This window comes from Ochotona princeps, chromosome X (genome assembly GCF_030435755.1).
Source record: "Ochotona princeps isolate mOchPri1 chromosome X, mOchPri1.hap1, whole genome shotgun sequence".
Lineage (NCBI taxonomy): Eukaryota > Metazoa > Chordata > Mammalia > Lagomorpha > Ochotonidae > Ochotona > Ochotona princeps.
In genome coordinates this window covers 36,840,870-36,985,048 of record NC_080865.1, presented here as the reverse complement: position 1 = coordinate 36,985,048, position 144,179 = coordinate 36,840,870, and the positions used below count along the sequence as shown (strand labels likewise).

The 144,179-nt window shown below is 44.6% G+C and overlaps 2 protein-coding genes across 2 annotated transcripts; both read left to right on the top strand.

The window, feature by feature from the left end:
- The first annotated feature begins 4,724 nt into the window (after positions 1-4,724).
- On the top strand, positions 4,725-9,167 carry LOC131478551 (potassium voltage-gated channel subfamily C member 1-like). The gene is made up of 4 exons (XM_058658772.1): positions 4,725-5,092; positions 5,500-5,651; positions 6,281-6,814; positions 6,968-9,167. Exons 1-4 carry the CDS (start codon positions 4,948-4,950, stop codon positions 7,829-7,831), a joined length of 1,695 nt encoding a protein of 564 aa, XP_058514755.1. The 5' UTR covers positions 4,725-4,947; the 3' UTR covers positions 7,832-9,167.
- A 50,774-nt stretch (positions 9,168-59,941) lies between these two features.
- On the top strand, positions 59,942-130,721 carry MSN (moesin). The gene is made up of 13 exons (XM_004595200.3): positions 59,942-60,145; positions 105,895-105,978; positions 114,486-114,581; positions 116,348-116,622; positions 117,835-117,918; positions 118,600-118,746; positions 119,999-120,095; positions 121,625-121,788; positions 125,314-125,444; positions 125,704-125,864; positions 127,390-127,482; positions 127,802-128,026; positions 128,522-130,721. The coding sequence occupies exons 1-13, from the start codon at positions 60,134-60,136 to the stop codon at positions 128,684-128,686; spliced, it is 1,734 nt and encodes a 577-aa protein (XP_004595257.1). The 5' UTR covers positions 59,942-60,133; the 3' UTR covers positions 128,687-130,721.
- The last annotated feature ends 13,458 nt before the right edge of the window (positions 130,722-144,179 follow it).

Genomic DNA, 144,179 nt, shown 5'->3' with positions numbered 1-144,179 from the left:
AGTTTTCTAAGCACCCCTCCTTGCTCAGGCTGCCAGAAACCAGCTCACCCAGGGCCCCATCTTCTGAAGAGATTCCTGGAACTCACCACCCAGATGGGAGAGGTATGAAGAAAGATTCATTTACTTCAGGACTCTTGCCTGATTTCTTGCTGGGCCTCTGCCTGATTTTCAGTCATCTGCCCCCAATTTCATTCCGGAACTCAGCTAGGGCCAGGCCTCATTTTCCTGGCTACTCAACTCCTCCCCTACTTTCCTTCCATCTAGGCATCCAGCCACAGGCCAACTGGGGGTCAAGGATGACAGCTCACTGGACGAGCCAAGCAGGTGGCCCTGGCTGCATTTCAACCCTAGGGAGCTTCTTGTTTTCTCCTAAACTTCCAAGAATCTCCATTCCCACATGAGGCATGTTGTCAGATCTTGGCAGATGACATGAAACCTGTCCCCTTTTCCCTCTGCTGCCTGAGACTAAACCTCCATTTCCTCTAACCCATAATGTAGAAAATTCCTACATTAGGAGCTGGACTAGGAAGGCTTGAGGGGTCAACTAGAGTGCAGTTCTATCCGTCAAGAAGGAAAGGCTCAGCTTCTAAACCTCCAAATTAGCTGTTTAAAACTCCTATTGAAAGAATTTAGGAGTATCCACTTCTCAGGCCTTTGGATCTGTATTTTTCTGGAGACTGAAGTCTGTGCCAGGGGTGTGAAGCCAGTTCTCAGCTGAACTGTGGCAAAGAGGCACTCAGTGAAGCAGAAGGCCCAGCAGCACAGGTTGAACGAGCAGCTTTCAGAGTTGTATCTTACAAGGAAAGTCTGAGTCCTCAACTGTCTGACTCCAAGCTGCCTGCTGCCGTTCCTTTTCAACCTTCCTGGTGAAGACACTGGATGGTACAACGGGGTCTCATTTTCTGTCAAGAGAAGTCGGCGTTGTATGGATATTCTGTGGGGTATTCTTGTAAGGGGACCTCCGTGTCCCCTCACTCTATATGGGGGAGGGGGACAGAGTGTGGTTGGGAATTCCACTTTCCAGGAACCGGACCATTACTTGAAAATAAGCCTCTCAGCCACTGTGTGGCACCATCTACCCACTTATCTGTGCAAAGCTAATGGGCGGTGGCTACGTGCAAAATCAAACTGAAAAGCCTGAAAACTTTTTAAGCATCTAGGTCTGACTAAGTCACACATTTGATGAGAATGCTTAGACGAATCTCTTGCTGTGTGTGAACCTCAGCTCCTCTTGTTGTGAAATGGGAAGCAGCTGGGGTCCCTGAAGTCCTTTCCAGCTTCATAATTCTGCAGTGATGTAATTTTGGGCCCACAGAGAGGGGGAGGTTCAAGGCATGTATGTAGGCTGAGGGTAAAGAGGGAGAAGTTTAGGGAATCAGGACTGCTATGCAACACATGCGCTGGGATTTTTTTTCCTAATCCTTCCATGATGCCAAGGAAAAGATGTTGGAGTCACTCCTCTGCTGAGTAAACACTGACCATAAAACTGGCACTGGCACTGGCACTTGTGATGGTGCTGCAGTGGTGAAAGGGAGCCGAGTGAATGGTGGGTGGAACATGAATAAACTCCAAGGGTATTTCCCAGCCACTGGCGAAGTAGGTGAGTAAACAATAGGCAAATGAGGGAGAAAGAACTACAAACTGTTGGAGATCAGAGTGGGGACCGGAAGGAAAGAGGCAAAAATTCTGACTAGATAATAAGGAATTATCCTGTGAGATCACAGGAGAGAAACCATTTTAACTGGGTGTTGAAAGACCACCAGATGTGCATACAACTTAGAGTGGAGAAAGGTATTGGCAGAAATGGAAGGCAGGAGGCAGAAGGAAAGCCTGGTATTGAGGAAAGACAGAAGAGTAGGTGTATTGATGCTGTTTGGAGCTAATAGGGAGCAGTTGGAGGTGACAGGAGTCGGGGAAAAGTCTGCCAAAATCTGGAGGCTACATTGTGGGTTTACAGAGTTCTTTCTCATGCTCAGCTCTGTGAAGAGTGTAGGTGACAGACTCTCAAAGCTGTGGACAGACCTCCAGCTCTCCAACTCCTCCAGGAGGGCGAGACCTGCTCCATCACGCATACACAAGATTCCCCAAGAAGAGTGAAGGTGAGTGGGTCGGGCAGGCTTAACTATAGATCAAAGGAGGAGAAAGGAGCCCAGAGAGGTGCCCTCTCCCTCCCCAGATCTAGTCAGTAGAAGCATTAAAAGCCTTAACCAGGAGGAACAGGAAGAGGCTTCAAGGATGACAGGCATCCTATGAGATCTGAGAACGCGTCCTGCTGTGGCTGCACTGGCAAGTCTAGTCAGTGGTAAGTTTGTTTATAGTTAGACCTCACCAAGGAAGGACAGAAAGTGAAGGAGTTGTGGGCCCGGCTGCGTGGCCTAGAGGCTAAAGTCCTCGCCTTGAACGCCCGGATCACATCTGGGCTCCACTTCCCATCCAGCTCCCTGCTTGTGGCCTGGGAAAGCAGTCAAGGACAGCCCAAAGCCTTGGGACCCTGTCCCTGTGTGGGAGGCCTGGAGGAGGTTCCTGGCTCCTGGCTTCGGATCGGCGCAGCACCGGCCGTTGCGCTCACTTGGGGAGTTAATCATCGGACAGAAGATCTTCCTCTTTATCTCTCCTCTCTGTATATCTGATTTTGTAATAAAAAATAAATAAATCTTAAAAAAAAAAAAAGAAAGTGAAGGAGTTGTGATACAAAGAGCTGGGACCAATTCAGTTAGGATAACAAGGTGGGAATTAGGTTAGGCTTAAGGAAGGAAAAGTCTGTGTGCTGAGATGTGAGCGATTATAACATGTTCACCGTGAATAGGTGGTAGCAGGCACAAGACTGGAGGGAAAAGCACAGGGTGGATGGTTGAAAGATTAATCGCACATAGCTTATCCCTTGGGGAACTCAGTTCAGATGGGCATGGTAGGCAGAAAAATAATCCTTGTACATTCACCAGAATATATGGACATGTTCTCTTGCATGACCAAGGGAAACTGAGGTTTCAGATGAAATCAAGGTCACTAATAAGACGACCTTGAAATTATAAGAAGGTTATTTATGCGGGTGAGCACTACACCATCACAAAAGTCCTTATAAAGTGGAAGAGGGAGGCAGCTGAGGAGATCAGAGGCTGAAGTGTGAAGATTCAACCTGCTGTTGCTGGCTCTGAAGATGGAAGAAGGAACCACACCTTAAAGGATGCAAAAAGGGTCTTGAAGCTGAAAAGGCAAGAAACAAATTATCGTGTAGGGCCTCTGGATTTCACCTTAGTGAGACCACTTTTGGACTTCTGATTTACCAAGGTTAAAGAGGAAATTTATGCTGCATTTAGTCCCTAAGTGTAGGCTCATTTGTTACAATGGCAATTAAAAAGCTAATATGACTGGACAGTGGATTCATAGGTAATACTGTTCTAGGGTGAAAAGTGCTCTAGAAAAACAACAACAACAAAAAACAAAGGAACCAAGGAAGGTTGTGAGAACACACGGGACAAGATTCTATCATAAGGAAGATGGACTGAAGGCTCTTGCCAGGAGCTGACATTGGTGTTGGATATGGATGAAAAAGTACTGGGAGTGGGGACGGAAGAGTGTCGTGAGGACAGATGCTATGTGCAAAACCATCAGAGCAGTAGCTTTAGGGGATCAAGAAACAAATGGGCTGAGTGGAGGTGGGGCAGGATATGTAAAAACAAGATGGGAGTGAGGGGAAGAGGTGAGGTTGCTGCTTCTGTCTTCCCCACTTGAAAATTCCTAAATGTCCGAGTTACTGTCTGCCTTTCTTTACTGAGTTCAGAATCGGAGTGTAGAGCTGAGCCCGGCCACAGTTAAACTCAGAAACCCTGTAGGCCTTCGTGCTTGTCAGTACTCCTTTCTACCCCCATTCTAGTCCAGAGACACACTGAGAGTACTGCCCTCTTCCACCACCTCTCACAGCAAGGCAGTGACACAGATGGGAGGGGAGCCAGGAATCTGCTTATCTGTCTTGGAATTCAATCCAGCTCAACCCTCTGAAGGCTGGGTTGAACACAAGTTAGAGAGAGTGCTGGATTGTAGCAGAAATCTTCATTTCTAATACAAATTTCTGGATTGATGGCAAACGAGAAACACAACTGGGCCACAGGCTAGGATTAAGGACCATCCTGAAATTTAGAATCATCTGGGTATTCTGCTGGCAAACTCTCATCAGTAACAAAAAGAGAATGGCCTACTCTTTGGGGAGGGCGTCCTGGAGGCAGGATTGAAGCACTAGAACAGAGAGAGGCGAGCTGGCTTGTCTCAAAGGGGCTGGGGTCTCTGCCAGTCCCGACACAGGCCACAGGCAAGCAGCTTGCTTTCTCACTCCCCTGCCTCTCCCCTTCTTCCACCCTGCCCCCCATCCTTGGCACTAGGGCCTATGGAGAAAAAGGAAGAAAAATGAGTGGGCAGAAATAGCTAGATGCAGCCAGGAGAACATCTGGCTTCCCGCTCCTGCAACGCCCCTCACTCTTTTGCAGGCTTCTCATAGGAGGAATGTACTGCAACTAGGGGGAGGGTAAGGAATTAGAGCAGGCCTGGGGGGGGGGCAGGGTGGGGGCGGGGAATAACTTGTTCCAAATATTAACTGGTTTTGTGAGGTGGCCTCTTGGCTGGAGCCTGACCACCTAACTTCCTGTTTTTCCTCCAGCTGCCTCCTCCCCTCCCTCTGCTCCGGGCGGGAACTGAGGGGGGTGGGGAGGAGAGAGCAGCAAAGTTGGCCAGGGTCGCTTGCCTGATTCCAAGCAGGCTGGGGGCCAAAACAGCCTCCCTAAACGGAGCGGGAGCGGGGGCGGAGGGGGCACAATATAGCTCTGGGTCCGGGTGTTGCTTCTCGGCACTTGCTCTTCTGACCACATCAGGAACAAGAGGCTCCTAGAAAACTCCAGCTCGTCCTCGCCAGCTCTTCTATGAGCACACCCTGGGCCTGGGCCCTGAGATCTCTCGATGCAGGAGCAGCCACGAACTCCCGAGGCGGCTACGCCGGCCACGCGAGCCACACCACCCGCGCCACCACCCCCGGCTCCACCACCCAACCAACTGCCTCAGGTCCCTACTCTGCCAGTTTTTGTGGACCATGCAAAACAGCCAAGTGAGTGAGCAGGGACTGGCGGGGGTGGAGAGATCTTACTGGGCTTGGAAGTGCCTGTCTGTGTTTTTTGGTGCTGTCAGGGACAAATAGGGGAGGCCCGGGCAGGCTGCTTGTCAGAGGATGAGGGTCACTGAAGTGTTGCTGCAAATAGATGTTTTGATCCTCCTTCTTTTGTCTGCCTTTTCTCTCCCCTCTCCTCTCCTCTCCTCTCCTCTCCTCTCCTCTCCTCTCCTCTCCTCTCCTCTCCTCTCCTCTCCTCTCCTCTCCTCTCCTCTCCTCTCCTCTCCTCTCCTCTCCTCTCCTCTCCTCTCTTCTCCTCTCCTCCTCTCTTCTCCTCTTCTCTCTGTTCTCTTTCTTCTCTGTCCCATCTCCCCCTCATCCCACTCTTCTTATCCCTGTTTTCCCAGGCAAGGAACTCATTAAACCCAAAGCCATTTTTGGGCGCCCAGTAGAGAGACCCACAGAGGCTGTTGCGGCTGATGCTGCTGGTGGCGCTGCTGCTGAGGAATGCCCGGGACCAGGTGCCAGGGGAACTGGAGTGAAAAACCATCGCTGTCAGGTCTGCCGACCCCCTAGCCAGTTTCTCAAGTCAGGCACCTCCTACTCCCTGTGGAGGCCTAGGGATCTCTAAAGCACTCCAGCTTCCACCGTCACCCCTATCTTCGCCCCCTATCTGCCCCTGCACTTCGCCTCCCTTGGCGACTCCTATTTTTACTCCCTTCCCCATCCCAGCCTACCCCACTCCACCCCATCCCCACGCCTATTTTTCAGTGTGATGTCACAGGATTAAGAGACATCTCCATCCCTACCTTGGCCATTTAGTCTGCGGTTGCCTGTCTGTGACTATACCCCTGCTGTATATCGTGGCACATTTTTTTTTTCCTCTCCGAGCCATCAGAAAGACATCTCCCAAGAGCCCCTGAAAGACATCTGTTTCCAGGCTAGGCTGGTTTTTCTCCTGGAACTGCTGGGCCCAGGAGAGAGACTGGCCAGTCACTGTGATCACACCTGAAGACCCAGAAGGAAGAGGCGCCCCCAGCTCCCCGCCTTGGCTAGTCTCCCTTGGGGGCCTGGGTTGCCACATCACTACTGTGGCCCCTAGTCCCCTCCCTGCCCTGGCTAAGCCTTGGAAGGAAGAGAAAGGCAGGACGACTCCATCCTAACCCCTGTCATCCCTCCTCTTGCCAGCGGATCCGAGCCAGCCGAGACGCAGGCTCACGGTTTGCCATGGAGGGCTCAGATGATAAACTGATCCTGAATGTGGGGGGCATGCGTCACGAGACCTACATCAGCACCGTGCGGGCCTTTCCAGGCACCCGCCTCTACAAGCTGACCGAGCCACCACCACCTGGCACTCCAGCTGCTCAGGGTCCACCGGTCCGGGAGTTTTTCTTTGACCGAAATCCTGAGCTCTTTGGTTATGTGCTGGGCTACTACCGAACTCGGCAGCTGCACTGCCCTGCTGACGTCTGTCGGGATGTCCTAGAGGAGGAGTTGGCTTATTGGGGCCTGGCGGAAGCGCCACTGGCACCTTGCTGCTGGCTCAAGCTAAGTGGCAGGGAGATCCGTACCCAGGATTTCCTCTCCTGGGAGGCCTGTGAGAATGCCCACGTGGACGAGCGTCTTCTGCAGAACCCCATTGAAGGCCAGGGACTGCGGAATTCGTGGAAACCGTGGCTTTGGGTGCTTCTCGATCAACCCCGGTCTTCCCTAGGGGCCAAGGTAACTCATTAGTAGCATGCGGCACAGTGCTTGAATCTATACATTCCCTGGGGGGCAGTTTGAGGGACTCACCCAGGGAGGCAGAGGAAGGTGGGTGTGTTGCTGGGATGGCTGGCATAGTGGAAGACTTCTGACACACCTCTCTTTCCACAGTGCCTTTCCCTGATCTCTACGCTGTTTGCTGTATGCGCCCTGGTCATCTTCTTCCAAGAGACAGAGGTCCACCTGGATTACTTCTCAGCCAACTTCACTCCTATGGGACATGGGGTTGGTGCTAGGGGCAACCAGCAGCAGCTGCAGAAGCACCTGCCACCGCCTCAACAGCAACAGCAGGACCATGGTCTAGTTTTCCACCGTGCGCCCCACCTGCTCTATCTGGAATTGCTCTGTGCCCTTTGGTTTGGAACTGAGCTCTTTGCTCGGGCCATTTCCTGCCCTGATAAGGTGCGCTTCCTATGCAGCCCTCTTAACCTGGCTGACATTTTCTGTTTGTTCCCTGTGCTAGTGGAATTGGTGTTGGGTGACAAGGCTGAAAAGCAGCCCCGCCTAAGCCTAACTCTCGGGGCCATTCGTTCTCTCTATGTCCTCAAGTTGGTTCGCCTCCTGGGATTCCTGGAAAAGTCCCTAGCCCTAAGAGTTCTGGTTCACACTCTGCATTCATCCTGGAAAGAGGTGTGTGCCTTTCTCCTGATTTGGGTAGCTGAAATCTTATTTTTTGGCTCACTTCTCCTCTATGGGGAGCTCTTAGGCATGTCCACTCCAGGTCAGGGAGAGCCCCATTTTGGAGACATCTTTACATGTCTGTGGTGGACTGTCATAACACTCACCACCGTTGGCTATGGTGACATCTATCCCCTCTCGGCTCTGGGTCAGCTGACTGCTGCAGTCACAGCCACAGTGGGCATGTGCACTGGTGTCTTGCTGGTGCCCGTGCTCCTGGTCCGCTTCCAGCGCTATTATGCAGTAGCCCTAGCTCACCAGAAACTGAGACCCAGAGGAAACCATTGGGCACACTGATCAAAAGAGGTGGACCTCATCCTTGCTTTCTTCCTCTTGCCAATTTTTAGTTACAGATAAAGATTTTTGACTTTGGACTTGGCAAAGAACCATTCAGGAATAGCCCCAGATTCTTGGTAACTCAGGATCAGTTAACCAAGGCCTATAGATCAGGTTCCTCCTCATTATTTAGGGAGGAAAGGGATTAGGAGCAAGTCTAAGCCTCACCTTCCCCCTCCTCTACTCTCGGGCTTTCTCTTAATTTTAGAATGACCAGGAAGAATAAAGTGTCATTCCTCCTGGATTGGTGCTATTATCCCCTTCTCAACTAACTTCCCTTCCTTCCCCTTATCCTTGAATAAAACCCCTCACCCCAACTGGACCCCAATCTAGATAGGGGACTTTCGAGTGGTGGTAGCTGTAGGTTGTCAGCATCAGTTGCCTATGGGTATAAATGGTGATTGGCTGTGAGCATTGACAGCAATTTTTCTGTGATTATTTGACAGCAACTGGTTATGGCTATTGATGACGATTGGTACCTTCAGTACCCAGACAGAGCCAGATTGTAGCATTGCTCTCTGTACTGCTTCTTAGAGTCACAAGGAGGCTTTTGAAGCTTCTCAGAGACCTCAACCAGATGCAGATCAGCCAGATCTGAACCTGAAGTACTCTAACTCCATGACCTCTTCATGCCATTTTATTCTTGTCCAATCCTCCTCATCTTTTTTATTATTATTATTTTCGTAGTGTTTCAGATATAGTATTAGCCATCATTAATCGCAATACATTAGTCAATATTAACTGCAGTATCTCAGCCACAGTAACAGTATATAGTCACTCATAGACATGAAATGTTATTATTGTTGCACATTGCATGGACAGGAACGAGGAAACTGGGATCATTAGCAAGAGTAGGTAGGCAATTTCCTCTTCCAGATTTTAAAAATGTATTTCTTGATTTTACTCATTTACAATTCTTTTTTTTTTTCCTGAACACTTTTCAGTACCCACAACGGGTCTACCTCCAATCCTCGCTGCTATTGAACATACTCAAATTCTCTCCTCTCTCCTCCTCCCCCTCCTATTTTTCTTCTTCTTCCAACTACCTGCATGCTCTTCCCTCCCAGCTTTTCTTGTGGTGCCCCCCACTGTGCACCTCTCTTGGAACTGACTTCCAAGAGGGAGAAATGGGACCTCCTCGGGTCTGACTTCAAATCAAGCCACTGGTTTGTCTGAGGAAGTACACCAGGCCCCTGGGCTCTGCTGGGAGGTTGAAGTGAACCCTCACTATTGCAGAAGCTGTGAGCATGAATTCTGTTTACAAAACATTTAAATAAAATATCCTTTGAAATTTTCATTGCACGATTTCTTTGTGGTTTTCTGGGAGAAGCCCATGGGCATCAGCAGGGAGAGGGATCATGCGAAACACTGATGACAAAACTGTGATCAGTAAAGCCGTTGTCTCTTGTCATTGCATCTCCTCATGGTAAGCTGTTACCATTCACAGACATTTTGATTGGACGGGAAAAACTCCTTCGTAGAAACAGGGTGAAAAAGGAAAGGAGACAGATCGAAGAGCTAAAGAATGGAAGACTGGCTGTACTGTGTAGGGCATGCTTATGGAAACCTTGGCTACTTCTCAGAGGTAGGAGGTTGTATCAGACGGAGAGGTTACAGTTTCAGAAGCACTGAAAAGGGACTGGGACTATAGCAAAACATTAAAGACCATCTTGATTTTCTCAGTGCATGGAAGTGGAAGATGTTGGGAACTATTTGCTGCTGTCAGAGACGTTTCTAGCTCACTCTTAAGTTACAGATGGGAAAATAAGATCTAGACAATTCAGCAGATTTTTCCCAAGGTCATAAACGGAAGTGGTGGCAAAGCAGGGAGTTTGGTCACCTCAGAGGAACACTCAATCAATTTTTGTCAGCTCACCAGCATCAGAAATGAATGATTAGAATTTCCAGTTACGAATATAAAAAAACTACCCTATTACAGGTAGTAACAGTGGTGGGGGTGAAAAGAAGAAATAGAGGATGGGGCTAGCGTATTATGAAAAGCCTTGGAAGCTTGAATTAAATAAGGTAGGAGGCTGGGGTTAAAAACACTTTAGGGACTATCTGGGCCATACTTGAATAGGAGGGGAGGAGAGGAGGCTAGGGATGCCACAGAACTTTGTAGAAAGAACCAGACAGAAGGTCAGGGACACCAAAAACCTGAAAGCTCATCAAGTCCAACCCTTTCCTGCTCCATTTGGATAACCCGAGGCCTAGGAGGAGACTAGAACTTAACCTATCTTATAATTGTGAATCAGGAACAGAACGAGGGCTGTGACTACCCCTGGCACAAGAGAAGAAACATTGCCTCCTAGTGATTTCTCCCTGTGTTGTCTGGGATGGATGCTCAGACTTTTATAAGTTTTATTTATTTATTTGAAAGACAGAGTTGTCTAAGGTGGATACACACATACACACGTATCTTCCATTCACTGGTTCACTCTCCAAATGGATACAATGTCCAAAGTTTGACTGGTCTGAAGCCAGGACCGACACCTTTCATACGGGTGTAGGGGACTAAGCACTTGGGTCATCCTTGGCTATTTCCCAATGTGTATTAGTATGGAGCTGTAGCAGCTAGGATTCAGCATCTATATGAGATGCTGGTGCTTCAGGCAGCAACTTTACTCACTAAGCCAAAGCCCTAGCCCCAGACTTGTTAGACCTTTTAACTAAAAAAGAAAAGAGGGGAGATAGAGCACAGAGTTTCCTGAGATTCACACTCAGTTTTGAAGCATTATAGAATGGCAGCTATTAAAATGTTACCATGCACCTCTGTAACAGAGTCTGTATCTGAAGCCATTCTAAGCCGCTAGGACAAAGTGTCCTGCCAATATGAGTTTGTGGACTGGGAAAGCAGTGGAGGATGGCCCTAAGCCTTGGGACTTTGCACCGCAGCTGTTGCAGCCACTTGGGAAGTGCCAGAGGATGGAAGATCTTTCTCTCTGTCTCTCTTTCTCTCTGTAAATCTGACTTTCTAATAAAAATAAATGGGCCTAAGAAAGAAAGAAAAGGAAGGAAGGAAGGAAGGAAGGAAGGAAGGAAGGAAGGAAGGAAGGAAGGAAGGAAGGAAGGAAGGAAGGAAAAAGAAAGAAAGAAAGAAAGAAAAGAAAGAAAGAAATATTTTTGCCTCACCAGTGAAAACTTTTTGATTATGGAACTAACATGCTCCCAGATCCACTCTCAGAGCACAGTCACACTCCATGTTCCTGTCAAACCTATCCACTCTGCCCATGGCAGAAACCCATTAATCTTATCTCTGTCCAGTCCAGGAAAGCTTCCTGCTTCTGGTAGCTAGGTGGGAAAAGCAACCCTCTCAGCACACATGTTATCTGAATCCCCCTCATTTGGAAGGGTAGGGAACATTGTAGGCCAACTTCAGCCTGTGTCTGGCCTTACCCGGTGAAGCACCCAGTTATTTTTCCTCTCTCGCCTCAGCTCTTGGAGTAATTTGCCTCAGTCCGTTAAATCTAGCTAGGCCTGCACTTTCAGGCCAGACCCATAGAGGGCAGCCTCTGCCAGTTTATGAGAATTTTTTCTGGGTGTGGCCTCTCCACTTTTCAGTGCTTGTAAAATTCTAGAACTACAATCTGTAAGAATCAGCGAATGTGTTTAGATGCCTTATATGCAGATTTCCTCATAAACTAGGAACCTATAAATTAGGGCCCAACCTAAACTGATAGTGATTAAATCTGTGATAGAACTCAGGTTTTCTGAGTTCCTAGTCCAACATTTTGAAATGCACTGCTAAAAACATCTAGTTCAAATGTCTGATTTTATAGTTGTGAAAACCCAGCAGAGACCCAAGGGAGAACTTACCTAAGATTTCTAAGGTGGCTGTAACAGAGCTGAGACTTGAACTTGGTCTTCTAAATCATAGTTAAAGACTCATGAAACATAACCTTAAATATCTAGTTCATTGTGCATTTTACAAATGAAACGTACTCACAAAGGGAATGCCATTTGCCTAAAGCCACAGAGTAAATTAGTGACAGTCACAGCTATTGCCCAAAGCTAATTATGGAACTGAGCTGAATGGAAATAAGAATTCTGGCATCTTGTCAGTGACTTAGTCTCGGAATTAAACAGCAGAGGTCAGGGTGCAACCCTCCCTTAAGATGACTGCTTAGTTTAAAAGAGGCTGAAATTGGGGGCACTGTGTGTATGTGTGTGTGTGTGTGTGTGTGTGTGTGTGTGTGTGTGTAGGGGAGGATTGTCCACCCCTATTCTGCACCCCCAATGCCCCGGTGGCGGGTGGGGGGAGTTCTCAACAAAAAGCTCACCTCATCTCTCCCCTTTCAAGGCCTCTGGCTTTGAGAGTGAGAGGATGACTCACTCAGTGCCCACAGTCGTCGCGCCGAAGAACATAATTGCTAGCTGGGACATCACCATAGCACCCGGCCATCACATTTACAGAGTGCTGTCTTGTTTTTGTCAGAGCTCTTTCCTATCTTTTTTTTTTTTTTAACTGCAACTTCCCCAGGCCCCAGAAACACATATGAAGCAGATTTCATTACCTTGTATTTATAAAGAAGAAACTGATTTATCAAGAAGAAACGGATTTATGAGAACTGAGCAGATTTACAAGACTGAGACTACATGCTTTGATTGTTGTATTTCCAAGTTTCTAAAGTGTTCTGCATGATTATCTGGAGACCCAGAAGAGGTGTTAGTTCTCTCACACAGCTATCCCCAAAGTGCCTAATGGTAACCCCTCCCACACTCGTTAATCATTGAGTCGGGACCAGATGCTGACTTAGGCCAGACACTGTCACTAAGCGTTCACAATCTGGATGCTGATTGAGTCACCACACCACACATTGTAAACCTTCGTCTCCCTCTCTCTCTTGGCAAAATGATCTCAAGGGTGCTTTTCAACTGGTGGTATTGAACCAACTTCATTGTCTTTTCAGGGCACTTGAGAGTCAGGAGCCAGCATTCTAGTTTCAGTTTTTCCATGATTGCACTCTGTGGGAGTGGACCAGTTCTTTCCTGTGTGTGAGTTTGCGTTTTTGCATCTGCAAAATGTTTGGATGGTGGGGGCCGGAGCAGAGAATATGATGGCTAAATCACATGATTCAAATCATCTAGGAGTTGAAGATATTTTGAGATCTGTGGGCAATGCTTGTGTGAAAGATTGAAGGATAGGAGCCAGCTAGCTCTACCATGTGACCCTTCATCAGTTCATCTTCTTTCTTAGTTCTATGAGCCCTTCCCAAGGTTTGGGGCAAGGGGAAGGGGAACTTGAGATTTCTGAGGACCTCAGAGGGACTCCCTTTTTACTTTTTCTCACCAGAAATGCTCAGCACAAGAACTATTTCACTTTGGAAGCTCTTTGGCCAATGTCTGGGATTGGGAGGGGAGCAGAGATAGGAGACACGTGAGACAGAGGCATCAAAGAAGAGGCAGAAAAAAAGAGAGCCAGGTGAATAGGGGAGAAGGAAAGAGAGAGATGAAAGGGAAAGGGACAAAGAGAGGGAGCGATAGACTAGGAACCAAACCAAGAGGAGAGAGATGGCTATGGAGAGAGGGAATATGGCATGAATGTACCTACTCTTGGATGGTCTCATGAGAGACCAGCCCCAGCAGAATTCTTGTTTAAAAACCAAAAACAAACAAAAACAAAACATGAGATCAGAGGGGAATGGAGACTTGCTCTTAGCTCTTGGCAGTACCAAGACTCAAAAACATGGCTACACCAAAGTAGCTCAAAATCAGCTGGTCTGAGGGCTGGGACACCTGGAGTTTGTCTAGCTGTTTGTGGACAATCAAATAGTACAGGAAGAGTGTCAGCATTTTGTCTGCCTCCCAAGAGGCGATGGCATCAGGGAGTTTTGTCTTGCTCTCCCATCAGCTCTCCTCTGAGCACCAAGGCACGCATGTCTGTTAACGCTAACAGGGTTCAGCTCAGTTTTGTAACCCAGAGTTTTCGGGGCGGGGGGGGGTGGTTGAGGCTGATGTCACTGATGCTGAGTTGGGCCTTAAAGGATGACAACGTCAAGCACAGTTTCAATGGCAGAGATCAATGGTTAAGCTCCTGGTTCAAGGTCAGTATCCCATAATGAAATATCTTTTAAGGTCCAGCTGCTCTGCTTCTGATCCATCTTCCTGCTCACCAATTTTTGAAATGAGTAGATAATGGTGCAAGTTCTTGGGCCTCTGCCCTCCATCCATGTGAGACACCAGAATGGAGTTCCCAGCTATAGTTTTCAACCTGGCCCCCAAACCCAGCTGGTATGGCCATTTGGGGAGTGACTCATGAACCAGAAGATTCAAGATGTTCTCTCTCTGTGTCTGTCTAACAGTGTACCTTTCAAATAAATAAGTAAACAAATCTGTAAAAAACAAAATTTAATGACAATGATATGGCCATCCTTAAAAAATGTTAACCATCCTATAAAATATATAATGCAGGTAGGATTTTGATAGGTGCAGAAAAGGGTGGGAAAAACCGCAATGGGTAGAAGAACTTGGGGGCACATGAGTAGCAAGGTGGGAAAAGAGCAATTGCTCGTTGAATGCTGGAGGACATGAAAAAGGGCATGGGAGCCCCAATTTTGATCACTCTACCAGTGTCAGGTGTCTGGCTTAGCTTCTACCAGTGACAGGAAAGTGAGGATTTTTTTTTTTAACAGGAAAAAGAATGGAGCAGAGAAGTAAGAATGGGGCTGCAGTCTAGAGATTCTCTCTGGCAAGCAGCCTCATTGAGGAAGTAGGATTGGAGGAAAGATACTGACAGCTACAAGCCCTGATAGCTCTTTGCTGTAGTCCAGGCAACAGAGAGGTAATAAGAATGCAATATGGTATGGTGGAAGTAAGTATAGATGCAGTGGATTGGAAGAAGGCTTTTTAAAGCTTCTTTAGAGGAAATATTGCTTTTGAATTAAAGCCATTAGTCCGAAAGGCCGGGGAGGATGTCAGACAGTAACACCCCAGCACCGCCAGTTATTTTGTTAGCTTCTGGTTGTAGTGTGTATGTGTGTGTGTGTGTGTGGGGGGGTGTTGTTTTCCCTGTGTGTCTGCTGCTCTGGGACTGTGTGAGTGTGTTACTTTGTGTGTCTCCCAGTGCGCGTGTACAGCCTCCTACGTATGCATCTGCATACGGATGTGCGTCTCCAGGCGTCTGAATGCGTCTGTGTCTTGCTCTGTACGCGTTTCACCTAATCCATGCTGTGGTTAAATTGATTGGTTAGAGGGATGACTTCACATTGCCTCGTGCATTTTTGGGTGCAGGAATAGGCATCCTTTTCTCCAAACGCGCCTCTGAATCCTGTTTGCTAATCTAAACAGTGATGAATTTGATTGGTTTAAAAGAGCTGTCTCGAATTGCCTGTGTTCCATGGCACAGCAATGGCTTGAAATCCAATTACTGCTGGCTGCAGGAATTATCATAATGGATTTGGCTTGATTTTTCCAGACAACAGTTTAGGACCTCACCACCTATCTATGCAAATCTATTTGGATAAATGAGACAAGAATTGGGGAATTTTTTTGAAACAAAACTCTAGCCCAATGAGAACACCCTGCTGCCATGTGAAGAGGGGGAGAAGGGGGAGTGCAACCCCAAATAACATCCCTGATTCTTGTTTGATTCTGGTTAGAGACAGAGTCACAGAGTTCACATAAGCTTCAGTTCTCTCCTAGAATTCAGACTCTCTTTTTCATCTTTCAAATCCAGTCTGCAAACTAGGAAGAGTTTTCCTCAAGCTTACGTCTCATCTCCAGGAGCCACCAGCCCTACCAACCGCAGTGAGTGGGCTATTAACAAAAAGGTTTTTTTTTTTTTTTTTTTAATTGATTTATAGCTAAGTCAAATGCCAGAGAGAAGGAGGGATTTGCATAGGCATTAGAGCTAGAATCCTAGTTTCTGGATTTCTTGTCAGGAACTCTTGCAAATGTATCATTTCATCTTGGTATAGATCACGTTTCAGACCTCTGATCATGAATTATTTATGCCATTCTGACCAACCGTGTGACTGAGTCCAGTACTTTTCCCACTTTGGGACTCAGGGCTTTCCTCCGTGCTATGGAAAAATTAGGCTATAACGCCTTTGCAGTTATGTTTCTAGGAATTCGTGACTAACACTGAGAATATAAATCTCTGCGCTCTTAGGTGGGGTGAAGACGGGAGGAAGCCGTCAAGGTTGCCAGCAGAAGCTGTGTATTACACCCTCCTTCCTCTTCCCTGACTCCAAATATCCATTAAAAGAAGTAAGGTAACTTTTCCGGTTTGGGAAATCTTACAGTGACCCATAAGCCATTGGGTGTCTGGGAAGTGGGACAGCATCTCTGGCCTGGGATCTCCAATGCCTTATAGGGTTGGAAAGGCGTTGAGTGGCTGGCCGGGCAGGAGGAGAATGATTGGGCTGGAGAAGTTTCCCAGTTCCGGAGGATCTAGCACTGGTGGGGCTGGGGGGGGGGGCGGCACTGCCACTCAGCCTTGAGCAGGTTGGCAGTCTGGGCTGAGCTGGTGTGTTCTGGAAAGGCCAGGAATGATGTCATGGGACGCTTTGGGCTGCAACAACAGGAAACCACTGAGTGTTTACATTGGCTCGCAGAGCCCGGGCGGTCTGTTTTTTCTTCACTTCCTCAGTCTATCTGCTTCCTCTGATTCAAACACTATGAAGGGGACTCACTGCCCAGGCTAAGGAAAACGGAAGGGAGGCCCAAGAAGAAAGAGCCTTCTTCCCAGTCCAAAGGGCCAAATGATTGAAGGGAAGGCTGGCTTTACTCTAGCTGGGGTCCTGCCAAGAATGGTTTAAGGTAGGGGAAACAGGGCAGTTGGGACATGCTCTGAGCGTTGTACAACTCCATGGAAAGCAACTCCAGAATGCTCCTCAAGACACAGGCTCTAAATCTGGATGCCATCTTGATTGTCTCAGACCAAAGTAGTCACTGTCTAGGGAATTGGATTTAATTGAATCCATTTTAGGCAACAGTGATTTGTGAGCAAAGAGCTACGCTAGTCTATGTGTATCTGTATGATATTGAGATACAAACACAAAAAGAGTTGTTTCACTTAAGAGATTGGTAGTAGAGTGAGAGAGTGACAGTAGAATGTCCTCCATCTGTTCAACTGTCTTCATGCCCAGGGCTGCTGCCTCAGTTCAAGACTCCCCACTATTTCTCATCTGCATGTAATAATCTCTCTTTTAAAAATCTGTTTACATTTCATTTTTAACTTAATTTTATAATAAATTTATTTTCTTTTTTATAATGTTAACATAGTTGAGAAGTATGTACGCCTACATGAAACATCAATTAGGGTGGGGAGGATCAATGAATGGGGGGAAAGTGGATAATACAATTATTTCCGATCTTTTTTTTCTTTTTAAGATTAATTTATTTTTATTAGAAAGTCAGATATACAGAGAGGGGGAGAGACAGAGAGGAAGAGCTTCCATCCAATGATTCTGTCTGATGATTTCAACTGGCTGCAACAGCCAGAGCTGCACCGATCCAAAGCCAGGAGGAGCCAGGAGCTTCTTCTGCATCTCCCATGCAGGTGCAAGGTCCCAAAGCTTTGGGCGCACCTCCACTGCTTTCCCAGGCCACAAGCAGGGAGCTGGATGGGAGGCAGGGCCGCCGGGATTAGAACCAGTGCCCACCCATTTGGGATCCTGGTGCATGCAAGGCGAGGACTTTAACCGCTGGACTGTCATGCCTGGTCCTCTCCTTTTTTCTTCCTGTTTCTAGGGGAAGGAGGGAGAGAAGGGGAGAGGGCTGCTACCAGCAGCCCTACCGCATCACCATCTGTGGATATGGGATGATGACATTGAGTGACAATAATCTCTTAATGGGTCTCTCTATTTCCAATATTTCTCCCTCCTGTGCTTTCTCCACAATTACATTAGGGTCATTCTGGCCCACCCTTTCTAATTCCACCTTTCCCATTAAGCCTCCCAGATAATATTGTAAGGCAAACTGGTTTTAGAATCCAATCTCTCAACCACTTACTTTATATTGTACCAAAAGTGGTCTCAGTGGCAGAAAATGTAGTGAGTTTTGGGTTAAATGCAGAGCCTAAGACCAGTCAGAGATAACTGTGTTTGCAGCAAGACATACATGCAACTAGGGAACACTGGCGCTGAACACTGAAATACAAACAGCAAAAGGAAACCTTCAGTATGGTGCAAGACAGAGTTTGTGACACATGTAGGACTTGCATTGGGGAGATTTCCCAGTAACTGGTTAGCTTTATGCGTTCCGAGCTCAGTACTGGAGACAGTATTGGAAATATTGACTTAAAGATGACAGTTAATGGTATGGAAGTAGAAGTAATGCCCCAGGGAAAGTGTATGGTGATAATAGAAGTTGGGGACACTATGCATAAAAATAAAGGTGGGATTTTCTGGTAGTAGAGTTTGAGGTAGAATGGTCAAGCTTTTTGTCAAAGTGACCGCAGATCAACATAAAGTAAAGCCAGTGAAAAGGGCATGGAAAAAGACAAAATTAAATACATTTTCTCTAAATAATCCACCCACCCCCTGCAGTGCGTATCAAGCTCAGCTAATGTTTCCATCACCAACACAATTGGGCAAACCTAGAACTTGAATGTCACCTCTGATTCTCCCACTGTCTTCACCTATCATATATAATCTATGACCTAGGCCTATTAGTTCTTTCAAAACCAGCATTAAATCTAACCATCCTCTCCCCAGCTGCACCACACTTATCCTGGATGACTGAAGTAGTTTTCTTTCTGATTTCCCTGCTTCCATCCTCAGTTTTTTACAGTCCATTCTTAAGTCAGTGTCTGGAGTTACTATGTTAAAACCAAACTAGTTCCTCTGCTCACAACTAGCCCATAGTCCTCCTATTGTATTCAGAACTGACCCACTTCCTCGCTAAAACTGTCTACGAAAGCAGAAGGTGGCCCAAATGCTTGGTTCCCTCTCATACAAGTGGGAGAGAATTCAATGAGAGACTGCTAAGTTCCTGATTTCAGCCTGTCCCAGCCCTGTCATTGCAGTCATGTGGGGAATACACCAATGGGTACAAGTTCTCTCTCTGTGTCTTTCTCCCTCTCCGACACTCTGCCTTCCAAATAAATAAATAAACGCATCTTTTTTTTTTTTTAAAGAAAGCTGCCTCAGTCTTTCTGTTTAAAAGACATCTATTTTTTTATTGAGAAGGCACATTTACAGAAAGAAGAGACAAAGATCTTCCATCTGTTGGTTCACACCCCAAATGGCTGCAATAGCCAGAGCTGAGCTGATCTAAAGCCAAGCCAGTAGTTTTTTCCGGGTCTCCCACACGGGTACAGGGTCCCAAAGCTTTGGGCCATCCTCCTCTGCTTTCCCAGGCCACAGGCAGGGAGCTGGATGGGAAGTGGAGCTGCCGGGACACAAACCGTCACCCATATGGGTGGGTTATTGGCACTTGTAAGTGAACGATTTGCTAATTAAGCCATCACACTGGGCCCAGTATTGCCTTTTTTAAAAACCTTATATTTGGCACCTCTCTTTTTTTTTAAATTATTTTACTTCAAAGACAGAGTAACAGAAAGATAGGGAGAAACAAAAAATATCCCTATATCCACTGGCAGACTTCTCAAATGACTGCAACAGCCAGGGCTAAGTCAGGCTGAAGCCAGCAGTTTAGAACTCCATCTGGGTCTCCCCCATGAGTGGCAGGTGCCCAAACACTTAGGTCATTTCTGCCGCTTTCTCAGGCACATTAACAAGGAGGTGAATTGGTAGCAGAGTAGCCAGGACTCGAACCTCTACTCTGATAAGGAACGTCTGTGTTGCAGGTGGCAGCTTAACTGAGTGTATCACAATGCTGGTCTCAAAGCATTGCTTTTGTGAAACTTGGATTAAAATTTCAACCCTGTTTAACATCTCAGAAGTCTTAACACTTAACCACGCTCTTGCACCTGTTTGACACGCTGAGTAGCAGATGTATTTGATTCCTTTTGGGTCTGTGATCCTGAATGCCTTTGTTACTTGGTTTATCCATTTAGTCAACAAGTATCCATCCAGTATTTTCAATGGGCCAGATTTTTTTATCTTCTTATTTAGTCTGTGATACAAACCTGTGAGAAAGATATCACTATTCCCATTTCTCAGAGAGTACCTAAGGTTAGGAAGATTGAGCATCTTGCCTTAGATCACACCGTTAATAAGGTCTCACGTGTGGGTGGTTTGACCAGAAAGTTTGATAGCTTATTCATCACAATGCCAGAAGCAGTTTTTGACCCATAATTTCCATGTCTAAAATAATATCAGTGAAACCTTTGTAGAGGCCTACCCAGAGAGAGACTTTGAGAAAATGCAAGCCCATCGGAAAGCTCCTAACCTAGCTCAGGCCTGATACAGTCCTCTGGCCCTCTCCAATACTTTTGGTGATAGTCTGGACTCCATAACATATTCCTCTTGAAATATAGGAAAGTAGAGATGCGGGGTCAGGGAGAGGGTCGCCTAAAGTTGTATTGACCATGAAGACCCTGGCAACCAAGTAGTCAAGAGACTACAGAAAGGGCACTGAATGTTAACTCCAGGAAGGGGGAGGGCAGTGGTAGCTATAGAACAAACATCCAATTGTTAATCTTAAACCTAGATTCCTGGGGAGGGCCTGACCTCCATGTATTTATATGAACACAAGAGGTCCTTTCTATACCAGACCATTTCCTGCCCTCACCTCCAATTTGTTTCCTCCCTGGGCCAAATATCTGGAGAACAAGAGGCAGGATTCATTTTTTTTTTCCCACCACAAAGGGAAATATCAAGAAGTCTCAAACACTGAACGGAGAGAAGTGTAGAAGCGCAGATGGAAGCAGGCACAGCCCTACCAGATTAGCCTTCCTTGAAGTAGAAAGTGAAGTTCTGCTCATAGAGCCATCTCTGCTAAATGATTCTAAATGCCATAGTTCAGGGAGAGACAGATACGGAAAAGGCATATTGGCAATCTTTGTGTATGGCCTGGGCAGGTCCTGACAGAGCACAAAAGGCTGTGTGTGTAGGGTTTGGGTCAGAGTGACATAGAAGCAAGGCAGGCATGGGAGAAGAGGAGATAAGGAGGGAGATGTAACAGGATGAATGAAGAAACTTTGTGGGCAGCTTTGTTGCTGGAACTGTTTTAGCTATGTTTTTCAGAGATTTTCACACTGGAGTGAATGGATAGAAGGTATGGTTTATCATATGTGTGACCACTGTGTGTGTGTGTGTGTGTGTGTGTGTGTGTGTGTGTGTGTGTGTTGCTGACGGGGGAATTTTAAGTACCAGTGTTTTTGTAAAGTCTGTCTGGATGTAAATACCAGCTTTTGTGTGGTATGCGAGACAATGTGTGTGAGCGATATTTCATGCATGAAATATCTGTTGAGGATGAATGGCTGTGTTGATGTGAGGTGTTGGCAGAGGGCGTGGTGCACTAGATAAGTGGAGTATGTACTGGCTGTATGGAGTGGAATGGTCCAGGTCACCAGGCATTCTCAAATGATCTCAGTCTTCTCTCTCCAAACACCATTTTCTCTGTTAAAAAAATAGGATAAACTCTGTCCATACATAAGACTGTGAAAATTTAGTGAATCAATCTGTGGGTAGTGTTCCTTACATAGAAGGTGCTCAAGAAATCATTATTTCCACTATTCTGATTCTGGAGTGAGGTTACCAATACCTGGGCCCAAGCAGGGGATAATTAAATAAATGTTTATCAAACTGAAGATTGAATGACTTGTTTGGTTTGGTTGGATTGGCACTAAATACGCAGTTGACAATTGAGCTGGAGCTTAAATTGGCCAATTATTTTGCTTGCTTGTTTGTTACTAAAACCTTTTCACCATTGCAAAAAAAGGACCATTACGCAATAGCTCTCCACTCTACTTCATCCATTCTCTTGGTAACCCCATGATCTACACTACATCTCTACAAATTTGTCTATTTTGGATACTTCATGTGAGTGGAATCATACAGTATGCGTGCTTTTATTTTGGGCTTATTTATTTATTTGCAGCATGTCACAAAACTTCAAATGAAGAAATCTCATTGGCACACAGCTTTTGTGTGTGTGTGTGTGTGTGTGTGTTTTCCATTTAGTCATTCATCTGTTAATGGCCACTCATGTTGTTCCCTTATTTTGGCGATTGTGAATCATGCTACAATGGGGATTAGGTACAAATACGTGTTTTAGTAGCTGTTTTTAAATCCTTGTGGATATTTATCTTGAAGGGGGATTGTTGGATCGTATGATAATTCTATGTTAATTTTTTGAGAGCTGCCAAACTGCTTTACCTAGCAACTTCACCATTTTACATTCTTGGCAACAATATATGAGAGTTATAATAGTGCTACGATTTTGCTAATACTTATTTTCCACTAATTTTTTTAAAGTTTTCGCAATTAAATATAATTTATTTCAAACTGTGGTAAAATACACAGAAAGTAAAATCTGCCATCTTTTTCAGTAGCATTCAGTACATTCACATTGTTGTGCAACCAATCTCCAGAACTGTACTACACCCATTTAAAATCTTGCCATTTTCTCCTGCTCTCTGCTCCTGAGGCTACTAGTTTTTTTTTTTTTTTCTATCTTGATGAATTTGAGTACTCCAGACAAAGTGTGATTATACAGCGTTTGTTTTTGGTTTGGGGTTTGTTTGTTTGAACTGGCTTATTTTGCTTAAAGTCCTCAAAGTTTATTGGCAATGCTTCATTATATGTCTACAGCACATTTGCTTCATGCACTCACCTATTGAGACACTTGAGCTGCTTCTATCTTTTGCTTATTTGTAAACGATGCTGTGACGCACATGAGTGTGCAAATGTCTCCTTGAAACCCTGCTTTTGATCATGGTGAATATATAAACAGACACAAAACTGCCAGATTACATGGTAACTAGATTTTAACCTTTTGGGGAACAATCAAAGTGTCTTCCAAATAGCTATACCATTAACATTTCAACCAAAAATGTAGAAAAGTTTCAATTTTCCAACATTCTTGCTAACACTCCATCCATACTGAGTTATAGTCAGTCTAGGTGTGATGAAATACTATCTCATTGTGGTTTTGATTTCTATTTCCTCAATGACTAATGAAGTCGAACATGTTTTAATGTACCTACTTGATATGTTTTATCTTCTTTGGAGAAATACCTATTCAAGTCCTCTGTCAATTTTTAAAAAGATGTATTTATTTTTATGGGAAATTCAGATATACAGAAAGGAGTAGAGACAGAGAGGAAGATCTTCCAACCACAGATTCATTCCCCAAGTGGCCACAATGGACAGAGCTGAGTTGATCCAAAACCAGGAGCCAGGAGTTAGGAGCTTCTTTTGGGTTTCCCACGCAGGTGTAAGCTGTGGGCCATCCTTAACTGCTTTCTCATACCACAAGTAGGGAGCTAGATGGGAAGCAGGACTGCCGGGACACAAACTAGAACCCGTATGGGATCCTGGTGCATGCCAGGACTTTAGCTGCTAGGCTACAGTGCCGGATTCGCTCTTCAATTTTTAAGAGTAATTTGTTGGGGCTGGCGCTGTAGTGTAACAGGCTGATCCGTCGCCTTTAGCGACAGCATCTCATATGGGTACTGGTTCCAGTCCCATCTGCTCCACTTCCAAATCCAACTCCCTGCTTATAGCCTGGGAAAGCAGCAGAGGATGGCTCATATCCTTGGGTTCCTGTACCCACATGGGAAACCCAGAAGTCCCTGGATTCTGGCTTTTGATCAACTCAGCCCCAGCCTGTGGCCACTTGGAGAGTAAACCATCAGATGAAAGATATTTCTGTACGTCGCTCCTTCTCTCCATAAGTCTAATCTGCCTTTCCAATAAAAAAGAAATAAATCTCCATAAAAGCAGAAAATAAAATTCCCTTAAATCACTCTCTTCATTTCATTTCATATATTTTGGCACGCTATATTTTTACATTAGTTTGCCTTAAGGTATGTTCTAATTTCCTTTGTAATTTTTTTTTTAATTTCCCCATTTGTTGTTTAAGAGCATACTCTTTAATTTCCACACACTTGCAAAATTTTCAGTTTTCCTTTTGTTATTTACTTCTGGCTTCAATCCATTGTGGTTGCAAATATTTTGAATGATTTAAAACCTTTAAAAAGGCATTGATGGGGCCCGGCATGATAGCCTGTTGGCTGAAGTCCTCGCCGTGCATGCTCTGGGGTCCCATATGTATGCTGGTTCTAATCCCGGTGGCCCTGCTTCCCATCCAGCTCCCTGCTTGTGGCCTGGGAAAGCAATCAAGGATGGCCCAAAGCCTTAGGACCCTGCACCCATGTGGGAGACCTGGAAGAGGCTCCTGGCTCCTGGCTTTGGATTGGTGCAGCTCTGGCCATTTTGGCCATTTGGAGAATAAATTATCAGACAGAAGATCTTCCTCTCTGTCTCTCCTCCTTTCTGTATGTCTGACTTTCCAACAAAAGTAAATAAATCTCTAAGAAAGTATTTGAACTTGCTTTATGGGTTATTATTTGTTGCATCATGGGGAATGCTACATATGTACTTGAAAAAAAATATGTTCTCTTGTGGAGTTGAATGTTCTGTATATATCTGTTAGGTCTATCAGGCTTATACAGCAATTCAAGCTTTATATTTCTGCATTTATTTTCTGTTTGGATGGTCTGTCCATTACTGAAAGTAGAGCATTGAGTCTTCTATTATTGTTGTAAAACTGTATGTTTCTCCCTTCAAGTTTGTTTAGAGTTTGGGGTTGTAGTTTGGGGTCATAATTTTGTATGTGTCTGTTTTTAAATTTATGACATATTCTTGATAAAATGGCAATGTTATCAACATTGAATCTTATTCTGAGTCTATTTTTTCTGACAGCCACTCCAACTCTCTTTTAGTTACTATCTACATGGAATATGTTCTCTGTCTTCTTTTTATTGTCTTAAGATTTATTTATTTTTTATTTGAAAAGCAAAGTTACAGAAAGAGAAGGAGAAAGAGTGAGAGAGAAAGAGATATTCCATGTTGGTTTACTCCCCAAATGATCACAATACCCAGAGCTGGGTCAGTCCAAAGCCTGGAATTCTCTCCATGTCTCCCAGGTGGGTGCACAGATCCAAAGACTTGGGCCCTGCTCTTCTGTCTTCCTAGGCTATTAACAGTGAGCTGATTTGGAAGTGGAGCAGCTAGGATTTGAACTGGTGTCAGTATGGGATGCTGGTGCCTCAGCCAGAGTTAGCTAGCTACACCATGGCACCAGCCCCATCTATCTTCTTTTTAAAGTAGTTATTTATTTATTTATTTTAAAGGGCTACAGAAAGTGTGAGAGAGAGAGCAGAGGGAGGGAGAAAGAATGCTTTTCCATCTCCAAACAGCCACAAGAGCCAGGTCGGGGCCAGACCAAAGGTAAGAATCACCAAATTCATCCTGGTCTCTCACATGGTCAGCATGACCCAAATATTTAGGCAATCCTCTGCTGCCTTTCCAGGCCTATTAGCATAAAGTTGGATCAAAAGTGGTATGGCTTGTTCTACCGAACTCCAGTGAGACTGGCCTACATTCAGAACTCTACTAACAACACCTGCTGGCGTGGATGTGGGGAGAAAGGCTTCTCCTTCACTGCTGGTGGGAATGTAGGCTAGTACAACCACTTTGGAAATCAGTATGGAGAGCGCTTGGAGAATTGCAAATAAACCTGCCATATGACCCAGCTATCCCGCTCCTAGGAATATACCCAACAGAAGTGAAATCTGCATGTGAGAAGGGGGTCTGTAATCCTATATTTACAGCAGCACGATCTACAATAGCAAAGACATGGAAACAAACCAGATGTGCTTCCAAGGAAGAGTGGTTAAAGAAACTGTGGTACATCTACTCCATGGAATTCTACTCAGCCATTAAAAGAATGACATTATACCATTTACAACTAGATGGTCCCCACTAGAGACCATTATGCTCAGTGAAATAAGTCCAAAAGGACAAATACCAGATGTTCTCTCTGATATAAGACAGCCTTAATGCAAATTTCTGTACTGTTTTTGCTGCAATCCATGGGTTTTGATGTTTTTGTTTTTATTTTCAGTTCTTCCAAATAGTTTCTTTTCTCTTATCAAATTCTTCACTGACTCGTTGGTCACACAGTAGCATCATTTTACCCAAGAAGCTTTTGTGTTTTCTTTTTCATTTCTTCGTCAATACATTGGTTATTCAGTGGAATGCTGTGTAACTCCATGGTGCTATCAATATGTTGTTTTAATCTCCATTCCTGTTGTTGAATTAGTTTCATGGCTTCTGATTTAAACGAAAGTATAGTGATAGTGTAATAGAGATTATCATATCCAGATGTGAAAGTACAATGCAGTATGCATTTCTATTTCCAAATCAAAGATGGACTCCCAGTGAAACTGTTGGACATATCTAGACAACAGAATGCTGGACTTTCTGGCATTGTCTGTACCAGCAGTGCCCGGGCACACTGAAATAACAGACTGATGGACTTATGACTGCTTATCTAGGACTATACTATTGTAATAATACGGGAAAAATCAGTCAGGGTAGAAATTTGGGGAAGGCGTAGGGAAATCCCAGACCCTATGCATTTGCACCATATAATTAAAAGGAAAAGTGTTGTGGCTTGAACCAACACTCTGATGTGGAATGCCTTTTGTACCACAAAACTGGCCTTGGGACATACCTTTCTTTTTAAAGTTTATTTATTTATTTATTTGTGATTTTTTTTTTTTGCTGTTGCTGTTGCACACTGTGTGTATTTGAATATTAAAATATGATAACTGTGGAAATGAGATTTTTCTCTTCCCACAGGGTTTGTTAATACTTTAAATCTATTTATTGGGTCCAGTGTTATGGCATAGTTAGTAAAAGCTGCTGTCCTAGTGACACTGGTATCCAATATGGGCAGTAGTTCGAGTCCTGGTTGTTCCGTTTCTGATCCTGCTCCCTGCTAATGTGCCTGAGAAAGCAGTGGAAGACAGTCCAAGTTCTTGTCCCCCTGTACCTAAGTGGCTTCCGACAGCAGTAAATTAATGGATAGTAGATCTTGCCCTCTCTCTCTCTCTCTCTCTCGTTTTCTCTGTTTCTCTCGCTCTGTCCCCCCATACCTCTGCCTTTCAAATAAATACATAAATACATTTTTAAATCTATGCATGGCGTGGTGGTGGTGGTGGTGGTGGGGTGTGTGTGTGTGTGTGTGTGTGTGTGAGAGAGAGAGAGAGAGAGAGAGAGAGAGAGAGAGAGAGAGAGAGAGAGAGAGAGAATCTGTCCTGTGATTCACTCCCCAAATGTCCACAATGACTAAATTTGCGAGCTAGTAGACAGGCTAGATCTCCTACATGGGTAACAGGAATCTAATTACTTGGGAGATCACTGCTGCCTCCCAGTGTCTGCATTAGCAGGAAACTAGAGGCAGGAGCCAGAGATGAGAAGGGAACCTAAGAACTCTCATGCGGGACCCAAATGTACTAACCACTAAAGCAAACGCCCACACCTTTTTCTTTCGGTTGTTGAAAGCTATCACTGTCTGCTTAGTGAGTTATCCAAACTATTTTTGCAAAGACTATTATTTCTTGGTTTACTTAGTTGCCTGTTTTCTAGAGTTCCGACTAGTTGCTTCTGACAGTTTTTGTTTATTTTGTATTGTTTACGACTTTTTGAAATTTCAAGATCAGTGTTAAATAGCAGCTTTATTGAGATTCAAATGACATATAAAATTCATCCTTTTAAAACACCAAATCCAGAATCCAGTGGTTTTCAATATACTCACAGAGTTGTGCAACCATCACCACCATCTAAATTTAGAACATTTTCATTACCCTAAAAAGAAACTACTCTTTCGCAGCCACTCCCATTTCCATCACTACCCTCCCCCAGAGCAAGGCAACTGCTATTTTACTTTTTGACTATGTGGATTTTCCTTTTCTGAATATCTCATGTTAGTGGGCTAAAATATGTGGTCTGTTGTTACTAACGTCTTTCACTGTAATTCTGCATGGGTCTTTCATATTATAACATGTGTCCATATTTCATATTTAAGATGATAATAGATTTGCATGGAAATAACAGAGGTCCTCTGCAATGTTTCCCTAGTTACTTACAAGGATGAAGTTTTGCTCAACCTACAGTATGATATCACAACAAGGATAGAGATATTAGTACATTAAGAAACAGAATGGAGTGGCATTTGACCTGGCCAGTAGGGATGTCTGTGTCTCATATTGGAGTGCCTCACCCTCCTTTCATTCTAGCTTCCTGCTAATGTGCACCCTGGGAGGTAGCAGGTGATGGGTCAAGTAGTTGGTTCCCTACTACCAAAATGGGAGACCTGGGTCAATTTCCTGGCTTTTGGCTTTAGCCTGGCCTGGCCCTGGTTGTTTTGAGCATTTGAGCAGTAAACTAGCCAATGTGAGCGAGTTCTGTCTCTATCAATCAAGTCAATAACATAAAATTAAAAAGAAACAAAGCATTTGCATTACCACAGGACCCCTCATGGTGTGCTGTTATAGCCACATATAAATCTCTTCTTCTGCTACCCACTTTAATACTGTAAAAACAATGTTATACATAATCTTTTGTATTTATTTATGATTAGTTTATATGACCAATTGTGTATATAACAGATTAAAACTTTATATTATTTTGTAATTTGAAGACGACTACACGAATGGACTTTTTTGCAATCTGTAACTGTTGACATTTCTTCTTTTTTTGTGTGTGCTTACTATATAATTCTTTTGAGGTTCATCCAAATTGTATCAATAGTTAATTTCTTTATACTGCCGAGTAATGTTTCATGTTATTGACAAACCACAGCTTGCTTGACCAACACTGATGTCACAAACCAGCATTTGGAATGCTGAAAACTTAATCTTCAATTCAGCGGTGCTGGGTAGTAGAGCTTACTGGGAGGGATTAAGCCACAAAGTGAAGTGCCTTAATGCGGCTATTGTGGGAGTGGACTTGTTACTGCAGGACTGAGTCTGTTAGAAAAAGGGAGAATTCACCAGGTTTTTTTTTTTTTTTATTTTCTCTCTCAGCCTCTCTCTGCTGTTCTTTGCATGGGATGATGCAGCAAGAAGTTCTTGCCAGATGCTGACCCCTTGATCTGGGACTTCCCAGACTTCAGAACTATGAGTCAAACAAATTTCTGTTCTTTACAAATGACCCTGGTGTGGTACCCGTCTATATTGGCACAAAATGACTAAGACATATTGGGTCATACTGTACATGTTTTTTAGTTTTATAACAAACTGCCGAACTGTTTTTCTGAGTAGTTATACCATTTTATATCCCCACAATGTGTGAATGATCCTGTTTCCTCATAGTTAGGGTAATCATTGTTTTTAAATTTTAGCTATTCTAATAGATAAACAGTGATGTATCATTGTGTTATTATACTTCATAGTGCCTGCCTCAGTAAGTCTCATGTGACAGTTCATGTGTTAAAATGTCTCGCACAGGGCCCGGCACAATAGCCTAGCAGCTAAAACCTTGAACACACCGGGATTCCATATGGGCGCCGGTTCTAATCCAGGCAGCCTCATTTCCCATCCAGCTCCCTGCTTGTGGCCTGGGAAAGCAGTGGAGGATAACCCAAAACCTTGGGAGCCTGCACCCATATGGGAGACCCAGAAGAGGCTCCTGGCTTCGGATTGGCTCAGCTCCAGCAGTTGCAGCCACTTGGAGAGTGAATCAGTGGATGGAAGATCTTCCTGTTTCCCCTCCTCTCTGTATATCTGACTTTGCAATAAAAATAAATAAATATTTTTTTACAAGTGTCTGGCACAGCTAAATAAATGTTATGATTGTAATTGCATAGATAGATATTGATATGGTCACTGCCCTCAAAACAATCATTATCTTGTGGAGACAAGATACACAGAATTAAATTATGAAAATCCAGATTGCTAAATGGACAACTCGTGCCTCCGAAACTATGGTACCCCAGACTAGGGATAAAGGACAATCAAGGCAAAATTTCCCAGGAGGTATTTTCAGCTAAGCTTTGAAGGATAAGTTAGTTTAGCTAAGCAAAGGGATAGCTATTCAAGGTACATTGCAGTCAGGAAGCACAGATTGGGGTACGTTATGGTACCCAGAAGAAATTTAATGTAACTATAAATCATGGTGATAGGGCCGGGAAAACACCAGAGATGACTCGGAGGGGGAGGTGGTGAGAGATTAAGCAAGGGTGTAAGTGCTACACAAAGGAGTCTGGGTTTCACCTCGTGGGCCCCGGGGAGCCACAGACTCTCCGAGTGACATATAGCCAGGGTAGTGACTTTCCTAACACTCCTTATCTTCTAGGACTTCATGCCCCAAGACATCTTTTGGCATGGAGCTGATTCTTGGACCCCTGCTGGTCTGGCCACACTCCATTTTTAAGGGTTTACAAAAAGCCTCTGCCTATTAGGCGTGTTTACAATTCGTCTGCAATCCACCATCAAAGGAATCCAAAATATGGTCATAGACACTTAATTAGTCACATCTCAGTTCTTATTAAGACAATAAACTCAGATTTTCACAGGCTTTTTTGCTCTCTCTGGTTCTGATCTGACAAAATTCAGAAACGTGTGGGTTGAACAAGGGATCTGCATTGTGGGCTCGATTTACCACTTACCGACAGTGTACTTGGGCCAGAGTCTTCTACCTGTGAGCTTTAGTTGCCTCATCTGTACCAGAAGGTACATTATCCTTAATGGTCTAACATTTTCTAAATTTGTAAAAAAAACCTTTTAATAAAGAGAAATCTTTTCATACTTGGAATCTCCAATGTCTCATTGCCATGCAAACTTCATAACTCCAACATACTGAATATTTGTCTAATTTTTTTTTTTAAAAAAAAAGGAAAGTGGAGTTTCAAAAAACAAAGTCACGTGTCCAGTGTCAGCAAATCAGAGTCAGAGTTGGGTCTTAAACCTACATGGCCTGATGCCTTACAACCAGACCCTTTGCCTTTACTGTCCATTTCCCTTTTTTAAATTGTATTTATTTGATGTCCTTTGGGACCAGGGAGGAGAGCTTTCTCTGGTCCGAGCCTGGCTCCACCTCTGGACCCCCGCCCTCCCTCGCAATGACCATCGGGATCGCTTCGAAAACCCCTCACAGCAAACAAACAATCATACAAACTAAAAAAAACCTAAAATAAATAGACAAACAACAGAAAGTAGAACTTGAAATCTGACAGGAAAGAGCTGGCGTGGATTGGCTCATGCCTCGCTGGGTGGGACACAAAGATTAGTTACTCCTCACCATGGTGTTGAGGATTTTCCTGCACACCCCCCCCCCCCAAAAAAAAATGTTCTGCACCTTAAATGTCGACAAATGTCTTGTTAGAGTTACAAGCCAGTCTAGATTATCCTAAAATCTGCCAAGATCAGCAAGATTATACTTCAACACAACAAATGGCTAAATACTAAAATGAAATAGACACGAGACAGCTGAATGGTACCTTATAGCCATTTTAAGGTATATAGCAGCCGGTCCTGTATATAAACTAAAATTGAAATGTCAATGAGCTAATCATAGGTTGTGGTTAGGACTTGCTTTTTTTTAATTTTATTTATTTATTTCTTTTAACATACTGGTTACTCAAAACCATGTCAATTCCATACTGTTGCAAATTGCTGTTAATGTTATATTGGGACTCTTAATTGACTGGGATGATATTCTACCAGCTCTAACTTCGGAGCAGAAATGGTCTCCCCAAGAAACTGTTCAACCCATCTGGACAATAAGTAGCTGGACTCTATGCTTGGTATATGTTTGCAAGGAAAGAATCTTGATTGAATTTGAACTGTAATACTGCATCAAGGTGGAGGAATCCACCAGGGGGGAGGAGAGGGTGAAGGGTGGGGGGATTCCCAGAGCCTATGAAACTGTCACATAATGCAAAATAATTAATAAAAAAAGGAAAAAATTGTATTTATTTGAAAAGGACAGAGAGAGGGAGAGAGCGAGCTCTTTCAGTCTCCAGTTTACCTCTTAAATGGCCTGATCCAGGCACCAAAGCCAGGAGCCAGGAACTCCATCCGGTCTAGCACATGAGTAGGCCACCATCCGACACCTCCAGGTGTATTAGCAAGAAGTTATAACTGAAGCAGAGGATCCTGGACTTAAACCAGAGGTCTGATAACAGAATATTATTTTTCCAAGTGGCAGCTTGCGTGCCCCATCTTTACCATAACTAGTGTCTTTATTCAACTCTTTGTTTCCCCTGACTAGTACCACAAACCGCCTTTCAGAGGAGAGATCTTAGCTAAAAAAAATTCTATTTCTATTCAGGGACTCAAGAATCCTTCACCTGGCAAAGGTGATTGAGAAAAGACGGGCAGAGGGCCTGGTGGCGTGGCCTAGCAGCTAAAGTCCTCGCCCTGAACGTGCCAGGATCCCATATGGGCGCCGGTTCTAATCCCAGCAGCTCCACTTCCCTTCCAGCTCCCTGCTTGTGACCTGGGAAAGCAGTTGAGGACGGCCCAAAGCCTTGGAACCCTGCACCTGCATGGGAGACCTGGAGGAGGTTCCTGGCTCCTGGCTTTGGACTGGCACAGCACCAGCCATTGCGCTCAGTTGGGGAGTAAATCATCGGATGGAGGATCTTCCTCTTTGTCTCTCCTCTATGTATATCTGACTTTCCAATAAAAATAAATAAATCTTAAAAAAAAAAAAAAACGGCAGAGAGTCATCCAATAGGCCCTGGAGGGAAGTGTGTTATTCCTACCACCTGATATTGGTACCTAGAACCATGATGCCAGTGCTACATGAAGACTTTAAGGGCCCTGAATGATGAGCATATTATGATGTATCGCTGCTCATATGTAATTCAAAACAGAAAGAACAATATGGCATTGAAATCTGTGTAAACATCATCAATGTTCTGATGCTCCCATGATGACCAATTGTTTTCAAAGACATATTTTCATTGTAAAGGCAAATATACACTCACTCCGCAAGTGGCCTCAATGCCGAAACTCAGCTGATCCAAAGCCAGGAGCCAAGAGCTTGTTCCGGGTCTCCCATGTGAGTGTAGGGTCCCAAGGCTTTGGGCTGTCCTCCACTGCTTTCCCAGGCCACAAGCAGGGAGCTGGAAGGGAAATGGAGCAACCTGGACGTAAACTGGTACTCATATAAGATCCCAGGTCCTGCAAGGCAAGGATTTAGCTACTAAGTTACCGTGTCAGGCCCATGAGGACTAATTTTAAATGTTTAAAAATATACAATGGGAAGGGAGTCTCATTTGGGGCATTGGCTTTGGTTCACTTAGTTTTGAGGGTGACTAGCTATCCACATATCTGCACTATATGATGGGCTTGAGTACCTGATGATAACATCATTCAATATAAGGGCCATTTTGGGCTCACTACCATGCTCATATTGGGGACTCTGTCCTGACTTCTTGTTGGAGATCCTTTGTCAGTACCCTTGGAGGTCAATTCTTATTCCAAGGGGACAATGCACACGGCTCAACCTGGACCCCAGTCACAGGCTGGTGGCTTGATGCAGGGTTTCAAGACAAGACAAGGAGTTGAGGAGGCTCTGTTTCTTTGCTCTGACTCTCCCTTTTTTTCACCTATTTAACTCTCTCCCACTCTTTCTGATTGTTCGGTTGTTGTTGTCCCCCATATTGCTTTAGACCTGGATCATTCTCCCTCTTTTCCCCAGTCTTGAGGACCTTTTCTCCTTCTGACAGCCATTGCACTCTGTCTTCTTTCTCTTCCTTATAGTCCAGTTTGTCTTCCTTTGTTTCTTGACTTCTCTCTGTGTGTCTTAGTTGCAATCTCTCCTGTTTTTTCCTGTCATTTTCTTTCCCATTTCAGAGCCTACACGGATCTCAAGGAAAGCATGAGCTGCTCTCTTTTCAGGGAAATTAGGGATGGAGACTCAGGGCTAAAATTGAACTTTTCAGTTTAGGGTGGGGCTTTCTAAAAGACGGTTAGGGAAGAAAGAGGAAAAACTGGCTTATTCAGTCAGGGGACAGAGCCTGGGGTGGGAACTTGGCAAAGACTGTTGAGTTCTAACGTTCAGTCAGTGTCCTGGCCGTGTGCTCTCTGACTGAGACCTTGAGGCTATTTTTGGAAGCTTTCAAAATATCCCAGAAGGCGTTGTCTACCCTGTCCATTCAGCCTGGGTTGCCAGAGTATTCATTGAGGGCAGAGGAACTGAGGACTGTTCTGTATTTTTCCTCAGCTTCCACAAGCCATGGGTAACACAATAGGAATGCTGCTGCATATTGGGGTGTCACAGAGGAGAGGGGAATAGTAGCAGTAAATGACAAGCTCTCCAAAGGGTGGGGAAGGGTGAATAAACTGCCTCCAACCCCTAAGTCTCAAGCTATCCCAGTTGGAAGGGATCCCAGAGGTCAATTAGTCTTGTCCCCTCCATGTTTATATGTAAAGACTAGAGAGGCCGTTATTAATATTTCTCAAGAAGGATGGCAGGGAAAAGGAATCTCTTAAATGCAGCATCTGCTTTTGCCTCTGCCCTAGTTTACCATTGCTCGCAGCAATTGTTGAGGCAGTCTGGTTTCCCTGGTAATATAGCTTGACTGTTGGCCAGAGAGACCTGTAAGGTTTAGGGGTCAAATGGAGCTGGAGAAGCAGCTAGCTCTGACTATGTCACTCTTACCTAAAGTCTTCACTTAATTCTCAGTACATATTGGCTGACATCCAAAGCCTCTTAGCATAACACATTAGCCTGTTTGTGATTTAGCTCCTGCTCACCTTTCCAAAATTGCTGTTTCTCTTAGAAACTTTCACACTCTCTGCCATTCTCCAGAATTGGCATTCTGTCTTCCGTCTGTTTCTTTCTCTCTCTCTCACTCTCTCTCTCTCTCAAAAACAAAAGTTGACACATGCCTATAGGCAGGAATTCAAACAGCACAGTAAAATGAAAAATAAAACTGCTTAAACTACTCCCACCCAATATAACTGCCTTCTGTTTCTCTGACCTAATGTCCTACTGTTCTCCACAATACCTCTATGTTGATCCAGCCGTGAAAGGCCTCCTCGCTCTTCATGGTACATAAGAGCTGCTACGGAAAGATGTTTGCCTCTGTTAATTCCTGTCTAGAATGCTATTTCAACAGATATCTTGATTCTTTCTTGTCTGCATTTGCTGCCTTTTCAGTGAGGACTTCCCTATCCTTTACAGTCTCCCACATCTCTGATCTCCAGCCTTGTTTTATTACTTAGCATTTATCATTATGTTGCACATTACATATAGACTAATGTACATGTTAATTGTTTGTCTCCCTTACTAGCATGTACATCCCATGAGGGCAGCACTTTGTCCACCATGGTTATTTGTCTACTTCCTGATAAGACACATGCCATATCATGAGTTTTTCATAAAATACCCAGTGAAGGCTGGCATGGTGGCAATAGCAAGCTCAATCCTCTGCCTGGGTACCAGCACCCCATATGGGCACCAGTTCATGTTCCAGTTGCTCCATCTCTGATCCAGCTCCATGCTTATGACCTGAAAAAGCAGCAGAGGATGGTTCAAGACCTGGGGCCTCTACATCCAAGTGGGAGACTCAGTAGAAGCTCCTGGTCCTCAGCTTTAGATTGGCTCAGCTCCAGCCATTTCGATTATTTGGGGGAGTGGAAGACCACACTCTCTGTCTCTCCTTATCTCTGTGTAAACTCTGCCTTTCAAATAAAAAATGAAAATAATCCTTAAAAATTTTTTTTAAAAAATACTCATTGAGTGAAATTCAATAGATGATAAGTATAAACTCTCTTTTGGTATTTTAGACTATTGCCTGGGTCTATTCTGACTGATTGAATTACTTGTCCCTTCTTTCAAAGAATATTTTTCTAAAAGGATTGATTTTATTTACTTGAAATGTGGAGTAACAGAAACAAAATGAGAAAGAGAGAGATCTTTCATCTATTGGTTCACTTTTCAAATGCCTACAACTTCCGAGGCTGTGTGAGCCTAGAGCCAGGAGCTGTGAACTCCATTTGGGTCTCCAATGTGACCCAGTACTTGGAGGCCAGCTTCTGCTGTTGGCCCAGGCGCAGTGGCAGGGTGCTGAATAGGAAGTGGAGCATAATGCAAACATCACAGGTGGTAGCTTAACACATTGCACCAAAATGCAGGCCACGAAAGAAGTTTATATCATATCATATCATATCATATCATATCATATCATATCATATCATATCATATCATAGATGTTGCTTTACTCTTGTGTCTCTATGTATTCTCAGTGCCCAGAACTTTCCCTTCCTTCATCTGTAGTCTGTGTGGAAAACTGCTGCTTGCTCTTCAAGTCTCAGTTTAAGCCCCATTCTTCTATGGAAACTTGTCTGCTTTTGCAAGATTGGATTACATACCTCTTCAATTTGTGCATAGTTACCCTGCTGTTGTACTGATCATTGTGTACCTTGATGATCTTTTCATACATCTGTCTCCCCCTACTAAACTGTAAGTTACCCCCCTCCAAGGGAGTAGAAATTATTGACTGGTACCTAGCATGGTGCCTTCATGGTACTCAGTTGGAGCAGCTGTAATCAAACAATCCTGGATTTGGATCCAGCTCTGTCACTTCTTACCCGTGTGACTTTGGGCAAGTTACTTCATTTCCGGAGTCATAGTTTCCTGCCCTGTAGTGCAATCATCATGATACCACATGGAGGTGTGGTGAGGGTGCAATGAAATAACTCTGCATGCATGAAGTGGGTGATAGTGTTTGAATTTCTGGTAGGCCTAAAATAGTGGGCCTCATCTTTCACAGCAATCAACCAAGCTTTCAGGATATATAAATGGCAGAGTCAGGATTCACGGTCAAATGCCTAAAATTGAAGCTTGCTCTCTGCCTGGGAATCAGGTCATGGACTAGAGCGGGTGGACTTCAGGGCTCCTAATCTAGAGTGTGGGCTTTATGCGCAGACTGGCTTCTCGCGCTCAGCCCCATTAAAGAGCTCTCCCTTACATTGCCCTCTGTTCCCAGCTCAAACAGCCCCTCCCTTCTCCTGTAACATCTGACCTGTGGAAACTGCAGGACTTCTAGCAGAGAATGGAAACTCTTCCCCCACCTCCCTTTTCTGGATCACAACATCTAAATCGATGACGTTATTAGGCTGAATAAAAAGGCAGTTACCTAGGTGGTATGATTCCAAGGGCACCGGCCATATCTCCTTGTTTCAGAATACCTCACCAAAGTTTGATTTTCATTAGTGCTTTGTCCTTTAAGTCTTGAATGCTTTCCAAAATTCCTTTGCAAAAATGCCAATAATTCCGGGAAGGGGATCACCTTAAGCTGCCAGGAAAAAGAAGGGTGGGGAAGGGCTATTGCATTCTGCAGAGAGCCTCTTCTATGTATCTAGAGGAAGTTTTGTATGCTGGGAGGCTGGGCTAGGCAGCAGGGGGAGGAGACATTTGGGGAGAAATTTTTCTATCCAGAAGCCCAAGTACACTGTGGTTAAAGCTTAAAACAGCCACACTCAGTGGTTCCTAGGCCTGCCTGCATATTAGACTCACCCAGAGTGTTTTGAAAAGTACGAATGCCCAGTCTTTGCTTTTACCAGTAGGTTCTCGTTTCATTGGTCTGGGGTGGGGTCTGGGCATAGTTATTTTTTGTACAACTTCCCAAGCAACTGTAATGTGCAATCAGAACTATGAATTACAAAACCTAGAGAAGCCAAATCAGATGTAATAATCTAGTTTAAGGGAGAAGAGACAGGAGCTAGGTTAGCTTTCTAGTCCCCTCCAGGGCAGAACAAAAAAGGAATGGAAGGCAAAAAGGAAGGGGAGGAGAGGGGAGAGGAGGGGAGAGGAGAGACAGTGTTACTGTATCATTCCACAGCTTCCAGCTCTTGCTCAAGCATAGTTGAGGCCTGAAGGGCTAATTACTTGTATAGAGTGACCCAACTTTACGATTTGCCTGGGACTTTCCTGGTTTTGAAACTGAAAGTTTCACATTCCTGGCAAACCGGAAAGGTTGGTCATCCTACACAGGTGGCTGCAAGTATTTAAGCCTTAACTCATCTGAGCATTGATTGGCATAATGTTTCTCTTCTTCACTTATTTCTTCTGTAAAATAGAGCTAGTCATTAAACACATGGCGTGCCTCTCTGATTGGCTGCTATAAATTGGAATAACATTAGTATAAGGACTCAGTGATCTGTAAAGCACTATGCACACTTCTGGGTGGAATGCTATAAATAATAAGCAGTGCCTACTAGGCTGAAAAGGTCATAGGATGCTTGCCAGTTAAATCTGTAACATCCATCATGGTGGCAGATTGCCTCTCATTTATCCTTTTCTTCTCTCCCAAATATTATTTTATTTCGTCTTCTAAAGTGTGTGTGTGTGTGTGTGTGTGTAATCCTAGGATATTAGATCTGGAAGGAATCACAATTTTTTCCAGTACCATCCTCTCATCAAACAGATGCAGGGATGGAAGCTTAAAGAGGTAAAATAGGTCCTAGTGCGATAGCCCAGTGGCTGAAGTCCTTGTCTTGCATGCGCTGGTATCCCATATGGGCACCAGTTCAAATCCCAGTTGCTCCACTTTCCTTTCAGCTGCCAGCTAACAGCCTGGGGGAAACAGTAGAGGACAGCCCAAAGCCTTGAGACCCTGCACCCATGTGGGAGACCCAGGAGAAGCTCCAGGCTCCTGACTTCAGCTCAGCTTAGTTAAAGTTGTTGTGGCCAACTGGGGAAATAACCAGTGGATGAAAGAGTTTTCTCTCTGTCTCTCCTTTTCTCTGTAAATCTGACTTTCCAATAAAAATAAGTAAAACTTTTTAAAAAGAGGTAAAATAACTAATCAAATCCAGCACAACTTGATACCCAACCTCTTCATCCAAGAGTTACAGATCACTGTCCAACCACCTCTTTGACCCCCATACACACATATGGGTCTTGGGGTACACTGCATTTTACTTCTTCCACAAATGCCACCCCCCTGCATTCAAAGACAAAAGGGACAATGGGATCTCAGGACATGGGAACTGAATTTATCCTGGGGAAGCAGCTATGACCAGGTAAGGCTTCTCAGATAAAGTGAGCTGAAACTAGAAGAAAAGTAAATAGCTATCTAGATAAATAGAGAGAAAGCCAGATAGTAAGTACCTTCTAGGCATTGGAAAAGATGTGTTCAATGGCCCAGAGGAGTCAGAAGGTCTGACTTTCCAGTCCAGCCCAGGTGTCACTATGGCTGGATTGCAGTACAACAAGTAGCTACGTGGGAGATAGACTAAACACGCTTGGCCTGCTGAGCAGTTTGGACTTCAGCCTGTAGGTGTCAGAACTCCAGGTTTTATGCTAGGGTCAGATATTTAAAGCTCTTTAACCACTTGTAACTCTAGGGCAAACAGAAAGGGATTAACAAAGACAATGGGAAATTTACAGGTATCCTTAATGTCAGAACAGGATCAATGGACTCTTGGCCAAAGCTATTCAGCATTGAAGCTGACACCCAGTCCTGACTCATCTTTGGGATATCAGGCCCACATGGAGGAGGCCCAGTCCCATCTTCTCCTATCTGGGTTGAGTTTTGGCTGAGCCATACAGACTTTGGGTCCAGGCTAGCAGGTCTTTACACTGCCCCCTCTCACTGTGTCTCTTCCAGGCTGTTCCATGCTAGAAATCCAGGACTCTCTGGTCCTTATCAATGCACCCTACCCCCACTCCTGCCCCATGGAGATCTCTGTTTTGGTTCTTGTTGTCATCTTCCAGTGGAATCCTTCTCCTTTGTCTTTTGGGATTTACATAATGAGCACTCTCTTCCCAGGGTCCCATAACACTGAGTTCACCTTACACCCCATAAAGTTTTTTTTTTGTTTGTTTTTAAAGTGTGCTTGTGGGGAACTGGGTATCCAAACTGTTGTGAGAGGAGAGTTGCTGTGGTGAATATGGAACAGCTTCAAAGGGAAACTGACATTTAACTCGTAAAAGATGAGGAGTTTGTCAGTTGGAAAATGATTATAAGACAGGAGACAAAAGGTTCAAAAGCACAGAGTTTTGAACCTACTTAGCAACGCTCAGGTGTGGCTCTACCGTTGAGAAAGTGTATGGTAGGGTGAAAAAGAGCAGCGATGAACGAAGGAATATTGAGATGAGTACTCAGCAGCCTCTTGGGCCTTTCTGCTTCAGTGATCCATGGGTACCTAAACTTCACCATGTCCACAAACTTCCTGATCCACAAGATAATCCTTTTCTAGAATTTCTTTTGTAAAGAAATAATTTATTTTTATTTGATTTCAAAGACGGAGAGGGAGAAGGAGAAAGAGGTATCTCCATTCCTCATGTTCACGTTTCAAATGCCTGCAACAGCTGAAGCCAGGAGCTCAGTCCAGGCCTCTCATATTAGTAGCAGGGATGCAAGTACTCAAGTCATCATCTGCTGCCTTCTCAGGACGCACATTAACAGGAAACTGAATGAGAGACAGAACCCAAACCCACAGCGGGCATTGCAATGGGGAATGCAAACAATCCTGAGCAGTGTCTTTTTTTTTAAAGATTTATTTATTTTTTATTGCAATGTCAGATGTACAGAGAGGAGGAGAGGCAGAGAGGAAGATCTTCCATCCGATGATTCACTCCCCAAGTGAGCGCAATGGCCGGTGTGGTGCCGATCCGAAGCCAGGAGCCAGGAGCTTCCTCCAGATCTCCCACACGGGTGCAGGGTCCCAAGGCTTTGGGCCTTCCTTAACTGCTTTCTCAGGCCACAAGCAGGGAGCTTGATGGGAAGTGGAGCTGCCGGGATTAGAACCAGCACCCATATGGAATCCCGGCGTGTACAAGGCAAGGACTTTAACTGCTAGGCCACTGCGCCAGGCCCTGTTTCTTGTTTTCATATGAACTCTGAGGTGCTCTCAGGCCACAGGCATAACACAATGTGTGAACCCTAGTAGCTGTCTTGTCTGTGCACTGTTCGTACTAGTCTCACCTCACTGATCAAATTCATCTATAGCACTCCTCTGTTTTGACTTTCTGATCCCAACTTCCTTCATGCTAATTTTAAAATTTGATTCGCTTCTTTTTTATTTCCCTATTATAAGTGACCTTTAATCGTTTAAGAAGTTGAGAAATGCACGCGTTGAGGGATGCCTGGCCCACAGGAGGCAAAATAGTTCAGGCACTCAACAATTTGTTTGCCAAACTGTTTCATATTCCATCCGTATCCCTTCTCACCTTTACCATTCTATCTTGTTTTGCTCTACAGCATCATTATTTATAAAAACAAACCTTGATTGTTGCTCAGCTGCTTTAAAACCACCAGTGGCTCTCTGTTATTTTGATAACATTCAAATTTCCTATTATGAGGTGCAACATTTTTTCTTAAGTTGTTACCTCCAATTTGTTTGTATCTATTAAGCACTGAGTACACCATGGGCCAGGGACTTTTCTGAACACTGGTGTTCAATAGTCATCAAAAATGGACACTGCTTCTATTATCATTGACCAGCTCCACACTCAAATTTATACTTACAAACTGTGCTGAGTTCTTTGAAGGAAGAGTGGTTAGTTCTCTGAGGACATATGACCACAGGGTAGTTTTTATACAGTTCCACAAGAAGTGATGCTTGATCTGAAGTAATAATTAGATGTTGACTAGGTAAATTATGGCAGTAGGAACACGTCTACTCCTTATGGAATAAATAGTATGCAAAGGATTTCCTGGAGGTGGTGTTAGAACAACAAGGACCAATGCCATTGGACTGCAAGCAGCCACAGACAGTTGAGATAGGCTAGAGAAGAAGGCAGTAGCCAAATCACGAAGGATTTTTAAAGGTAGTGAAAATGACTCTTTTTGTCATTGTTTCTTTGAAATTTTTAAATTAATGTTTAACAGATGCAATATAGTTTGTGAACACAAATTTCTCCCTTCCTTTCTCTTGCTCTCATTTTTTAGTTTTTGAGACAACATATTTAAAGTTAACATTACAGGGCCCGGCGGCGTGGCCTAGTGGCTAAAGTCCTCGCCTTGAACGCACCAGGATCCCATATGGATGCCGATTCTAATCCCGGCAGCTCCACTTCCCATCCAGCTCCCTGCTTATGACCTGGGAAAGCAGTGGAGGATGGTCCAAAGCCTTGGGACCCTGCACCCGTGTGGGAGACCCGGAAGAGGTTCCAGGTTCCCAGCTTTGGATCAGCGCAGCACCGGCCATTGCGCTCACTTGGGGAGTGAATCATCGGACGGAAGATCTTCCTCTCTGTCTCTCCTCCTCTCTGCATATCTGACTTTGTAATAAAAATAAATAAATCTCTAAAAAAATAAAGTTAACATTACAGTAAAAAGGTTTAATACTTCACCAAATAAGAAGTTGAACAAATAAAAAGCAAAAAGATACTACTGGGTGTCTCTCCTTTCAAGAGGCACCCTACCTCCTGGCTTTTTCTTGGGGTGGATGCTTTCCTCTTCTGTCTTTCCTTGCTCACCTGATCCCTTTGTAAATAAAACTTCTCTATTGGACCCAGCATGGTAGCCTAGTGGCTAAACTCCTAGCCTTGTACATGCCGGGAGCTCATGGGAGCATTGGTTTGTGTCCAGGTGGCCCTGCATCCCATCTAGTTCCTTGCTTGTGACTTGGGAAAACAATAGAGAAAGGCCCAAAGCCTTGGGACCCTGCACCCATGTGGGAGACCCAGAAGAAGCTCCTGGCTCCTGGCTTTGGATATGCTCAGTTCTAGCTGTTGTGGTCGCTCGGGAAATAAACCAGGAGATGGAAGATCTTCCTCTCTGTCTCTCCTCCTCTCTGTATACCTGATCTTCCAATAAAAATAAATAAATCTTTGACAAAGAAAAAAGCTTCAAAAAAAAAAGATACCACTTTAGTGGGGTTATAGACAGTAGATATAACCAATAATTGAATGGAAAAAATGGCCATTTTACTCTTATAGAGTAAATTTTAAAGTAATCACAGGCCATTAAAACTATGGAAGTATAATATTATTTTTCCTTAGGTGTATTTATTTGAAAGTCAGATTTACAGAGAGAGAAAACTCTCCATTGTCTGGTTCCCTTCCCAGTGGCCACAAAGGCTAGGGCTGAGTCAGGCTAAAGCCGTGAACCAGGAACTTCACCTGGGTGTCCTTCAGTTAGAGGGATCCACACATTTAAGGCATCTCCCTCTGCTTTTCTCAGGGCATTATCAGGGAGGTGGATCAGAAGAGGAGCAGCCAGAGCCATAAACCTGCGTCCATATGGGATGCTGGCACTACAGATGGTGGCTTATATGCAATGCTACAGTGTTGATTCCAGTGCAATGTTTTTAAACATTGGTTGCACACATGTATAAATGAAGTTATTTGCCACATGCACCCAGTGTTTCTGTTTTATCAGTCTGTTTACAGATCTCCGAGTTCCATAATCTCTCTTTCTTCTTTGCCTTTGTAGCTCCTGTTCTTCGGCCCAATGCATTAGCTTCATACTCTTCATTCAGCTTTCCAAGAGGAAGGTGCCTTAGTGCATTTGTGTTACAATAATAAAAATACCTGAAGCTGGGTTATTTATAAATAACAAGATTTTATTTCTCACATTTCTGGAGGCTTGGAAGTTCAAGATCAAGCAACCAGTAGGTTTTGTGCCTGCTGAGAGCTTCGCCTCTGCTCCCAAGATGGCGCTTTGAAGTTGAGTCTGCATATGACACATGGGATAGAAGGACAGAAAGTGTCCTGCCAGTGCTCTTCAGTCCTTTTTGTAAAGGTTATTAACCCCCTTTTTGGAGTATTCACCTCTGAAAAGTTCCATTTGTTAATATTGTTGCATTTTGAAGTAAGTATCAGCATGAATTTTAGACGGAAAACCAGCATTCACATTGTAGTAGTAGGAGTCTCTAAGTTGTGAATGTAGGTGAATACAGTGTAGCCTACAGAATGTAAGAGCCATAATGTGGACTTGGCACTAGAATACCTGAGTTTATATCATGATATTTTCAGGCACCAACCATGACAACTTTGGGCTAGTTATTTAATCTCTTAGTTTCAGCTTCCTTATGAATAATGGAGATAGTAATAATACCTATGATTTGATGTTGTTGTGAGGATGATATAATCATGCATATCAAATATTAGCAAGGCACCTCATACAAAATAAGTACTCAATAAACATTGTGGGAGTGGAATAGCAGCAACCTGCTGCTTGGACATCCATATCTTACATAAGAGTGTTTGGTTCCCATCTCAGCTCCTCTGCTTCCGATCCACGTTCCCAGTGGCGCACACCCTGGAAGGCAACAGATGATGGCTCAAATCCTTGGTTTCCTGTCACCCATGTGGCTGCCTCCGGTAGAGTTCCTCATTCCCGATTACAGCCTGACCCAGCCCTGGCTGTTGCACACATTTGGGAGAGTCAATCAATAGAAGGAGGATGTCTACCTCTTACTTTCTTTCTGTCTGTCAAACTGCCTTGCAAATAAACAAATATGCCAATCTTTCTAAAAGACTTATTTATTTTTATTGGAAAAACAAATATACAGAAAGGAGAAGAGATATAGAGGAATATCTTCTGTCCAATGATTCACTCCCTAAATGGTCACAAGGGTCAAAAATGAGCCGATCCAAATCCAGGAGCCAAGAGCTTCTTCTGGGTCTCCCCACAGGGATGCAGGGTCCCAAAGCTTTGAGCTGTATTTGACTGCTTTCCCAGGCCACAAGCAGGGAGTTGGATGGGAAGCAGGGCTGCTGGAATAAGAACTGGTGCCCATATGGGATCCTGGTGCGTGCAAAGCAAGGACTTTAGCAGCTAGGCTAACATGTTGGGCCCTAAATTTGCAAATCTTAAAAAGATTTTGAATGTTCGTGGGTTGGTGATGAGGAATACATCTAGACAAGAAAAGCAAAGTGTAATTTGAGAAAGCAGTTGCATTTAAAAGGGGAGATGTGGTGGCAGTGAAAGGTGGGGGGCCTCATGGGAGACAATGATAAAATGTCAAAGATCACATTGCCCAAAACTCACCAAGTGGGCACTTAAACCCACACCAGGATGCCAAGTCTTCTGACACTTCTTCTCAACTTATTGCTTATGTTCACCAATAGGAAAAGTGGCTGCCAAAAGGCAGGTATATCACTTCAGCAGAGAACATTGGAACAGTAAGGGTATGGTCTAACGGAAGAGGAAGGATAAAGTAAGTGAGCTTTGTGTAAGGCAATAGTAGAAATAGGGTTAGTTTTTAAAAAAAAAAAAAACAAGTATAGACAGAAGACAGAACAGGTCAATCAACCATCTCAGCTATATGTTGGCAGCGAAATACGGGACAAACAGAGATTCTATGATGGACTATGTCAATCAGTGGTTTCTTCAACGACCTCATCATTCTTGGAGTGGCAAGATTGGCAGCGATTCATAACTGGTGAGCTATCAAAACCACCTGAGCAACAACCTCGGAGCATGCCCTACATCCGGGACCTGGGGAGGGTGGGAAATTGGGTGGGGCTTCTCCCTTAATACCTCCCTTTAAACATGAAGGAAACAATATGGAAATAATAGTTTTACCCACTTTCCTATTGCCCTTGAACCTTTGTTACGCTAATTAACTATGTAAAGATTGTCAAAACTATAATAAAAAATAATTTTTAAGAATCTTCCAAAAAAAAAACCCCAAGTATAATTATTATTGAGTTTGGTTTCTGGAGAGCTGGATCCTAGTTTCAGCTTTTACACTCACTGACTCTATGGCCTTGGGCAGGTTTGTTTTAGCCTTTTCATACTAAGGCTAGAAATTCTTGTCCCACCAAAATAAGAAGCAAATGAGATAATAAGAAGTAACATGTGGAAAAACAGATCGTCACCACCACCATCCACAAATAACATATGAGCAAGCTTCTGGCACTGCAAATGGCACATACCAAGCGCTTAAAAAAAGTTCTTGGATGCTGATCAGTATCTGTACTGATTAGGTGTGGAGTGTGCGTGTGTGTGTATGTGTGTGTGTGTGTGTGTGAGAGAGAGAGAGAGAGAGAGAGGAAGGGGGACATATATACATTTTTTGAGTGGATATACAGGTGAATTATTGTAGAATTTCACAGTCCAGGCTTCCAGCTGCTCTCTCCTGTGTGGCATTGGCTGGAGAGGTGTTGGCATCCTTTGGGCTCAGCACCTTGGAGGAAATGCTATCTCACATGTTGGGACATTATGGAGGAAGCATTTAAAAGGCACTCACAGTGCACAAAGACTTGAACGTGGGAAAAGATAGTGCCGTGAACAGGAAGTGGAAAAGATCCCAATTTATCCTAGGAGGTGGAAGAGTTCCAATAGCAGAAAACTTTGCACAAGTAAGTGAGTTGATAAATGACCCACTGGGGATGTGGCAATGGGGTTTCATCACCTACATCTGCATCTGCATTGTGGTCTAGGATGTCCGAGCTCTGGGGATCCTAAGCAGCTCCCTTCATGACTGCTGAGCGCTGATGTCCTGGAAGATGGAGGCAATCAGAATGTGGCATACAAGAGAGTTGGGGTATTTGCAGCTCAAGGATGCAGCCAGCCAGCCAGTGGAACCAGATAGAGTGGCCTTTGCCCAGGCAGCCAGGATGATCTCATCTCTGTAGTAAGCATCATCAATCAGAGAGCCTGGAGCTGGGAAAGTTTCTGGAAGATGAGAAGAGGGTATAAGTCACAACGCTTACCTTTAGGAACTTTTGTTGGAGATCTGGAACCCATGTGGCAGGAGCAACAAGACCTACCAAATTTCCAGATCAGCTAATGGAGAAGAAAAACTTGCATCTATTCTGGGTCTCAGACCCTGCCCTGAGCCATGATAGGTACTCAGTTCCGGTTTGCTTTCAGCAGAGGTGTGCAGTCAGCCTCTATACCCTTTCCCTCCTCCTAAGAATCTCTCAGATGCTACTTTCAAAAAAGGGCCCCAAAGCAACAGAACTGTAGGACCACTCATCTTTTTAAAGCTAATTTGCTTGCTCCTTATTGTTCTTGAGACTGGAGATCAAGCATAAAAAATGTTGGCCTGAGAGTTGGGAGAATTGTTTTTTTGTGAGCAAGCCTGTTCACTTCTCTTAGCCTTGGTCTTCTCACTTATGAAACATGCCATTTAGATGATGTTAAAGGTGTGATATTTTAGGATGCTGATTTCTAAAGTAAAAATCCTTTCCAAAACATTTAGGAAGAATGGGGTTAGGGAGTGATGCTTCAAGATTCAGTGCTTCCCAGTTAAAACACAGAGTTCTCCTCTCATTCTGATATGCTGATAAATGTCTAGATGTGTTTAGAGCCAGTTATCTGGCAACATACCTAAAACTTTGCTGATTGGAGGAACGCAATACCAGACTGCTAGGCCCTAAATTGCAAAGCCCTGGAGAAACGAAGGCTTAGGACTTGCAAGTGTGTGTGTGTGTGTGTGTGTGTGTGAGAGAGAGAGAGAGAGAGAGAGAGAGAGAGAGAGAGAGAGAGATGTGTGGGGGACTAGAGAAGGCTTGTTTTCTCCGCATGCCACATCACACTACCAACTCTGCATTCTCTGGAGCCACTGGGGAGGCCAAGGAACACATGTTGTGACTGGCTCACGGGGGTACCCCAAACTCAGGGGATGTTCTTGCATTTTCCACACAGAAACAACATCCACGTATGGGTTCACATCTGCATGTACCCATGACTATTCCAAATACAAACCAGTGCTCTTAAAATTCAATTAAGCATGTTTGAGACTGATATTTCTCAGGGGAAAAAGAGACAGGCTAGGATGTTTTCCAATCTGAGGGTCTAAGGAAAGAGACAGAATGTTTCAAGGAGATGAGCAACAGGAAGAAAGGGCTGCTATATATCAGGTCCAATTTGGAAACACATACCAGATCTAACAACACACATTGGAGTCAATGGACACACTCCAACTGGTTAGCATACAGATTGTACAGAGAGAGACAAACAGAGGTGCTTTTGGACTCAGGAAGACTCTGGCACTTCTCTAGTGCACACAGTTATCATCAATCTTTTCCCATATGTAAGAACTCTTTGCTTCCCCCAGCCCCCCAAAAAAAACCCAAACAAACAAACAAACAAACAAAAAACACTTCTCATACTCAACCAAAACAATCCTGAGAAGTAGCTATTATTAGTACCTTAATTTTTACAGATCAGGAAACTGAGATTGAGTTAATAAATTAATTTGCCTAAATTTAAACTATTAAATGACAAAACCGAAACTGAAACCAGGTGTTCTGGCTTCAAATGTAGTGCTCTTTCTAAGATCAGTTGTGCCCCGCCGATCTTGTCACCCATTACCATCATTGAAGCTTTTTGTTGTTGCAAGTCTAGCAGGATGTGGGCCTAATGGGCAGGACCTCGTATTCCTATTCTTAACTGTCTTGTCTTCTTTGTTTACCAGTTAGAGGTCTTCAGACTCCAGGTGGTCTTGAACATGCAAGCTTGATTGACCACCAAATTCTGCCACAGCAGCTTGAATGACACAAACCATCTCTCTGTGGATCCCATACCACTACCCAAACGACACCCTGTTTCAGCAGGAAGAAGCCAGAAGTAAGATGTGGGATTTCAAGAGGAGGACCCGAGACCATCCAGGCCTGCTGAGGTCTTGGCCACACCTTCAGGTGGGCGGCACAAGCATTGCCCACCCATTTCTTAACTGGTTAAGAGACCACCGATGGAGAACATCTTACCTGTAGGTTCCCGCCCAACAAGGAGCGGTCAGGGAACGCTTGAAATCCCAAGACCGTTCCTCAAACCTTTGGTGTGTGTGTCTCTCTCTCTCTCCTTCCTCTTTCGATAGGCATCCCACCTCCAGGCTTTGTCTCCGGAGGTGCTTTAGCCTTCCCTCTCCCTTCCCTGCTCACCTGGTCCCTTCGCGAATAAACAGAACAAAACAAACACTTGTGGCTTCCTAGATGGCACTTTCTTTTTTTTCTCACAGAAATAACACACACACACACACACACACACACACACACACACATACACACGCCCTGCAGCACATATGTTTAATCACATGCACATGAAGAAAAGACAAATACCTCCGGCTGCCAGCAGGAGTTGTGTCTTACTCTCGGGGAGATCTCAATCAAGACCAGGGAGCAATGCGGGAGTGTGCTTAAAGCTGTGAGCCATTCTTCTTTCTGTTTCCTGTCCATTCATTTATGGGCTGCTTTATCAGAGCATTGGAGTCAGGAAATTTTTTTATACTGGACTAATGATTTCAATGGGCTTCACTGGGGTTAATCAACATTGAGAAAATAAAGAATGATGCAAAGAATTCATTGTTTCCATAATATGTTTTTTTGTTTGTTTGTTTTGTTGTGTTTCTGTTTCTTCCACCATGTGGTGAGCTCCATGAGGGTAGAAACCTTCCTCTTTTCATTTTCATAGCCTCAAAGCTTCTTATAATACCTTGCATGTAGTATCCATACAAGCAAAAATTTGTTGAATGAATGAAATGAATGAATTGATGAACAATAAAGTCGAATAGCTTGGTTTCATGTGCTTGTTTGTAATGTGATCATTGCCAAATCACCTAAATTCATTACACCTTCATAGTTGATCTATTAAATATGGAATACTATCCCCTCTGTTTATCTAACCTATTGTTAGGAGAGAATGATTTGAAAATTACACTCTTTTCAGTTGCAGGTTTTGAACATTTTGGACTTGTGGACTTGCCATTTCTCAGGAATCTCATTCTCAACCTTCAGCAGCGCAGGATCATCCAACCTTGCTTCACACCTCTCGTTCTGAGGACTTCAGTAACCCCTGGGTGACTTGCTCCAGTTTTAGACAACTGTTACTGTAAGTCTTCTCCTTTGTGTCTAAATACAGCTTTTCCCCAATGCGCCTCACTTTGTCTCTTGGCATTCAGAGATCCAGAAACATAGATGACAATCCCCTGAATCTTTTCTTCTCAAAACTGAATAATCCCAATTGTCCTATGGGTGTTGTCCACATGCCGTCATGCTTGCCTATTTATGCATCCACATGTGTGTCATGCCGTGTATTTCCCAGCTGGTCTAATTCCTTTCTTCTTTGATTTACCTTTCTGAACTGTTGTTCTCCGGGTACCCTGAGTCTCTGCTTCACCCTAGCCATCACACTCCCCATGAATAGATCCCAGTGTATGTGTGTGTATCACTTAAAATGGAGGTCCACAGCAGGCTACAGTTCTCCAAATGGGGTCTCCCATGGAACAAAAGGGTATCATTGTCTGTTTCCTCTTGGAATCTAGATTTCTCACTTTGAATTAACTTTCCCGGTAGGTATCTTTTCTTCATGATGTAGGCTGTTTGGACCTGGGCACATTCCTCACATCTGTTTTGCCTTTAATCTTTACCAACATTTGGGAATGCCATAAAATTCTCTGGTCCTAATTGTGTTGTTCAATCTATTTACACTCTTTCCCACATTCTTTTATTTCTTTTCCTCTTCCTCTTCTTGCTTTTTTTGGTCCTATTTCATTTTTACATTTTTGTAGAATTATGAGTAAATCTTTAAAATCAAAAGCATATAGGGCCCTGCGGCGTGGCCTAGCGGCTAAAGTCCTCGCCTTGAAAGCCCCGGGATCCCATATGGGTGCCTGTTCTAATCCCGGCAGCTCCACTTCCCATCCAGCTCCCAGCTTGTGGCCTGGGAAAGCAGTTGAGGACGGCCCAATGCCTTGGGACCCTGCACCCGCGTGGGAGACCTGGAAGAGGTTCCAGGTTCCCGGCATCGGATCAGCGCGCATTGGCCCGTTGCGGCTCACTTGGGGAGTGAATCATCGGAAGGAAGATCTTCCTCTCTGTCTCTCCTCCTCTCTGTATATCTGGCTGTAATAAAATGAATAAATCTTAAAAAAATGAAAAGCATATATAGTATGCACATTAAAAAATAAAAATTCTGATGTTGGTGGGTGGAGTTCAAGTGAGGGATGAATCCTGAGAGACACCCAATGAGTGGGCCACTGTACTTGCAGGAAAGCCAGGGGACTGAGACCTGGTGGTTTGGAGGGGAGAGATCTGAAGTTCTTTGTGGGTCAGACAGATTCACCAACCCACATGGGAGTCCAGGGTTGGACTTGTTAGCATAGAACAGGGCTGACCACCACACACCAGCACATATGCAAGCTATGGTTGGGGGGCTGTCTGGCAGGGTTTAGATCATTGTACCTGACAGTGAGTGTCGAATTAGGGGATGGGTCACATTAAACTTGGCCATAACAACAACCAGCATGCAAGATAACCGGGTCTGGGGGTAGATTCTGTCGGGGATATGTGGGCCCAACCCTATGGAACTACAAGTCCCGCTGGTTAGCTTGAGAGTTGGAACAGTGATGGGCTGAGCTAGGCGTGACCATGGAACTCATTGATGGTCACTGCTACTGGGACTGGGAACAAGTGAGGCAGGTCCAGGCTGAAGCACCCACATGAGCACTCTAAAACAGGGTGTGGGGGTGGCCAGATTGTACAAAACTCATACAAAGGACAGCAGGGGCAAGCCATGCTAGGTAAGGGCCAAGCACCCACTGGTATGCATGAGATCTGGGTCTGGGAGTGGACTGAGTGAGGGGAACCTGGGAAACTCCCCTAGTGGGTCATATCTCCCACTGATGAGCATTTGATCCAGGCTTGGGTATTGGGCAGGTTGGGCAGGGTAGTGCCATCTGTCAGCAAGTGTGTGAGTTGAGTTTGGAAGGGGGTGGACCAGGCAGGGCTGAGCAAACCATAGCCCACGAGCAAGTGCAGAAACCAGAATGGAGTGCAGGTCATGCCGGGTTAAGCTACCATACCTACTGATTTGCATGAGCCAGGGATGAGTGCAGACTGAGCAGGGTCAGGTTCAAGCACTCACTAGTTAGGACTGGGGGCTGGCTGGGCCAGACCAGGCTGCAACATCTGAAGGCAAAGACCAAGGGAGGTGAAGGACTATGCTGAGCTGGATCAGAGCAACCACTGGCATGTGCGAGATCTGTGGCTGGGCACAGGCCTTGTTGGTGAGCTAAGGCGATGTCCTGGCTGGGTTGTGGGTCCCACTGGTGAGCATGGGGGCCAGAGTGGGGCCTGTGGTCTGGTCTGGACATGGCTGCAGTCTCCCTTGGCAAGGTTATGGACTGGGTCTTGGGTGTGTCAGACGTGGCTAGACTCCAGCACCCACTGGTGCTTGTGAGAACCAGGGTAAGTGGAGGACAAGCTGGGTTAGGTCTTTGCCTCTGCTGAGCCAGGTGTGAGCTGTGTCTGGGTGTGGAATAGGCTTTACTGGGCTGTTGCACCCAACAGTAAGAACTGGAATGGATGAGGGCCAGTCAGAAAAGGCCACTGATCCTGCTAGGACAGGAGGTGAACTAAGTAGGGCTGGCCGATGGACCCATTTGGAGAGGTTGTGATGAAGGAGCTTGGGGAACTCCTCTGTTGGGACACAGTCCCTGTAGGTGAGTGCAAGAACCAAGAAAGTAAGCAGCCTACACCAGACCAGGTAATGGATCAGGTCTGGGGCAAGCCAGGGTGAACCAGTTCACATCACCTGCTGGCAAATCTGAGAGTCAGAATGGTATGTGGGTCATACCAGGTCGGGCCACAATACCAGCCAGTTCACATTAGGGCTGGGACTGGGAGATGGCTGAGCTGGTTAGGCTGTAGTCCCCACCAGCGTGAGTGGGAACTGGAGGCGGATCAGATTGGGCCAGGCTACAGCACTCACTGGCAAATGTCAGGGTGAGGTGGGCCACAAAGCCCAACCAGCACACATGAGACCCAGGGGAGAGTGGGTGAACCCGGTAGGGGGATTGCAGGGAGCTCCCCTGCTGAGCCACTATTACCACTGGTGAGCATAAGAGCTGGGACTGGGGGCAGACTAGGCTGGACAGGGCTACAATACCTGTTGGCCTGCACGTAAGCTGAATCGAAGACAACCCAGGCTAGGTGGACTGTACCCACTGGTACACGCATAAGCCAGTGTGGGTGAGGGTTGGTTGGACTTTGCCACAGCATTAGCTAGCAGCTGCCAGCACAGCGAAGGAAAAAACTCTGTGGAGCTAAACTGCAGTACCACCTGGAGAGTACAAGATCTAGGAGTAGAAGTGAGCCCATTAGGGAAACAGTGGGCACCTTCATCTTGGATTACCACTCCAATTGGTGAGCACGTGCACCGGGACTAGAGGCAGGCATGGCTAGACAGAGAGTGGCACCCGCCGGCACATGTGTGATATAGATGGGGGGCTGGTTGGGTAGAACTAGGCTTCAATGCCCATTGACATGTGTGAGAGCTGAATGGGATATGGGACAGACAGGACTAATCTGCTGTACATACTGGCAGGCACAGGAACCAGGGCAGGAGGCAGGCCTGGTGGGGGTTAATTAATGGTGACACTTCGGCTAGGCTATAACTCCGGCTGGTTTGCGTGGGGGTTGTGTGTGCAGTGGGCAGGATCGAGCTGGACTGAAACACCCATTAGGTTGAGTAGAAGAGAGGGCCGGAGAGAGAACTGACCCAGCAATTGCAACTAACAGTGTGCATGTAGGCCGATTTGGGTGACAGATTGTGCCAGATCCTATATTGGCGAGCACACACAAGAATCATGTCTGGGATCATTTCAGATGAAGTTTCTTTGGGAATCCCCCCAACTGAACCACTGGACTCAGAATTTCAACTACGGAGAAAATTGCAGGTTCCACAGTCTGACTGTGGAATGCCTGCAGAGCTAGGCCTACTCCATGGCTTAGATAGAGCAGTGGACAGCGTATCCAGATGCACATGGAGTTTATAGCAGTACCATGCAGCATGCAGAGGACACCTGGTACCATAGCAGAGAATGGAGGATAGAACAAATTGATCAGCTACTCTAGCCAAGGGTTGGCAGTGAATACCTGGGCAAATGGAGACTCTAAGGTAGATTATGTCAACCAGTGGATTCTGGAGAGATTTCATTGTGCTTGGAGTGGCAAGATCGGTAGTAATTCAGAACTGTTGAATTATCAAAACCTCTTGAGCAGTACCCTCGGAGCATGCCCCACATCGGAGACTGGGATGGTTGGGAGGCTAGGTGTGGCTTCTCCCCTGATCTCTCCCCTCACCCCAGATACAAAAAAGAAAAAAGACAATGTGAAAAAAAAGTCTTCCTTTTGGCTCTTTTCTTCAATTCCAATCTCCTCTCCAGAAGCAACCATTGTCATTAGCTTTCTGTGTATCTTCCTCCTTTTTTGGAGACTTATAAATATATACATGAGCAAGTGGATATTTTATTTAATAAATGAGGTCATAATATTAATATTGTTAATATTTATTTGAAAAACTTTCATGATAGCTCCTGTTTTCCAAAAGCCTAACAACACACATAGAAATAAATGGACACATTCAACTGCATCATGTCATACGGATATATCATGATGTATTTAACTAATCTAGCGATGGATATTTATGTTGTCTCAATCAATATAATATTGATTGTTTTTATAAATGTCCTTTTGCACACAGTAGAGTATTTCTGTGAGGTATACTTGGAGCAGAAATGGCACAGTTTGTGTGGCTGTATTGTTGTGAGCAGGGAGAGAGGGTAATGAGAGAGGAGGCTCTGTTCCATTGGTCTTGATTCCCAGAAGAACTTGAAGCAATGTCAGTGGGAATCTGGGCCCTTAGAAAGTCAAACACAAGGACAGTTAATAGGTCTGCAGGGCTGGAAATGAGAAGAGCAGATCCTTCTCTTTTCTGTTCTAGCTGGGCAATCTGTCCGCTACCTCAAGAATGCACCTGCAAGTGGGCTGGGCTCCTTCTGCATGACACACAAAGTGTGATCCCTGTCTGGGAACAGCTATGGTCCAGTTTGGAACAGAGGAGAAGGAAAAAGAAAAGGCAACAGTTGACAAGACAAAGCAGGATGTGGGAGAGAGGCCAGATGAGCACTGCAGACCTACTGTGGGCGCCATGGCAGCTGGGGAGCACACAGAGGGCAGGTGAGAGCAAGGACCAGAGGGCTGTGTGCAGGATCTGAGACAAGAGCGAGCACACCCTGCCGGATGCAGAGCCTGGCTTCAGAGCAAAGCCTGTGCTGAGGAGCTGTGGGAGAAAGAGAAAGCTGGGAAAGGCTGAAAAGGAGGTGTGTGTGTGTGTGTGTGTGTGTGTGTGTGTGTGTGTGTGTGTATGTATGTATTTGTATGGAGAGCAGGGGGAAGGGGTCACCTGCCAACTCTGAGCACAGATGAAGCCTGTGTTTCTGAAGATCACCATAGGAACTGTGTGGAGGGTGTCACTTGGAGGTTGGCCGAGGCGGCAGGCCAGGGGAAAGCCTGTTGCCACTGTTCCAGTCAGAGTTGGTGAAGGCTGACCTAGGGTACCCCCAGTGGAGACGGAAGGGAGAGAAGCTGGGAAGGACAGAGAGCAGGTGACCACTGGCAGAGGGCAGGCCGAGGAGAGTTAAAGATGAGGACATTGCACACATACAAGTCGGCGCTCATAGCAAAACCATAGACAGACACAGAGCTGCTCATGGTATGGGGAGAGTGCAAGCCCCCTCAAACAACAAACACAAAACCTGGCACCCAATAGGCACCTGGGCACTATGGACATGTGGCTGGGAGTTTCCTGCTGGGTGAGTTGAGCTTGAACCATGAGCAGTTTCTACAGAGGCCAGCTGCTCCACAGGCTCTTTCCTGTCTGGACACACGCAGACTGGTCTCCTACATTAGCTGGGGGCAGGTCTGGGGGTGGGTAGGATTGCCAGTGAGGGTCTGGGGGACCCTTTCTGTGGGATTAATTTCGTAGTCCAGGAAGACACTGATTCATAAACTGATATTGGCTGGCTGGCTGGGGGAAGCTCTTGAAAAGCTTCCAGCTTTATTAAGAGGAAAAGCCAGAAAGAAACTCTGGCCTCTCACTGCGGTCCATTAGTGTGATGAATAATAAATATCCCCAGGCATCTGATACTGGCAAGATGCCTTATCGCTGATGTTTGTTATTACCTGCCTGCTCTCTTGAGCTGCAGTCTGGCTGTGAAGGTGCCTGGGTGATAAGAATCTTAAAATGCATCTCCTTCCTCTGGTATGTCTGATCGCAGCTGGGGACTGAGAAGGTCACAGGTTCAGGCTGATGAAAAGAAGGCGAACTTTGGACTCACATGGTCTGGGCTGGGATCCCTGTCTCAGCATCAACAAGTCATGTGACTTTTGGATCCGTCCTAGAGCCTCATTCCTAAATCGAAAGACTCTTGCGAGGGTTGCGAGGCTAGAAACTGAAATGTGCTCCCCAAGGCTCAGCATGTGAAGGGCACCTCATTAATATTATCCTCTCTCCTTTAATCCAAAGTCTAGCTTTTGTTTACAAGTAGGTAGAAGACTGATCACAGTTAAAAGTGTGATTTTCCTACTGTTACAGTTTGTAATATCAGCCATTTTGCGTCACCCGGGTGTCTGTTTCTTTTGGGAGGACAATGTATATTCTTCTATGTGTTTTACGGTTTCTGCAGAGGGCAGTCATCAAGTGTTTGGGTAACTGATGAAGGGGAAGGAAGAGAGAGAAAAGATCTCAGCACGTGGCCTCAGTCTTTGTCTCTGACAGACTTCTCTTCTGTGAATAGGCAAGAAAAGCAGATTCAGACGCTTAGTTCATCCCTCCATCAAGGACTAGCTAAGAGCAAATGTGCTGAGAACGGCAGAAGAAATCTAATCTAGATGTGAGGGAAATTTTCCCAATAATGGTAAAAATGGAAGATAACCCTCAGAAAATTCCAAGAGATGTGGAAGTTTTAATAGCTGCTATCCAGTGCATCAAGGAAACAATCTCTTACCCAAGTTGGCCTTGGAATTTAGGACTGCTCCCCACCTAGCTCCTTTATGCTACTGCCTCTCCTGTACCGCACTTCAGTCTGTGAAGGAAAAATGCCTTTAAGAATGCAGAAACTTCTGTGTTGCAGTGAGCTTAAATCTGAAGTGGGGACAATATATGGGAAGATATGCTTAAACCCAATTCTATTTCCTTCTTGAGCTTGGCATAGGCTTTCACATAATCATCCTTATGAAGGTCTTGCTTTCCATTCCTTCGATTTTGATGTCCAGAGCTCCAGAACAATCCCCGCTCCCAAGGAATTTTGAGCCTTTCTAACTGGAACTCAACTCTAGTCCTAGATGCCAAGCCAAATTTTCTCTGGTTGCATCTCTTTCTACCTAATTCAGATGCCATCACCTGGCTTGGAGACCACTTCCAGAATATCTTCATTCTTTTTTTTCTTAAGATTTACTTATTTTTGGGCCTGGCAGCGTGGCCTAGCGGCTTGGGTCCTTGCCTTGAACGCCCCGGGATCCCATAAGATTTATTTATTTTTATTGCAAAGTCAGATGTATATAGAGAAGAGACAGAAGATCTTCTGTCCACTGATTCACTCCTCAAACGGCTACAACTGCTGGAGCTGAGAGCCGATCCAAAGCCAGGAGCCTCTTCTAGGTCTCCCACATGGGTGCAGGGTCCCAAGGCTTTGGGCCATCCTTGATTGCTTTCTCAGATCACAAACAGGGAGCTGGATGGGAAGCGGGGCTGCCTCGATTAGAACCAGTGCCCATATGGGATCCTGGCGCATTTAAGGCAAGGACTTTAACCTCTAGGCTACAGTCCCAGGCCCAGAATATCTTCATTCTTACTGGCCCCAAGTTAGCTTTGCTGCTTGAAAAAGACATGTCTGTGCCCCGAACTTTCTCAATTCGACTCACCTAAAAACATACGCTTCTTCAATCTTACTTCTCTTTCAGAGTAGTTACATATGTGTAGTCGTTTAACCTTTAGTCCCCAAGTATTCTCTGTATAAACATTGGCATGAAAGCTCACCATATTTAAATATAATTGTGGGAATTAATCTGGCCCAGGAAAATGGCTCTAATTTTCAGTTCACATGGGATCACAGTGGGGATAGTTTGGAGGAGCACAGAAGTTCTGATCATAGAAACATGAAGTTGTTTACACAGAAGTAGGCAACAAAGAAGTGTTTCCTTGGTCATCTTGAAAAACCAGAGAGCACCTCAACTCTTCTGTGGAGATGGGAGGACAGCTGTGATGAGTCCCTCACAGCCAGTCTCCAAGCCCTGCCCACTGGCTTCTGTCTAGTGAAGTCGGGGGTGGGGAAGGGAGGTTGAGGCACTGTCTCTGTGGTTCTAGTCTCTAACATTCCTTGTTTATATCATTGCAATAGCTGTTAAGCTAAGTTCTATTGTCTCCTCTGTTGGCCCCTGAACCCATTCTCTACACTGATTGTTTGGCCTTCGATATCTTCCTGTCTCCTTTCTGCTCCTCAGTTCCCCTGGAGTGAAGGCTAGACTACCCATCTCTTGATAGTCTGTATTCTCCATTTCCCAACCTTGTCCTTCGCAGGGCTCCAATCCCACCCTTCTCTTTCAGACCCTCTTACCCCCTAATGACTTAGCTCTCTCACCCTTTGACAGCCCCTCCCACTCCTGCTTGCATGCTTGTATCCCTTTACCTTTTCCAACACTGTCCACTCATGCTGTGTGTATGTGTGTGTGTGTGTGTGTGTGTGTGTGTGTGTATGTGTGCGTATGTGTGTTGGGGGGGTAGAGTTGGCATAAGAAGTGAGGCATGACACACAAGGGGCTTCCACTTTCCAGAAAGTTGGCAGTCTTCAATTCTTTCTCTTAAGGCATACTGTCAGCCCTCTATGGGCTCTTGTGAACATGAATGAAGGAATCAATGAACACATCAAACTTCCGGGTAAGAAAGGCCCATGATAGTATCAAAAAATGTGATTGACTGCTATTGCTAACTCCGGCTTTTCAGGCTTTCTGATGAGTGTTGTTCTTCCTTGGAGCAGCTGCTGAAGGTGACTGGGCTGTCCTAAGAACGCTGATCTTTATTGTAACGAATAGTTAAAGAAAATGATCTTGACTAGGAACTTTGTTTTTGCTAGTACGCAACTGAGATACATTGATTCATGGACCCCATTAAGCTGGGAAAGCAGAGGAGGAGGGGAAAGGACTCTTGGTTTCTGAGTGTTAACCCAGGGTGAATCCTTATGCAACCTAGCCAGGCTTATCTGTTGCCCTTGGGAGGCTACTTTTCTTTCTCATCCTTTCATAATATCAGAGCAGGAAAGGACCTTGAAAACCCAGGAATCCAGACCATTCTTGTCATACAAGGGGAAACTCTATGCCAGAGAGGGAAAGGGACTTACCAAGATGGAACAGTGGTCAGGGTGGTTAAGGGCAGAACAGAGCCAGGTGTCCTGGTACCCTTCTTAATCATCCTGTCTGCTATTCCAAAGTGGCTCACCATCCCTGAAATATGGATGGTTCTGCTGAGACCACTCAGATCATGACGCTGCAATGGTTGCTGAAGGAGAACAGAAAAAAAAAAAAGAAGAAATAAAAAAAGAGGACGATGAATAGTCGCTTTCACTTGGGTTTAGCCAGATTACAAGTACAGCCTAGAACAGTTCAGTTTTTGGACTCTGTGACCTTCACAAGAAGTAGAAACGGAGTTGACAGACATACTGGAAGAAAGTGGAGTGTGTGTATGTGCAGGGATTGAGGGGGCTACATCCTACCTAAGGGAATCGGCACCTACTTCAAAAGTGAATGTATTAGGGGAGAGACTGAAGGATCAGGGCTGTGATTTAAGGAAGGTACAGACTAGGATCTGGAGGAAAGTGAACAGAAGACAGGGACGGGGCTCAATTCTGACGAAAACAGGGAGTGAACAAGAGTGGAGATGAAATATGATCGAGAAAGAGTCCTATTGACGAGGGTGGATGAAGTGTTGGAGGGGTTAAGGTAGTTTATTCAGGACAAGAGATGTGGATCTTTTAAAGATACCAAGGGGGTAATAAGTTGTGACAACAGGGAGCAGAGCTGAAGTTCAAGGATGGAAGACACACCCAGAGGAATAACTTTCTAAGGCTGCCTTGAGAGGGAAAAAGCAGCTTTGATTGGTAGTGAGCTCCCCATCAGTGGAAAGTTGTAGTCAGGGACTGCAGTAAGCAACTGCCAGGGTGCGGCCCAAGGTCTGGCCCCTAATGGGGGCGGAGCCGGGGCAGACGGCCCGGACGCGCGGGGTTAGGGTCTTTGAGTGAAATGAGAGAGGAGCAGGGTGGGTGTGGATGAGGAATGGGAATCCCCCTTGGGCTGCCCGGCTCAGCTCGGCCCCCCACTTGGCCGGGGTGGCCGGGCTGGGCGGGGCGAGGCCGGAGGGGCGAGGCCGGCGGGCCGCGGGGAGGCGGCGCGAGGGCGGGGAGCGGCGCGCGGAAGCCGGGCCACATAAAGGAGCGGGCGGTGCGACGGGGGCGGCTCTTTCCTGGGTGGGGTTTATGAAGTCGTGGCCCGTTAGCAGGAAGCCGAGCAGTCGCCCCGACACTAGAGAGGGACCCGATCCGAGTCCCAGACACCAAGTCCCGAGTCGTGTGGACTGAGTGTTCCGCGCTGCCCGACAGTTCGTAGCCAAACTTCGCCAACTCCCGCCGCCGTTGCCGCCACCATGCCCAAGACGGTGAGTGCCGGAGTGGGCGCAGTAGACATGGGGGGGAGGTGTGCTCACGCTACCCTCGTTAGCCCTTTGCTTGGTGGCCCCGGACTTGGTCGGCGACCAGTCCGCCTGGGACGCCGTGCCCTTAGCCACGGCCTGGAGTCGGGAGGGGCACTGGAGGGACTCTCGCGGTTGAGGGGGTGTCCAGGATCCAAGTGTGGACAGGGTGGGGCCGGCTTTTTTTTCCCCTCAGGATCCAGTTTCTTGTGTCGGGGATGCGGCACTGAGTAAGGCTTCACTGGGGGCTCATGGGCTTCTGTTTCCCCCCCAAGGGGCCGTGGACACAAGGGCGATGGCTGTGGTTCAGAACAGAACGCTTTCTCCAGCTCGGGGGAATTGGCGCGTTTCTGGGGAAAGGCTGCCCCTGCCCGGGAGGGGCCATGGGAACTGAGAAACTGGGTGGAGGGAGGGAGTTGCTCAGGGCGGATCCCGCACACCCCCCCCCACACTCACCTTCCCCACAGCCTCTCCCAGGGTGGCTCCAGCTGTTACCCACTAGAACGTGAGACCAGAGGTGTGGAAGGGTTCATCATGTAGGCTGCTACCCTCTACCAAGGTGCTCCAACACTTTACTAGGCACCAGGCTGAAGAGAGGCCTAGGCCACTTCCTGGGAGAGAGGACGGGATCCCTGCCCTTGCCATTAATGCCTCTCTGTCCTCTCCAGGCTGTGCTGTGGTGAGTTCTCTGCTGTGGGGGCCGCACCTCTGGAGAGCAGTGGTTGAGGCTGAGATCCACCCCACTGGCTGTTGGCTGTTGTGAGAAGAGCAGAAGTCTCCTGGGAATGGGGCCTAGGGGGGCCGGATGCCCAGGAGGGAGGGGCGGAGGAGGAGTGTGCCTGACTAATGAGCTCTGCTCGCTTTTGTGCAAGTCATGCCAAATGGCTGCTGGGGCCCTTCCCTTGTTCAGGAAGGCCTGGTGACCACCCTCGCTTGCTTGAGTCTCTTAAGCCAAGCAACCTATTGAGCTGCCTAGGTTAGCGGGGCTTCCAGACCTGTCTGCCTGAAACTGCCAGGGCCTTGGAAAGCGGGGACAAGGACAGGGAGCTTTGAGAAGGGCTGAGAGACCCTGGGATGAGAGGAGAACCTGGAGCACAAATCTCTGGGTGTGCGTGGAGCTTTGGTTGCCATGTTGTATTCCAGTCTCACTGCCAACTCGTTCTTGCCTTTCCAGAACCTGGGCCTTCAGAAATACCGAGTTTTGAACAAGTTGGCACTTCCACCAGCTCTGTCTTTTAAACTGCCCATGGTTTTACAACATAGGGCCTTTCTGCAAGGTCTTCCAAAAACCCTCCACAAACAAAGTGAGGGAAAATGGGGAAAACCCGCTGTCTTTGCCAACACAGGAGATTATAAAGATCCTTCCAAGAGGCTCTCTTGGTGTGTGTCTCCCTGTCGTTGACTGATGACTCCACTTAAGGTGTGATCTTGCCCAAACTATGGAGTAGGTTTCTAGGAGTATACTCTGCTTTGTAGCCTCCTCGTGGAGTATCTCATCCTCAATTTTGAGATATTAAAATTTTAAAAATGTATTTCAAGTATATCTATATCTATATACATAGATATAGATATATATATATGGAGAGAGAGAGAGAGAGAGAGCGAGAGAGAGAGATATCAATTTTCTATTCCTGATTCACTCCTCAGATGCTCTGACATGCCTAAGCGAAACTAAAGCCAGGATCCTGGAAGTCCATCCAGGTCTCCCACATTGGGGGCAGGGACACAAGTATTTGGACCATCTTCTGCTGCCTTTCCAGGTGCCTCAGTAGGAAGTTGACTTGAAAGTGGACTTGAACTGGCACTCTGTTATGGGCTGTGGTTTTCTCAAGTGGCAGCTGTGCTACAATGCCTGCCATGATAATCTGACTTTTAACACAACTTGAGAAGCCTGGAAATTGCATTGAAGTTGCTTTAACCATCTCACCTCAGCCAAAATTTGCACAGAAAATTTGGTGATCTTTTCCTTGGTTTGGAGACAGATTAGAATGTGAGTTGTTTGAGATCAGTCTTGGGGTACAAGAAGTACCTGACTACTGAAGGGACTTTATGCAATTCGAGTGAAACTTGAACCAAAGTGGAAGGAGGGGATTAAATTTTCATACAGTGGAAGCGTTAGAGAATTTTCCATCCTGTTAGACCCAAGAAATGGTCAAATTTTATAAGAACTATTTCATTCCTGTTAAGACCATAGAATCTTACTCTGAAAGGTACCCAGAGACTACTGTTCTAGTATATCTCCCATGTAGCACTAATGTGACTGTTTAGGGCTATAAGAAAGGACCTACTTAAGGGCACATAGTGACTGAGCCAAGAATCAGGTTCAGATATTCTGATACCTGTTGCACTGATGACCTAGGTTCTCAAGGTTTGAGCTTATTCTCTTTCCTAAAGCAAATTGCACTCATTCTGAGGCCTTCATGATCCCCAGATAAAGGGAAGTAGGTAATTTGGGCAGAGGGACCAACAGTGATGTTTGTGTGGTCTCTTAGTAACATCTAGGAGTATTACTAGATGCTCCGCTTTTCTCATTCCTTGTCCTAAAGCTGATGTGTCTAGGGGCATACCCTAATTCACTGAATACTGGCCAGTAACTTTTTCCCTATTCTCCATTCTTTATTCACTGATGTACTTTAGGCTATTTCTGGAGTATGACAGAGGAGGGTAGTGGAAAATCAAACCCGTTCATTCATGTGAACCATGTCTCCAGTGTATGCAGGGTCAGTTTCGCTTTTATAGCCAATTGTCTCGCCTCATCAGCACAGTTTCCCTTAAATCTGTTAGAACATGTCTTACCCTCCTCTCCCCCACCTTTTCTTTTTGTCATTCTTGCACTGCTTCTGGTTGCCAGTTTTCTGAGTTTGGTTTGCCAGGCAGAACGTGGAAGCTTATTTACTACCATCTATATATTTGTTGATGATGAAACAATTAAGTTTTTAAAATGTCGGTCATAATCCTCTATTTTATTTTTGGTTTTAATTACAACAGCTTTGAGACTCTCCCAGATTCCCTAAATATATATTAGTTCGAGTTTTCGAGGCGCTCTTAAGTTTTATATTTCATCCCTTTAGGAATTATTAAATGCTAGGGTTGAAAAGTTTTTTGGTAATGATCAAATTTCACCTTTCTCACTTTTGAAGTAGAGAGACGGAGACCCATGCTAGGAAGGGACTAACCTAGAGGGGTGTGATGTGTCAGTAACAAAACTAGGACTTTTTGGAAGCATTTGTAGATAGTAAAGGGTCAATCTTGGTAAAAGCTCATGGATTTGCTGAGCTTTTAGCCCTAGATCAACTGATCTAGGCAAAGGAGATCAAGTGATCATTTGATGGAACCATCCATGTGACCATAGAGCCCAGCCCTTGTGATATTTGAGGGCTTCTGGGTATGCCTTCAGCTAAACTTTAACAGGGTCTCTGTGCACTGTTTATTGTCCTGCCATTCCTAACATTGCTTGAGCCACTCGAGTGGCACAAAAGTGGTACTTGGTGAATAGGAGACAGAATCTCAGTTTTTTAACCCTCGAGCTAGCTTTACCCTGTAGAGCTCAGGGGGAGGCAAAGGATCAAGTGTGGAGGTGTGGAGGCTCTGTGGGAGAGTTTCCCATATCCACTTCTTTGGCTCTGTAGTTCACTCAGTCCTTTATCAAAGTGTAGATGATAGAGGTAGAACAGGAACCATCTTGGGGATTTCCTTGAGGATTGTCTTTGAACAATGCTATGGTCAGGGAGAGGCTGGTGGGGCAAGAAGGCCTTTGTGGGACCCTCAAAAGCAATTAATATGCCCTGTCTTAGGCTTGGTTGCTCTGTGAATGAATGATAGTTGTGGTATTGACCATGAATCTGTTAACTTTGCATTACTCTCTAGTTGCGTGTAACAGTAGCTTCTTTGAAAGTGGTAGTGTCACTTTTCTCTTGCCTTCTCTTCTCATGTGATTTCTTTACTGTATGGTGGAGCTAGAAACGACATCTAAAGGTCATCTTGTCTACCCCCTGCGAGAGACACACACATACACACACACACACACACACACACACACACAGCCACAGCCACACACAAATACCAGCATCACACTTCTAAACATAATTCTTTAGGGATGAGATGATATGACAGCTACAATTATTCTGAATTGGTTCTAATAGTGTTGCTTGGCAACAGCTTGTCCTAAGTCCCTTTGTATCTTCTTCAGAGTTCCCCCACCCACTGGAATTTGTATACTTAGGGGCCTGGGAGGGAGAAGATTTGTCTATCAATACTATCGGGGTTGGGCCTTTGATGGCCAGAGCTGCTCTGATCTTCAAAGATAGATTTGAGGCTTTCTGTGATCTTACAAAGATAGGACTCAGTTTGATGATTTGCTTCTTTCCTAACTCAAAATGTGCTTTCTTTCCCCTCTCATGCTACCCTACCTCATTCTTTTGCCTCCAAAGAAAAACAAAACAAAACAAAGTACAAAGGTGGTCTCCTTTGGGAAAGTCTATTGGTCAGATGAAGGGTGTGGTCTTTTCATGATTGACTGGCTCTGCTGTTCATCTCTCCACCATTTTCATGCTCGATAGAGCTGAAAACTTTTAATCCCAGATTCTAATTTGTGGTACAGGAGCTGTTACTTTGGAGGGTTAGCTCAGGATTCCATCAATTTGGAAGGTAGATGTTGGAAAATGGACTGTAACAGTGAATTAAAATTTTTTTCTTCTTTACTTTCCACATGAGAAGGATCACTTTCCTGTGATTAGTAAAGTGATCTAAATAAAGCCTCTCTTTGGCCCTCAGTCTGTTGCTTGTCATGAGGGGCCATTCCAGTAATTTGTGAACTCTAGGGACTCTTCTAGTACATCTTTAGCCTCCTATGTAAATGCTCATTCCTTCAGATCTATTTTCCTTGTTGAAAATTTTTATTTACTTGAAAGGAAGGGAAGAAAGGGAACAAAAGAGAAAGAGAGGTCTTCCATCTGTTGGTTTACTTCTCAAATTCCCACTGGAGCTGGACTAGGTCAAACCCAATATTCTGGGTCTCCTTGGTGGGTAGCAGGGACCCAACTACTGGAGCTATCACCTGCTTCATCCTAGAATATGTATCATCAGAATATTGAAATTGGAGCCATAATTTGTACCCAGCCACTCTGGTATGGAATTTGGGAACCTGAGTGACGTCTTAACTGCTGTGCAAGCAGTTGTCCCCAATTCAGACTTTATTTTGCTAAAATTTGAGTTTCTAAATGTCAGGAAGTATTGGAAATAAAAAGTTAAGCAGTACTTGCTAAAATGTATCTTCTTGCCCTCTTACATTTCGGGAGGTTTTTTTTTTGTTTTTGAGTGCTAAGTTCAGACAGGGGAGTTTTGGGAGTTGGCTGGTTTCAAGTGGACCTGACAAAACTACTTGTAGGCTACTCTTGGCTGATTTTCTTGAATTTATTGTGTGTGTGTTGGAGGGAGAACTGTGTTTTTGCTTACTGAAGAAATAAACTAAGTGAAATTGTATGTTGGAAGTTGTGGGTTGACTGAATAAGAACTTCGTAAGTTTCCCTGCCTTTTTCCTCCTATTTTCCAGTGTTTGCGTGATAGCTATATGGTAGCTACTGAGTAACTGGTTGATGTAAATGAATGCGTCCATTTTCAGTGTGCTGAGGAAGGGCTGTTCGGCACAGGGTTTCAACTGTATCTGTGTTTAGGGAAGGCCAGAGCTTCATCAGACTTCAGCTTCCCTTTAGCAGATTGTTCTCGGTGATCTGGGTTTCTCACAGGAGGGGTTTGAACAACAAAACATCTGACTGAACTGGCCTTAAACCTTCTAGCTCAGCTTTTATTCTTTAGAAACAAAGCCCAGAGAAGGGAAGCAATTTGGGTGAAGTGGTTAGTAGGGCCTGGACTGAAATCCAGCTCTTCTGGCCTTTGGTATGTAGGAAAGGAATTTTACTTGTATTCGAAATGACATATACCGCTTAGAGTGTGTGCTAGTGTTTTCCCTTTGTCCTGGGGATCACTTGACCATGGTGTTATGGCTGATAATGGAAATAGTAAGTCCTAAGTGCCCATGGCTGACTCAGGGGCTTATTTATGAGGGTACATAAAAAAGATGGTAGAAAATGGAATTTAAAAATAAGTTTATTGGGGCCGGTGTGATGGCTGAATTGGCTAATCTTCTACCTGAAGACACCAGCACCTCATATGGGTGTTGGTTCACGTCCCAGCTGCACCACTTCCCTTCCAGCTCCTTGTTTGTGGCCTGGGAAAGCAGTAGAGGATGGCCCAAAGCTTTGGGACCCTGTACCCACGTGGGAGGCCTGGGAGAAGCTCCCAGCTCATGGCTTTGGATTGGCTCACCTCTGGCCATTGCTGTGATTTTGTGAATGAACCAATGAGTGAAAGATATTTCTTTCTGTATATCTGTTTTTCCAATAAAAATAAAACTTAAAAAATAAGTTTATTTTGGGTCAAAAAATTTTTGAAACCCAGGCATAGTGTTTTCATACTATGCATTTCCCACGGACTTTTTGGGGGTATTCTCATACGTGGTTCAGGCTCTGATCTTATGTTGGGAAACCTTTGTGATCCTTCTCAAGAAAGCGAATGTTCTGCCTTGGTTGTGAAGTGTGGTGGAAGGCAGATGCATCAGATGGAGTTAGGTTAGGAGAGATGACCGGACAGATTTTCTTTCTTGAGATTTGGCTTCACTATGCTAAGATTCTTTAAGGGAGAATAGTTATTTCTTGTCTGTTATCATAGCTAGAGGGATTAGACAAACTGTTCTGGGTCATGTAAAGTTCATAATTTTATAGAAAGAAGAACTTGGCTTTTTTTGGATTCTGAAGCTGGTAGTCTTCACTGGACTGGCTTACTTTTGGAGAGGTGACTCTGTACCCAGGGGCCATAGACTTCCAGAGAATGACTGTGTGCTGATTACATCAACAAAATGGTGGCTGTGGAGTTCCCCTAAACAGCTTCTACTGTAGCGACTTTCAGTTAGTGGGTGACTCAGTTTTGGGGCTTCAGAATGACTTTCTTCTCTTTCCTGTGTGCCTATCACCCAAGTTCCCTGCTTTCTGTTTCCTTTTTATTATTTTAATAAAAGATTTGCTTATTTGACTTATTGGAAAGACTAAGAGAAAGAGGGAGATAGAATTTTTTGTTTGCTGTTTTCACTCTCAAAAATGACTGCAACAGCTGGGGCTGAGCCAGGCTGAAGACAGGAGCCCAGAACTCCATCCAGGTCTCCCATGTGGGTGCAGGGGCCCAGGTACTTGGACTATCTTCTGCTGTTTTGCTTTTCCATGTGCATTACCAAGGAGATAGATTGGCAATGAGTGGCCTGGACTTGAACTAGCGTTCATATGGAATGCTGGGGCTTCAGGCAGTGGCTGAATCTGTTCTACTGCAATGCTGGCTCCCACTCTTCTAAAATTCGAGTTTGGATCTATTGGAATTCTTACTCAGTTATCCAGCTTGACATGTCTCTTAACTTGGAACATTTATGGTACTTTGCCTTTCCAGTTTGATGATGACAGGTTTTGCTACTGTAGTAACCATTTCAGTTCAGACTCGTGTCTCCTGGCCTTAGCCCTCACTACTCAACTCCAAGTGCTTGTACTTCACATATGGGACAGGTAGCTCTCCAGTACAAGACTTTTCAGGCTTTCCTAAAAAAAGGAGCGTAAAGTAATGTTGAAAAGTACATATCTGAAAATAGACTGCTTGGACTCAAATAACACCTCTGACCAACTGGTTGTGTAGCCTTGGGCTAGTTGCTTAACTTCTGCACATCATTTTCCTCAAGTAAAGTGAAGGTATTGATAGTGTGTATTGGGTGGACATTTTGATACAGCTTTGGATGCCCACATATTATATTGGAGTGCTGGTTCAAGATTCATTTGTTCCGCTTCTGGAACAGCTTCCTGGGAAGGCAGTAGATGATTGCCCAAAGATTTAGTCTTTTTGCCACTCGTGCAGAAGACCTGAGTGGAGTTCCTGGAGTTTCCAGGTCTTGACACAGCCCTAGCTGTTGCAGGCATTTGGAGAATAAAACAGCAGATGAAAAATCTCTTCCCCTCTTTCTATCTCTGTCCATCATCAGATAACTAAAGCTTAAAATATCTTGTTTTAATAATTAGTATAGATTTCATGGGTTTGTCAGGAGGATTAAGTGAGGTAACTCAAAGAAAATGCTTACAACTGTGCCTAGTATTTGCTTAGTGCTATACAATTATAGTTATTATAACTCTTGTTTACTGTTGATATAATCTGTTATTTATATATCAATATTATATTGATATGATTAGTGTTCAAGATCCCTGTGCTAGATGGGATGGATGAAAAGTAAGGCAGGAACCTGCATACCATTTATTGAGTGACTACTGAAGAAGGAAGTACTGTTTATTGTAAGTAATATCATTAAAATATATTGAGGATACTACTGCTGCCTTCAAAGATCTCCTATTTAACTAAGGACTTAGGGACAGCTCATGTGAAAGCAGTTTAAGAAATATATATACCTGATGGGACATTTTGTAGATTTTGAGGAGAAGGAGGTTTACTCTGTCATGAATGTTATCTTGAAGGATATATGAACATAACACCATTCTGGGTGGAAGGGTGATACGATTTCAGTATATCTAGTGTAAATCAAGTGGCCCAAGGTCAGTACCCTTGTGAAAATGAAAGAATGGGGGTGAGGTGCTGATGGTTTGAAGAAGAACCAGAGAGATGCACATGTAGGCATTGACTAAATTGTACTTTCTAGGGTCAGTTGGATATAACAGTTCTTTCTTAATTTGTGGAACTTCTGAAAGAGTCTGGGAGCAGGTAGAGAATGTACTTTGGGTTTTCTAGTACTGGAGAAATTAACTTGAAAACTGTTGTCTTTGTTGCTGAAGTAGATAAGGAATTGGATTCTTCCTTCATTCTTCCATATGAGCCAAAGCAAGGAGCAGAGCTTAATGATCTCTTTCCCGCTCAGCCTAGAGACAGCCTTTAGTTCTCCCAGTGGCTTTGCCATGAGATCAGGTATTTAGGGAAAGGTGGAGATGGAAACAGGTGCCTGGTTGTGATAGGTGGAGGAATGTGGCTTCTTTTGTTGAGGGTCCAGCTCTTGAATATGCCTGATGACACAGTCACCAGATCTGCTGCCCTTTACAATGGACTTATTGTGGCCAATGTTAACTCTTGACATAGTTGTTAGGCCACTGCTAGGATGAATGGCTCTGGCTTGCCTAGTTAGACTATTTTGCCAATAAGGTTCTGGGATTGACAACTTTGAAAGCTGAAATATTTTCTCATTCTTGGCAATCCTCCTTTGTGGGAATTTGATAGATACTCACCAGCACCTGGTGAGTGAAAAGGTGAGATGTGAAAATTGAGTTACACAAAACAAAGTATAATACTGAGCACTACTTTCCAGGTTATATGTTTGGGTAATGATGGGCCAGAGCCTAGAAGGGGGAACCTCTCAAGCTTGCTCAGTGTTTCTTCGCTCTCTTTAGCCCTGGCTTTCCTTAAGGACCTAGAAAGGATTACATTAAAAAAATTACATTTGGTTTAGATAGTTCCTGAACTTATTTTCCTGATATAACCTGTCCCGCCCCTACTCTAATTCTTTTTCAGAAAGATGTTTGTTGGATGTTTGTTGAAATATACCAAGAGATTCTTTCTTTCCTCTGGTTATCTTTGACTGGAAGTTGACTAATCTGTGGTATGGAGTTTTAGGGTGGGGTAATAACAACTAATATGGTATCATTAGTTGTAGAAATCTTTGCTATCTTCAAGAGTTTTAAGTAAGCTAAATTCCTCTCCAGATATTCTTGTAGATACTCCTGGGAGATTGACTAAACCACAGAAGTTTCTTTTCTGAGAACAAAAGTCACATAACCTCTTTGTCTTTGGCTTATCTTTTCCCCAGCATGAACAAAATCCACAACATCAGAAGTATGTAAATGGAGTAGAGCAAAGCTCACTACCCTAAATTGTTTATTTCCCTTGGTGCTTAGGCCTTGGTGGCTGTAGTGTATGTTTGGCAAGAACATCTCTCATTTGCTTTCAGGACTGAATTACATCTCTCTTCCTTGGATACTTAGAGAGCTGCTGCAGCAGGCTTGAGGTGGGACTGGGAAAATTTGGTTTATTTGCCTTTCTGTCTGCCACAGCCTGGGCATTTTCCTAAGGTTGGGAGTCTGCCTCTTGGCCTTAGGCCAGTTGCTAGAGGAAACCGATGACTAAAGGCTTCCTCCCTGAGACGTCAGCTTCTGGAACCTTTCCTGATGATTCCCTACCAGTCAAGCCTGCCTTATTTGGCTATTTTCTCCCCCCTTCAGTGTGCCCCCTCCCTTCACTTCAACTAGTCGTCTGTTCTCCTTTGGTCTAGGGAACGCCTTCTTCAAGTTTATACAATGCTACTTAACAAACTTCTTTTCTTCTTGATTAGAGCTCTAATAGGGAGACAAGTGGGGAAGGAGAGAAGATGAGAGAGCTCTGGAATGACTGTGATTTCTCCACCCCATTTCCTTATCTCCTTTTGCCCTCTTGACTTTGCACGATCACCCCTCTACAGCTTATGACAGCCCAGGAGTGGTCTAACTTGGCCTGAAAAAAAGCTTAGAGTATGGGAGTGGAGTGGGACTAGGGCTCTCAGCATCTAAAACTATTCCTTTGGAGTGCTTTATAAAGCCTTCCAGTTGGTAAATCCAGTTCTCTGTCCATGCCGGTCATATGCTTAGCATTCTCACATGGCTTTCCTGAGTAGGCTGTGTCCAAGCTCCCTCTGCCTCTCGTCAGTTCTGAAATATATAGAGGAGTCATGTTTTTGACATTTATAGCTTGGGGTACCTCTCTGGATATTTTTAATGCTTTTAGTAGAAATGGTAGCATAGTGGACTGAATCAGAATATCTGATTTTTGGTTTCTGCCTCTGATTTTTTTATGGGCCAGTTTCCTTATTTGTAAAATAGAGACATCGGCTTTTTTATGACATTCTGTGCTCACTCTTTAAGAGGATACTAAAGGATTTTTGGAAAGAATATAATGAAGCAAAGAGGAGGAAGTTGCCCTATCCTTTTTAGAATGGCACTGAGGGTGTAATTTTCTTTCCTAGATATCAGTGTGCTCTGGAGGTTTTGGATCTATCTACCACACAACTTACTATGGGGTCGTGGCTTGAGAGACAACTGTTGATCAACTATTTAAAAAAAAAGATTTATTTATTTGAAAGGCAAAGTTACAGACGAAAGAGGGGAGAAGGGGGACCTTCCGTCTGTTGGTTCACTCTCAAGATAGCCTCAGTGGCCAGAGCTGGGTCTGTCCAAAACCAGGAGCCAGGAGTTTCTTCTGGGTCTCCCATGTGGGGTTCAGGGGCCTCTACTGCTTTCCTAGGCCATGAGCAAGGGGCTGGATCCGAAGTATAGCAGCTGGGATACAAATTAGTGCCCACATGGGATGATGGACCTGGTAGGTTGTGCCTTGGCTTGATATGCTACAGCGCCGTCCCTGACCAAGTACTTTTGGTGGAGTGTTGGAATCCAGCCTGCTGACTCGTTACTGGCTTTTTTGGGTCACTGGTGACTCCAGGAAGAAGAGGAGACCTTTTGATTGGTCACGGTTGCATCATGGTAGGGGGAAGAGCAAGAAACAAACTAAAACTGATTGCAAAGGAGATTTGTCTTCTTCTACCCCCTTCCCCTACAACATCCTTCTGTTAGGGCCATGGAATTGTTTTTGGCTGAATTTTAAATTGCTAAGCTCCCCTTCCTCTTCCTCTGTCTGAGTCACTGCCGTCTATGTTGCCCTTGGATGGGAAGAGCTAAGTGACGTGAGCTTGGGTGGAGCAAGGGATCACCACATGGCTAGCATTGAATTTTCAACTGATCATTGCATCTTGTGAATATGGCTTCCTTTTATGTTATACCAGCAGATCAAAAGAGAGGGAATTCTGAATTTCCTGTGAGTGCCTGTGGGACATATATAAGTTACTGGGAGATGATGTCCTCTTGTCTGGATCTAATTTCCTTGTTCCTCTTCCTCCTCTACTTCCCACCAACTGACAGTTTATCCTGTACTTTCTTGTGAATCACAGATCCCAAGCAATGCTTTAGCCATCTAGGAATTGGTCATGATCATGAGCTTCACCTGCTCTGGGCTCCCAAGAGGACACCCAAGTAAATGGCTGGCAACTATCTTCCTTCCATAAAGAATAAGTTCCTAAAGTAATTTAACTAGAGAAGGCTTAATTGGGTAGAGCTTGGCAATGCTGTGAAGGGAGGGGGAAGTTAGAAAGATTCTTGCCACAGCACTGGGTAAGAATGTCCCTTGGGTCGTGCTGAAGCTTATTATTACAAGCAGCTGACTTGCTGGCAGCTCCACGTATTTCCTACACATAGGTTATTAAGGATGTGTAGTTGCCAGTGGTAAATCAAACTGACTGTCGGTGATGGTGGGGAGAGACAGGCAGGTACACTTGTGGAAGAAAGAGAAGGAATATGGAGTCAAATGAGAGAAGGATAGTTATTTTTACATTTTGCTCCCATTTGTAAAACCCAAAATGGCACTGGCAAAATTCGGCAGAGGAATTATCTATAAATCTATGATGTCAGCACAACAATTATTATTTGTGTTTCTTGTCATGTCTCATATATGTTCCCCAGTTTCCCTTAGTGCAGTTATGGTGTACATAGTAATATTACTTCTTTTCATCTAGTTCATATAACACTAAAGACATAAGTTCTGCTTGATTTTTAAAAGTGAACATTTTAATAGCTTTGTAAAATTCCGTTGAGTGGCTCTGCCATAATGTACTTAACCATCTCTCTTTTATGGGGCATTTAGATTACTCACAGAATTCACCAGTATGTGAACATGAAAAATCTGAACCCCTTAGCATGTCATGTAGGGAGGCTCCTTTGGTATTTGTCCCTGTCTTAGTACCCTGTTCAAACTTAACTCCCACTTATTCTCACATGTATAATGTGTTATATAGCTCTGTGGGATCAAAGTTTCACAGCATAGCTGTATATACCTTTTATGTTTTACTGCGTAAGCTTGTATCTTTCCTTTCAGCATGAAATGTCAGGTGCCTCCTCTTTACCTTGCTGACTCTATGTCAGCCCATTGGAAGCTTTCTTTATTATTCCCTATTAGTATTGCATCATTTTGAACCCAGTGTACTTTGTAAGAATCTCTACTATGATACTTCCCATGCACCACTGCAGATATCTAGGCTCCCGAATTTCTCCTAAAATACACTTGTGAATTGGAAAGCTTCTAAAACCTCCTATCTTCTCCAGGTGGCTAGGTATGGGTAAAGTCACTGAGGCACATGGTGAGGGAACAGCAGCAGCACAGTGTGCATGGGATCTGGCCAAGCACCTGGAAGGACATACTATGCACTCGTAATAGAGAAAATACAGCTTGAAGAAGGGAAGGGATATTAGGGAGAAGGGGGCCTGAGGGTAAGGACAAGGAAAGCCTAGCTGACCATGATTCACCATTACAAACTTCCCAGACCATTCCAGATCTGTTTCCCATCCGTGGAACGGAAAAAATACTAGTACCCTGCTTTTTACTACTAGGATGAGGGTTCATCATGCACTCATGCACTTATAAGTGCTTCGTGAGATGGGTGGGTATGGGTGAGGGAGGGTAGGCTCAGGATAGCCCAGCATTTTTGTTCCAATTGGTGTCTTCAAGTCCTGTCCAGTATGTGTTTCCCATCAGGCCTCTGAGCTAGAGGCTACAATCTCCGTGGGCCTCACCTGGGTGCCTTGCAGTCTGGTTATTTGTAGTAGGAGGAATGCAGGGCAATGCTAGCTTTCCACTCACTCGGTGAAAGCATAGACCTCAGAAATGGCCACAGGTGGCTAAGGAGAGAGGTATCACTTTCTTCTTAGCTCCTAGCACCAAATTAAATGATACTACGATAGAGGGAATCCTAAAATTCCTGCAGTTGGAAGCAGAAGTATTTGTAGAAACTGCAGTGAAACTGAGCACTTTTTTCGTATCTCTTCGTTCTAAGCCTGCCATGCACTGTGTGGAGGGGCAGATCTTGATGTTCAACTATACACTTTTTAAAAAAAGATTTATTTATTTTTATTGGAAAGGCGGATATACAGAGAGGAGGAGAGGCAGAGGGGAAAATCTTCTGTCCGATGGTTCACTCCCCAAGTAGCTGCAACTGCTGGAGCTGAGCCAATCCAAAGCCAGGAGCTTCTTCTAGGTCTCCCAGGTGGGTGTGGGTGCAGGGTCCCAAGGCCTTGGGCTGTCCTCGACTGCATTCCCAGTCCACAAACAGGGAGCTGGATGGGAAGCGGGGCCGCCAGGATTAGAATCGGCTCCCATATGGGATACCAGTGTGTTCAAGGCGAGGACTTTAACCGTTACGCTATTGCGCCAGGTCCTCAACTATACACTTTTGAGGCTTGCTCCTCCCAGCTTTCTTGAACAAGGGAACTATCCAAACCAAATTCAAGGTTTTGGGTGAACATTCTTGTGTGTGTGCTTTTTGTTTTTACCACATACTATCTGTGTTTCTTGCTGATGTCTTTTCATTGGCACATTCCCAGTCTACCCCAGGGTTTTATGTTTATGTTTTATTTTTTTGTGAAGAAGCGAGTTACCTAAACCTTGTAACACATATCAAGAGGGAAAGGACTTGCTCAGAATTAAGCAGAATTTGGTCCTGAAGCCAAGACTCTCAGGAGCAGGTTCTTTCTTTTGTCTCACTCTAGTCCATTAGAAGGTAAATTTCTTGAGGACAGTGATGTATTCCCACTACCCATTGTGTCATGGTTCCTGGCATAGAGTAGGTACTCAAAAAATACAGGAATGCTTCAAGGAGCTCATGGAGGGGCAGACATTTGTCTCACAGCTAAGGTTCTTGTTAAGGTACCAGCATCTCACATTCTAGTATCTGAGTTTGAGTCTCAACTCCAATTCCTGCTTCATTTTCTGCTAATGCAGATCTTGGGAGCCATGGTGATAGTTCAAGTATTTGGGTTTCTGCCACTCATGAGGGAGACTGAGTTCTGGCTCTGGGCTTTGGTGTGGCTCAGCCCTGGCTGATGAGGATATTTGGAATGAGCCAGCAAATGAGAACTTTGTTTATGTGTCTGAATTTAAAATAAATAAAATTTCTTTAAAAAAAAAAGGACTTCAGAGAAAATTCACACTATCTCTCAATTCCATTTTCCATGAATTAATATGTACACACACACACACATATATATCTACATATGTATATTCATTTGAAAGGGAGATTGATAGAGAAGGAGAAACAAATGCAGAAAGGGAGAAAGATAAATCTTCAATCTGTTTAATTCTTCAAGTCACTGTGAAAGCTGGGGCTGGGTTAAGCCAAAACCATGATTCCAGAACTGTAGCCGGGTCTCCCGCAAGGATGGTAGGGAACCAAGTAATGGGGTCATCATTCACTACCTTCCTAGATTCATTAGCAGGAAGCTGAATCGGAAGCAGAGTACTTGGGACTCAGAACAGGGACTCTGATACGCGTGCATCCTACCAGAAATTCTGAATAGGGGCAGCTTAAACTGCTGCTCCATAGTGCCCAACCCTCTATGAAGTTTTTCAACCCATGAACTTTTTGAACCCCTCCTATTTGTCAAACAGATGTATTAGTGGCTATTGTTTTCAAGTCAGAATTGTCTTCTTCAGGATTCTTTAACTAGATGTATCAGAGAGCCAAACAATAATTCCAGTAGTTCACAGGAAGGTACCTCATGTGGCAGGATGGGCCCTGATACCGTAGAGCTCAGTAGTGCCAGGGAAGGGGAAAATATTGTCCCTCTATGCACTTTGGAGAGCCTGTTTATCTGATAGTGCCCACTTATTCACAGCCAATTTCGACTGCTTTTTTCCATGTCTTCACACAATACAGCAGTGTTCATGTCAAGGGGAATATTCAAATCAAAGCTGATTCTAACTGTGCAAGCATTTCTATCCGCCTTTGTGAAGCAGCCCAGAGTTTGACTATGTAGAGTACATATTTGAGGCATTACCGTTTTTTTTTTTTTTTTTTTTCAATTTTTTTTTTTGTATGTGCTCTGCTCATTATGGCATAGCCAGCAGGCAAGGCCGCATTGTGTAATCTAATCCTGTTTGTGCCCCTGAGGTTTAGGAATTGGATGGCCCCGTGATCAAGGCTGGGCAGAACCATGCACTGATTAGAGAGGATAGCAGCGAGGTCTTGGAGATCAGCATGTTGGGGCACCCAGCAGTTGTCTATTCCTGTTGCCACAGTCTCCATGCCACAGCTGCCTGTGGGCACAAAGATACATTTTTTTTTTTTTTTTTTGCGAATTTGGGCATGATTTGGATAAGATAAGGTAATTTGTGGAACAATAGGAAAACTTTTACCCTTATCCACTCTTGTGAGAGTTGGTATGGCAGCATTTGGAAAGAGTAAGCTTAAGCTTACCTTGTAAAGTTGGATGCCCCAACACAGAGAGAGCCTGTGAGAGGCACGTTGTCTTTAAAGGACCTCTTCCATCTGTTTTTTTTGCAGTGCAAAGCTAGAGACTGTACAAGGAATGTTAACAAAGGCTGTTGGTACAGCAGACTTAAAAAAGCACAGAGTTTATAAGTTTTGGTTAGTTTTTACTATACAGCTAATAATATGTATTAGTTCCATGTGTGTACATTCTTAAAATACACTTATGCTTTTAAGCTTTAGTACATGTTGGCCATATTTTAATGTCAAATCAGTTTAAATTTCATATAGGTTTACCAATAAACAAATTAATGACTGAATGGAAAACTTTCACATGCACACAAAGGGCAAGGTTCTTCAACAGGTGCAAAATAAAAAGTTTATTGTATTGAATGGGCTTGCCTGCCTGAGAGAGAAGACTTTCTGAGGAAAATAGGATTTGTGAATTCTTCTGTTAGAACAGAGAATAAGAGCTACCTGCCATCTCCCTTACCAAGTTCAGTAGGCCCCATTTGTAGGGATTTCTGTGATTTCATCTGTGTGTGGTGCTAGTGGAGTGATTGGTAGCAGGGTAAAGCCCTTTATGGTGCATAACATGGCCACCCTCCACCCACCACTCTCCGTTCTGTGGTTTTGCCAGTTTTGGGGTAGTTTGATTCTACAAAGTGCTGGAGAATCCTACTCTTCAGAATACCTCTGGCTGCTGACAGGAAAGAAGCTGTGTCAGTATTTCTGTGTTTGTGTGTGTTGGTGTTGGGTGCATGCCTTTCCAGTCTTCTCCAAAGACAAGCAGTGGGAGGGCCTGTCAGTGATCAGTAAAACTCCTTAAGAATCCTGCTTCCCTCCTTGCCACCACTCCCCAGTAACATTCACCGTGTGGCGGATGAGTGGAAGTTTGCAGTTGAAGAAATGAGGGAGATAGGGGTGTAAGAAATACAAATAAGCATACAATACATTTTGAAAACGCACACACACAGAGGCATGCACTCACACATACTGGTCTAGTGATGGTTGGTCCTGATTTTCAAAGCTTGCTACGTTGAGAATATTGATCATGTTGAAGGAGACTAGCCAGGAGAAGAGAAGCAGAATTACCAGAAATGCCGGCTCCTTTCTGCCCACTCAATGCAGGCCCCACCCTTTTCTTGTATTCTGAGTTCCCAGACTTCTACGGTGGGTGGAGCCAAGCTTCTGGTTTGCTCAGCCTTTAATCCTGGAGTCTCCCACTACCAGAGGTTGACTGTGGCTGGGCTGCGCCTACAGGCCAATGCAGGAACTATTGCCTTCCCTTTCAGAGAAACAGGAAACTGCATGTGGAGTGTGAGCAAGTGATTGGAGTTTTCTGAACCATTGTGAGGCACAAAGAGAAAAGTTCTGAGATTGGACTCCAAAAAAGGAAAGGAAATTACATCAATTTTTTTTCTATTTATTTTGGAGGGAGGGAGTGAGAGGAGCGGGATACATACACACACACACACACATATACAGAGAGAGAGAGAGAGCGAGAGAGAGAAAGAGAGAGATATGGAGAAGGAGGAAGGGAGAGAGAGAGTGAGCTCTTACCTGCTTAGTTCAAGTCAAATGCCCTCAACAGCTGAGGCTGGGCCAGGCTGAAGCTGGAAACTGGGAACTCAATATTAGTTTCCCATGTGAGTGGCAGGGACCTAACTACTTCAGCCAACACCTGCTACCTGTCAGGGTGCACGTTAGCAGGAAATTAGAATCAGAACTGGAGGCAGGACTCAAACCCTGAGTACTCAGTAACAGGATACGGGTATCCCAAGTAGTTCCTTAACCACTAGGCCAAACACCCACTCTACTATTTACCATTTTTAGTAATTTTTAGGTCCAGTTAGGAAGACTTGGTTCTGAAATATCTACAGACATTGATTTTAGGCCAGGTCGCAGTGACATTTTAAAAAAAAGATTTATTAATTGAAAGGCAGCGTTAGAGAGAGAGAGGGAGACAAAGATCTTCCAACTGCTGGTTCACTCCCCAAATGACTGCAACAGCTGGAGCTGAGCTGAGCTAATCTGAAGCTGGGAGCCAGGGGCTTCTTCTGAGTCTCCAATGCAGGTGCAGGGGCCCAAGGCTTTTGGCCAACCTCTGCTGCTTTCCCAGGCCATTATCGGGGAGTTGGATCGGAAATAGAGCAGCCTGGGCTAGAACTGGCACCCATATGGGATGCCAATGCCAAGGGCTGAAGCTTAGCCTACTATGCCATGGTGCTGACCCCCTAAAGATGTTTGTTTTTAACATTTACTGTGTGATCTTGAGGAAGTCCCTTAATCTCCTTGAGCATGTCATTTCTTTTTTTTTTTTTAAGATTTATTTATCTTTATTGCAAAGTCAGATATACAGAGAGGAGGAGAGACAGAGAGGAAGATCTTCCGTCTGATGATTCACTCCCCAAGTGAGCGCAATGGCCGGTGCTGCGCCGATCCGAAGCCGGGAACCAGGAACCTCTCCCGGGTCTCCCACGCGGGTGCAGGGTCCCAAAGCTTTGGGCCGTCCTCGACTGCTTTCCCAGGCCACAAGCAGGGAGCTGGATGGGAAGTGGGGCTGCTGGGATTAGAACTGGTGTCCATATGGGATGCCGGGGCGTTCAAGGCGAGGGCTTTAGCTGCTAGGCCATGCCGCCGGGCCTGAGCATGTCATTTCTAAAGGGGAATGATAATACTAGCCTCATGCAACCTTCAGAGTTGGTGTGAAACCTGGATAAGGTAACGTCGGGAGGTCCTTGAATATTAGCTACACAGAAAATCAAGTGTGGAGAATTTAGGCGCTCCAAGAAGTTTAAAGTATGTTTTAATATCCACTGTTGACAAAGGCAGTAGATTGTGTTATAGATGAAAGACGCAATCTTGGCTTTTCTGATAATCCAAATAATATATAATTAGGTGGGCGAATCTGTCCAAAAATTCTGAAAGTGAAGTTGTTAGACTGTTGAGAATCCATGCTGTATTGCTTTTATATTGATGTTGATAGCTACAAGGAAATGGTGAATTTTACCATCTACAGCAAAATAGTGATAGGCTTATTCTTCCCAGGTCATTTGTGTCCTCACTGATAGTGTCTCTGGCTGGGTGTAGCAAATGGTGAAACTGGGCTTAGGAAAAAGGCAACCCCTCAAATATTGGAGGCAGAAGAGGTCAAGTGTGAGTTCCCTGCTGTGGATTGTTATTCCAAGGGAAGTTCGAGTAGTTCTTCCTTCTCCAACATGTCCAGACATTCAGCCTTTCACAGAAAGAGCTACCTACGGCTGAAGAAAACCTTGGAAAAGCCATTAGGGAGCTTCCTGGGAAAGTTCCTCAGGAACCTCTAGCTACTGAGCAGCCAGAAAAAGAAATTCTAGTAAGGTGGTGGTGGTGGTGGTGGTGTGTGTGTTTGGAGGCTGGGAGTGGCAGTGGTGGTGATGGTGGTGGTGGTGGCCTGTGGCAGGTGGTGGGAGTATAAGTTTAGATGACAGCTGCCTGCTTTCCAGGTAGTTATTCCAAGTAGTTCTCTGTTTAAAACACTCCAGTTAGATGTGAATGGAAGGGAATCCTTTGCAGATTGACTGACAATGCCCTGTAATTATTTTCTAGGGTCCCTAGCTTATCTCACTCATGTTGGGACTAAAGAAAAAAAAAATGGTCCCTAACACGAATAGCAATAGCTCTTTACATTTGTAATAAGTTTTGTAGTTATAAAGCCCTTTCTTACAACTACTTTCGTTGTATCTTTTGATACCCATTAACTTTCCCCAGCTGGCAGGTTAAGGATTATTATTCCCACTTTTTCATATGGGGAAAGACTCAAAGAGGTTACTCAGTTAATGAATAACAGAGACGCTGCTTGAGCAGGATGCAAAAAAAGTTGGTATTAGATGATGTACGGGTTGGGAAGTGAAAAGGGAGGCAAGTGCTGTTTCAGAAAGGCTGAGACTTAATATCAGATGTGGTTAGATCAGTGTTCTGAGGTTCACAACTCTGAAAGGGAGGTGCCGTTTTAAGCGTTTGTCCTTTCCTTGCTCTAGTAGCTGATCAACCTCCTTCCAGTTTCTTTTCTAACATACCAAGAGCCAAGAATAAAGTTTAGGGAGAATTCAGATGGTTAGGGGTCTGCATGAGGAGGGCCACCTGTTATGTTGTTTGTGCTCTGCCTGCTCAGAACTTGCTTGGCTCTTTGTTTTGCAGCTGGCTTCCTGTGTCACCCTTTTTGGCTAATGTCAGATCACTACCTTTAAGGCTAGGTGTGCTTTCCACTTGGTTGAGCCAGTAACTAACTTAGCTTTGCCAAGCTCCTAGACGCTAAGGAGGTACTTACTTGCAAGTGAGACTTGTTTGGAGACTGCTTAGATCTAGCTAATGTAGGATCTTGTTTGTACCTTGGCAGTAGCAGGGCCATTGAATCAGCTTCTTGTTGACAGGAGGAGGTGTTGGAGAATCATGAAGTGGGCAAGTATTTTGCAGTGAAGAGCTATTCTGGGCTTTGCTGTCAGCTTCCCAGGACGGTCTTGGCCAAGTCCTTGTGATTTCCAGAGCCATAGTCTATAGTCTGTTCCACAAGGGGTTGGTTGGATAATTTCAGAGGGCTATTCCTGCTGTGAAGTTCCATGATTTCTCCAGAAATATCATACACCCTTACCAATGGGGACTGCTCGGTGTTGCCATTGGTTGGTGGCATGCGTCTTAGAAATGGCCTTAGTTAGGGCTGAGGAATAGCAGGTAAAGTCTCCACCTGTGGTGCCAGCATCCCATATGGGTGCCAGTTTGTGTCCTGGTGGTCCACTTATGATCCAGCTCCCTGCAAATGTGCCTGAGAAATTGCTTGGGCCCCTGCACCCATTTGGGTGACTTGGAAAAAGCTCCTGACTTCGGGCTTGGCCAAGCCCAGCTCCAGCCATTGTGGCTATTTGGAGAGTGAACCAAAGAATGGCAGCACCTCCCCACCCACTTTTCCTTTCTCTCCCTCTTTCTCTGTAACTCTGCCTTTCAAATGAATAAGTATTTAATATATATATATATATTAAATTACATATATATTATATATATATTACATATATATGTATGTATATATTTTTAAAGAAATGACTTTGGAGAAGTGAGCTAAGTAGGAATTTTAGCATTCGTAGGTTGGGAGTGATCTGCTGTATCTGCCCTTTGGCAAGGAGACATTTACAAGAGGATCTTGTGAATGTTCGGGACATAACTGGGTGGAGGAATTGGCAGGTGAGGGGTGGAAAGAGTCAGGCTGGGTGTGACATGAGGTGGAAAGAGATGCTTCAGAGAGGCAGTTTTGAGTGAGCCCTCCAGAAGCAGGCAATGGACTGACATCATGGGATTTAGTATAGTTCCTGGTCACAAATAGTTGATAAGCCTTTAGGAATGTGACAGTGTCACATGGGAATGTGTCACTGGAGTAGCCAAAGTCTGTGGGGACAGGAAGAACAGCTCTCCCTTGTCATGATCCTCTCAGTGTATGATGGAATGTCCTTAAACTGTGAGCCATAGAGAGAGTAAGCGGCAGATGGAAAAACGCAGTTCAGAAAGGCAGAGTCTTGGTCCTTCAGAGGAAGGAGCAACTGTAATGTTTGCTTCATGGCAAAGCATGAGGGATTGAATTTGCAAGTATTGATATATTTTAATATTTTTTTTCTTGTGGAATTAAAGAGCTTTGGAAAAGGGAGAAATTAAACCCTTCACCCCAGAGGATCTAAGGACCAGAAATAAAGCTGGAGGTTGGTCATTAAGAGTTTCTCTTTTTATATTAAGGGGCAAAGTTTTGCATGGAACCAGCTAGGCTTCCTACCTTCTAATACATCTTGGCCAGAATGTTCCTGCAAAAGTCTAACTTGCCTGTGCTGTTAGCCCTGGCCATTTGTGGCAACATAGAGACTCTAATTTATTGGTCTCAGTTAGTGCTTTGGCTGATAACTGTACCTCTATAGGAAGCTGTAACATTGGGCGAAAGCTGATAAACTATGCTTCTAATGGAAACCTTTCTTTGTTACATGGAAGGAAACTGAACCTGAGAGGCTAGCAATGTGGTCTGTAGTGAGTTAAGACACTGCTTTTGACACTGGCATCCCATATCAGAATGTCATTTTCAGTTTCAACAGCTTCTGCTTCTGATCCAGCTCCCTGGGAAGGTAGGGGAAGATGACCCATGTACCTGTGTCCCTACTGTTTGCGTGGGAGACCTGGATGGAGTTTCTGACTTCAACCTAACCCATCCATGGCTGTTGTGGCCATTTGGGGAGTGACGAAGGTAAAGAAAGATTCTCTCTCTCTCTCCCTCAGGCTCTGCCTTTCAAATAAATATTGAATCTTAAAAAAAAAAAAATAGGAAAGAAAATTGGATCTGAGAAAGCAGAGACATTGTGCATGCTCTCACAGTATAGGTATAGCTGAGCTAAGCTGTCATTCTTTTTTTGGGCCCTTTCTCTTTTAATAGCTAGAGGTAAAGATGGCCTTGACAACTTGATTTGGTGTCTTCTCAACTTGATCAGAGGGCCTGGAGGAGATTGGAATAATGGTCACCAACTTATAAGAGCTGGAACAAGGGTGGAGTTCGTAACTAACCATACATAAAGAAGTTGAGCACCTTTGTGGAGGGTCACTAACAACCAGCCCACTGGCCGTAAAAGGCCCATGAAATCATTTGGTCTGGTCCTGCCAAAGCAACTGAAGCTGGGGCTCGCATTTCAGTAAATCAAAGCTGGCTAATTTTTAAATTGATAATTCTGTTTGACCCATGAATGGTTTTATAAATATCCAAATGGCCTTTGGTAGAAAGTTCCCCACCCCTTCAAAGTTCAGCGAGTGACTTCACAGGGCATGTGCTGATCTTCAGGGTCAGGGTGGAGTGGTACAATAGGACAGAATGGGAGGTGAATAATAGCTTGGGCACCAAGGCATTCAGTTATAGGCAGTTCATGAGTAAGAACCCAGGACCTGATGATTTTACTCCTCAGCTCTGTATGGAAGTGCCAGGCTGGAGCCCTGTTCTGTGTCCAAGGCAGAGTTCTTGGGAACTGAAGGCTGCGTATTGTCAGCTTCCTGCTTAGCTGGGTATTCTTTAGACCTGGCTGTCAAGTGGGTCCAGCCATAGAGCAACCTCTCTTCAACCTTGGCTCTTGCCCTTTCAGAGGACCTTGATGCTCTCATATGTCCTGGTACAATGTCACAGTGCAATCACTGATTATTTTCCCGATCATTTGTGAATAGATTAGAGAATAAAGTTATTCTATGGCAGGAGAGGGCACTCGATTTTTATTCTTGTTCAGGACTTGAAACCAAGCAGCAACAGGAGGACACCATGGGTATCTTTACTTTTGCCAGCCTCCAGAGGAACGTTTTCTTTGGGGGAAAGGGGAGAACTGGGGATGTCATAATGGAAGTAGTGCACACATCATTCTGTGGGGGTCCGAGAATTATGTCTTTAACCTGCTAAATGGGGAATCCTTGAAATAAGGACTTATTATAATCTCTGTGCTTCCAGTACTCAACAAAATGCTTCCATCCTTCACTGAATTGATTTGATGACATTTCTTCTCTTGTCCCTTCCCTAGAGTCAGTAGCTGCTGAATTTTGTTTTCTTAAAGATTTTCATGATTGTTAGAGACAAGGAGAGGGAACAAGAAATCTTCCCTTTGCTCATTCTCCAAATAGTTGTAGCAGCTTTGGATGGGGAGATAGAAGCTAGGAACCCTAAACCTCAGCTGGGTCTCCCACATGGGTGCAGAGACCCAACCACTTGTACTCTCTTTCATTGCTTTCCCAGGCACATTACTGGGGAATTGGATCAGAAGCGTAGCAATTGTGATTCAAACCAGTGTTCACATGGGGTAATAGTGTAATAGACTCTAACTAACACCCTGTATTGTGATGTCAACCCCTGTTGAATTTGAATTGATTTCAGGTCATTTCTTCTGCTGCTCCTTCCATTGAATCAGATTAGATTCCCTAAGAAGCCCTCTATCGCCTGGCCAAAGAATAAAGAAGCTGATAAGGGAGGAAAGATTTGCTTCTGAGAGTTGGTCGCTGTGGCGTCCCTTACATCTAGAATCCCATGATTCTCAGTAGTTGAAGGCCTTTTAGGTGCATACACTTTCACATGTATGTATGTTTTTGCCTCCATAGGAGGGGCAAGTATGAATTGCCAGAGAGAAAGGTTAGCTGAATGCAAAGAAGAAAGCCACATACGTTCCTTTGTTTCCTGAGCCCTTAATGAACCCATTGGAAGAGGTCCCTTTCTTGTTTCTTGCTTCTGTGCATCCCGCTTCTTTTCTAAGGCCAGGTATTTGGGCCAGAGGCTTGGGGACCATATGCCTCATGGCTTAGCCCCTGGCCTGGAGCCTGCTATTTCAGGAATTGTTGAGCTTTTCAGGAAAATGGTTAATAAGCTTATTATCTATATTTTTCCCAAATGTTTTTGTGTAGGAAGGAAGTAGGCTACTGTGTACGATTATCTGATGTATGAGCCAGTTATCCTTGGCTAATTTTCAGCTAAGGTTCTTGTTGTTCATCTTCTGTAGAAAATAGAATGTGAAGAGAGCTGTTAGTCCATGAGGCCTGTAGATAGCTGACAGTGGCGTTAGCTTTCCAATATTTGATGTAGTGTAAGAACTGACAGACTTGCTATGTAGCTTGTTTTTGTATGTATCGTAAGAGCAGCATTTACAGTTTAAAAAATTATTTAAAAAGCTAAAATATGTAGCAGAAACTATACCAGTGTATCGCCCGCAGAAGCCATTTGCTATCCCATGACAGTCTGTGGTTTAGAATTTCAACATTTTTATACCCATATCTTAAGTACTCCTGACTCTCACCTCTTGAGACAGGCATGTTGTTTGCCTTTAAAACCTGATTTATTATTAGGCTTCTTGTTTACAATCATAAACCCCTTTCAAGTTGGTTACTAACTAGCCAAATGACCCTGTATCCCTTTGGGATACACCTGGAGCACTAGTTACCTGAGATTAAAATTAAAATTGTTTCCCTCTTGGAAGGGAAAGAACCTGCTTGATGATACTTTTTTCCAGCTCATTGTTTCTTTTTAAGACTCTGCTTTTCATCCCAGATGGCCCCAAGTCTGATAAGTAGGCAGCTGCTGTTTATAGTAATTAGGGAGATTTGAAAACACAAGCAGAAGAGCCCCAAGTTGTACTTGGCAAGGATTCTAGTGCTGGGGCTAGCCCTTCCATTTTCCTCTTCCACACTCCATCCGTGGCATTGTTGAATCTCCTAAAATTAAATGGCTTTTTGAGATGGTGCCTCCTTTGCATTCTGTGAGACCATACCTGAATGCAGAATGTTTTTTGGAAGAAGACAGCCTGTTTGAAAGTTGTGGGACTGACATTATAATGTGGCTCCAGCGATAGGCTTTCCTAGCTATGGACACGTTCCCAATTCCTCTCTAGCTCTTACAGCCTGTGCACTGTGTGTTAGTTACTGAGTGTTTTTGCAGTGGCATGCCTATTTGGGCACACACCAAGTCATTAACCTGGAAAGGTCAGGGTTGTAGGAGGAGTTGCCCCTGGTTTGCTCTGGAATGCCTTCTCTGCTCCCTGCCAGCTACTAGGCCTTGAGAACTCAACCACTGGCTTCCTGACCTGGTTTTTAACACCCGAAGGCCCAAAGTGGTGAACATCACTCACAGACCCGCTCTACTTTTCTAATGGGGCAATAGGGGTGGACCTCTAGCCTCTTGCAGATGTGAAATGTATGCAGAGGGTCTTCTGCCCCTTAAGGAAAGTAGAAAAATAGAGTAAAAGGTTACATTTTATTTGGTAGAAGTTTTGAAATCTATGGATAGTTGTTTCAGAATACACAGTATCGAAGTTTGTCATGCCATGAGCTTTTTGTGTGTGAGGTTAGTCAGTGAGTGGAGTTGACATCAATAGTTTTTCAGGTGATAGAAAGCGTTCCAAGTAGAGTTGCTGCAGGTATTTCTGTGACTTTTTGGGGGTTAGGGTCTGGTTAGCTCAAGGTGATTAGAGAAAAGAGTACTAGCCATAAGGTAAGTGAAGTAGGCTAATTGTTGCAATCATCTTCAACTGTTATTTGGAGCTGAATGGCCATGGGTGAATCATTTAATGTCTCTGAAATCTAATTTTTACAATAGAGGATATTAAAAATACTCAGTTTGCTGGGATTCATGAGAGTTAAAAAAGAGCTTAATCGTGTGAGTTTTCCTAGCAGGTGCATGGCATGTTGAAAGTGGTGGCCAAATATCCTGTTTCTCTAAACTCTTTTGTCACATTTTGTCCTCTTTGAGTATTTGAGATCAAAGAATTTCAGGCACTTAGGTAGGCACTGTTTCTAGTTTGTGAATGTTTCCCCTGGACTGCTCTAACTATGATTTTCAAAATAGATTAGGAAACTGATACTTGAAACAGTAATGCCAATGCCTGGCTTCATTTGTGGTGAAACACCCCCCACCCTCCCGTGCTTTCTGCTGTTGCCGTTGAGGAGAAGCAGTTGGAGATTCTGTGTGGGTGTGTCTGCCCCTATGTAAAGAGGAACTTTGGTGCTGGGGAACCTTGAAAGTCCCAGGGATGGAGGAGTGGAGGCAAAAGGAGAAGTACATGAGACCCAGTGTAGAAAGGATGGTTACAGGGTGGAAAGAATGGAGGATGTACAAACGAGAAAATGATTAGAGGAACCCTTACTCAAGAAGGCAAAAATGTTTGTGAAATCCATGGGTCCCCACCCCTTTGCAGAAGCCAGGCATTCTGGGTTGGGGCCCACCCCATGCTCTTGCTGTGTTGGTAGCTTTCACTTCCTGTGTGTGTGTGTGTGTGTGTGTGTACGAGCATGCGAGTAGAGTGGGGTGGGGTGTGAGTATAGGACGACCTAATTCTGGTCACTCCTGTGCATCTGTCTGTAGTTGATGTGCTGTGATGAGTTCTCTTGTGTTCTGGAGAATGAGTTACCAGAGGTCTGTGGGAGGTAGGACAAGATGTGCCCGTACACCTGAGCTAGTGCCTAGTGGGACTGTGGGAACAGGGCCAGCTTCTTACTTGGATTTTGTATATTAGGCCACCTGTCTGGCTTTGTTGTCAGGGATTTCTGTTGCTGCCTTTGGAGACCTAGACCCAGATCTGATAAGCTGGTGCCCAATCCTGGGGTGGTGGGAAGTTTTCTAATTTATTCTGTTCTGATTCTGGGTAAAGCATCAGGAGGCTTGGAAAGGTGGTCTTAGTTTGTAACTTCATGCCTCTGGGAGGGTTTTGATTTATGTCTCTTGGAGAAATTTAGAAAGCATTTCTTACCTCTTTGTCCTTATACATGCTGTCTTTCTACCCAGAACAAAACATGCTTTTTTGTGTGTGTGATGATCTAATTTATCAGCCAGGACAGGTCAGGTGTTTCTTCAGACACCTTCTACCTGCCCTTGTTTGTTATGGTCAGAATGCCCACTCCATGTATTTCCACGGTTGCTGTTCATTATCTGTGTCACTATTCTTGCTATGTAGAGTGGTACTTCCTCTTTCATATATCTGCATGTTGGCTCCCTTCAACAACAACAAAACTCAGTGGGGCAGAAGGTGGTGTGCGGTGGGTCAAGCCATGCTTGGGTTGCCTGTCTCTCAAATCAGAGTCAGTTTGAGTCCTGGCTATTCTGCTTCTGATTCACCTTTCTGCTAGTGAACACTGAGAGGTGGTAGATGATGGTCCAAATGCTTGGGTGCTTGTCTTCCATGTGGAAGCCCCATATGGACTTCAGTGCTCCTTGCTTCAGCCTAGCCCAGCCCCAGTGTTGCAGGCATTTGGGATCTGTTAGATAGATGGTTGGTCTCTCTCTCTCTCTCTCTTTCTCTTTCTTTCTCTCTCTTCTCCTTTCCTTTCAAGTAGGGAAAATAAATAATAAATTAACACATTATAGAAAAACTCCTCCCCCCATTTCAAAATATTTTAAACCTGGTCCATATTGAGGATCCGTTAATTTTGTGGTGTATGGAATCAATGAAGGGTCTTCAAAATCTTCATGGAATGTATGTTGTTGAAAACACACACAAAAAAACACCCTACATGGATTTATAAATTAAGTTGAAAAAATTGATTGGTAAGTAAGAGAAGGAGAGGGAGAGAAAGAGGAAAAGAAGGAGGGAAAGAAACAGAACAAGAATTAGAGTGAATCAGAGAGTTAATTCCCATATACTGGTTCACACAAATGGGCTTAACAGCCAGGACTGGATAAGGTCAAAAGACGGAGGGAACTCAATCCAGGTCTCCAATCCAGAACTCATTTACTTGATACCGTGACTATTACCTTGGAGGAGCCACATTAACGGGAAGTTAGATTGCAGCGCTAAAGCTGGATATTGAATCCAGGTATTTTAATGTGGGGTGTGGGCTCTTAACTGACATCTTAACTGCTAGGCTAACTGCCTGTACCTCCCCCCCCAACCTTTTCCACTTTTTTTGCAGCAAAATAAGCCCATCTTGTAATTCGGTTTGTTCACATGAATTCTAAAATAATTCAGAGATGCAGGTCCTTTTGGAAACACCTGAGGTGCCTAAGAGGCAGGCTTATTTGCTTTTCCAGGTCTTAAAAGAATTGCAGGCATAGTTTTAGGGTTTGCTTTTGATTATGGAACAATGTATTTTGCCCAGGCCATTAAAGAGGTTGCTAAATAGTTTGTATAGATATTCTGGTGGGCCTTTTTACTGCAACTTATCCGAAGGAACTAGATCATAGTTCGGGCAACAGAAAAAGACTTTTTATTCTCCCCACAGACCTGGTGCTATATGTGTGTGAGGGGCTGTGTGGGTTCATGCATGCTCACCTCAGCATTAGCTGGTGTGAACATTATATTTGTGGTGGTATGGGTGTTAAAAACCGTGGTATTGTTGCTGGAAAGGTTTAACAGTTTTTACTGGTCTTAGTAAACTGGTAGCTGATCTTGTGGTTTGAAGGGCAAGATGTGGCTTTATCAACTCAGAAAAACAAAGCCGGCTTTTAGAGAAGTTATCTTAAGCTACTTAGGGACCCAAATTAAGAAGCCAAATGCTGTATGTTCTCTTACGAACCTTCTCGCCTCCCTCCCCTCCCCCATCCTATCCCCTTTGGACTTTCTCAAAAACATAGATCCACAGAGCCCAAAGGCATCATTTGAGCTTTCTATATGTCTGCTTCTGGGAGGGTGACCATGACAAAAATGAAGGCCGTGAGCCAGTGGCTGTAAACACAGATATATGTGGCACATTATGAGACCACCCTTTAGCCTTCAGCAGCACATCTTATTGACATAGATATTTTTGAGAGTCAACATTTTCATAAGGCTTTTGTGGTAAACCTAGTTCCTCAACGGGAGCAAGAATTGGATGGAGCTGCAAGATTAGGTGTGAGGGAGTAGAGGCTGAATGGCTCTGGGAACATCCTGCTTAACGATTGTTGGCCAAAGTTCCCCCCACAAGCCCAGTCAACTGAACATCTGCACTTAATGAGGCAGTGCTGTGGAATGGCATCTGCCTTTCCACTTCTTGCCCTGGATGAGTGAGGAGGCCTTCCCCGAGTATTCAGATGGAATGTTCAGCTACATTCTTTGCTATATTTACAGGCCGTGCAGGGAAGGCATGGGGAAACCAGGGGGGAGTCAGTTGATTTTCTCTGCTTTCTAGCAGAGAAGAGTAATTCAACAATGAGTTATTTCAGGCTGTCTTCCTCTCCTGTCCTTCCCTACCTCTTTTGTGGTGGTGGTCGGGGTGGGGTGAGGGAAGTTGTTCCTGTGTCTGATGCAATTTTCTTTTTCTAAGTGGCTAAAGCCACTCTAGGCCCATTAGGTCATGCTCTTTTAGCAGATGCCAATGCTGGGATCTAAAGCTCATCTGTGAGAATGAAGTGATATTTTGGAAATCTTTTAAACATATAATTTTGTTGAACATTTACTCATCCTGGTTCATTGATCAAGGAAGAACACTGACATGTTGTCATCCGGTCTCCAAATATAGAAGTTTCCAATTTGTGATTTTCCAGAAAATTCATTCTTTCCAGAAATACTTTAGACCATTCCCATCTGTCTCCAGGCATGGCTCCTTCAATGTGGAAGGTGCTCCTAGTGTTAGTCACCCTTCCTGTCCCTGTCGGTGAAATTGGGAGATTTACTGCAGATTATTCAGCCTGGTCAGGCAGAGAACTGCAGTCCCTCCCTAGTCAACCAAAGCGTCCTCAGGGAGGGGAAGTGTGGTAATGACATTATCTTTCCCCAGGAGGCCACGTGTTCTCTGAGAACAGGATGTGGGGAGGGATGGGCCCCAGTCACAGGGTATGGGGGCGGGCGCGGGAGAGTGGGCTGGTGGTGTGGCCATGAAGGTTGATGCCGCTTCCTTGGCCTTGAGAGCATTGAAGAACCTTGTACTCTGAATTGTTCCCTCATATGTGTACTCCACTCCCACACATGGCATGTGTGTTCCTTACCGTAAGAAACATTGTACCTGAGAAACACCTACATGTACAAGGTCCAGCTCTTTGTCTCATGGAAACTCAGTGACATGGAGTGAGTGGCTGCCCAACTGTAAAAGCTCATGCCTTATGATCCTGGATCCATAGACCATTTTGTCAAGGTTTTGCTACTAAAGACTGAACCCTTGTGGAGGGATGGGCTTGCTTTGCTGTGCTTTTCTTTGCCTTATTTGTTTCCCTCCCCCAGCGGGTTCCTGAGCTTGCTGAGGTGATTTGCATGTTCGGTTTCCTTTTAGGCCCCATCTTTTTTTTTCACCCCACCCCCACTACTTGGGCTGGGGACCTTTAGAGATGTGCTGCCTGGGGTGGGGAAAAGAGGATGTAGCTAGCTTCCTGTGCAAGGGTAGGGTGGGGCGCCCGCCTTCCTGCCTGTCTGCCCACCCGCCCAGCCACCATTCACCCAGTACTTGAGGAACCGTCTGAAGAGTTCAGTTGAGAGTCACCAGAGGCTGAAGGGTTCTTTGGGAGCCTAGAGACTGACCCATTTTCTCCGGGGTTAGCTGTACTCTCTTTTTCTGGAATCACAATGCTGAGAGTTTCCTTTGCAGAGAGGCTAATTAGTGTAATCACCTCACATGACAAATAGGGAAACTGAGGCCCAGAGCATCCTATACTTCCCATAAGGAGTCAGCAGCAAAGCTAGGATGAGTAAAATTTTAGAAGGTTAGACCTGGAACTGTTTCCAAGCTGCCACTCCAGTGAATTGCAAAGAGTTTGCTTGGGCTGTGTGGTGAACTTCAGCTTCCTTCAAGCAGAACAACTCTTCCTTTACGTACTTTATATTTCTAAGTTTCCTGTGATTTTTCTGTTGGAGGGAGAAGGGAGGCAAGACGCAGCTAAAAAAGGAATACATTTTAAAACCACTAAGCAAGATACACCTAGTTAAGTATAACTCAGATCGACATGGGAAGGGATTATCCCAGGGTTAGTGAGAGCAGACCAACACTTGATCTTGGGGCCACTGTTCTTGGCAGGCTACCCCAAGCTAATGATGACTCTCTTCATCACAAGAACTGTCATCACTGTATGCTGTCTTAAATTTTTTCCTGTCTCAAGGATTACCTCACTTGTAGTACCATAAGACAAAGTTGGAGGCCAGAGGACATTAGATTTCTTGGATAAAAGAAATGATAACAGGTAAGACTATGGTAGGATTCTCTTATAACTTTAAATAAAATGAGACTTGTAACAGCATACTATTAGATGGGGAGACCTAGGTTGTAGTTCTGTCTTCATGTTTTAGCAAGTTACTATTTACTTCACTGAACCTGTTTCTCTCTCATGTAAAATGATTTTTGTGTCTGTCCTATGTTTCCCTCAGGGTTGAATCCAGTAAGAGAATGCATGTGAGCAAGTATCCTTTAACTTGTAGAGCATTTTCCGTGCAGATGGGGCAAGGGTTGTTATTATGCACAGGTGTGCTAGAAGCACTGGAATGATTTGGATTGACTAAGGGGGTTGCAAGAGAAAAGAACCAAAGTTTGTCAAACACCTGTTGTATGCAAGACATTTTCCTATAAGTAAAGGAGATAACATTGTCCACAATCTTGTGACCTAGTCATTGTTGTCAAGAGATCTTGGGACAAATATTTCCTCAGAGACTCCTTGCAGAGCCTAGATTCTCTGTGAAGACATTAAGAACACACTGTGGTGTCCACTGGGACTTTCCAGCTCAGTCCCTACCCCACTCCTACCTCTCTCCTTGGTAAAGAGGGCTGAGAGTGTCTTTTGTTGGCTTTATGTCTCAGTCTTGGCTCTTTATCCCTAACTTTCCTTGGTGGTATTAAGACAATTAGATGTGTTTTGTTGCCCCTGGATGATGGAGGAGCCAATTAGGCTCAGCCTCCTTTTGGGTGACAAGAGGGGCCTCTTGCCCTGAGTTCTGTAGGGAAAACCAGGGATTTATTGCTATCCAGATAGACCCGACTCTTGATTACAGTCATGCAGCTAAAATATGGCAGTTGCTTCCCTACTTTGAGACTCAGTTTCCTCATGTGTAAAATGAATTCGAGGATGCTTAACTGTATGTCTTATGTCCATGGATAGACTGGTAAATATTTAACAGTCAGCTCTCTGATGAAGCCATGTACAAATACTCCTACTGTGTTCAATTTTAAGCTAGCCACAGCAACTCCTTGGTGGAGGAGTTAGGGGAGAGGCATGCCTGATCAGCTGTAGTGCAAGCTGGTTCCAGTACACTGTTCTGCTCATGCTCATTTTACAGTCCCACCCTCATTTCTCCAGCCCACCACCTTTGTATGCAGCTACAGCTAACCCTTCATCATACATCTTCTGTTCCCTCAAGTTCCCGGGACAAATGGGAAAAGGGCAAGTTATCGTTTAACGTCTGTGCCTTGTCTAAGTTTTCCCGTGAATAACTGGATGTGCAGTATTTGAGTAGAGAACCGGAGGGATTCAGCTGAGGTCCTAATTAGAGTATTTTGATCAATATATTTTGGCTGCTGAGATACTCACACTGGCTGTTACCTCTCACTCTCTGTTTTTTTTTTTTTTTTTTTTTTTAACTAGATGAGAGGATGGTTGAAGACTCTGGCCAATTGCCCAGATGTTTGGCACCATTAACTCTCTGATTGGAAATCCAAAGTTCCTTCCTCTTCTTCCCAATGCTGTCCTTAGAGTCTCCTTTGCTGAATCTTAAGGATTCTGTCACGGGGATTCCTGGGTCAGAAAGTGTTTTGAAGGGACAGACATCTGTGTCTGTGCTTTCATGGCAACAGCATCTGTGCCAGGACACGTTGCTTTAAGCTTCCCAGATGGTGAGAATCACTTGGACCATTTGTTAAGAGTACAAATGCCCAAGATCATTCTCTGTTTCAGTAAGCTTGAGATCCAGAACTTTAGTTTTTTTTTTTTGGACTAGTGCTACAAGTGATTCTAGACAGTTAAGTTTAAGAGACACCTCATTATGACGCTCTGCTGGCTCTGCCTACAAACCTGAGAGGGCCTCACTAAGAGGCCGTTGAACTTGAACTGGACAAGTGGGATGCTGGACTCTGTATGGTGTAAACTTTTAATTAGGGAATCTCAACGGAACTTGAGCTGTGGTTATGCATCAAGGTGAAGGAATTCATGATGGGGGAAGGGTTTGGGGTGAAGGAGGGGGAATCCCAGTACCTATGAAATTGTGTCATGTAATGCAATGTAATTAATGAATAAATGAATATTAAAGAAAAAAAAAGAGACACCTCATTAGCATTGTGTTAAACTCCTGCCCTCTTAACACCATTTTGCCCATTTTATGGGGAGGTGGGGATTTGAAAGCTTGTGTCCTGTTACTGGTTGAGCTAGGTTTTGCGCTTGTTAGGTTTTCCAAACACATTCATCCTACTACAGAGACATTACTTTAGTGTATAATAATATCTGTGGTGATAGGTAGTGATGATTATAGGTAGCAAGGAGCAGGCATAATCCCTACCATACTTATATAGTCCATGGGTTGCAGACGGGTTTGGTTTATACTGGCACTTAACAGTCTAAGAAACCTTGCCATTAATTTGTTTGTTTATGAAAGAAGGGGGAATGCTCGATGTCTAATTCCTTCATCTATTCCTCAAATGCATGCAACAGCTGGAGCTGAGCCATGATCAAGTCAGGAGCCCAGAACTCAATCCAGGTCTCCTGTGTCAGTAGCAGGGAATCAGGTTATTTGCACTATCACCGCTGCCTCCCAGCCTCCCAGGATGTACATTAGCAGGAGAATGGAACTGGTAGTGGAGTTGTGATATGAACTCTGGCACCCCAGTATGGAATGTGCACATTCTAAGGGGCATCTTAACCACTGTACCAGATACCCCGCCCCTTACTGCATCCTTATCTTTTGTGGATAGGGCCTGTCCTCAACTCTGGAGACTCAGTTCACTAGGTTTGGTGGTCCAGATGTCTCTGCAGTTGCTCTTTCCTTGCTTTCTCCATCAGGCATTTCTCTAGCACTATTAGTACCAGCCCATGAGAGGCTGGCTGGTTCTGGGAACTGTAATCTATTTCAGGGACTCCCAAATTTTCCAGACCTTGAAATTATCTGAAGCTGTTGACTTTTGATGCTTGAGGTATTCCACAAGTGAGGCCAGGAAACCTGTATTTAAAACATTTTACTCTAAATGCTAGTGATGACTCAGTTTGCAGTTAACTTTGTGATTTTTTTAAAAATATCTTTTATAGATTGATTTATTTTATTTGCAAGTTGGAATTTGAGAGAGAGAATATCTTCCATCTGGTGGTTTATCTACGTGAAACTCGATATGGATATCCTATTTGGGTACAGGCATACAAGTTCTTAGGTCATCTGCTGCTTTACCAGACATATTAATAATGGGCTGGATTGAAAGTGGAACAGCCAGAACTTGAGTTAGCACTAATAATATGAGATGCCAGGGTTGTGGCTACAGATTAACCAACTGTGCCACAATGCCAGCCTTCACTTTGCCATAAATGCCAGCTGATATACTTTGGAAGTGTCTGGTAGACTGTGTTAAGATGTGCAGATGTGTATGTATTTTGTTGGGACGTGACGAGAGAACAAGGCAAAGTAGTGTATAGATTCAGGGGACTCCTGCAGCCTTTTTAAAGGATGTTAGCATAAGTGCTCTATTGTATTCTGGCTTCTTTAGTGCTCCACTTGTTGGGTGGAGAAGCCCCCCACCCACTCTTCCAAAGGGAGACAACATTTAAAATAATACAGGAATGTATATACAATCTCAAACTGTTGTGCATCGCTCACATTGCTTGAGAAAACTAGAAGTCTAATCACATTTTAAAATTTGCGATCAAAGTGAAAGAATCCTTTGTGCTAGAAGGGCTCCTTCTTAGGCAGCCCCTAACCATGTATACTTAAGTAGGCTTGTGTTTTAAATCTTTCTGACAGTAAGAGGTGTGTAATAATTTGGCTGAAATAGCAGGGGTCAATTATCATATTTTACTTATTATGTGCCTAGAACTTTCATATCTGTTTAACTTAAATTTTATTTTAACTTAAATCTCCCAGAAATCTTACAACAAGGTTGATACTATCAAGCTCATTTTATAGGAAGGTGAAAGAAGTTACTGTAGCATGCTTTGGTCTTCTAAGTGCTGAGAACATTATTTCTGGGACAAGAGCTCCAGTTTTGTGGTTTCTTAGATGCTGGATTTAGCCTTCAGTTTAACAGCAAGGTAGGTAGGAAGTTGATCTTGGCCTTCCCCTGGGGTTGATAAAAGAGCTTTTTGATTAGACCTGGATGCCCCTGCATTGTTGAGTGATCTTAGCTTCAGCAGTTTTAATACTGAGAGGCACAAGACGGGGCAGAATTCCCATGAGCAAACGACAGATCTCAAATTGGGGTTAGATCAAGCTCCAGGGTGTTTTGGCGATGTAATGGTGGAGGTTGCCAGGGTGTGTTCCTGAGCAGAGGCAGCAGAGCCCCCTTCTGGTGCCTGGGCAGAGCTGGCACCTCAAGGCAACCAAAAATGGTCGATGTTTCCAGTCTACAAATACTTCCTGTGAAACTTGCAGGCAGGAAGCTGGGTCAAGCAGGAAATTGACTCAAGAGAGGGAAGCTCTACTGGGTGTGGCCCCAGAGAGGGGCTTTGCCCATTTAGAGATTTACTTTATTAGTGACAGGTCCTTTTATTTAAACATTTTTGAAGTTTTATGGGAATTGAAAGACTGTTGTTCTTGGCTGCCTGGGAACGCATTCATTCCTCCAATTCCCTACCTCTTTGCCTGCTCTGTGCCTTCCTCAACCCTCAGCTTGGAGCTTTGTTGTGCCCAGTGCCTGGGGACTTCCCAACAGTTGCCATCCAAGAGTTTTCAAAGGGAGCTGTCCTGGAAACAAGGCATTGCTGAGTTTCTTTTCATGTTGTTATGAGAGGTCTCGCCTCCTTTGGATGGGTGTTGGTCAGTATCCCAGAGCAGTGCTAAATTGGATTTTTTTCACAAAATAAAGATGATTCAGTCTCTTTCACATAGTCTCTATAGCAGCAGTGTGATAGTTTGGGGTTCTGGAATATTTATTGTCTTGGAGGGCAAGGATGAGATGTTCAAAGGGGAGAAGCCAGATGAGATTCCAGGATGAGTGACCTGAAATCATAAGGAAGGGTCAGCAGGAGAAATGGTCATGCTGAAGAGGTGGCAGGACAACACAAGTACCTGGGAAGGAGCGAAGAGCTTACGGCAGGGGTGGGTATGATGGGTGTGGTGGGTGTGGTTTGAGCGGCTTTGAAAGTGAGGCCTGGAGTTAGGTGCAGGCACTAAGGGGCTAATTTCCTACCCGCCTTCTTCATGTGGAGAGAAAAAGGAGGAGACTCTATTTGAGACTGTGGTTGAGCAAAAGGCCATACCAAAAAGTCTGGATTAGTAAAGCCACAGCTTTCTAATGTGACATCATCACTTCTGATTGTTTCCAGCATGGGCCTCTGCTCTGAGCTTTCCTCCCACAGTGACAATGTAGTTATGTTCTCATTGCTCAAAGGGATTAGTGCCTCGAATATAGGGTAATTGGAGAAGTAACATTCTCTAGTATGCCTTTATCTCCCACATTGAAATAGTCCTTGGGGAGCTTTTGGAGAGTATGGCTGGGTCAAAGCCAATGAAAGGGGACCTTGTCTCCCATGCCCTCTGGAGCAGTTGGAGAGATTGAAGAACTACTACTGGCCCACTAAGGTGTAGGTGTGAGTGGGATTGAGTATAGTTCTCCTTTCCAGAAATTACTGGGAAAAGGCATGGGCATAGGAAAGGTTTACCCCAGCCGAGTCTTACAAGCCGTGTTAAGGGTTTGAAAAGGGGCAGGAAGAGACCATAGAAAATAACTGAACCAAGCACTTCCTGGTTAGTAAGGAAGAGTCTAAGTTATTGGGAAATGAATGAATCAGTGGAGGAGGAGGAGGAGGAGGAGAAAAAAAGAGGAGGAGGAGGGAATTAGCTTCTAGACTAAAGATTCAAAGCAACCCTTGTTCACCCTGCAGCCCTGGTGGAAAACAGCTACTTCAGGCAGTGCTGTCATCCCAAGAGGCAAGAGAGACCAGGCCCTGCCCTGCCCTGCCCTGCCCTGCCCTGGTAGCAGGAAATGGGGGGTGCTGGATCCTAAATAACGGTGATTGGTCTCCAGGCTGATTAAAGTGGTTTGGGTGACACTATGGTGACTACTTTTTGGCCAGGGAAGAGACTGGAGTTCTGGGGCTGCCCTGGTGGGGCTTGTCCTAACTCTGGCTCCTGTTTCTAACTTATGCTTGCATTCCTTTCCACATCAGCAGCTGTACTGAAAGCCCAGAGGGGAGTGGGCACTTGGGGAGATGAGGGAGATGGCAGGTGGGAGGTGATGTCATTGAGCTCAGACTCAGCTAGACTGACTCATATGTTCTGCCCCAGGGAGACAAGGGGACCTTCCCAAACTTTACTTCCCAGATGTGCCCGGTCTCCCTGTGCCAAAGAGTTTGGGCCTTGGCCAAAATACTTGCCAAGGCAATGTCTGAAGACAGCAGTGAAATCAGCATGATTAGAGAGGTGGGTGGAGTTGTGGAAAGAGCTCCAAGAATGTCCAGAAGACCCGTCTCCACCCCTTGCTAGATGAGTAAATGTGCCCTCGGTGATGTGGGTGATGGCACTGGCATGTAGTTGGCATTCAGTAAATGTCTACTTCTATCCTGCATGTGCCTTGTGCACTGCAGTTTTCTCAGCTGTGAAGCGGGGCTGACAATACACATCTCCAGCTCGGAAATCCATGCTTTAGGCAGTTACTGATCACCAAGTCATCTTACTTTTTCACTTTCTCTCAGGGAAAGAGGCATCTTATATTTCAGTGATATGGAGCAATGGAGGAAAATCATTGCTAGACTCCCTTGCTGGGGCTGGGCTATTGTTCACCTGGGTGTTCTTGGCATTTGGGAAGGAGAAGAGTCACTTATCAGAAGCTGGTGAGACCCAGAGGCCAAAGTACCACAGCTGCTGCAGTTGCTAAGGCACATACAGCCTGGTTAATTTTATGTCTCATGCCAGCCAGTTGAGGACATGGTGGAGATCCTGGTCTGTTGAAACCTTTAAGATAGGTTTGTTAGTACTCAGAGAAGGGTTTGATGTGAGAAATGTATGTTTAATTATTCAAGAAATAATAGTGGGTTTATTGTTTTTGCGCTAAGAGTGGGAAGACCATTGTGTGCGAAATAATGACATCCCTCCCCTAAACACTCAGGTGTTTGCTTGTTTTAATGTTGTTGCCTTTTAGGCTCTTGATGTTCTGTATAGACACAGTGTTTGACCTCAGGGATCTCAGGCTGGGCCTAAATCCTCAGACCCAGCTTAGACAGGGATTTAGCTGTATAAACAGTCTCTTCTGGGGACTCTATCTTGAAATACTACTCCATCTCTATTGCTTTCTTGAGGGGCTCTGTGAGAGCTTTTTTGATGATTTTGGACTTTGGAGGCTTTATTTTTTGAAAAGATTTATCTATTTTCATTGGAAAGGCAGATATACAGAGAGAAGGAGAGACAGAAAGATTCTTTGTCAAGTGGCCACAAAAGCTAGAACTAAGATGTTCTGAAGCCAGGAGCTTCCTCCAGGTCTCCCATGTGGATGCAGGATCCCAAGGCTTTGGGGCATCCTCTCCACAGCTTTCCCAGACCACAAGCAGGGAGCTGGAAGGGAAGTGGAGCAGCCGGGAAAGCAACCGGCACCCACATGGGATCCCTGGTTCTGTCCCAGAGGAGGACAGTGGGTGCCCCGTAATTTAAGTATCCTATGAGCCCTGTGTGGCCTGCAGCCTGGGCTGGCAGCTCATCTGGCATATTTGACCCCCGATTAATCTAAGAGAATTTAGGGGGGCTTTCTTTGACCAGGACTCCTACCCCAGCTATTAATTTCATGCCCCAATCATGCTATCTATCACCTTTAGTCCCCAGGCTGTGGCACCCCCCACCAGAGAGAGAGAGAGAGAGAGAGAGAGAGAGAGAGAGAGAGAGAGAAAGAAACAGGAGTGCACCGACCTAAACACTGTCCTTGTGAGTCACATTTTTCTTCTGAGTTAAGTAGTGTTAAGGATGGAAGTTCTTTTGTGTTTGCTTTTCTTTGTGACTTTTTTGTAAACCTAAAATGATTTCTCTCTACCATGAGGTTCAGGTAACCTCAGCCTGCTATCCCTGAAGAAGCAGCCAAGGAGGAATGAGAGAAACCCTGTGCAGTATTTCTGGATGAGCAGGTTGCAGTTGGGTTTCCCAGTTGTAGGTGAGCCTTTGTTTCAGAGAGATGTTATACGTAGGAGAGAGAAGACTGGCCAGCACTGCCTTCTGGCACGTGCTTATGCCTAAAGCAGGTTGAGCCTTTCTCTGCTGAGTAAGCATCATTTTTTTTTAAAAGGAAAGTTTTATTTACTTGAAAGGATGAGAGACACACAGAGAAATCGTATGTTCCCCAAATGGCTGCTATTGCAGAGCAGGGTGTGTCAAAAGCTGGGAGCGAGGAGCTTCTTCCAGGTCACCCACATGGGTGCAGGGGCCCAACAACTAGAGCCATCCTCTGCTGCTTTCCTAGGCCATTAGCAGTTAGCTGAATTAGAAGTAGAACAGTGGGTCTGGGACTGTAGCCTAGTGGCTAAAGTCCTCATCTTGCATGCACTACGATCCCATATGGGCACCGGTTCTAATTCTGGCAGCCCCGCTTCCCAGATGCTCCCTGCTTGTGGCCTGGGAAAGCAGTGGAGGTCCTCCCAAAGCCTTGGGACCCAGCACCCACAAGGGAGACCCGGAAGAGGCTCCTGGCTCTTGGTTTTGGGTCGGTGTAGCCCAGGCCATTGCGGCCACTTGGGGATGGAAGATCTTCTTCCGTCTCTCCTCCTCTCTGTAAAAACAAGTGGAGCAGCCAGGACATGAACTGGTGCCCATATGGGATGCTACCGTCATAGATGGAGGATTAGCCTGTATGTACACCATTGTGCCTGCGATGCTCCCTGACTACCCCACTGAAGCATTTCTTTAACAAATACCTGAATATGTATTCTGAACCTGGATTAGGCTCCACATTTGCTCAGTGTCCTGAAGTTACTTGATTGGCATGACTTATACTTGATATGATTTGTGAAGGACGCTAGCTTGCTCCTTATTGAAAATTCTTGCTAGCAGTGCGAATTCTTAGGTTGTGGAACAATTCCCTGAGATTCCACACATTTTATGTTTCCCCTTTTGACTTTTCCTTCTGAAAAAAAAATAGTTCCTGTTTTTAAAAACTTATTCTATTTAAAAGAGAGAATTAGATGAAAGGAGAGCTTCCATCTGGTGGTTCATTCTGCAAGTGCTCATAACAGCTGGGGCTCTGGCAGCCCAAAGGGGCCCAGAACTCAATCCAGGTTTCTTGTGCGTGGCAGGGACCGAAGTACCTGAGCTACCAGCTGCTGCCTTCCCAAGCGTGCATTGGCAGGTGATTGAACTATGAAGCAAAGCCAGGAATCAGATGAGGCACTTTGTTAAGAGATGCAAGTGTTGCAAATGGTGCTCTAACCTCTGCACCAAATACTTGCTGTTTAAAGAGAGAGTTCTAATGCTGCCCCTCTTGCCCAGAATTTCTAGGCCCGCTTATCACTAACAACAGGATTAAGGCTCAGCTTTCTAACATGGCTCTTCACCTACTGTCCTAGTCTTGCCATCCACTCACTTCACTCTGAAGTCTGTATTCACTTGGGAGTAGACGCACATCATTGCTTCTAAATGGCCATCGGTATCTCTGCCTCCTTCCAAGTCATGCCACATGTGGATTTCCCTACCTAGAGCTTTTGAAAATGCTTTTCCCCTACCCCCATGTTTTCCCATTTCCAAAATCCAGCTTGTCCTTAAAGACCAGTGCAAATACTACTTTGAATTGTATGGGTCCTGATTTCCACAAAAGCTTTACTCTGTTCTGCTTTGGTCCTTCCAATGTGGTAGCTTTCCTTGTATTCGGTAACTGCTATGAGATCAGGGACCAGTTCTAGAGATCTACTACAACTATAGTTCCTAAACATTTTGTTTCATTAATTTATGGAAGGTTCCCTAATCTGGACTCTTTGGGCCTCCATGGAAAGAATCTATAGAACTGGATGAACAAAATTACATTTATTTTCACTAACCTACCACTTAACAATTTATGTCATTTTTCAATTGTGAATGTAGGGAAAAGAATTATAGTAGTGCTACTTAGTACTTCTGACTTTGTCATCAATGAAAATCTGATATTTTATATCATTATTTAGTTATTGTGGAGTTTTCAAAATATCACTTAATACTCCATTCAAATTTGAAATCACTGTAGTAATAGCAAGACTCCATACCTGGTAATTACATGCTGTGTTAACAAACAGATACATATTTAAATGTAAAGGGTCTATTTTGTACATTTACAATATTCTGAGAGGGGATCCATAGATTTTACTATATGGGCAAGAGTGGTTCATGGCATCATCTCTATATGTGTATACTGTTTTCTTTCTGTCTCATATCTCCACGCTCAGCACCTGTTCATCTAGCCAACTCTTTAGAGGACTTATTTAGTCTTGGGTACTGGAGAGGTCATTTCAGACCTTGAGATGAGAACCAATATACTAAAAAGCCCACTGAACCTTTTCTACGTTCTCCTCTTGCTTCAGGAATTGCTGATTTGAGGTTATTGGGTTTTTTTAATGTATAGATTTATTTATCTATTTGGAAGTCACAGGTAAAGAGGAGGAAGGAGGGAGAAAGGGGAAAGGAGGAGAGAGATTTCAAACAGTGGTTCATTCACCAGGTCAAAGTCAGGAGCAGAGAGCTTCTTCTGGGTCACCTAGGTGGTGACAGTGTCCCAGCCATTTGGAACAACTTGCCCTGCTTCTCCAGAGGCTGGATTGCAAGTGGCTTAACCAGGACTCAAACCAGTGCCCATATGGGATGCAGACAGTGGCTTAACTGGCTGTGCTACAAAGCCAGCCCCTTGAGGATTCCTCTTAAGGGAGCTCAAGAATGATTTCAGGCTGAGTATCGTCTAGTGTCCCCAAATTTCAGCCAAAGGACTCCATTGCCCCTGCGTTAGGAGGAACAGTTTTTCAGGGGTCAGTGGATTGGCAGGAAGCCTAAGGTAACACCAAGTCAAGGTGGCTAACCTTGCTTTACTCCCATGGGGCACTTGCTTTACTTGTTCCTGCCTTGGGGCCTTTCCTGTCCCATTGTCAATCCTGAAATAGATTTCCTCCCTGGCTCCCTGGTGAGATTTATTTACAAAGTTGCTCCCTGTGCCTGGTCTTCATCAGAATTGTTTGGCTGGCAAAATGGTCCTCTGGCCTCTCTTCCCTGTCTCCTGGCCCCTGTGCGCAGGAAAGGCCCAGAGTTTCAGACTGACAAGTCTTCATTTCCTACCCACTTACTTCAGGGGACTTTGCATCTTTGACAATTCTGTTTTCAGTCATTTTCCTCAGTAGTATGAGTAGTTTGTGACCATCCCAAAACACATGAATTAGATGTTTGTTTTATGTGGAGAAAATGCTCATAAGATCATTACTCTAGTGCCAAGCCTAACATTTGGCCACGATTCCAGTTGTCTCTCTAAATGCTTCCTACGAAATTGTGCTCATTACTGCATAAAATCTTGCTCTTTAGACTTCCTGTCTTAATATAACTGAAATGTCTTCCCAGGGCTTGAAAGAGTTTGCAGAAAGTATTATATGACCATAAACAAGCTGTCTCATCTATACCATATAATTACTTAAATGTCTATTGATTCAAAAGCTTGTCTTTTATTTCTTTTAACACAAGCCATTTTTATTTTGTAAGATAAAATTAGTTTATTTAAGTTATGAAGTTTGACTTTAGACCTGGATTCATTTTTTTTAACTTTTTTTTTTATTAATTATTATGCATTATGTGACAGTTGCATAGGCTCTGGGAACCCCCCCACCCCTCCCCACGCCCCTCCCCCCCTGGTGGATTCCTCCACCTTGGTGCAGTATTACAGTTCAAATTCAATCAAGATTCTTTCCTTGCAAACGTATACCAAACATAGAGTCCAGCTACTTATTGTCCAGATGGGTTGAACAGTTTCTTGGGGAGACCATTTCTGGTCTGAAGTTAGAGCTGGTAGAATATCATCCCAGTCAATTAAGAGTCCCAATATAACATTAACAGCAATTTGTAACATTATGGAATTGACATGGTTTTGCGTAACCAGTATGTTAGAAAAAAACAAAAAACAAGTTCTTAACCACAACCTATGATTAGCTCATTGACATTTCAATTTTAGTTTGTATACAGGACCGGCTGCTATATACCTTAAAATGGCTATAAGGTACCATTCAGCTGTCTCGTGTCTATTTCATTTTAGTATTTAGCCATTTGTTGTGTTGTTGTGATTTCTCCACTTGCTAGTGGTGTGACCTCAGGTAAACTATCTCTTCATCCTTAATATGGCAATGCCACTCTTATTCACAAGGTGATTGCAGGTATTAAATGGAGTAGTACATATGATGTAAGAAGTCTTACTACCTGCAAAGTAGTTTTACCCTTAACTATTACTAACATTGTTACCAAGTGTGTAGTGAAATGAGAAAGTCTCTGGGTCTGGCACGGTGGCCTAGTGGCTAAAGTCCTTCCCTTGATCGTGGCGGTGGCCTAGTGGCTAAAGTCCTTCCCTTGATTGTGCCCCGGGATCCCATATGGGCGCCGGTTCTAATCCTGGCAGCTCCACTTCCCATCCAGCTCCCTGCTTGTGGCCTGAGAAAGCAGTCAAGGACGGCCCAAAGCCTTGGGACCCTGCACCCGCGTGGGAAACCTGGAGGAAGTTCCTGGCTCCTGGCTCCAGATTGGTACAGCACCGGCCATTGCTCTCACTTGGGGAGTGAATCTTCGGACGGAAGATCTTCCTCTCTGTCTCTCCTCCTCTCTGTATATCCGACTTTGTAATAAAAAAATAAAATAAATCTTAAAAAAAAGTCTCTAATGATGACATTTCAGCTATCCTCAACATGGGTTCAAGGACCTTTTAGTAAAGGTGGTGAATACTTTTCATAGTATGTATGAGATGATGTATGGCTACTATCTTTACCTCTCTATTGACTTGGCTTTGTTAGCACATATATTTCTGCCCATGCCCACCTCTACTGAGTCCTCTTTCCTCTCTCTTGGGCCCAGGGAGGCCAGTGAGACATAAATACAGGAAGTATTAGCAATGCCAGTCAGTATATAGAACCATAGATATCAGCACTGAACTCGTCCTTGGAGATCACCTAGGTTGACTCATAGCTCCTCACCCCATGCCTGCCTTTGCACAGATGAGGGAAACTGAGGCCCAGGAAAACCACAGGGGCTGCCCAAGGCTAAAACCTGAACAAGTATCGGTGCTAGACGTAAAACCCCATGTTCTTGATCTTGTCCAAAACTAGCCTCTGCAATTAGCAAGTTGTGCTATAAGTCATCTTCAGAGGTTCATCTAACATCTATATTATGAAAAAAATAGGTGTAGGTTTCAATTTTTTTTTTTGCATCAAAATAAACTTACCTTTTGAATCTGTTTTCTTAAACTTTTTGAGCTGCCTTTATAACAGTAATCTGTGGTATAGACCAGGGGTCATTGTAGGCTTGAGTTAGCTGGAGTAGGTGTGGAAGATGTCCATGGCCAGTTTTGAGTCTTTGGTAGTATTTTTACTTGCATTTTTGTCTGCTCCTTGGTACACCTTGCTGTGTGGCTGGTTGGGAGCAGGATCTAGGTTATTGTTTATCGTTGTTAATATTCCCCTGTTCCTCCCGACTAATATTTAAGTAACTCAGGTTCTTGGAATCCTAGTCCCCTCTTCTCTTGTTGAACAGACACTTGGCCCAGACTGCAGATGACTAATACATCTCCTTTGATCTCATTCTAGATCAGTGTGCGTGTGACCACCATGGATGCAGAGCTGGAGTTTGCCATCCAGCCCAACACCACTGGCAAGCAGCTGTTTGACCAGGTAAGGGAGGGATGTATTACTCCTTAGTCTCCTCTTCTTCTGCTAGCTCTCACCACATGCCAGTCATGCATGCTTTCTACTCTTGAAATCTCTCTTCCTACTTGTTCCTTCAAAATCAGTCAAAACAAATCCTGACCCCAGGTGTCCCTCAGGGTCCAGATTAATCCTATCTTTGGCCATGAAAAAGAAGGAAAAGAAAATGGGATTATGATTCTGTGCTATGTGATTTACAAATATCCCACAGAGTCATCCTTCGACCTGAATGATCCCTTCTCCATTTCAATGATTAGAAGTTAAATTGCTTAATTACACTTACCATATAGCTCCTGCTTTTTTTGCTTCCCAGTAGAAGGAAACCAACATACTCTTTCAAAAAAAAAAAGATTGATTTTTATTGGAAAGGCAGATATACAGAGAGGAGGAGAGACAGTGAGGAAGCTCTCCCATCTGCCAGTGCACTCCCAAAGTGGCCAGGAGCCAGGAGCTTCTTCCGGGTCTCCCATGTGGGTGCAGGGTCTCAAGGGTTTGGGACATCCTCTACTGCTTTTTCAGGTCACAAGCAGGGAGGTGGAAGGGAAGTGGAGCAGCTGGGATACAAACCAGCGCTCATATGGGATCCTGGCACTTGCAAGGTGAGGATTTGGCCATTGAGCCTTTATGCTGGGCCCCAGCTGCTTCACGTCTAATTCAACTCCCTGCTAATGTGCCTGAGAAAGCAACAGCAGATGGCTCAGTCCCTCCAGGTCTCCCGCATTGGTTCAGGGGCCCAAGCACTTGGGCCGTCTTCCATTGCTTTCCCAGGCACATTAGCAGGGAGCTGGATGTGGAGCAGCTGAGATCCAAACCCGCGTTCATATAGGATAGTCATCAGATTATCTAACTTTGGATTTCATAGGAATTTTCTGGTTCTCTGGCATTTATGTTTGTTTTACTTTGAAGAGCAATTGGCATTTAATTTGTGAAAATACGAATTAGCATGAAGAATATTTAAACATGTGTTTACTACAATTAAAGTACTGACATTCACATAGCTTGCATATGATTATAGTGCAAGTCTAGAATGACTGAATTTCGATGAAAATCTTGCATTCTCTTTGCATGCAAGTTTTATGTTGAAGAGCTTTTAAAGGAACAGCTTGGTGAAGTCAAAAGGGCACTGGATGGAAAATCAGCAATCTTGAGCTCTAACACAAGTTCTGTCAACTGACCTCCCGTAAACCCTTCCCTTCATTGGACCTGTTTCTCCATTTGTATGATGTTTAATTTATCTTTTTGTAGCCTGGTTACCTGTCAGATTTACTTCTGGCATTTGTTTCTGCAGTCTGTATCTCTTTCTCTCCCATTTCTATTTCCACTGATTGGATGTCTAATAACTTTGCTGTAAAGAGAAAGAAAACACCTTGCTTGAGTGTGATTAGCTGTCGGCATATGTTGTGGGAGGAGGCAGGAACGAGCTGGCTGGCAGGGTCACCTCTGTGGACAGGCTTCTTACTGTCTCTGGGACAAATGGGAGGAGGTGGCCACACACAACATAGGCTGGCGGACCCTTTGTTCCAGACAGCCACACTCTGGGCAACGGCTACGCTGGTAGAGGGGAGGGTGTCTGTCAGTGCAGATTTTATGGTCCAGCTGGGAGCCTGAGGCTCCTTTGGTCTCTGCCCAGACTCCTTTCCAGAGCCCCGATTCTCCTTAGTCCCCCTCCCAAACCAAATGACGCCATCCTCTCCTTCAACACTGGGGGCTTTGTCCATTTACATTGGAGGGGGTGGCTGCAGAGGGCACAGAAAGCATGATTTAGAGCCCAGGGCAGAAAAATCCTCGAACAAAGAGGTTTATTAACTTTGAAAAGCCACAAAAGTCCTGGTAGTGTTGGTTTGGTTTGTGTACTGTGGGTGTGGTTCTGAGGGCAGCCCAGATGGTCGGGAGTCCTGGCCAGACGGCTATGAGAGTTCTGAAAGCTCCTGCTTCGCAAACAAAGCCCTTGAGAGTCTGAGCCTCTCTTACTAGTTGGTGGAGAGGGCACAGAGGCCACTAGGAAATGCTTGACTCTTCTTCCAGAAGATCAGTGTTGGCTTGAGAAGTGTCTTTTGTTGAGTATCAGTGGAGGAACACCCTCTGTAAGGTAGTGTAATCCTCGCCATCTGGCCTCTGAGAGGCGAAAGCATTACCCTGAGTCACGGAGTTAGTAAACCGTGACATAGAATTTCAAAATGCAGCCCTGGTGGAACAACTGTAATTTTCTGCCACTGCAGTATTCAACATGTTTAGCTGAGACAAGATGTGTTCTCCCTCCTCAGACCTTTAAGGGATTGCCATGGGAAGGAGAGAGCAGTTCCTGTTTGTGAGATCAGAAGGAGCAGAGCTGGGATCCTGCAGCTGAAAAATATGGGAGGAAAGATTAGAGCTCTAACGAAATTTTGGACATAGGACCCTCTGAAGGCCAGAACAGGAGTGGAATCTACGGAAATGTTCGGTTATAAGCGGTTGTGAGTTCTTTCTCCCTCTATAATTTGGTGAAACATGAGGGAGGAAGTCCATTCAGTTTGACCCTTAAGCCCATCATTCAAGAAGGCCTTTCCTGTGGAGCCAGGACCTGGGAAAAAGGAGCTGCACTCCCTGAAGAAATTGACAAAAGCTCCGGGGCCATCCTGAAACCCAGCAGTCGTATGACCAATTACCAGAGAAGAAGCAGGTTAGAGAGAAAGCATCTTTCTTGGCCACAGTGATAACAAAGAGGGGACAAAAGAAAGCCATAATTTGATGTGATGCAAAACCCGGTGGGAAAGAGTAGATCCCACAGTTCTTCCAGTTTCCTTATATTTCTTTTTGTGAGTGTGCTTAGAGCTAGGGAGGAGAGACTACACGTTTTGCTACAACAGTTCAGCACTTGCTTCAACCTCTATAGCCCCACATTCTTCCACAGGCTCTCCATGGTGAATTACCTTGGTACCACTAGGGGGCAGTGCCACCATTACGAAGTCCATTTTGTAAACCCCTCTGCCTGACTCCCCACAAGCCATGATCTCAAGCTCTAGATTGAGTCTTCGCTCGCTCACTTTTTTTTTTTTTTTAAATTGACTTATTTTTATTGGAAAGTCAGATTTACAGAGAGAAAGAGAGACAGACAGAAACATCTTCCGCCCACTGGTTCCCTCCCCGAGTGGCCAGGAGCCAGGAGCCTGTTCCAGTCTCGCACGTGGGTGCAGAGTCCCAAGGCTTTGGATTGCGTTCCCAGGCTCCAAGCAGGCAGTTGGAAGGGAAGCAGAACAGCTAGGATACACACTGGCATCCAAATGGGATCCCGGCACATTGCAAGGTGAGGACTTTGTAGCCACTAGGCTGTTGCACTGGGCCTTCCTCTAGCTCTTAACACTAGAGGGTGAAGTTAATGTATTCATTGACTCACTGAATATTGACTGAAAGTGTATAGTGCCTTGGAGAGACTCTCAGAACCTGTCCAACACCATCTCTGCCCTAAAGCCACATGGAGTTCCTTACCAGTGGAGGCTTAGATAGGCACATGTAACCCTTTTTTCTTAAAAAATGAAAGAAACATCCCTGAGGATCAGGTAACATGGCATGGTATACAGAATGTAAGATTTAGAGTCAGCCCTGAGTCGGGTTTTTGTCCTGCTATTTAGCTGTGTGACCTTGAGTGGCTGATTAAGCCTCTCAGGCTTTTCCTTTCCTCAGTATGACAGTTACACTGAAATCTCAGAGATGTTGTGACTTAATCCTTAGATAAATGAAGTTCAGACATTCAAATTGTGGTGGTTATTATTAAGTGTTAAATTAGTAGATGGAAGTTGCTCTAGGAGTTCAGATGAGAGAGCCATGGACTCAGGAAGCATTTCTGGCTTCCTGGAGTACTTAGGACTGGAGAACTTTTCATTAAAAAATAGCAACCCTTTCTTTTCTTCCCGCTTGCATTTTGTCAAATAGCATTTGTTATTATAATATGATTGTTCCCATATTGCCAATGAAGAACCGAGGCCGGGAGAGGGTAAGAGATCATTTGAAGTTCACATCACTAGGAAGTGATGCTTCTAGGGCTTGAATCAGGGCACATAGTGTTTTCCATTTCCCCAGTGCCTTTTGTCAGCTGTGCCCTGTGTGACCCCTCCCCCCTTGCCTGCTCCCCAGACTTGGCACCCCATGAGCATTCTCTGCTATACATCAGGTAACTGCTAGAGCACAGGCAGTGTGCAGGTACAAACAGCCTGGCTTGGAGCTTTGCAGTTGTGCATTGATTTGCTTTTAGGTGGGTGGTTGACGCAGCTCTTTCCAAGCTGAGAATGGGATCTCAGTGGGCCTCAGGTGTCTGGGCATTGACGCATTTTGCACATAATTTCTCACACAGTCCTCTTGAGGCTGCAGCCTTCAGGTTCCTGATCATGCTGTGGGCCTCTGAGGCGGTCGGTGATGTCACTGGTTTGTTTACTCAGATAGGTTGATTCCTGGGGGATACGAGGAGGGAGGCTCTGGGCTCCAGAGCTGACCAGATCTCCACTGTCCTCCACAGAAATCAAACCTAGGCAGCCTTCACATGCAAAAAAGGAGGAAAACGGATTCTCATTTACACCTAGAAGCGCCTGATGGTAGTGAAGATTTTCTCAAAGGCAAATTCTTGCTTTCACTGGATCTTGTTTTTACTGCTTGAACAGTATAACACTTTACAGCCTGTTTTGGACATTTTTGTCATGGTGCTGAACCGAATCCATAACGTTCAGTCCCACTTGGTGGGTGTGCGGCAGATTGTAGGGGGCCCACTAATCTATGGGCTACATGTGATGTAGTACAATGTATTGGCACGTCAGTTTTAATTACTATAATAAAAACATTAGTTTATGGAGTAGAATGTGAAATTTGTACAATTAAGACTTAACCTGAGGTTTCAAAGAAATTCCAGCTAACTTGCCACCAATCTAATTATCTCTCCGTCCCTATCCTTGACTCCTCTCAGGATATGTACTCGTTATTTAAGGATTTCTTCCATGGCATCTTTGGGAAATACTTGTTCAACAGATTATTTGGCTGGCTGAGGTTAAAGGGAGCTAAGAAGGATTTTTTTCCCCCTCAAGGCTAGAACCATTTCTTGGAATGGAGCGATAAGAACTCTAGTCACTTGGTCCACAGAGGTTGTTCCTGGAACTGGCAGCTAGGTGCCTCTCTCTCACTTGAAAAGTTTCTGATTCTCCCCCTCCCCCCGGAATAGAGGTCTCAGCTGGAAACAAAGCTGAAGCAAGCAAATCTTGGCTCCATTTCCGTGTCTAGGGAATTGGAAACGAGGCCAAGAGTTGCCTTATCAAATGTTTCCCAGAGTCCCCAAGACCTTAATTGGAGATATCCTTATAGCCTACGATCAGGGGTCATCTGTTTTGTCCTTTTTTTTTTTTTTATCACAACCTCAATTCTGACTTCTGGTCATATTTCTTCCCCCTCACATGCTCACTTCCTTACTTTGGAGCTTCTTTGTTTGCTGAAAGACATTGTTCATCTCTCCAAGTCTTGGAGCTTAAGGCAGTGGAAAATCTGTGCTTCTGATTTTTCTCTGATCACAAAGCTCAGAAAGATCAAGATTCCTCACTGATTCTGAATTATTTCTGTCAACATAGTATTAGCTAGTGCCCCTTCCATCTTCTCAGAATTATTCTGTATCCCAGAACTATTTTGATTCCCATGATGCTCCTTCTTTTAGCATACCCTACGCACAGTATTAATTAAACATTAGCATGACACGTAAAGAGGCTAAGGAGTTCACTCCTGGACCCTTCAGGACTGGCTACATAATTTGTGTGTTCCTCACTTCCCTCCAGTCCTGGGCTCTCTGAGCTTCTACAGCTGACCTGTTGTTATAAGCAAAGACCATTTGCTTCCTTACCAGCTCTGTTCTCAATCAGACCTACTTCTCGTGACCTAGCATGCTGACCCTAAGGATTTAACGTGCCTTTTAGCATCCTTAGTGAGCTATCTACTGAGACTGGATTGTTTTCATGGAACTTACCTCTTCCTACCAATTGCAACTCTTCCTACCAAATCCTACTTCTTCAAGCTGTGAAACATCGTTAGAACTGATTATTATGCTCTTAGTTCTAGTATGAAATAAAGAAAACGTGCTTTAAAACTTCTCTCTTGCCAACCCTTTCCACCCTCTGCAAATAGCCAATACTACATTTCAATGTAAGCTTTCATATTAGTCCATCTAAGACTTGCTGCCATTTCCTGCTGCCTGTTGACTTAAAGTCAGGGCCTCATCTGTGAGGCTGTTGAATCCTGGAACCATTTTGATCTTTCCTCCCCACTTTTCCATCCCAATTTATTTTTGCTAAGCATGATTCTAATAAATCAGCAAGAAGTAGGTGGAAAATTGGATTGTTTTTCTCACCCATTTACAAAATAACCTTATAAACTAATTAGTAAAATGACAGAGTTTAAGAAAGAACTAATGTAAACCCTAACCCTAATAGCTGGGGACAATGATGCCCAGATGGGAAATGTGCTGTCTTAAAATCAGATGGCAGTATGGAGGCAGAATGAGACTTTTGTTCAGGTTTCAGAATAGCCAATTCAAACAGTAAGGAAGAAGGCTGGCCTGGTGAGCAGGCAAGCTTGATGACTTCTCTCCAGAAGAAGTTGGCTTCTCCCCAGAATGACTATTGACTAGGCCTAGTGAGGAAGCTAGAAATTACACCTCAGTGTAGAAGTGCTCAGAGTTCATTATCTGGATGAGCTATCCGGGACAAAAAAAAAAAAAAAAAAAAAAAAAAGTGTCAAAGTTGGTTACCTGAAAGCTCCGTGACTTTAAGTTTCTGTGAGCCCTTGGCATTAGGACATAGAATGCTGGAGATAGAGTACTAGAGAAAGAAGGGTACAGGCTTTAAAGTCACACATATCAGGGTTCTGTGGCTCCATGACTTTAGATAGGTTATTTCTCTAAGCCTTAAGTTTGTCTTCCATATAATGGGAATAATAGCCATTTCACAGAGTTGTTTAGTGTTCGGTACCTGGTGCATGATAGGTGCTGCATAGAAAGGACATACTTTTTTTCTTTGGACCTGGGTAGATCTAGATTGCAAGTTCCAGGTGTGATTGTGAGTCCTGGATATGGATATATTTATTCAAGAGGCAGAAACAGAAAGAAAGGATCCCTTCTGTTGGTTCACTCCGCAAATGCTCAACAATGGTGGGGATGGGTGACGCTGAAGATCTAGGTCTCCCACATTGTTGGTAGTAACCATACTCTCAGAGTACACGTTAGCAGGAACCTGGAATTGGAAGCAGAGCTGAGACTCCCAATCCATACATTCTGATATGAGACATGGGCATCCGAACTGCTTTATAGAGTATCCCACATGTGTGTATGTGTGTGTGTGTGTTTCAAGGAAAGATAATAATTTGTTGATGAGGAAGGATATTGGCAACTCTAGATCAGTGTTTCCTAGTTTTATCCACAGGTACATTTCTTGTATTCTCTTCGGTTCATGCTAGCCCCCTAACTCCCATCCTTTCCCCTCAAACAAGAAAAGGCAAAAATTAAGTAGGTTGATGCCAGCCTGACCTCAATTAGGTTGTGTCTCAGTTTCACTGCTGCCAGTGGTGGGCATGCTAAGCTTGAGCCTACAGCCAGATCATCAACATACTAATGTTGGGGACTGAAGAAAAGACCCTAATTGTCCTCTCCTGGCAGCCTTCCCTTTGCTGCCCACTACTCAGCAGGAGGTTCAGGGCACCAGAGGATCCCTAAGATATCTTACTGAGGTACTCACACTATTTACACCTTCAGCTTTTCTGAGTGGCAAAGGGCATCATAACTAGTCTCCAACCAAAGATAAATAAATGGACCCTAGCACCTAGAAACTGCAAAGCTTCAGAGTATGTAGAACCCACAGTCCTTGCTTTGTCTTCTCACATATTCTTCTTTGGAGTGTTGTTAATCTGTGAATTATACTCCTGGTTACTAAAATACAAAGTACAGTATCTGGAAGCATCCTAGGAGAACGTGATGCGTGAGTCAAACAGTTTCTATCTTAAACCTTTAGTCTACCCCAAGAGTCGGAAGTAGCAGAGGGAGGTAGGAAAGTGCTGGATTTGAATGGCTTTTGGGTTAGGGAAAAAACAAAACGAAACAAAACAAGACAAAAAAACCAAAAAACTCTGAATCCTGACCCTGACATTGGACAAATCATTTAAGCACCTGAACCTCGCTTTCACTATCTATATAATGACTCTCATTTTATGATATCATAGGACTCTTTGGAACTTTGCAGAAAGTAATGGATGTTAAGTTCTCAATGTGTGGAAGTGTTTCCCCTTCCTATCTCATTAGAAGTACTCTGTGCAGAATGATGCAGATACTATTTCTTGACTGCTGCCCAAGAGTATTTTCTTGCCAGATGCCAAGATCCTTAAACTCTAAGAATATGAGACTTTGGTGGCTCTACTTTTTTGTGTCCTCTGTGCCTGGGACAAGGTAAAGATTTAATCAGTTTGGTTTTTGTGTTTTCTAGGTGGTGAAAACCATTGGCCTGAGGGAAGTGTGGTTCTTTGGTCTGCAGTACCAGGACACCAAGGGTTTCTCCACTTGGCTCAAGCTCAATAAGAAGGTAACTACTCACTCTTCTGTCAGATTTGGAATTTATTCCTCCACAAGAACTTGCTCAAGAATGTAACATGCACTAGTTGGCAAATGCAGGGTACCTGGGGTATGTTTTGAAGCTGGGTGGTCTGTTGGCCCTCTGAATTAGAATACAGACAGATGACTCAGACAAGACAACCAATGTTTCTGCTCTGTTTCCACATTGACATCTCACAGCAGGAAGGGCCAGTATTCTAGGAAGAAGAGACCCTTTCCTTCCCACTGGGAGCTCTACCTTGAACTTCTGCTTGTTTGGGACAGAAGTCATTAGTTCTTCAAGAGGAGCTTGATACCCCTTTCTTTTTCTCAACATTAAAGGCTGTGCAATAATGTTAGAGAACTAGACATTTGAGTTAAAAAAACAAAACAACAACAACAAAAACCCTTAAATGTCAGTCATACTGCCTGTCCCCCATGGGTCAATTGATATCTATACCTCATACAAATGCTTACTGCTTTCTTGATGTTCCACTGCAGTGGGATTCCAGTTGGGATGATTAGAGTCTGTTTAAGCTGTCTGTTCTAAGAAACATCTCTGCAGGAGGCTGACAGTCCTCCATCTCACTATCTTCAAACTAGCTGACTTTGTCCTTAGAGATTTCCACACAGATCATGTCTAGGGGGTAGGTACTCCACCTTCTGCTGGTAGAATAATTTTCTAAAAAAGTTGAAACTTTTGCATGGACAAATGTGGCAGTATTGAGTCAGTTTCGTGTTTTTCAAGATGATCTAGGGATAGGCTTGCTGGCACAGAAGGTCGAGCTGCCACTTGGGATGTCTATGCTCATATCAGAGTGCCACAGGTTGGACTCAGCTCCCTGCTAATGACCTTGGAAAGCAGTGGATGATGGTCCAAAGCCTTGTGTAGGGTGGAGTTCTTGGAATCTGTCTTCAGGCTGGCCTCACCATGGGTGTTACAGTTCGAGGAGTGAGCTAGCAGATGAAAGATATTCTCTCTTTCTCATTCTTCCTTAGAAATAGATAAATAAAAGTGTGTTGTAAAGATTTATTTTTATTGGAAAAACAAAGTTACAGAGAGAGAGAGAGAGAGAGATAGAGAGAGAGAGAAATCTTCCATCTGATGGTTCACTCCCCAGATGGCTGGGGCTGAGCCAGGAGCTTCTTCTGAGTCTCCCACACACGTGTAGGACCACAAGGCTCTGGGATATCTTCTACTGCTTTCCCAGGCCATAAACCAGGATCGGGATCAGAAGTGGAGCAGCTGGGACATAAACGGGTACCCGCATGGGATGCAGGCACTTGCAGGTAGATTAGCCAGTTGAGTCATCACACTGACCCCACATAAAAAATATTTTCAAAATAATTATCTAGTTTGTGTTCTTGTCTATCCAATTCCCAAACCTCAGTCACACATTCTAATTTTTTACTTTCCTAATTTGTGAACTCGAAGGAATCTTAAAAGAGGAGCTTTCTTAAGTTTACCCTCGAATTTATTGCCAGTTGGATATATTGCCAGCTATTGGTGGCTCAAAGGTTTCAGACCATCAGTGAACATTAGGTAACTTCTAGAGGAAATTTCCAACAAGAAATGATTAGACGTATCATTGGTTCCCCAAAGAAAATAACGTGCCCTCTCTGCATTACCAGTACTGTTGCCATCTGGCTTTCTGGGATAATAACCTTTCAGTGTCTTCTCCCTACCCTATGATCTGTTCCCCAGCTTGTACCTTGAAACCTAGATTTTGACAGTCTATAACCCCATGCTGTTCCTAGGTGACTGCCCAGGATGTACGGAAGGAAAGCCCCTTGCTCTTCAAGTTCCGGGCCAAATTCTACCCTGAGGATGTTTCTGAAGAATTGATCCAGGACATCACCCAGCGCCTGTTCTTTCTACAAGTGAAGGAGGGTATTCTCAATGATGATATTTACTGCCCTCCAGAGACGGCTGTTCTGCTGGCCTCCTATGCTGTCCAGTCCAAGTATGGCGACTTAAATAAGGAAGTGCACAAATCTGGCTATCTGGCTGGAGACAAGTTGCTTCCGCAGAGGTGAGATTCTTGCTGTACAGGTCCACTGGATCTGTGCCTCTCCACTGGCATCTGTCATAAGACCATGCTATGATGTTCAGAGAGATAAGCTTGTGCATAGCGTCATGCCCTGTTGTTTCTCTGGCTTTCAATGTTTTTAATTTTCCTCCTCCCTCCTCTGTGTGCCTGATTATAGAACCTCATTACCCTAGAGGCAGGTGCTTACGTGGAAACAGATGGATTGATTTTTCTCCCCTCGCTGGTTATATTTTTCTCAGTGCTTCCCACTGGTTTGGATCTTTTATTTCAGGAGTTCACAAGAGAGAGGAATACACAAGCCAGGGATGTGGGGGAGCTCAAACAAGTGAGCTTTCTGCTTTTCTAAGCTTTAAAGTTGAGCACTCTGAAACAATAATTATTTTTGTTTTATCATCATGACAACACACTAAATGGATAAGCAGACATTATCTTTATTTCCTGGTAAGGAAGTAGAAGTGCAGAGGTGCTCATACTGACTTGCCCCAATCTCTCATTGCTCATTTGAGGTGCGACCAGATCTGTGACCTGGTCTGTTTATGTTTTCATGCTGGGCCTTTTTTTCCATTGCATCCACTGATTATTTTCATAGTCATTTGGATTATAATAAGCCAATCCTCACACTGGGATCCCTAGTTTTGTGGGAGCCGTAGTACATATACAACTCAGCAGAAGGCATTAGAAATAGTAGCAATACTTTGAAACTCGACTTGAGTCATTGCCATGGTGTCTTGAGATAGTATGTTTAAAGCATACCTTATTTACAATCCAGTAGTTCTAGGTGGTTGGGCTAGAATTTCTGTTTTATACACAAAAGCTGTCTTCTCATCTTTGAGCAAGATTCTCAAACTGTTTGTCCCAAGAAGATCCAGGAATAGAGTATGCCTGGCTCCATGGGGCCCTTCCCTACTCTTATCTCACAAAGTCAGCACAGACTCCCAATACAGCACTGCCATGTTTGGAGATTACCAGGTAGTATTGCATTTTCTGGTTGAATATACATCCCTGTTATCTTCCTTGGTCATCTACTCTTGTAGTCCTCCTATCTCCCTGCTATAATTTTAGCCCGTTTCCTGTATGACCCCAATGAGATGACTCTACATTCTCTTTGCATCAACCCTTAGTGACCTAAGTGGGCTTCCTTTCCCTCCTGTGGGTTTTGTACATTAAACCGCTCATCTCTGATTGGATTTCTAGAGTTCTGGAGCAGCACAAACTCAGTAAGGATCAGTGGGAGGAGCGGATCCAGGTGTGGCATGAGGAACACCGGGGTATGCTCAGGTAAGCCTGCCCTGGCAGCTGTGGGCCATGGTTGCCTTTGTAGAGAGAATGAAGACTAGAAATATTGTTGGATGTTGGAGAAAACAGGACAAAGATAGTGCTGGCATTTAAATATAGACAGCAAAGTAATCTCATTAGAAGGGTGTTTGTTTAATTTTGATGCATTCTAGCAATTGGTAGCCCAAATAGTTTTGACCATGAAGAAATGGAGAGGATCTCAGTAAACCCAGGCAGTTTCTGGGCCCGTATGACTTTTCTCCAGAAATGACGTAGAAAAGGAGCTCTCTGAACACTGCAGAGTGTTTGGGTTGCTCCGCTGAGGAATAAATCCATCATGTAGTCAGCACTGCCATATCTGAGCTCTGCTAAGAACGTGCCAGTATAATAGACTGTGAAAATAAATAGGAAGAAGAGAAATTGTTTCTGTAGCAGCTAATGTGCCAGAGACCAGCAAGACTCAGCCTACCCTGATTCCCCTTGGGAATCTCAGAGCTTAAATTCTCGCCAGCAAAGTTTACTTGACAAAAACCATGTATGCTCTGTTGTCCATCATCTGCTCACTTTCTGTCACCGTTTTCATTCTGGATATCCTTATTAGAAATGTAGAGCAAGTAAGCTTTCTGTTTTCCTGGCTCTGATGCATAGGCTCCCCTCTGGGACCCTCTGTTCTGTGTCATTTAGGGAGGATGCTGTCCTGGAGTACCTGAAGATTGCTCAAGACCTGGAAATGTACGGTGTGAACTACTTCAACATTAAGAACAAGAAAGGCTCAGAGCTGTGGCTGGGTGTGGATGCCCTGGGACTCAACATATATGAGCAGAATGACAGGTACACCTCAGAGTTTTCTGAGTTTATTGGGGTCATGGACTCTGATCTCAAGCACTTATTTCTCTCCATGGAGCTCAGTCTTTTGAATCTGTGCTTTTGGCCTAGTTTAATCCAGCTTAGGTGATTGCGCAGCTACCCTCTAGACTAAAAATCCTATACTGACTAGCTTTTTAAATGTCTGTTATTGGCAGCATTGGCTTCATGGGGCTATTTAGCACTTGATACTCTGAATTGATGTGCTGGGAATGTATGCTATATACCAGACTTTGAAGGCATAGTGTGAAAAACAGAATGTAAAGCCTTATTAATAGTTTTAAGATATTTACATGTTTAAATGATAGTATTTTGTGCAAATGGGGTTACTAGTATGATTAATATATTACAATTAATTGCATTTATGCTTGTTTCTATAGACCCACACAATGATGAAATGGTAATTGGGCTGTAATCCTCTCACCACACCTTATGTTACTTGCTTTTTTCCCTCCGGAAGAGACTACAGATCAATATGTGGGGAGCGGCCGACCCCACACGGATGAGGGGCTGCAAGATGGTGGCTGGCCGAGTGCCAGGAGGCGGGATTTGTCCCGCCAGTAGGCAGACAGGAAGTCACAAGGATAGGCTAATGCCCCCTCGCTGCAATTGCTGGCCTATCAGATAGTGCCCCGTGGACCCACGGGCGGAAGTGATTGGTGGAGAACAGTATATAAGCAGCCTGCTTTCGGCAATAAAGCCCTTTCGTTTGCCCTTTTGTTCGCCTTCCCTTTTTTCATTCGTTTGTGTGTGTGTGTGTTCGTTTGGTGTGTGTGTGCCGGTTGCAGTGGCGGTTCCTGTTTTTACCAGGCCCTTGCAATTCCTCATCATTTTAGTGTTGCTGAAGGGTGGCAACATCAATAGATTATCGTCCTATATAACTTTGAATCTGGGAATTCATTTACTTTTTCTCCACCTTTTACAACCTTGGGTAGAATAGTCGTAGTTAAATAGGACAGATAACTCTTAACAAAGCAAACCTCAGAGACGGGGCCAAGGAATACTGTGTCGGTTGTGGTATCAGGAATCCTTTTTGTACCTCTAGTACTCGCAACTGACCGGCTAGCATGTGCTATCACTAGTTGAGCTGACAGTGAGTCTGCCTCCTCCTCAAGAGAGAAGTTTGGGGATGGGGACAGGGACTAGTGAGGGTAAAACATCAGTCCTTCATGTCTTTCTCTTGCCCTTTTCCTAATATTGCTGGTTTCTATTTCTACAGACTGACTCCCAAGATAGGGTTCCCTTGGAGTGAAATCAGGAACATCTCTTTCAATGATAAGAAGTTTGTCATCAAGCCTATTGACAAAAAAGCCCCGGTGAGTGACCCCACTCTGGCCAAGACAGGTGCTTGCTTCCTGATGTCTGGATAATGCCGAGAACAGTCATGTCATTACTATTTTGTCTCCATTTTCTGATGTATGTATGTGTGTGTTCATGAACAGGAGTCACAAATGGAGACTGGGGATGGAAGGGGATGTTGATGCCAAGAAATAGCCAGGAGATGCCAGTTGTTACATGTCTTCCTTGCTGTGGATAAGGGAGGGCCATGGGCATTCTTGAGTGCTGCTTCTTAGCCATATCCTCTACACAGAATCTCTGGGCTAGAAACAGAGAATGTAGCTCATCTTACCAAGCTTCTGAACCTCAGAAAGTGGATGCTGTTTATATTATCTCTTTATCTTTAATTGTGGAGAAAAGGCAGTCAGAAGTCTAAATCGAAAGTTAATCTCCAAACTTGATCTTTGGTGTAACTTGGTTGTGGCCCTGTCCGACTTCTCTAGACTAACCAAAAGCCAAGAAAATGTTCTGATTCACTTAATTTCTCTAACATGCTTGCCATAGTTCTCACCCAACTCAGTTGACAAGACCAGAGAGTAGTATAGAAAACTGAGATGAGAGTATACCCTTGCTGTATTTTGTGTCCAATAAGGGGCAGTAGCTATGCTAAAGTTGAGTGTTTTTGTTAAGGGTGAACCAGGCTTGAGGTATTTGAACTTAACCATACTAGGTGTTTTGCATATATTGTTTCCTTAAAACCTCAACAACATGGTCAGGTAGGTAGTAGCATATTTAACTTATAGCTGAAAAAAAAATGAGATTCAGAGAGATGGAGTGATTTGCCCAAGATCACACAGCCAAAAATGGTAGAACTGGGATTAATACCCAAATTATCTGACTTTGAGAGCCCTTGCTCCTTCCACTGCACTCTAAGTCATGTGAGATGGTAACAATTTGGGTTCAGTGACAGAGGAGGCAGTGGCTAGTTCACCACCTGGTGACTTTGGTCCAGTGATACTTGTGGTAACAAACTCAAACTCACTGGATTTTCTTGTGTGTGTTTTTTTCATTGCTGCTGTGCTCAACTTTCACCAGAAGAAGGTAAGTAACAAAGTCAGCTGAGATCAGAGCTTCTTTAAAAAAAAAAAAAAACCACAACCAGGACAATCAATATTTGCATAATTGATGTATTTATCTATGTATGTATGCTTGTCTTATTCCACAAAAGGATTTAAGAGGCTGGGTCTGAGATCTGCTTTTTAGACACATAGGAGCTGTTCAGCCACCTGTACTGCACTCATCAGGATATGCTTCAGGAATTACCTGGCTTCCAAAAGAGGCCCCCTGAGTCCGAGGAGGATCTCTGAGTAACACAGAAAGACAGTTGATACCCCTCAACTCAACTGAGGGTGGTTAGGATGCTTCACCACTCTGATCATTGGTGTTCCCATCTCTAATATGAAGGATTGAATTAAATAATGTTTCTATTGCGTATGGACATAGCTTTCCAGAAGGGAGGCCTTCATCTGTACCTCCAAACATGTTGTGATTACTGTTTTCCCAACAGGATTTTGTCTTCTATGCTCCCCGGCTGCGGATTAACAAACGGATCTTAGCCCTGTGCATGGGGAACCATGAGCTATACATGCGCCGCCGCAAGCCCGACACCATTGAAGTGCAGCAGATGAAGGCACAGGCCCGGGAGGAGAAGCACCAGAAGCAGATGGAGCGGTAGGTGCTACAGAGCTGGAATGGGACCAGAACCAAGGTCAGAAAGCATCTTAAAAGTACCCAGACTGCTAAGGCAGAAAACGAAGCCAACCTAGGACCAAGAGGGAATGAGCTGTGTAGGGATGGCAGCTGTCTCCATTTAGTCTCAGGTTCCTGAGAGGCAAGTATTAGAAACCTGGAATACCAGGGGCTTCTATAAGGGAGGGGTACTTCCTAGCTCCCCGTTGTCTATGACTCATCCATTTCTATAGTAGGTGGACTGTGGGTTCCTCAGGCAAATGAAAAATACAGCAAACTCTGTGCACATTTAAATCTGAATTTTTAAGAATTTATTTTTAAATTAGACTTTAATTAGATTAGATTTTGGCAGAGCCACCAGAATTTACCCTGCAAAGTCCCTAGTCCTAATATGGTAACCTCTCACCACTCAAGAGACCAAGAGCTCTGCAATCAAACTGGGGTCTTGTTTGAAGGACAAAATCTACTGATTCACAACCTATGTGTTAAGATCCCAGGTGGGACATGTTCACAGCAAGCACTACACACAGTAATCAAAAGGTATAAATAGCCCAACTTGCTACAGATTCTCAGATTGTGTATGAGCGTAAGATTCAGCCATAACATGAATCAAGTGCATGTTTCAGTATGGATGAGTCTCAAACATTTTGCTAAGTGAAAAAAGTCGGAAACAAAAGGCCACATAGTATATGATTTCATGTATATGAGAAATGCAGGATAGAGAACTCTGTCAAAACATGTAGGTTGGTAGTTGTCAAGGACTGGGAGGAGAAAGGGAAATGAGGTGAAGCTTACTGTGGAAGGATGTAAATGTTTTAAAAGGAGATGAATACAGTTGGACAACATTGTGACTGTCCTAAGTACCAGTGAATGTTTGTTTTAAAATGCTTGAGTTTGTAGTAGGTGAATTTCATTTCAATACAATATTTTGAAAGATCCCAGGTGGTTCCCATGCCTGTTAAATGTTTGAGGAGCGCTGCTCTAGTAAGGACTCTGTCATAAGGAATTTCAAACTTGAAAGGCTTCCTACTTATTAGGATAGAAATGACTCCTTATATGAGATGTTAGACATCAAGGCTCACATTTATTCTAGAAAAAAGATTATCAAGATTGGGGGACAACTTACAGAGCTGGACCTGGCAGAAATCTTCTCCCTAGCATCTTTCAGTCTGGTAGATAGGAGAAAAAACAAAACATGAGGTATTTCAAAACGCTTGTGGAGAAAATGGAATATAAAGAGACTTTTGATTCAAAACTTGAAGTTCATGCATATTTTTTTTTAAGATTTATTTATTTTTATTACAAAGTCAGATATACAGAGAGGAGGAGACACAGAGAGGAAGATCTTCCGTCCAATGATTCACTCCCCAAGTGAGCCGCAACGGCCGGTGCTGTGCCGATCCGATGCCGGGAACCTGGAACCTCTTCCGGGTCTCCCACACGGGTGCAGGGTCCCAATGCATTGGGCCGTCCTCAACTGCTTTCCCAGGCCACAAGCAGGGAGCTGGATGGGAAGTGGGGCTTCTGGGATAAGAACCGGCGCCCACATGGGATCCCAGGGCGTTCAAGGCAAGGACTTTAGCTACTAGGCCACTGCGCCGGGCCCCATAATTTTTTTAATAATATGCATTTTACACGAGCTTTTTGAAGACCATGCTATATGCATGAATTTTAAAAAATTGTACCAAAACAAACTTATCCTTTTAATTTTTTCTTAATAAGATTATCTGTTCATTCCCCAATGTTTTACAATGGCCAGGGCTGAGCCAGGCCAACCTGTGAGCCTAGTCTCTAATGTGGAGGGGGTGGGGCCAGAAGTCCAGTTATTCAGTTCATCACTGTTGCTTCCCAAGTTTGGCATTAGTAGGAAACTTAAATTAGAGATGAAATGGGGAATCAAATCCAGGCACTTTGATTGGAATGCGGGTATCCTAACTAGTAAGCTAATTGCTAACTGAAATGTCTGCCTCAATTTGTGTTTTAATTCTACATTTCCATGGAATTTTTTTTAAAAAAAGATTTATCTATATGTTTATTTATCGATTTGAAAGTCAGGACTCTGGAGGGAGAGCAAGGAAGACAGAGAGACAGAGTTGTTCTACATACTGTTTCACTTCCCAGGAGGCCACAACAGGTGGGGATGTGCCAGGCTGAAGTTAAGATATAGGAACTTCATCCTAATCTCCCACATGGATGGCAGGGACCCGAGCACTTGAGCCAATTTCCATTGCCTACCCAGGCTCATTAGCAGGAATGATGGACCGGAAATAGAATAGGCAGGGCTTGAGCAGTGTGTTGATATAGGATGCCAGCATCACAAGTGGCAACTTAATTTGCTACACCACAGTACTGGCACTTCCACAAACTTCTTGAAGTATCTTATATATATGACTTAAGATAAAAAGGCTGCACTATTAACTCAGTTAATAGATATTTTCATCAAGCAGAGAAAAAAGATTCCAAATGCCTGGCCACATGAAGCTATCATTGTATTATGGAATGAAAAGACAGATAAGAAAAAATAGAGAGTACCTGAGATGTTAACAAGTGCTATGGAGAAAAATAAGAGAAGAAGAGGTAGGGAGAAGGGGAAAGAACTCAAATCTCAGAAGGGAAAGAAAGGCATTTAGCCATAGAATATAGGAGAGTTTCCTGGAAGAGGTGTTGGGGCAAGAAAATTCTTTATTTAAAAAAATTATTTATTTTTATTGCAAAGTCAGATATATAGAGAGAGGAGAAGAGACAGAGAGGAAGATCTTCCGTCTGATGATTCACTCCCCAAGTGACTGTATCGGCTAGTGCTGAGCTGATCTGAAGCCGGGAACCTGGAGCTCTTCCGGGTCTCCAATGTGGGTGCAGGGCCCCAAGGCTTTGGGCCGTCCTCCACTGCTTTCCCAGGCCACAAGCAGGGAGCTGGATGGGAAGTGGAGCTGCCTGGATTAGAACCAGTCTCCATATGGGATCCTGGCGTGTTCAAGGTGAGGACTTTAGCTACTAGGCCACGCCGTCGGACCTGGGGCAAGAAAATTCTTATCCAATTCTGCACAAAAGGTACTTAGAGCTGGACTTTTGGGTAGGCAGAGGTAGTTCTGAGACGGGTGCTCTCTCCAGAAAGATCACCAGACATGAAGCATAGCATCCCAGGACAGAGCCTAAATTTGTCTCCCTGGATCTATTTGGCCATTTTACAATTAGTGGAACTGAGGCTAAGAGCAAAAGCAAGAGCATAGCTGAGATCACTTCAATGTGCTATTGGCAGGGCTGGAATTCCAGTTTGGGCCTTCTGACTCAGGAGCAAACTGATTTGGCCTAGAGCACGTGAGCCCAGAAGGGGCAATGATGTGACATCAAGGTTGTGACAGTAAGGGAATGTGGTGCAAACTCACTAACCCAGAGGGTGTTGCAAGAGCAGAGGCTAAGGGACCCGGAGTCTGGGATCCTTGCAAGTCCCCAGGTTTGTGTGAAGCCTTACTAGCTGTCCTTTTCCAACTTCTTGTTATTGTTTAGTGCTCTACTGGAAAATGAGAAGAAGAAGCGTGAAATGGCAGAAAAGGAAAAGGAGAAAATTGAACGGGAGAAGGAGGAACTGATGGAGAGGCTGAAGCAGATTGAAGAACAGACTAAGAAGGCTCAGCAAGGTGAGGCTTGGGGCCGGTTTGGAGTCTGAGTTTTCCCACAGCCGATGCTTTGAGGTGAAGAAACCCCTTTCGCTCACCTGCAGACTCACTTCAGCTAGTGCTTTGTGTTCAAAGAATAAATAGGCAAGGGATGGGGCAAGAAGAAAGAGTGCTCAGACTCTTTCGCCAGCTTTGCCCTGGTGGAACATTTGCAGGAAAGGAGCTTGAGTGTCTTCTTCCCCTCTGTGCTCTTCAATGCCTTCTCTCCTTTGCTGCCCAGAACTGGAAGAACAGACCCGCCGGGCCCTGGAACTTGAGCAGGAACGGAAGCGTGCCCAGAGCGAGGCTGAGAAGCTGGCTAAAGAGCGTCAAGAAGCTGAAGAGGCCAAGGAGGCCCTGCTACAGGCCTCTCGGGACCAGAAGAAGACCCAGGAACAGCTGGTAAGGTTGTAGCAAGAACTGGGATTGTGGCACCTGCTGCTTCCCTCTGGTCTGCTTGCCTGATTGCAACTACCTCCATCCACAGGGTTGACTCTTTCAGGGAGAGTTCTACTCCACAAACCCCTAGCAGATATGTTATTCAGAAGCAAGCTGAGAAGTTGCTGGCCTGGCCCAAAAAGCTCTACGGTCTTCCCTCACTTGTAGTTGCTGAACTTGTAGTGCGGAACCCTTAGGGATTTAAGCTGATGACCTGGCAGTGGACAGGGAGGACAAAAGGAAAGACAGAAATTCACATATAGAGTGCCTGCTGTGTTCTAGGCTGGCAACGGGTTTTCCTTTGGCTTACTTTCAAATTTTCTCTTCCCAGAAACCCTACGGGATTAATTCTAGCTAAGAAAATTAGGGCACATGGAGGTTAAGAGACTTACCAAAGTCACACAGCTATGGCTGAGTAACGTTTCGAACCCATTTCTGCCTCCTTGTGAGATCACAAGGAAAAGCTGGATTTGGGGAGGGTTGCACCATCATCCATGCTCTAATCATAGCTAAGGGTTTTGTGACTCAAAAGTTACAAACCAGTGACCCAAATTCCTTGAGATATGCTCTTCCTCACACTATTTGGAGAGCAAATAGTAGCAGCGGGAACTGAGGCCTATCTCTTTTTTTTTTTTTAAGATTTATTTATTTGATTACAAAGTCAGATATACAGAGAGGAGGAGAGACAGAGAGGAAGATCTTCCGTCCAATGATTCACTCCCCAAGTGAGCCGCAACGGTCGGTGCTGTGCCGATCCGATGCCGGGAACCTGGAACCTCTTCCAGGTCTCCCACATGGGTGCAGGGTCCCAAAACTTTGGGCCGTCCTCGACTGCTTTCCCAGGCCACAAGCAGGGAGCTGGATGGGAAGTGGAGCTGCTGGGATTAGAACTGGCGCCCATATGGGATCCCGGGGCGTTCAAGGCAAGGACTTTAGCCGCTAGGCCACTGCGCCGGGCCTGGTTTTTGCTATCTCTTAGGGGGAGGTTAGCATGGAAGATATGCCCATGTGAAGGTAAGCATAAGCTTTCTTCCCTATTCACATCTCCTGGTGATCCTTAAGTGTATTTTCTGTACTGATCCTAAGAAGAGTCTTAGTGAAGCCCTGATCATTCTAGGATAGCAGGCAAGGCTCTGCCACTCTAGGCAGTGATCGTTATCTCCACAGCTTTCCTGAGGCTCCAATTGCATACTTGGCAATCGAGTTGGAGTGAGGAGGAAATAGAAGGGGATACAATGAGGCAGGCACAGAGATGACACACTTGTCTTCAGGACACCTACAGTCTGTGCAGGGAGCTGTGAGTTATAAGGATGTAGTGGGTATGGAGGATAGGAATGGAATGAAGGAGTCTGGTAAAAAGAGCTTCCAAGGTAGCAAACATGTAGATCTGCAGGTTACCTACTGATTCCCTAAGAAAACTAGGTTTGAAAATACCTGAACCATGAGGGCCAGAAGACCCAGTCCTCATAGGCTGCCAATTTATCCGCAGGCCATGGAAATGGCAGAACTGACAGCACGGATCTCCCAGCTGGAAATGGCCCGCCAGAAGAAGGAGAGTGAGGCTGTGGAGTGGCAGCAGAAGGTAAGACATGGTGCCCTGAATAAAGCATTATGGGAAGTGGTACCACCCACAAAGCTTCGAGGTCCTTCTGTTGCTTAGTTTTGGTCTCTCTTCCATGCTTCTTTGGCAGCAGACATTTTGAAGGAAGATGTGCAAGACTTTCTTAGACATTTCCAGAATTCCCTTGTCCCATTGGACAAAGAGGAAATCAAGGGCTAGGCAAATGGATTGACTTGTTCTACTTGGTGCCTTCCTTGTCTAGATTCTTCTAGACGTGTACAGGTTATCACAAATCACCTCATCTTACTGCTGGTCCTTTTCTCCTTTTGTCATCAAACAGGCCCAGATGGTACAGGAAGACTTGGAGAAGACCCGTGCTGAGTTGAAGACTGCCATGAGTACACCTCATGTGGCAGAGCCTGCCGAGAATGATCAAGATGAGCAGGATGAGAATGGGGCAGAGGCCAGTGCTGATCTACGGGCTGACGCTATGGCCAAGGATCGCAGTGAGGAGGAGCGTACCACTGAGGCAGAGAAGAATGAGCGTGTGCAGAAGCACCTAAAGGTACACAGTCAGAGCCAAAGAGTCAAGGAGTCCCTGTGTGTTGACTTGTGGCTCTTGGTCTTCCCCTGGATGGCAGGATGGGTGTAGGAGCCAATCCCTGTGTTGTGTGGAAGCCTGAGCCATTCTCAAGTGAAAGCTTGAAAGGGCAGGTACCTCTTGCTTGTTAGACTATGGGATAGCTCTTGCCTCTTGAGGATTCACTGTTCCATCTGCCACTCCCACTTGATTCACCTCTTACATTCAGAAAACATCTAACTGAAAAAAAATTCCTACTGAACTTACGATACATTGTACTTCTCTCAGGGGACAGTCATCACTCCTTGATCCTCTAAGTTTGTAAGCTTGTTTTTTGGCTTTATTTTTAATTCTTATCACAGTCCTAACAGGGCTGGAAATCACCCACTCCCCCAGCTCCCTGTGTTGGGGGTTGGGGCAGAAAATCTGGTTAAAATGAAAGGAAGCTGTTGATTCCTGAATTCCTTCCCTCATTCACAGGCCCTCACTTCAGAGCTGGCCAATGCTCGTGATGAGTCCAAGAAGACTGCCAATGACATGATCCATGCTGAGAACATGCGACTTGGCCGAGACAAGTACAAGACCTTGCGCCAGATCCGGCAGGGCAACACCAAGCAGCGCATTGATGAGTTTGAATCCATGTAATAGACACCCAGCCTCTAGGGACCCCTCCTCCCTTCTTCATCGGCCCCACTCCTACACCCTTGCCTAACTCACACTGTGCTGGAGCCACTAACTAGAGCAACCCTGGAGTCATGCCAAGCAGTCAGTGCAGCCATGGGACCAAACCTAACTCTTCAGCCCCCATTTATTTCCCTGGGAAAATGGCCGACTATGGTGTCAATGGGACCCCGCTTTCCCTTCTCTGTCCTACTTAATCTAGATTGCTAGAGTTGACCACTTCCCCAGCTTAGAGGCACTTCCTGCTCAATCTGACAACTCCGCTCCTCCCACCGTGCACACACACTTGCCGTTTCGGGAGTGCAATGTGGAGTAGGTTGAATTAGCCTCCCTGCCCCAGCACTGTCTTCCTCTCCCATGTCCTGTGATTGGTAAGGTTGGAGTATCACAGGGTTAGGGAAGGAGGCAGGACCCTGGCTATCTGCACTAGGATGTCAACAGACCTAGGATTTGGCCTCCCAAAGCCAATACCTTTTCGGGTTATTTAGGCTCTGTCCTGATTGGAGGATAAGGAGATATTCTGTCATTCTTGTTTCTACCTCCCATATTGGGTCTGCTACAAACTCAGTCCCAATAAGCCTTGTCCCTGAGTTTAGGGACTCAGTTTCTCCCCAGGAAGGGATGGGGGAGACAGTGCCTTCAACAGACTGCACGATCATTGTAAAAGACTGTTGGCCCTCTGTTCAAGCAAGACTGGGTGGGAGATCCTTCCCCATTGCCTTAATGGGAGCCTAGGCCCATCTCAAGTGAGCTCTAAGGGCAGAGGTACCTGTTACTTATTATTCCAGGTCCCTGGTCCCTTCTCTGGATCTGCTCCTCTCCTCTCCAATTTCCAAATCCCCTCCAACTACAACAGAAAGGATGAGTACCCAAAATCCCAGCTAGCCTCACTCTGGACTCTTGCCAAAACAGAAGAAATGGACATACCTGGCTTCAGTGTTTTCCCCTGCTGAGGATTGTAGGCCCACTTTTAGAGATACTTGGGTCCCAGCTCCTGCTTCACAGCCATTCAGGCCTTGGTATGCTGAGCCCTAGAGCTTAATGCTAGGAAGCTCCAGTAGGGACTGGGTACAAGAATCTGAGAATGGTGAGAACCTGTGCCTCTGGTCTCATAGGTTATTCAACCCTCCTTTCCATCACCCCTCCCAGCTCCAGGTTGGGACTGGGCTCTGCCTCTGTTTGACAAACGTCTGATCCAAGTCTTGCCAACAGCTGTGTTGTCCCATGGAACTATAAACCAGAGAGTTGCTGGGATTCTGGCCTAATCCTTTGCATTTCCCCACCCCTTGTTCTCATCCTTGGAGTGGCTTCCTCCTCCTTTCTAACTCAAGAATGCTCTTTTTTCTTCCCACCAGTATTATATATTCTAGTGATATCTAACTCAGTATTGATTTCTACCTTTCTTGCTAATGCACCATTAGAAGATATTAGTCTCGGGGCAGGATCATTTTGGCCTCATTCCTTTACCTACCCCATACCTGGGAAGCATATGCTATATTATAAAAGGATATTTTGCCAGAAACTTTAATGTAAGGAGCTTTCAGTATTAGTGATGTTACCTGTCACTATAGGTCATACAATCAACTCTTCAAGTACTTGGCATTTGGTTTTATTTTTCCTGTTGCCTTCTCCCTGGGATTCCATCCCCAAAGGGCTACCCTGACCTTTCATACATTGCTCCTACCCCAGAGCATCCCCTGATAGCTCCCCCTCCCACAGCCCGCCCCCGCAACCTTAGGGAGTCTTATGTGCATTGCTGTGAATTATATTGACACTCACTTGATGATATGCCCAATATTGGCTAAATTCAAACCTGGAATCTTGGGACAATCTGGCTGCCTTGTGGCAGTAACCCACCCACAGGGGAGGCTGGGGAGAAAGGTTAGATTTTGTATTCCAGTTTTTTGTGTGTATTTTTGGTTTTTTTTTTTTAATGTTTTTGGAGGGGTTTATGCTCAACCCTTGTTCTACTTCAGTGCCAATAAAGTTTCAGAGGACAGCGCTCTGACTCGTCATTTCTTTGTGATATTGGTTGGTGGATATAGGATATTCACTGAAATTCACACTCTAGAGCACCATTCCGCCTTTGATTCTAGCTCGGTTTTAGCCCACATTGGTCCATGTCTGTCCTTTGTAACTGTGTGTTTTAAGCCGCTATGACACTGCTGTCTATTTCTTAAAATTCCATTTGTGAAACAGCAGTTTGTAGAACTGGAAATTAGACTAAATTAGTGTTGATGCAGTAAAGGAAGAAGGCAGGAGGCAGAGCCTGTATGCAAAATGTGAGGCTGTAAGAGAGTAACACAAGGGACCCTTGAGATGCTACGCTATCCTCTTGACAAGTCTCAGTGCATCTTGGTTGTGTTATTGTAGGATAATTTAACAAGGTATCGCCAATGGGAGAACCTGAGTGAAGGGTCCATGGGGTATTTCCATACTGTTTCTTCCAAGTGCATGTGCAACGACAAGTGATCTCAAAATTCTTTTTACAAAAAGGCTTCCATTTAAAAAAAAAACAAGAGGTGTAAGTGCTCCTTTATACATACCTAAGAGCAGTGAGTGCCTTCTCAAAGACATAGTAACATTACATGCAATGGTTTGAGTCTGAAAACACTCCAGACTTCTGTCAACAAGGATTCTGAATGAATGAAACTATGTTACTACTGTGGTGTATTGCTCAGCTCTGGAAATATATACTGATCTATTCAACACTGTGGGAAAATATCAGACATCATGTAGTATGCAATTGGCGAAAAGAACACAGAGCAATCATTCTGTTTCTGTTTAGTTCTAAAGCAGTCATGGATGCTTAGATACACTGCAAAGGGGCACAATGAAACAGACTGTGGAAATACTCTTGATCTGGGTGGTAGTTATACTGTATGTTTATGACAGGTTAAAAAAAATCATCAAATTGTATATAAATCACATTAACACAAAAAAGGAGAGCTTTTTCAAAAATTTAAAAATAGCAAAAACCGGGCCCGGCAGCGTGGCCTAGCAGCTAAAGTCCTCGCCTTGAACGCCCCGGGATTCCATATGGGCACCGGTTCTAATCCCGGCAGCTCCACTTCCCATCCAGTTCCCTGCTTGTGGCCTGGGAAAGCAGTCGAGGACGACCCAAAGCTTTGGGACCCTGCACCCGCGTGGGAGACCTGGAAGAGGTTCCTGGTTCCCGGCATTGGATTGGCGCGTACCGGCCGTTGCGGCTCACTTGGGGAGTGAATCATTGGATGGAAGATCTTCCTCTCTATCTCTCCCCCTCTCTGTATATCCGGCTTTCCAATAATAATAAAATCTTAAAAAAAAATAAAAATAGCAAAAACCATGGTCCTTGAACATTTTTTTCTGTGTTGGTGACATCCTTTAGGCTTCTTTTTTTTTTTTTTTAAATATATATTATTGTATTGTTGTTGACAATCTTTACATAGTTAATTACGGTTAAAAAAAAGGTTCAGGGGGTATAGGGAAGTGGGTAATACTATTATGTCCATATTGTTGCCATCATGTATCTGAGGTAAAGGGGGATATTGAGGGAGAAGCCCCACCCGGTTTCCCGCCCACTCCAAGTTCCGGATGTGGGGCATGCTCTGAGACATTTGCTCAAGTGGTTTTAATAGTTCTCCAGTTATGAATTGCTGCCAGTTTCGCTCGATGAGGTCGTCCACTGATTGATAAAGTCTCTGTTTGCCCCATATTTCGCTGCCAACATATAGCTGAGATGAATGATTTTTCTGAGTCCAGCAGTTCGATTGGGGAGATCTCCAAAGAAACTTTGAGGTATTCCAGACCTGATTCTTGTATGTTCTAGCAAGCACAGGGCCCGACACAGTCCATCACCCCGATCAGCTGGTGCTTTCAATTGCTGGGTTGGTTCTGTTTTCAGTCCCGAGTTGCACTGGAACCAATGGGTGTTGCAGTCCAGTCTGGTTCTGCCCAGCACATACTCGGCCCTTACATCAACCAGTGGGAGCTGCAGCCTAGTCGGGGCGACCCACAATAACCCTCACCAGGCCCGCCCCCTACCCTGGTTTGCCAGTATGTGTAGCAGTAGACCAGTCTGTCCCCCATCCCATTTGGCTCTTGTACTTGTCAATGGGTATTAAAGCTTAGTTCCATCTAACCAACTCAACCATCCAGCCCTCACGGGTGTTGTTGAGTGCCTCTCTGTCTAGCCACCCCAGGCCCTGTCCTAGTTTTCATGCCCTCCCGCGGGAGTAGTGACCCAAGAAGGGGGAACCCACTTTTTCCCTCCCAGGTCTCTCTCAGTCCCGGTTTTGCACTCTTTAGGTGGTTCTGTGATTTGACTTGACAGAATTAGTCCCCAGTGCCAGCTTCTGCCAGCTGATGCTGTGGCTGAGCCCAAACAACCCTCACCCACTCTAATTTATGCTTGCACCAGCAGGAATAATCAGCCCAGCCTGGCTGTTCCCCGATCTAGTCCACATGCAGCGCACAGGTGTTGCAGGCCTGCTTAGTATGCTCTGTCCCCATTCCAGCCCACGCTCTCCAGTGGGAGTAGCTGTCCGGATTAAGGGACCAGCCCCTTAGTCCCCCTGCCATCTTTGCCCCTCCCTTCCTGGATCTCATGTGTGCTGGTTGGGTGCTGCATTCATATCCAGTACAGGCAACCTCGCCCTGGCATTCCATAATGTGTACTGGTTTTGTCGCAACCAAACCCAGCTCAACCCACACTCTGTTCTGGTGTTCGGATTTGCCAGTGGATGACATGAACTGATTCAGCCTGGTCTGCCCCTGACCCATGCCGAATGTGTGCCAGTGGGAAACTCCATGGCCTCTTCTGGGCTGTTTCCTATCATGCTTCTTGTGCTTACCTGAAGGGACTGTGTCCTGCCAGAGGAGTTGCCCAGGCTCCTCCATCAGAACCCCTCCCAATGCCAGATTTTGCACATACCAGGGGGTCCTTGAGCCAGCCCTACTCAGTTCAGCTCCTGTTCTAGCAGGAACAGTGGCTTTTCCTGGCTGGCTTTCACCCCATTCTGGTTCTTGTTGTTGGATGTTTCAGCCCAGCCACTGCTCGTCCATACCCACATACAGCTCACACATGGCTCAGTAGGGGATTGAGACCCAGCCTAGTCAGTCCCACATCTACCCTGGTTCTCCATGACACCAGATGGTGTTGGGGTCTGAACTGGCCTGGTGCAGCCAATCCCAGCCCACACTTGTGCCTCGGGTGACTACAACTGTTTCTTAGATAGAACGCAGCCCCCATTCCAGCACACACGCCCCTTGGTGGGAACCTTAATCCAGTTAGGGTGTCCCCTTACCTCCCCAATTGGGCCTGTTCCTAGCCGTAAATCATGCACCTTCCCGTGGTTGCTCTGAGGACCAGTAGGTGCAAGAGCCTAGCTCGGTATGACCTGTGCTCCATGCTGTTTTCTAGTTTTGCTTGTAGGCTAAGGTGTGCTTAGTGCTGCCCAATACATCCCGTTCCATTACCAAATCACACATGTTGGAGCTACTATGCTCAGCTTGTCTGACTCCCAGATCTGGACCACATGTTCACCAGTGAGAGCTATGACTCGCTAGGGGAGCTTCCCAGGTTCCTCCACTTGATCCACTTCCAGACCCAGTTCTCATACATGCCAATGGGTTTTAGGCCAGTGCCCGGTGTACTCTGGCCTTCCATTTGGCCGTATATGACCTGGTGCATGTTGAAGCCCGGCCCACCCCACACCCTATTCAGGATGCACATTTGGGTGCTGCTGCCTTGCCCAGTCCTGACTGTTGCTGGTCCCTTTACCTGTGATTGACGGCAGGCTCCTTGGTCACACCCAGCTTAGTCCATAACCACCGAGACTTAGGTTTACCAGTGGGGCTAAACTTTCTACAGGGTGTGGCCCACACATCCTGCACAGAATCTACCCCAGGATAAGGCTCTAGAGTGCTGGTCAATATTATGGCCCTGCCTAATGTGACCAGTCTCCTGAACCATCATCATGTCAGGCAAAACAATATCCTGCTAGACAAGCCCTGAGCCTTATCTTTTGCATGATAGGTGTTCACAGCTCAGCATTGTTAAGTGATTACAAGTTCTTCAAAGGAAGAGTTACTGGCATTGGGAATCTTTAGGATTGACTCAGATCTCAGAAACAGTGGGATCAGCCTGGAGCTACCTAAGCAGCGATTCAAAGAACCAAAACCCCAGAGCTCCCCGGCCTGGTGGCCAGCAGGCACAGCCTGGCACCAAATGGCGCACTGGCCGCCCGGGCCCAGCTCATCATGAGCACATGGTGGCTGGAGTCGGGATCCGAGCAAGACGCTCCCTCCTACAGCCCCCAGCAGCCTCCCGGCAGCCGAAGTTTAAACCCGCAGACCTAAGGTCGTGCCCCTCCCCAATCCCGTCCACCGCCCAATCCCTTTAGGCTTCTAAAGACAGATTGCTGGGCTCCTTTTGATAGATTAGAAGAGGAGGTTGAGAGTTTGCATTTTTCGTAAGTTCCCAGGGGGTACTGAAGCAGGTGCTTGAGGAAATACACTAGGAGAGCCACAGCTTTCATGCCTAGAGTAGACCGACACTGGTCCAGATTGAGTCCCAGAGAAAAGGGACTTGCCTGAGTTCACACAACCATAAGAAAGCTATTGGCCTAGAACTTGTTTCTTATTTTTCCTGGGCCTTCAAACCATGGACCAGGTCTTCCCTATTTTTTTTCAGGCTTACCTTTTCTTCCTCTTCAGGAGGAGGGTTCCTTTGCCTGCTTTCGTAAAGCCCTTAATGATGTCTGGGCAGGAAGAGACCACAGAAACTACTGAATCTAGTCTTTTCTCTCTATTTTATGGAGAGACAGATCCAAGAATCAAAAATGACTCATCCACAGTTAAGGTTGCAAGACTTGGCCTGACACCATCTCCTAATTGCTCATGTCTGAACATAGCATACCATGAAGCACCCTTACTGTTCCAGCTGCTGTGATTTCAATCTTCTTTCTAAAGAAGTCTCTTCCTGCCCACCCCCACCCGTTCAACCAACACCGTTTATATATCTATGCGCAGGTGGTGACTCTTAAAACTTTTGGTTGAGATCTTAAGGGAGGAGGCTGGTGCTGTGGCAGAAAAAGTTAAAAGCACCACCTGCAGTGCCAGCATCCCATATGGGTGCTAATTGGAGTCCTGGCTGCTCCACTTCCCATCCAGCTCTCTGCTGATGTACTTGGGCACCTGCACACACTAGGGAAACCCAATGAAGACCCGGTTGGGCCCAGCCCTGATCATTTTGACCAGCTGAAGAGTGAACCAAAAAGATTACTTCTCTCTGTATAGCTCTGCATTTCAAATAAATAAAATCTTAAAAAAAAATCTTAAGGGGGTGGGCTGCACTATTTCTAGAGCTGAAATAGAGGGCTCCATGTCTATGGCACTCTGAGAATATTCATCTTCTCTTTGCCTTTTCCAGGAGCTCTCATTAAGGTCCTTGTTCTCTTTTAACCTAACTAGGCCTTGCCTTAACTTCACCCCGCGTCCCTGAAGTGGGTTTAGAATACAAATTTATGCATTGTACTTTCTTGTTTAAAATGTGACTCTGGCTCCCTGTTGCAGAAAAGCCAGATTTCCTTTACTTAGGGCCATTCGTTGCTCTAACAATTTGATTTACCTTATCTTCCATTATCCATCATCTATCTTTCCTGAACACTTTGCATACCTTCCAGACTTCTTCATGTCTACATGCCTGTGTCATAATTATAATGAATGTTTATGGAGTGCTTACGTTGTGCCAGATACTGTTCAGTGTGCTTTATACAGTTACTCATGTTATCTTTATAGTATCTTGAAGTCAGGGCTATTATCACAGGAAAAAAAAAACCCTAAAACAGAGAATAAATAACACCCCCACTCCAATGAGGTCACACTGCTTGCAATGACAGAAACAAAATTTTAATGTTTCCTGGAGCCTCAAACTGAAAATAACAAATATTCTTTCTTGTTCCCCTGTGCTGGTCCTCTTACACCTCTTGATCACTTGGTGGTGTCAGTATCCACTTATTTTCCAAGAATATAAACCAGGATTTTCTCCTTAACAATTCCTTCTTGCTTGTCTTATCCCTGTGCCCCATTCCCTTGCCTTTGGAAAAATATATATAAATTTTCTTGTTGATGATGTTTACACAGTTGATGAGGGTGGGGAGGGTTGAGGATTAGGGGAAAGTGGTTGAGACCATTGTTTCCAAATGTTCTTTTTCTTTTTCCTGTGTCTGGGGGAAAGAGGGGATACAGAGAGGGAAGCTGCACCCAGGAACCCAATTGCTTCAGTACCTGGAATGGGGTCCCTGATGTGGAGGATGCATCGAGAGTTCTGCTCAGGTGGATTCGATAGTCCTGAAATGCTGTCAATCTTGCTGATCCAAGGAAGAGGAAATACTTTCAAGGCTCATATGCTGAAAAGTCCACCCCAAAGTCTCCATTTGCCCAGATATTTGCTGTCAACGCTTGGCTGGGGTAGTTGACCAATTTTTGCCATGCTTCCTCTGCCATGGTACCAGATGTTCTCTACAGGCTTCAATAGACTACCATAACCTCCATGTGCATCTGGGTATGCGGTCCACTGTTCCACCTAAGCCACTGAGGAGGCCCAGTTCTGACACATGCACTGTACTGTTACTGCAGATCCTATGATTCTCATGGTTGAAGTTCTGAGTACAGCTTTTCAGCTGGGGAATCTCCATAGAAACTTGGTCTTTAGTGTTCTCAGACCTGACTTTTGTGGGCCTGCCTGTGCAAGGTATTGCTCAGTCCGTCACCCATGTCAGCCTACTCACACATTGGTAGTTGCAATTATTGGCTTGTTTCGTTTTCCAGTCCTGTCTCTTATGTAAACCAATGGGTACTGTGGCTCAGCTCAACCCTGCCCATCGCATACTCAGCCCTTATGCACACCAGTGAGAACTGCAGGCTAGTTGGAGCAACCTTCAATAACCCCCACTGGACCCTCCCCCAAGCCCTCGTTCTCATGCTAACCAGTGGGAGTTGCAGCCCATCAGAGGGGTGCCCACATTCCCTATTGGACCCACTCCCAGTCCCAGATCTTGCACTTTTCAGGGGCTTCTGCAGTTTAGTTTGACAAAATTTGTCTCTAGTCCCAGCATTTGACAGCCAATGCTGTGGCAAAGCCCAACCAGCCTGCCCTTACTCTGCCTTATGCATGAACCAGTAGGTGCAGTCAGTTAACCCAACCTGGCTCTCCCCAGTTCACATGCAGGACAATAGATGTTGTAGCCTGCCTGGCCTAGTCTACCCCAAATCCCAGTTCTCACACTCACCAGCAGGAGCAGGTGGCCCAGCAAGGGGAGCCACCTGCAGTTCCCCACCCCCATAATCGCAGATCTCTGTCCCCTGGACAAGGCTGTTGTGTGTGTGAGTGGGTGCTCCAACCCAGTCTGGCATGGCCCACCTCACCTCGGCATTTGCTGGTGCATGCTATGGCCTGGCCTGGCCTGGCCTGCCCCCAGTTCTAGCTCGTGCTGGTGCGTGCTACAGCCTTGACCAGCCCAGGCATTTGGAGAGTGAACCACTGAATGGAAGATCTTTGTCTCTGTCTCCCCTCCCTGTAAATCTGCCTTTTCAATAAAAGTAAACAAATCTTTTTAAAAAAACAGCCCAGGGCCCTGCGTGGTCACCTAGCATCAGAAGTCCTTGCCTTGCAAGTGCCGGGATCCCAAATGGACTCTGGTTCCTATCCAGCTCCCTACTTGTGGCCTGGGAATTCAGTAGAGGATGGCCTAAAGGCTTGGGACCCTGCACCCGTGTGGGAGACCCGGAAGAGGATCTTGGCTCCTGGCTTCTGATCTGTGCAGCTGTGGACGTTACGGTCACTTGGGGAGTGAATCATCGGATGGAAGATCTTCCTCTCTGACTCTCCTCCTCTCTGTATATCTGACTTTGCAACAAAAAAACATGAATCTTTTTTTAAAAAGTTCAAAAAGAGGGAATGCTTTTCTAAAATCATGTATCTAATAAGAGTTTATTTATAATACATAATTATATATTTTATTCATTATTATTTTAAAAAAGATTTACCTATTTTTATTGGAGGGACAGATTTACAGAAAGGAGGAGAGACAGAGAGGAAGATCTTTTGTCCATTGATTCACTCCCCAAGTGACTGCAATGGCTGTAGCTGAGCTGATTCGAAGCCAGGAGCCTGGAGCCTCTTCTGGGTCTGCCACACGGGTGCAGGGTCCCAAGGCTTTGGGCCATCCTTCACTGCTTTCCCAGGCCACAAGCAGGGAGCTGGATGGGAAGTGGTGCCCAAATGGGATCCTGACAATTAAAAGGCGAGGATTTTAGCTGCTAGGCTGTCACGCCAGGCCCTATATAAAAAATTATAACAATTTAACAATGAAAAGGCAAACTATCCAATTTTTAAGTGGGCAAAGGATAAAAATATACTTTAGTACAAAGATACACAATGATATATGCACAAATCATATAAAAATGCTCATTATTTGTGAGGCATCAGCAAAATGCAAATAACAATTACAAGAGATATTGCTCACTATCATCGGAAAATGGATAAAAAATGTTTGCTAGAATCTGGAAAATTTGAGCACACATTGTTTGTGGGGATGTAAAATGTCACCATCCATTCTCAACAAAGAAGAAATGAAAACATTTGTCTATATCATTATTTTCTTATAACTACATCTGTAAAATATATTGGATCTGTTCTACTTATATTGACATTACATGTCGCATGATGGGTTAAGCCACCACCTGTAATGCCAGCATTACATGTATACTGGGCAGGACAGAGCCCAGAGCCAAGAGATCCATCCACGTGACCCTTGTGGGTACGAGGATCCCAAAGCACCTTAGGTGGAAGCTAGATTGGAAGTGGAACAGCCAGGACTTAAAGTATCACTCCGATTTGTGTAAGATGCACAAGTCTCAGCTTAAACCACTCTGCCACAATACCTGCCCCTCCAAATACTAATTTGATTCCATGGGTAGAAACAAAGAGCACACTAGTAAAGTAGATTATGGAATAGAAGATGAAATAAATGCATAATAATTTTTTGATCTGTTAACTAATTTCAAAAGCAATGGTATAAGGGTATTTAATTACACTATAGGCTTATAACATATAGAAATATGTTTGGCAATAAGAGCCAAAAGGAAGAAGAGAGCAAAGTTATATTAAAGAAAAGACACTGAATGGCAACTGGAATACACATCAATCAATCAAGAGAACCAGAAATTGTAACTAAGGTGAGTATGAGATGAGCATTTTGCCTAGCAGTTAAGCCACCTGTGTTCCATATCAGAGTACATGGTGTATTCACTGACTCTGATTCCGGATTCCGGTTTAGTTCTAGTTCAGAGCCTGGGAACCAGCAGTAATGGCTCAAGTATTGGATTCTGTCTGTCATGTGGGACCTGAGTTGAATTCCTGATTCTGGTTCTTGTCAGCCCAATCCAAGTTATAATTTTATTTGTAATATGCGTAGATGTATTATATATGAGAATAAGACTATGAAAAAGAGCAGTAATAGTCATATAAAATTGGTGTTTTTAAAAATCTCACTGGATGGGGCTGGTTCCATGGCATAGAGGATAAAGCCACCACCTGCAACACAGGAATCCCATATAGGCACTTGTTTGAGTCCCAGCTACTCCACTTCCAGTCCAGCTCCCTGCTAAAGCACCTGGGAAAGCAGTGGAAGGTGGCTTAAATGTTGGGGCCTCCTTCACCAATGTGGCAGATCTGGAAGAAGCTGATTTTGGACAAGTGCAGCTCTTGTAGTTATGGCCATTTAGGGAGTGAATCAGTGGAAGAAAGCTATTTTCACTCACTATGAATTTTTTCTCTCTCTCCTCTCTCTTTCCCCCTTTCAAATAAATCTTTTTTAAATGCTCATTTGAATTAATATCATGTGAATCAAATTCTAATATATATACTATAATCCTTAGAGCAACCACTAAATAAAACAAATAAAGATATGCTAATGGAATTAATGTATCGCTAAGAAACATAAAGAAAAAGAAAGCCTTTTTATATTCACAATTTTTATATAAGTCAAAAGAACAAAAGCTAGGGCCCGGCACTGTGGCCTAGTGGCTAAAGTCCTCGCCTTGAACACGCCAGGATCCCATATGGAGACTGGTTCTAATCCAGGCAGCTCCACTTCCCATCCAGCTCCCTGCTTGTGGCCTGGGAAAGCAGTGGAGGATGGTCCAATGCATTGGGACCCTGCACCCATGTGGGAGACCTGGAAGAGCTCCTGGCTTCTGGCTTCTGATAGGCGTAGCACTGGTCGTTACAGTCACTTGGGGAGTGAATCTTCGGACGGAAGATCTTCCTCTCTGTCTCTCCTCCTCTCTGTATATCTGACTTTCCAATAATAATAATAATAATAATAATAATGATAATAATAATAAAAAAGAACAAAAGCTACGTAGTTCTTACCAATGGAAAAAAAAGAAACTTTTTCTTTCATAGATGTTTTACGCTGTCATAAACTCTTATATGGCTACCATAATGTTCTAGTAAAAACAAATACATTTACTCTTTTACTAGAAAGGAAAGCAATCAATTATAAATAAAATAGAAAATTTCTGCATCGAGGTCACATCCACATGGTCAAGTACACCAAGACACTTAAGTAAGTTCTACCCAAATTTAGTCAAGGGGGTGGGGGAGGGAATAGAGAGATCTTCCACCTGTCTGTTGATGGAATGGCCAGCACTGTACCATGGCTCAGCCAGAAACTTCTTGCAGGTGTGACAGGAGCCATAGCATTTGGGCCATCCTCTGATGCATTTATAGGCCATGAGCAGAGAGCAGGATCAGAAACAGAGCAGCTGGGACATCAATCAGGGTCCATATAGGATACCAGCATCATTATGTACCACACGGCAATGCCGGCTCCAACAATAGAAAGATTTTCTAAATAAATATGTTCTTTAAAAGAACTTTGTGAAACACTGAAATATTTTTTTCACAAATTGAAAGGAAAAGTGTTTAACCTGCTTAATCTAGATTAGGAGAGCTGAGAAAATATAATCTGGTCCCTTCTCTACATTTAAAACTGCTGTATCAGAAAACTGCAGGAACATGTTAATCTGTGCATTTTATTTTATTTTTTTATTGCATTTCATTTTTTAAAAAATTAATTACATTGCATTATGTGATACATTTTTTTGTGCACTGGGATTCCCCGTGCCCCTCCCCACGCCCTCCCCCCACGGTGGATTGCTCCACTTTGTTGCATTACCATAGTTCAAATTCAGTTGACATTCTTTCATTGGAGGTATTTACCAAGCATAAAGTCCAGCATCTTATTGTCCTGGTAAGTTCAATGGTTTCTTGGTGAGACCATCTCTGGTCTGAAGGTAGACTCGGCAGAGTATCATCCCAATCAATTAAAAGTCCCAACATAATATTTTCAACCATTTACAACATTATGGCATTAATTGACATGGTATTGATTAACTAATATGTTAATAGGAAAATGCAGGTTCTCAACCACAACCTGTGACTTCTTCATAGACATTTCAATTTTGGTTTACATTCAACTGTGTTCTATACACCTTAAAATGGCTTAGATGGCTATTCAGCTGTCTCATGCCTATTTTAATTTTAGTATTTAGCAGTTTATAGCATTGAAGCATGTTTTCGCTGAACCTGGCTGTTTTTCAGGTGGTCTAACTCTATAATTCTAACAGGATATATGTCAACAGTTTAGGTGAGCATGTTTAGGAGGGGTGTGCAGAGAAATCTTCCATACTCCAGCGAGGAGTAACTAATCTTTGTGTCCCACCCAGTGAGTTATAAATCTGTGCATTTTAGTTGAACAAATAGTTTCTAAATAGAAAAAGAATGCTATTAATGGAGAAATGACAATTGGTGCAGCTTCTTATCAAATATTCCTCCCCCTCCTCTCCACCAAGAACTCTTGGTTTCCAGAGTCTGTTTACAAATTTACAAATTTGGAATCTCTCTAAGGCCTATATTGTACTACTGCCATCCATTAGGCTAGAAGTTATTTGCATGACTGAACAAAGCAAATTATTTCTACTTTCTTTCTTACAATTATTTAAGACTTACCATTTTTTTTAAAAGGAATGAACATAATGAATTGTTTTTAAAATTTTTATTACAAAGTCAGATATACAGAGAGAAGGACAGCCAGAGAGGATGATCTTCCGTCCAATGACTCACTCCCCAAGAGGTTGCAACGGCCAAAGCTGAGCCGGGAGCCAGGAACCTCTTTGGGGTCTCCCATGCAGGTGCAGGATCTCAAGGCTTTGGGCTGTCCTTGACTGCTTTCCCAGGCCACAAGCAGGGAGCTGGATGGGAAGCAGGGCTGCTGGAATTAGAACTGGCACCCATATGGGATCGTGGCACATGCAAGGTGAGGACTTCAGTTGCTAGGCTACCAGGCCCATGAACTGGGGTTTGTAATAGTAATGGGTTCTTTTTTTTTTCTCTTTGTTGTCATTTTGAAGGTTGAGTTAAAAATGTACATCAAGATTTTGGAACACCAACAATCATGGAAAAATATAAATCATACTGTGTATGATGCTTTTAAAATAAAGCATAGCAAGAATTAAGAGTTGAGTAGAAATAAGGGAATATTTAAAATATGCTGTAGAATTTCACTTGTAGGTATGAAAAGTTCAAACTTTTATAGGAGTCTTCACATGATGTTTAAAGAACAGAAAATCTGAACAAGTATGCCTTAATTTATTTAAAAAAAAAGCATTTACTTTTACCATATTGGTTACTCATTACTATGTCAATTAATTCCATAATGATGTAAATTTGTGCTGAAGGTATGTTGGAGTTTTTGATTGATCGGGATGATGCTCTGCTGGCTCTGTCTTCAGACCAGAGAGGGTATACCTAGGAGGCGGTTGGACTTGACTGGACAATGGGATGATGGACTCTCTGTTTGTTATATGCTTGCAATGGGGGAATCTCGACTGAACTTGAACTGTGGTTATGCAACAAGGTGGAGGAATCCACCATGGTGGGAGGGTTTGGGGAGGGGTGGGGAGAATCCGAGTGCCTATGAAACTGTGTTACATAATACAATGTAATTAATGAATTAAAAATAATAATAATAATAAAAAAAGCATTTTTAAAGGAGTAGCAAAAGAACAAACCATGCAGGGGCTTCCAAGATCAGCAGGAAGAGTTCTGATTTCTTAAGCTCCAAGATCCTTCTTGATTGCAGAACTCATCACTCAGGGAAGCACTAGTGCGTAGTGATTACATACTTTTCACCCCCAACAAAATCTTATTAGCTTCTCATCTCCCCTACATACTCAGAGAACAGAAGTTGGAAAGTGTTCTCTCTTTCACCCTTTCCCTTCCTGGCTCACTCTCCCTGAACATGTCCACCTGTATCTGCATCCTCCCTCTTCTAAAGAAAAAAAAAACCTAGGACTTCTTAAAAAAATATATTTGCAAGGAAGGAGATATTGATGGAGTAGCCTT

Excerpts from the sequence above, each read along its gene's own strand:
- LOC131478551 (XM_058658772.1), top strand. The coding sequence starts at position 4,948 with ATGCAGGAGCAGCCACGAACTCCCGAGGCGGCTACGCCGGCCACGCGA. Across the intron at positions 5,093-5,499 it reads GGACCATGCAAAACAGCCAA|GCAAGGAACTCATTAAACCC; the intron begins GTGAGTGAGCAG and ends CTGTTTTCCCAG. Across the intron at positions 6,815-6,967 it reads GGTCTTCCCTAGGGGCCAAG|TGCCTTTCCCTGATCTCTAC; the intron begins GTAACTCATTAG and ends CTCTTTCCACAG.
- MSN (XM_004595200.3), top strand. Across the intron at positions 105,979-114,485 it reads GCAAGCAGCTGTTTGACCAG|GTGGTGAAAACCATTGGCCT; the intron begins GTAAGGGAGGGA and ends TGTGTTTTCTAG. Across the intron at positions 114,582-116,347 it reads GGCTCAAGCTCAATAAGAAG|GTGACTGCCCAGGATGTACG; the intron begins GTAACTACTCAC and ends TGCTGTTCCTAG.